We start from the raw sequence: 144,179 nt of genomic DNA on the forward strand, positions 1-144,179 counted from the left end.
ATCTCAGGGAAGGAGGAATTCAAAATGGTGACTTGTCTAGGGCATGTAGCAACTGAATTAGGGTTTGATGATCCCTAATGTTACTAATCTGAATGATGGGAGTGATGTGCCCAAATGGATCTGTAACAGGCTCATCCAGATGAAAAAGGGGGAAGGCATAGAACCCTTATTCAACAGGATTCAGGAGCTCTGGGACCAGTTGTCAGTTGTCGGGGAAGGGCCTTAACCAGTAGATCTTGTGAGATTAACACTCAACAATGTCTCCTAGGACTGGCAGGTTTTTGTCCAAAGTTTATTGGACAAAGAAAAGCTACCATATTGGGACAAGATGTGGGCTTACTTGCATCAGGAGGAATTGGGGCGAGTGTTTCTAAAGAGCTCCATCAGTGACAGTAGCAACAAAAAAAGTAGGTGAAGGAGGAGGAGAATGTGGCCTTCGCATCTAAGGGTCTTAGTTAGGGATAGGGGGAGTAGAGGAGGAAGAAGAAGGACTTATCAAAGGTAAAGTGCTTCAAGTGTGGTGAACTCAGTCACTATAATACCCAGTTTCGTCTTAGAAAGAAGGAAAAAGAGGAGAAGCAGGACCAGGCTGCAACACATGCTGAGACCAATATGCTTTCCTCCATGTTGGAGGAATATTTCACTATGATCACTGGCATACCTCCAGGAGTGAGGTGAGGTAATTTGGAGTTGTAGCCCTAGAGCACTACAAATGTGTAGGATCCTTGAGCTGTCCACCTCATGGATCAATACCTGGCTACGGAGGCCCACATTTTTCAGTAGTAAGATGGATTAGTGACAGTTGATGTAGTCAGATGCCAGAGTGACAGTTGCAGAGACTAGTAGCAGTCAAATGCTAGGGAACGCAGTGCAGAGTTGGCACAATGAGGAGTCAACAGTAGCACAGATTCTTCAGTGATAGTTCAGATACTAGCAGAAATCAAAGACTCGAGTGAAAGATGCATTATAATGATCACATTTGATTCAGTATTTTGGATGCTTTTCAGTTGTAGATGTTGCAGTTGCAGCAACAAAAAATGAGAGGGAGTTGCAGTGCAGATGCAGTGTTGATAGAAGTATGGAAGTGTCAACGGTAGCATATATGTAGTGGTTTGTGGGCAGTATGGCCAAACATCAACAGCATGGCAAGAGATGATACGAAGACATGGTGTTACTACAGGGTGTGCAGTAGCACTAGAACACATTCCTCGCTAAGAGGGAGTGTTAGTTTTTATAGAATAAGATGTGTTCTAGCCTTGAAATTTTTCAGAGAGGCTAGAATACATGAGATATCCAAAACACAGAAATCATTTCTAGAAATTCCTCCTAGAAATGAATTAATTAGATTATTAACCAATTTTTAAATATTTCCTGTCTAAACTTAGGTAATATGGTTAATTAATCAGTATTAATGAAGTCAAGCCGAGAATCATCTAGAAACTCACATGCATTGATCCAAAGATGATCCTAGCCATTGATTAAGTTTTAATTTTGGTCATTGGTTCTCCAACTGAGGATTATAAGAGGAGGTCGATGTGGTGATGGAGAAGACACTTGAGCAGTTCAATTTCTTGGCAGATTGATTTCCAGAGTAGCAGCAGTCAGTTGCCAAAGAGAGTTAGAGATCGAAGCAGTGAGTGAGGGGTAGAGACAATGAGGTCGGAAGAAGTATTCTAGATCTAGTGAGTGCATTTTCATAGAGGCAAAAGAGCCACAAAGAAGCTGACGCGGGGGAAGCATAGCAACTTCTAGAGGCAAGTTCAATTTACTGCAAGGGAAAGACATCTTCAGTTTCAGAGGTCTGGAAGGAGTCCCAAAGTGTCGGAGAAGCACTTTCCCAGCCAGCAGAAGGTAGAATGACTTCACTAGAGACCAGTTAGAGGCTTGACGTCAAACAGGCTACGCAGAGAAGCACAACGGTTTACGTAGAGGGTCAGAGGGTCGAGTTTCTAAAGGCAAGTTGTGCTAAGGATTCCCTGTGGGATGAGGAAATTCCTCACTATATTTTTGCTAGTCTTTTTCTCTATAGGATTTGCTAGATTTCGGCATCTAGTTGTTCTCAAAATTTCTCATTGTTGCATAATAATATAACCCTCAGCTGTTGCACCGGTTTTCCCAAGTTGGGTTTTTCCGGGGACTTTTGTCCAAAAATAATTTTGTTATTTTTATGTGTGTGTGTTAGCATTTCTTCTAGTGTTTTATTCTTTCATTGTTTTATTTGTGTAGATTGTAGTGTGATTTATTCAGTATTTGTCGTAGCAAACAACAAATAAATTGTTAAATTAAATTACCAATTAGGAGAATAATTTTTAGTTGCTGCAATAGGATTCCAGTTTGGAATTTTCACATAAATTGCATTACAATATTTTTTTATGATCTTTACTAACATTTATTAGAATTTGTTGCATGTTTTACATCATTGGAATGGCATCTTAGTTGTAACTTAAATGAAATTTTATTATGGTATATATGTGCACTTTGATATGATGTAATATGATTATGGTTTCGTTTCATATGTTGTAATATTAGAAATATAACAGAAATATTAAATATTGCATGAAATAGATAATAATGTTTCATTTTGAATATTTTTTTGTAGAAGATGGGCCTTCTAGAAGATCCAGTTGATCCTGATATTGATCCAGATTATGTTGGGTCTAGTTCAGACATTCGAGATGATGACGATGAGGTAGATGGAGATGACACCTAGGCAGATGATGATGATGATGACATTGATGATGATCATGTTAGAAATGATGATGATGATGAACCCATTCATTGTTGATAAATTGTTATGGTCATGGATCATTGTTGATAAATTGTTATGATGCCTATTTTCATATTTATTATCATATGTTTCAATTTCACCTATAATAACATATTTAGTTATATCCTTTTTACATGTATCATTTTGACTTATACCATTTGGACATGTATTGTATGAGCCTGCATTATGTGTAGTTGGTCGCGGACCAACAATTTTGTTTATTAATAATATAAAAATATCAGTTATAGTTAAAAGAAAAAATTATTCTCTTATTTTAATCCAATGTTGTGGTGTGGTTTGTAGCGATAAAAAAACTTGAAAGAGCTCTGCTTTGGAAATATCTATGATGTGAATTTGGGCCTACATTGTGTGTAGCTAGTCACGACCAACAATTTTTTTTATTAATAATATAAAAATACCAGTTATAGTTAAAAAAATAATAACCTTGTTATTTTATATATAATGGATGTTGTATATTTTCTCCATCACAGGTGTTCACACTTTACTAGTTTGGATGACTAGACATCCATTATAGGTCATCATGAATTCCAAGTGATGGGTGCGGTGACATGTAAAGTAGATAAATATTGTAATGAAAAGCAGACAATCATTGCAATGAAAAGGTGTATGATGAGCACATAGGTGACATGAAAAGCAATATATGCACGCACCTGTGTTGAAGGTGATATCCGCCCAATTCCTTGAAGGTCATTCTCCCTTAGCAGTTGTATGTTCTAGTCCAATGGTTGGGGTTATTGTTGGAGCCCATAAAATTTTTTGCATTGTAGGACTATACAACAGGGATGAGGAGTGCGAAAAGGACAAGACGAAGCGTAACATATGTCTAACACTGTGGGTAGGGCACGATGAAGATGGCATTTCATAGAATAGTGATAGTGGAGTGTCAGGAAGTATGACACGTGTAGTAAATATTGATGGTTATGATTTTATAGAAGATGGAGACAACTAGGGAGATCATAGAAAGGGACAACTTGAGATATTTTGAAATAGGAGAAAATATGAGGCGAAGTGGAGTCAAGTGGGGGAAGAGATATTTTGGACAGACATTAGCATGCATGGGACAACTGGACTAGTTGGTTGAGAAGCCAAGAGCATTCGAGAGGGTTCTGAGTAGTTATAAGACAACCCGTTGAAGATGAAGCTAGGATTGGATGATTTAGATAGAATTTTTCACAAGAGTTGATGGCATTGGAATGTTGAGTATTGGTTAGCCATCCCAATGTACAAGGAGTTGATTCTAGAGTCGGTATATGTGTCAATGTTGTTTTGATGTAATCAATGGGCATGTAGTTGAGTCGGTCATTGCTTCTCAAATTTATTGTAATGGTATTAATTCTTGTTTATATTAGCTTAGTAGTGATGGTTTACAATTTGGTTGTTTTTATTTTTTAGTATTATCATGGATGGATGACGGGCCTAGTAAATTAGCTTATGTAATTATGGGTATTATGCCTCTTCCACTAATATGAATATAAACAGTTAATTGGGGAAGTTATTTTGAATTTTCCACACGTGTCAGAGTGAATGTTTTATATTAATCTCATATTTGTGTGTATGTTTTTTATTAATCTATGGCATTATTCACACTGAATTGGTGGCTTACAACATTATGATTATTGATAACTCTAATTGAATAACCCAAATGTTTATACTAGTAATATGTTTTGGAACTTTGGTTTATGGTGACAATCTGGTTTTTGTATGAACCCATGGTGTTGTATGTGTTAAATCCATTTGAATAAGTGTGAAGGGACAATTGACTGATAAGGATGCGTCCATCACGAAACTATTAGAGCTTGGGGTTGACTTGGTCTTTGTCATATGGAGTTTGTGTCAGGGGGCTTATGTCGCATATAGTTATTGAAGGATTGCATTGTGGGTTGATTAAACAACATTTAGCACCATTCTCAATGCGTAGTAACAGCAGGGTGTTGCAACCTATATCAGTCAAGAATAGTGTGTCATTGGTCATAAGACAATCTTGTTAGGCTGCAAAAACCTAGTTTCGACGATCACCAATTTGCATCTCAAGTGAGACCACTCACTTCATGGGTATTGTTGAAAGGGCCAATGCTAAACAGGTCTTTGTTGGCCATTGTGTCGCAAATCCCAGGTTTGTCAGAATCCCGCGCACCAACAAATGGTTTCATTGTCAGGACTAGGATTATTGTGTGATAGAATTATCTGTTAGGAATGTGGAAGCCATGGAATCCTACAAAAAAGGATATCACCCAGTGGCTTACGTGAAAGGAGCACGAGTTCGATGTGAAATAAATAGGGACAAGGGTTAGAGCACAAAGGAATGGTTGTAGAAATATATGTATATTAATTTTCATGAAGTTTTCTTTTCATAATTCCCTAACATTTTGACGGAGTGGGTCCAAAGGTTAAAGGAAAATAATACTACATATCGGCAGGATGGGCTAAGGAGGTGGAAGTTGGAGGAGGTGTGTCAGCTACAAGCAGTAAGCAATAAGACTTCACACGATGTTGATTTTTGGTTTGAAAGTGTTCTAGAAGGATATATTGTGGAGTTTGCAGTGGAAGCGATATTATCCTATACTACAACGGAGTGTAAATTTTTGAAGGGACCAAAAGGAATGTTTATAAGGTCAATCTCATTGTTAATAAATATGATGTTATATGACCATGGTGTGTTTCCCCTAGAGTAAGATATTATGAGTAGTTAAGCCACATGCATGGATGGGGAAGTGGGGGAGGCGCGAGAGATGGCATAGAAGTAGGAAAGGGAAAGAGGAAAACAAACTATGGTGGAGATTGTTAGCGGGCTCATAACTACGCATAAAGAGAAAAAAGGGAAAGGATGGAGCATGAGAGTTATGAGGATGGCACTTTGAGGAGTGGCAGAAGATATCGACGAGGTGATGTGGAAGGAGGTCAGTTAGCATTGGTACCTTTCAAAAGGAGGAGCCCAGAGGGATGGGATAAGAGAGATCATTGTAGGACAAAAAGTAGTGTCAATGACCAGAGCTATGAAGGGACGTAATTCGCCACGCCATGGAAGAAGGTAGGAGAAAGGGAATAACTAATTCCCTGCAAAAAAGGTGATTCAAAACCAGAAAAGCAAAATCAGGCCATGCCCAGGGTCCAATCCACTACCCCATTCGCATTTACAAAGCAGGAGGTAATCACTCAATGCACTGATTCTACTAGTGTAGAAGGTAATTATAGTGAAGGAGGAGAAGATTGTAGTAGTGGAATTGGTTAAGTTGTATGAGGGATGATGCAAGGTATCCAAACTCGGAGTGGTGCGCAGTCAGGAATGTAGTTATGTAGCAGCACAACAAGCGCAGGGGGGAGTACCTTTTCGGGAAGTACTGTGCAGACTACCATGGTGGGTGTAGATTTGAGGATGCCCATGTTCCATGGTGTTGGGACCGAAGACCCAGAACAACATTCATTTGTGTGTGAGGTCGTGTGGATAGCTAAGTAGGTCCAAGATGAGGCCACGAATATTGTACAACTAGAAGCCACATTTAGGGACCATGCACTAACTTGGTACATGAAGTTTAAAAGTGAAACTCCAGCTAGATAGAATAGGACACTAGAGGACATTAGATAGTTGCTAATTAGGATATTTCAAAGGCCCAAGTCAAAGTCTCAATGTATTACGGAACATAATGAGATCAAGCAAAGCCCAAGAGAATCTGTATGGGACTTCAATAAATGGTTTAAGGTATTGAAATATAGCCTTATGTTCGAGATTCTGGATGTGCAACACAAGGAATGGTTTATTGTAGGAGTATTACCACACATCAGGATATCCTTGACACATCAAATGATTGGTACTCAGTAAGAGGCGTTGGAGCTCATGTTGAAGTCATAAGCCTCACCGACAGGTGTAGGGGAGAACAATGGTATGGCACAGTGCAGTCCCAGCTAATTTCGCTTGCTTCCCAACTCCATGACTTGATGAAAGGGAAAGAGAAATGGCAAGAAGTGTGATTCACCATTTGTCAAACAAAGGGTCACCATAGGAATGAAAGTAAATTGTTGACTGACTATATGGTGACTGGTGCAGTGAATCCAATTGCACAAGGTATAGGAATGTGGTGTGAGACCTACAGGGTATGGGGCCATATACCCTCCAGTTCCCCGATGATGAAAAAATATGAGGCCACAACCCATACTTTATTTTTTGACTTCTTTAAATCGGTGGGGAATGATATGCACCACTACCACAAACTAGAGTTAATGCGCGAGTGCACATTCGATTCCTTCTGAGAAAAGGGGCCCAAAGGGATGAAATCCACATAAAATGGATTCAACCAACCCATGTACAATCAAGGAAGACAGTACAACCAACAAGGGCATGGGTGTGGTATGGAGGCTAAAGGAACTAGAGGACAAGGTAGAGGAAGAGGAGGATTTGGCCGAGGTCAAGCACCATAATATGTTATAATTGCAGATAACAGGGACATTTGGCTCGAGATTGTACCAAACCTATTGTACTTGTATTTATTAAAAATATTTGGATCATCCAATGGAAAATTATCCAAAGTTAATCGCCAGGTGGCAAGAAAAGAATGGGCCCAATGTACAAACGACAGTTTTCGAGCCATGCAGGACTCAACAATGGGTAGGCGCGATAACATGAGGTGATGTCAGAATCAGAGCCAACACTATGAGATACCAAACATCGTAGCCCCAGTTGGTCAGGAAATCTCCCGAACCCCCTTTAAAGTTTGATCTGATCAAAGAAAACACCATATATAAGTAGGTCTGACGATAAATAGTTGTGGAATAATGGGATAGGTTATAAGCTAAGGCATGAAGTGACCATGCTGGAGATATTTTATGCAAATATAGGGAGGGAGAAAAGTACCGTAGTAGATCCAATCTAAAGTCTACCTCAAATCTAAAGTCCTTGAAGAAGTTTAGGAAAATGGTGGATCAATGCACCAGTAGAACTACGGATACTATTGTGCGAACGTTACTGAAGGTTTTGAATCAAGTTGCTCATGGGAAGAGGGCCAACAAATAATTTTGGTTTAGTGCACAAATCATTAAGTATGAGATGGAAAATATTATTCTGAAATTGGGATCAAATGTAAATATTCTACCCAAAAGTACATGGGAAATGATGGGGAGACCTAAGTTGACTTGGTCTCCAACTCAACTCAGAATGGCCAACCAACATCGAATTTTTCCTATTATATGGTTATCATGGGTGCCTATGGACATCGATGGGGTATCAAGAACTACCAATTTTGAATTAATCAAGATCGTGGATGATACCAATCCCTATTTGAATCTTTTGGGGATCGATTGGGCCCTTGACAACTAGGGAATTATTAATTAAAGAGGAGGCATATGATCTTCGAGGGTGGGGACATCTAAGTCATTACACCATTGGATCTGTGTGAATGGGATCGATATGTTGATTCTGTGAAAGGAGAACTTGGTCGAGAGGACCTAGATAATATTTATGATGTCACAACTCGACGGGATGATTATGTAAATCCAATGATTGACAGGGTACTAAGCTAGCACAACATTGGGTCCTACACATCCGATTCGGAAGAAGCCTTAGAGAATTGACAGAACTAGTTGCATGAAGTCAACACCAAAAGATGCAAGCATGTTACGCTGATGGTGCGCTAGATAGGGATTGAGATATGTAATCCACCTCGTTTCGATGAGTTGTTGAAAGTAGATATTTTTGTTTGGGAATATGAAAAGCAGATACCAAAGAGTCAGAGGATTACTGCATTAGATTTTGTGGTGTGTGCTACATCAATCGGGTGGTAGTATGCGCATAAGGAGCACATTATGGGATGGAAACAATGTAGGTACCTTTTGAAGGTTAGGTTCAGGACCAACTCTAGTGTCCCTGGAGAGAAATACTCGAGTATGGAATGTCCTATGACCTACCGAAACTTTGTGTGACAGCATGAATGAGAGGATGGTTACCGTAGCAAGAATGGGTATATTGGTTTACACATACTCAAATGTCATTCCATCCAACTGGTACAATTAATTGGAAGTGCGTAGAGGAACACAAGATTGGGATGCAGTGGTGTAAAATTCAAGGTGACAGTTATCTTTGAAGTGGATGATCCATTGTTGGAGGAGGTTTTAAGGTTATTGTGACTAGAAATATTTGTTTATAATGATCCAATCATGAATAGGGAAAGACCACTTTGTGACGCGCTTCATCACTTATAGTGGTTACAAGAATTTTAGTATGCTACAATGTGGTGGAAAGAGGGGATGATGATGAGGATCCCTGGAATATTAAAATTCCATAAGTGGAGGGTGAACACGCAGTGGAGGGACCACCATTGCAATACATGGAATACGCGAAGCTGTTCAAGACCGTGTAAGTAAATACTGGAACCGAGGAAATTCCCAAGATGGTGGCTATTGGAGATTAATAGGATGATGAAACTATGCAAATGGTTGGGGACTTATTAAATTGGGGCCAGTATTTTGGCAATATTGGGAGAATAGGAAGCATTGATGAAGCTAAGGCCGAAGACGTGGATGCTAGAAGGACATCTACATTTCGTGAAAAATGGGAATGATTCATGGCCACGCCACCTTTCTAGAACCGGGTTAAATGATTATGAGCCAGAAGAAAAGGGGGGACAGTGTGTCATCCCCTATGTATATATGTAAGGTCTATGTAAATAAATTTAAAGTGCATAGGTAATTCATCTAAAGGGATGAAATAGAAGAGGTTGAACCAAAACCTACACATGCATAGTCACAGATAGGAAACATGCTAAGTTGGGGGTAGTGTCGTTAATAAGTAAACATGTGAAAAGCCCATGACGGAAGATAGGCTTGTAGGCTAGGCACTAATGACGATGGAGCTCAACATGTGAAGGCTTAGAGACATCAATGAAGGTCTTGGATAGGTGATGAAAATTGCATCAGGATGACCAATCCACTTGGGGAAATCATCGAGGAGAGGGAAGAAGGAAGCTAATCAGATCACCAAATATCCTTTTGGTCATAGGGGAAGGTTCACAAGCTGCCAATCAACCCATGGATTATCTGGAAAAGATGATTGGGAAGAGTTAATACTAAATTGAGGAGATTCGAATGGGATAGGACTTAGTGGAGTGAGTTAGGTCACTCGTGTGAACCATCATATTCGCTTAATCTTAGAGATGGTTATGGAATAGGTTGATGCTAATCAGAATTATTTGAATCAAAAAATCATGATGATGAGGATAAGATTACCCCGAGGAAAGATGAAGGAGCGAAGGAATACATGTTATAATTTACAACCCAAGGACCTTCAATAGAGTGTGCAAATTCTTAAGGATATGTTCAAGACTGGTAGACATATATAGGGAGTGAGGAGCTACCAAAGTTGAAGAGGATAAAATCATGAAAAGGTAGTGCATCAAAGAGAGGATAATTTTGAAGAAGCATAGAGGGCATGAAAGGAAGAGAGAGGAAGGTTAAAAGAATGGCGGAAGGAACCTCCATAGATGTCGATGTCGAAAAGAGGATGCGACTGTGGAAAAAGAGATTACGGTAAAAATTCCGGAGTAAGAGAAATAGGAATGGGAGGTATAGGTCTAGAGAGGTGGAAGAATTTTATCGGGAGGTCCAAATGAGGGAGGATCCTTGCCACTCGAAAGGATGGTTCTCACATAAGGATACAGATGCACCATTTAGTTCATCCTAACACCATTTGAAAAGAGGCCTTGCAACCTCTTATGGAAAGAATGTGTTGTTGTAGTCCACACCAAAAGGGGTGTAGCAACAAGATGGGTTTTTGTCTCGGGGCATGATGGCGAAGTATGGGGACGCATGATACAAACTCCACATCTTAGTGCATGTAAAATACTGAGATTTGGGGCAAGAAGAGGACAATAAACTCGAGGCCTTTTCCACTAGTGCCACAGGAAGGAGCGGGTATGATTGCAAGAATGAGATAAATGCTAGGGACAAACATAAAATTTAGAGCTAGAGAAGTAGTGGTGACAAAGTTTCTCTTTCTAAAAATACCACTATGCGTAAGGGGGATGTGGTTGATCCCTTTTCGATTGTTTTAAGAGCTCCAAGGTGACTAATTTTTATGTTTCTCCCTGTGGAAATTGTACTGAAGGAATGGAGATAACTTCAGTGATAGTGGAGGTCCTAGATCCATGGGGATAGAAGAAGGATTGAGTGGCTCGAGGATGTGCCACATTTTTGTGTTGGGGGCCTGTTGGAGCCCATATTTTTTTTTTGGCATTGTAGGACCGTGTAGCAGGTATAAGGAGCACGAAAAGGATGATACATAGAGCTTAAGAGTGAAAGTGGACCGTGAGGAAAGAAGACGAGTGCAAGGAATATTGACGATTAGGATTTATAGAAGGTGGAGCCGACTAGGGAGATCATGGAAATAAGGTAGCTGAATATATTTTGAAGCGGGAGAAGAGACGATGTGGAGTGGATTCGAGAGTGGGAAGAGATATTTTGGGAAATCGTTAGCATGCATGGGACAACTCATGATGATGAGAGAAATATTTTAATAGCCTCTTGAGACATTTTGACTAGTTAGGTGGGAAGCAGAGAGGATTCAAGAGGGTTCCGAGTAGCTATAAGACAACCCATTGAAGATGAAACTGGGGTTGGATGAGTTGGATGAAAGTGTTTGCAGGAGTATATGGAAATGGAATGTTGAGAATCTATTAGTCAGCTGAGCAGAGAAGGAGCTCAGTCTAGAGTTGGTATATGTGTCAATATTATTTTGATTGAATTGGTGGGGATGTAGTCGATTCGGTCGGTGCTTCACATCCTTATTGTAATGGTCTTAGTTCTTGTTTATTTGAGCTTCATATTGATGGTTTACATTCTCGTTTTTGTTGTTGTTTAGTATTATCATGGATGGCCAACGAGCCTATTAAATTAGTTGATGTAATTCTAAGTATTATGCCTCTTCCACTGATATGAATATAAATTTTTGATTGGGGAAGTTGTTTTGGCCTTTTGATGCATATCGATGTGAATGTTTTGTATTATTTTGTGGTATTATTCGCATTCAACTGATGACAGTGCTTTGAAGATTGATAAATCTAATTGAATAACCCAAATGTTTATACTAGTAATATGTTTTGGAACTTTACTTTATGGTGACGACTTGGTTTGGTATGGACATGTGGGGTTGTATGTGTTAAATTTGTTTAAATGAATGTGGAGAGCTAACTGATTGGTAAGGGTGCATAGTGTTAGTCACAACCATGTGTCCATCATGAAAATATGAGAGCTTGGGATTAACTTGGTCTTTGTCATATGGAGTTTATGTCAGGGGCCTTACACTATGCATAGTTGTTGGTGACGTGCGTTTTGGGTTGAATAAATAGTGTTCAGCACCATGTGTAGTGTGCAATAACAACGATGTGTTGTATCCTGTGTCAGTCAAGAATAGTGTGTCACTAATCATAAGAAAATCTTGTCATACTACATAAACTTGATTCCGATAGTCATCCATTAGTGTCTTGGGTGAGACTTCACTCACTTCATGGGTGTTTCCAAAAGGGTTGATGCTAAGAGGGTCTTTGTTGACCACTATGCCACAAATCTCAGGACTATCAGAATCTTGTGCGCCAACAGTTATTTCATATGTTCTCTTGGTTATTTCGTTATGGTTCAGTTTTCTCTTGCCATACGCAACTCCTATGGAGTCCTGGATAGTTCTCTCTTTTCTCCATGCTGAGCTAATACAACAAGATAATCTAGGAACAGGGGGTCTGACAGAGCCTCACTGAGAGGTGTCAGAAAGTCGCGCTAGCTAGAGGTGATCGGGAGCATGTTTCAGAGGAATGACAGTGGCATCCACCATGCCTCCAATCAGGGTCAGACTTGTATTATCAGACATCAACCCCTATTGTATAATTCAATGTCATCTAGGTCAATGGGATTTTGGAATTATGATGTTTTTCACTCTCACAAGCTTAGTGCATCCAGAGGCAGTTGCTGAAATAGAATGGGAATCAGGTTGGATTCCTTTGAGAATATAGGGTATGGCCAATGTCACGAGGAGGGTGCTTTATTTTTCTACTTTAAGTAGAAGTATGGAACTGTGAGGGCCTTCCACTTGGATATTTTCATGTGCATGAGAATAGGGGCATTGAATTGCATGTGTGAAGAGGAAGAAAGGAGTTCACAAAGATTTTGGCACTCCAGTCTACGCAATGGTTTTAAGGATCAATTCGAGATATTGTGCATTTATCTGGTTCTTGTACTGGTAAGGTTGGATTATTGTGGTTGGTGGTTCGTTGTGGGCACTACATTAAGCCAAATCCTTGGGTCATGGTTAGCAGTGCCAATTAGGTAGTTCTCTTGAATGAAAGATTTACACAGTAGATATATTTTTTTGCATCTGGTTGTATGTACATTTGCAAGGTGAACATTGTAATGAGGCCTTGACCATCAAGCCACCTTTTTTTTTGCGTATTATGGTAGAAGTCTTTTGTTAACAGATAGAAAGTAGAATTTTTGTAATCTCTAGGCATTAAACCTTTTCTATTGGTAGCAAAGCCTGTTACTCTTTGTAATACTCTATTCCAGTAATTCAATGACAAACTTCAAACAAAAATTGGATGTTGTATATTTTATTTTGATGGAGATTTAATAAGTATAATGATGTTGTTAGTTTGTATGGATGTTCATTTCCCTAAAAATTCTTTATATATGGTATGCTATAAAATATTTCAAATGCAATATGACTTACTCTATAATCATATAAGTTATGAATTACTTTATGATCTCCACAATATTGAGGGCCTTCTTCTCCTCTCCAAATTCTCTAATAGCTCAATGTGAAAATGAATTGGATTTGGGGGCAAGAAGCCCTTTTATAGGAAAAACCATAGTTTTTTCGTTGCCCATATCGACTAAACCATAGCTCGGTTTTATGAACTATCAGCACCGTTGGAAATCTCTCCCCGAGTTCTATAATGGGTCTCCCTTTGTTTTTGTTAATTTGACACTTCACTTGGAATCCATTTCTTCCTTGGGGTCTCACTTTGTCACCTATTAAAATCGAATTTCTTCATTTGAGCCACCCGTACTTTGGTACCACTTTACCTTTGCATTGGTCGACTCACATGTCAATTTTCATCATGAGTAACCATCATCTACTCATGTTTTTTATGGTCCCCTCCCGGCCTCCCCCAAGTGGCAGCATCATCAAGTCACCCTTGTTTAGAGCATCTGAGATGAGTCACCCTTGCATATATAGAGTTTGTTTCGAGCCCCCTTGTGTATTTTTATAGTATACAATCCATTTTTGTGTCGCATTTATCCCATATTACTCATATTTGGCCTCCAGCTACACTGCTCCATCTTTGAAAATCCCTCGTCTAAGTAATTGACCATCCCCTCTGGAATCGATTCAGCTGCTGCAAGGTCAACAATGTATATCATGCTTTGATAAGGGAAGTCGTCATTCCACCTCTCATCTTGTTTCTTTCCATCATCATCCCTAGTTTCAATCCATCAGTCACTTTACTTTGATCCCTCATGCCTTTTTTGAGGATTCATCATTGGCTTAACTTTGGCAGGCCCTCTTCTGTTGAATTCAACACATTTATTCCAGAAGTGTGGTCTAGAGTGTGGTGTACCTTGGTTCCTTCCTTCATATTTGTTCAGTGCCTCGGATCAAGCCAAGGGAATCATCATTTCCCTTTGACTTGGTCGTTTCTCACATGCTCGACGACAACTTATTATCGCATGATTGAGAATCATACACTAGATGGTTTGGTGATCCATATGATTGTAACAATGATTCTTGAGTATGTGTGAGATGTTCTAGAACTCATGAGGGGTTGGTCTTTAGGTAGCCCACCACATGCTCGGATGTCTGCAGATGTTGATCAATCCTCAGATGTAGTTCCACAAATTTGATAGGTCCGATTTCATCTGCTTGCAGCGCCCACAACATGCATGTCTCCTTCAGATGATGCATTCAGATCTTCAGAGCCCTTTCTTGTTTAGTAGGGCTTCTTTGGTTTTTATCCCCCCTCACCATGTCATATTGAGGGGAATTATGTCTCATGTAATCAGATGTTATTATATTCATTCATGGCCTCTATTTTTCTAGGCACATTATGTATTCATTATATTATGTTCTGGCCCATTGATACCTGCATATCATGTATCATGCACTTTGTAGCTTAGTCCCACATTTTTGGGCCCACCACTATTCTTTGTACTCCTTTGCCTCCCCTGCCTCATTTGAGATCATGTACTCCAAAATAAAAGGACTTCTATCAGTTTAGTAGGTCTCACCCATTCCATTTTTGTCCTTCCTTGCATTTCTTCAGTTGTCTCTCTCTCTCTCTCTCTCTCTCTCTCTCTCTCTCTCTCTCTCTCTCTCTCTCTGACTCCCCCTTAGTGTCTCGTGGAAGTGTAACCAAAAACATATTTCGATCATATGATTTGCTCCTAACACTCATACATTGGGGGGGAATATGTTATCACCTAAAAAATGATTGCCGAGACATTTCTAACTAGGTGGATCGAAATACACCATGTAGGATTAATTTTACCATAATAAAATCACTTTCACCATGGGAAATAATTTAGTAAACAATTTTTATAAATTATTTATGATTAAAATTAAAAAACCCCATGAGAATAATTGAATAAATCATTATTTATTTAATATTCTCTAGGAAAAATTATTAAATCATTATTTGATAGTTATTCCTTCTCACATTTTACTAAATCACCTAGGAATAATTAAATAAATTACTATTTATTTATTATTCCATAATTCTATTTTTTGATGAGAATGAGATTAACTCAAACACATTACAGAAAAACACATAAATCACACATATAAAAACCAGAGACACAATATTGACGGAAAAAGGCTGAAGCCTCATGTATTCTCTCTCTCATTCTTACATCAAAATAATTGAAATAGTGTTACAAATAAATAAATGAGAGATATTGGTCTCAAGATAGTGCGTGCTATCTTGGACATCTTTGGTTGAGATAATTTCTCCTTTGGTTGAGATAATTTCTCACCAGACACACCAATATAGGAGTTACCTAAACTAACTCCTATCTTAGAGGAACAATCCAAGAGTTAGGCACAAATTCCTAACTTGGAATTTTTAATTAATTTATTTATTTTTGGATTTATTATTGTTTTATGAGAGAGTCTAACATTCCCCCCCTCAATGATAAATCCAAAAACGAGAACCATCTTCCAAGTTCTCATGTTGATCCTCAAAAACATTACCTGAAAAAACCGCCAAAACTAGATGCTGGAAAAAACTCAAATCTGAAGAGAACATGAATCAGCTGCATGCTTGATTCATCTCTGAAGGACGCTTGACAACTCCATCATGTGCCAAGCCGCAAAAGGATCCAACTGTCCTTTGCTTGAAAACAACATCCGGTGTCCACTGACACAATTTGATGATGATTGCCCACTGGCTGAAGATGTCGAAAAACAACTCAATGTTGCTTTTGCGATGATGAAAGCTGCTCACTGCTGCTTTGGCTGTCGATCGCCCACTGGCGAATTTGCTGATGCTCACTGTTGATGACAAATGCCCACTGGCTGATGAAGACGCCCACTGGCTACTTCGCTGATGTTGTCGAGACTTTCAGTCTGACAACCACTTGTCAATTTCATTGACATTTTCCCCCCTTTGTCAGCTGAAAGGAGAGACAATCTGCTCCAAAATATATTTGAACTCCCCCCTTCAGGTGTAGGAGAGTTTCACTGTTGTACTCCCTCATTCAACTGCATGAGAGTACCATCATCTGTTCACTGCTGGCTGCACTATGTATGATTGTAGTCGGTTGTAGAACTGAGACAACCATTTGACTGTGGATGACCATTCCCAAGGATCAATCCAGTCATAATGTATCTTCAATCTGCCTGATTTTTGTTGGTTGCGACATTTTTCTGAGGAATGATTGTGCTTGCCACAATGGCAACACGGATGGAGATCAAAACACTGATCTTCCAAATGACCGGCTCTTTGACAATGAGAGCATTTCGGTTGAACATGAACTTCAGGTTGCATGCAATTTCGTTTGTCTACAACTTTCTCAGAACCTGCTGAGGTGAGTGGTTCAAGAAATCCTGCACTCACAAACTTAATTGGCTTGGAATAATCTGGGATTTGTAAGTTGGTGTCATCAGGGACATATCCTAAGCCACGTCTATTCTTGTTATTTTGAATTTCTTCCCAGGGCTTGATGATGGCTTTGGAAGAAATTTGAATTTTATCATGAACAACTTCGACACTTGAAGTTGTTGGGATGAATGACTTATCATCTGGATGGTTCAAAGACTTGAAAGTATCACTCTTTTCTTGCAATTCATTCCTTTGAAGTTGGGACTCAAGCTGAAGAAACTCAATGGTTTCATGCGTTTGCTGTAGATGCCGTGAAATATCAGCAAGAGTTTCTTTGCTGACGTGCACCATGTCTGCATCACTGGAGATGATCAAACTGTGAAGAATGTTTAATAACTGAATATGTTGCGCCATCTGAACTTGCTCACTTGAAGTCAGGCTCTCTTGTTGTAGATGTCGTGCTTTGAACTGTTTCACTTTACTTGAATGACAGGCTCGCTTGCTAGGGAACTTGAATGGCACGCTCGCTTGATTTGTTGATCTCAACTTGCTTGATTGGTGTTAGAGTTGAACTTGTTGTGGTTGCTGTGATGGTTGTTTCAAGGAGTTAAAACTCATGGACTCACTTGATTGTGCTTTAAAGAAAGGGTGTCGAACACTGTCGAAAATGCACCCAAAAAGCTGACAATGATTGTAATGACTCACATAAAACAAGGAATTCACTTGTCTTAATTTGACTAAGTTGAAGAGAATTGACGTGCTTCACTTCTGATCAAATCAAAACATGGGTGTCGGTTTCAACCGAGAATGCACCCTTTACAATTCAATGTGATTTGAGTTTGATTACAAGTTCAACAATGTTGATGTAGAATGTGTGCTGAAACGTTGAAGTTTACAGATTCATTAACCTGATTGTAGTGATGTAGACTTTGCTTTGAAATGCCGGAGTTTGCAAATTCATGAACTTGATTGTATTTGAGTGAATTTGTTTGTTGATGTTGACAATCTATGATTATGAGTTGTATTTGCACAGATGCAAGTGTCGAGTTCAATTGTCCTTCCTTGACGCTATTCTGTTACAAGTGTTGTGCTTGCTTGTATTGAACTTTATGTGTGTGGTAAATGAGATCATTTATGTGTCAAAACTAGACACAAATCATAAGCAACAACATGAAGCCATAAAACACATGCGCCATCAAACACACATAGTGTACCTTAGATCCCCTTATTCAATTTCGGGCGGATCTAGGACACAAACACCACAAAAAAATGTTTTTATTAAATAGTGAATTACATCAACCTTCACCTTCTCAAGCAATGAGAATGTCACACTTGCAAACTTTTGTCTTCAAAAAACTGCCCCAACCTTCCAGAAATAAAAATATTCACTTCTCTCTTATAACTCCAAAATTACAAAATATTAGCCTTATTTCTCCATTACAAATAAATGATTTTATCCACTCCTTATCTCTCCTAAAAATCACTCATTTAAAAAATATACCTTATTATTTCACTCACTTATCACTCAAAAATAAAAACACACCTTATCCCTCCATTACAAAAAAGATCCCTTGATTTTTAATATGCTACGTTTTAAAAAATATATACATAATTCCCCTTATTGCTCAATAAAATCACTTCAAGCCTCTCAAAAAATCACGTCTCCCTAAAAAACTTATCACTCCAAACCCACACTCTTTCATAAATTATACACCCTTTTTTAATACGCCACTTTGGTTGTATTTATAAAGGGTCTTCCATTATGAAAAAACATAAAAATGAATTTATAAAATTATTGACTTTTCCATAAAAGAGTTGAGTAAAGTTTATGGAATGAAGATTGCACTTTGACCAACATCCACTCACCAGCACACGTACTCCAACACAGTCGTATCTCCATTGCTCCTTCACGCAGGTTTAAATGTATTAAACTTCGGCTGCTCTTTGTAAACAGGGTCCCATAGCGAAGAAAAAAACAAAAATCTGACTCAGCTCCGGATCTAATCGGTGAATTGAACTTCAAGTCAGCACCAGGCTTTTCAATCACGCAATCTCCACGTACAGCTGCAGCTTCTCCAAGTTTTGGGCGTAGGGTGACACCCCAAAATTCAGCTCTGCCTTGATGCTGGAACAAATCTATGTCCAGAACTTTAGCTCGGCCACCAGATTGCGAACACAAATCGCTCTCGGCCTTTCACATACACAACTAGCTCTTCTTGATTGACGCTTCCTCTAAAAATACGACCCCCAGGCCAAAGTCTGAACATTAACTCTGCCAACAAAATATTTTCGATTTATACCAAGTTTGGGCGTAGGGTGACACCCCAAAAATACGACCCCCAGGCCAAAGTCTGAACATTAACTCTGCCAACAAAATATTTTCGATTTATACCAAGTTTGGGCGTAGGGTGACACCCCAAAATTCAGCTCTGCCTTGATGCTGGAACAAATCTATGTCCAGAACTTTAGCTCGGCCACCAGATTGCGAACACAAATCGCTCTCGGCCTTTCACATACACAACTAGCTCTTCTTGATTGACGCTTCCTCTAAAAATACGACCCCCAGGCCAAAGTCTGAACATTAACTCTGCCAACAAAATATTTTCGATTTATTAAATCACCATTTAATAATTATTTTAGTTTCACACCATTCTTAATCCTCGCGAAATAATTAATAAATCATTTTATTTGTTAATTATTTCTAAATAAAGATATTTGACCATTTTACCCGTGATCGAGATGTGGGTCATCGTCAGTCAGGCCAGGCTAGGTGCAGACATGCGTAGTGCCAGAGCACTAATTACCGTCATCCCCCACATGCTCAAGCCAGGGGGTGCGGTGTCCTTTGGCATGAATGCGTGTTGGGAAAGTGGGCAAGGTGGCGAGGAAGGAAATAAGGCAGGGTGGTGGAGTAGGCGAGGCCATTCGACTTGCAGTGCAGGAAGTAAAGGTTGTGGAGAAGGGTGCCGATATAGAGCAGTGGAAGGTCGATGGAATGGGAGGAACTTTGGTCGTGGAAGAATGCCTGCAAAAACCGGGTATGTAATTCGGATTTGCCTCAGCATTGAATCTATGTTCTGGTTGGGGTTTTGCTAGGGGAAAAGGAGGGGTAAGAGTCTGAAGCAATGGGGAATTGAATGTTGCTGGTGGCAATGGGGGAGGAAATTGCTTTCCATGGCCTAGTTTTGCATATATACTTTCTCCCAAATGGGTCAGAACCATGGCTGCGGGGGGGGAGTGGGTTGTGGGGCTATGAGGGTCTGCGCTTTGTAATTAAGGCCAAGGGGAAACTGGATAGAGGCACTGCAATTCAAGAGGGGCTGGGGGTTGTAGAGAGAGGCAGGGAAAAGCTGAGGGCAGGGGATGGGGCTGCAACCATGATAGTAGTTTGTAGAGAAACCATTGGGATAGCTGGAACCCGTATGGCATTGAAGGAAAAGCCAGGAACCCTGTGTGGAAACATTGCCAGAGGGACCTGAGGCAAAGCCATTTCTCTTTGGGCCAAGGGAGAAAGAATATGGAACCACTACAGGCGTCCTGCCAGATTCAAGAAGGGCCTGTGGGTTCGGCTTGAGACAGAGCGGGATGACCGGTATATAATCCATAGTAAGGGGGAAGGGAACAATGACGGGCCTCAGGGTAAGAGTCAAAAACCCCCCTCTAGGATCTGCAGGCTTTGGGCCACCCCTGTACATACGCGGTGAGGTATGGAGGAGAGGAAAATCATGCTTGGGCAAGGTGGTGTGTTAAGAAAAGCCTGAATTTGAATCTAACTTCTTCTGGGTGTCAACAGTGTTCTGCTAAACAGGTCATGGCCCGAGCAGCGAGAGGACGTGGGCGCGGTAGGAGAGGCCCGACCCCCCAGACAAACAAGGGGCTGATCAAGTCAGAAACTCATAGGGGTCGTAAATCAATAGAGCATCTGATCGATGAAGCAGCAGTGACATACCATGAATGGACAGATGTTGGTATTCAAACGTTGATGGAAGAATGGGAAGAGGAGGTAAAGCAAGAAAGTGAGATAGAGGAAGAGATGGACAATTGGAGGAATCTTGTTTCAGATCTAGGGAATACTTGAGGGAGAATCACACAGTTTAAGCAAACACTTTACTTGTACTGGTTAATGAAAAGTCTCCTTGGTAAGGCGATGGAGCAGATTTATGTGGGGATGGTGGTGACAGTCCAAGGCCTGCTGAATTACAAGAAATACATGGAGAAAATTCTCTTCCAGCTGCACAAACAGGATGTCAGGATGGACAGAATCGATCGCCACATCCCTTGCATTCTGGATCTATATGGTATGTCAAGGGCTACTACTAAAGATCCTGCTCCTGTCGCATCTACCTCAAAGGAAAATAAGGACTAGACTCCTCCCACGCATAATTTTGGTTCATGCCATTAGCTTTTAATTTTTATGTTGCAAATGCTAGTTTTTACAGTTATGTAGTGTCTGGACATGAGATAGAGACGTATCTAGCCTGGCTAGAAAGACTGAAACAATTCTGTTTTTGGATGGCTTATAACACTGACCGATGGCCAACAGACTTGGTTTCCCCTCGGGGCAAGTTGAGGCCACTTGGTTAATCTGTGTGGTGTAAACTTGTTTATTATATAATAGAAAATGGAATGGACCTGCCAAGATTAACGAAAAAAAGAAGATATTTGACCTTTTTGAATAGCTTTTCCCTCTCCAAAAAATATAATAAAGTATTCCTAACAATTAGATCTTGATTTGGTCAATATTATTTTATTATTTTCTATTTTCGAGATCAACCCAATAATTTATTGTAAATAAGAGGGTTTCCCATTCATTTTTCACCATGATCATTATCATCATCACCCTTATTGTCTTCTCACATCTGAGCTCCCACTTGAGTTCCATTATTTGTTTTGGGTTTTTTACATATTGAGAGAGAGAATATATCGTTGAAGCACAAGGACATCAAAGGACCCATCCCATGGAGGGGGATTTGTAGACCCTTTTTGTAGATCTCCTTCACCAAGTGTTATTAATAAAGATTTTTCATTTTAAAAGTCTTTCCATATGGGGTTATTACATTGGGATATCTATTTTTGTTACTATTTTGGATCACATATCTCTTTTTACTGTAGTGTTTTCTCATTTTATTATTGCAGATTTGAAGCATAAGAAATCACACATTGTTGATAGGGTCACTTGTCACCAATGACTTAAGTCTAGCATTTTTGGTACATTTGCTAATAATTTTCATACTAACATTAAGAGGCATGATATACTTAACTAATTTGATTTAAAGAAAAAATATTGAATTAGTAATTATAAGTTATAAATGAAGCATCATGAGCTATTAAAATGGAAGCATAATGTGGCTCTAAAATGGAAGTAAAATTCAACATTAAATTGGAAGCCATACTTGGAGCTATTACTGGCTCTAAATAGGAAGCTAAATTGGTTGCTTAACAGGAAGCAAAATTGGAGGCTAATTAAGAAGAAAATCCCAACACTAAAAGGAAGAAAACCCTAGACCTAAAAAAGAAGCAAACCCAGTTGTTAAACATGAAGCAAACCTTGTAACTAAAAGGAAGCAAACCATGAGGATAGCAAGGATAAATTATGGAAGAATAAAAGGAAGCAAAAATGGAATCCAAACTAGAAGCACACCAGAAGCAATCTTGGAAGCAAAACTTGGTGTTACCTAAGAAGCAAAAAAAGAAGCAATTTAGGTAGCAAACAAAGAAGTAATAATGGAAGCAATATTGATATCCAAACTTGGTGTTACCTGAGAAGAAAAAACATAATCAATTCATATAGAAAAAAATAAGTAATAATGGAAGCAATATTAGAAGCCAAAATTAGTGTTCTCTAAGAAGCAAACAAAGAATCCATTCAAGTAGCAAACCAAGAAGTAATAATGGAAGCAATATTAGAAGCAACAAAAGACATTGTAATGGAAGCCATATTAGAAGCTAAAGAATATGGCATAATGGAAGTAGAACTAGATGCAACAAGAGATTCCATATTGGAAGCAAAACTTGAAGCAATAAATGATGTTATAATGGAATCATAACTTGGCATAAATTAGGAAGCCAAAAAAGAAGTTATTTTCAATGTCATACTAGAAGCAAAATAGGAAGCACAACTCGGAGAAAAGCTAGAAGTACAAATTGACACAACAATGGAAGCAAGAATGGAAGAAATAGTTCTCAACACTATTTCTGGTGCCCATGTCAAAATGCATTGTAATGTCAGGTTTTGTGCCGCCAATTGAACCTAATTTGTAGGCTCAAATACACTAATTTTCGGTGCTATTTCTGGCACTAATGGCATGTTTTGTTGTAGATAAGTGATCTGGATTTAAACAAGAACACAAAAAATTACAGATATAACCGTACATATAGAGATGCAATAGAAATAATACTTCATTTCATTACTATAAAATATTGAAATATGCTTATAAACAGAAATGGAAATAAACTAGCTAGGGTGATGGTAACTTATCTCTGAGAAGAGATGTGGCAGCTACATGCCTCTGAACTATGTTACAATGAGGATCGAAGGCCTATTTATTGTTGAGAAAATATGGAAAACCCTAAACATTCAAAAACTTAACCCTAGAAGATGAAACACCAAATTGTGGGCCTCATTTGGGTAATTGGTACATCAACTTCCCGGGGTCGTAACTTTGGCATATGCTCTTCGTTTGACGCGCACAATATCTTGCTAGAAATATCTATCTAAGAACTACAACTTTGGGAAGAGCAACATCAATCCATGGACCCATGTCCCAATTTTCCCCAAAAAACATCGTTTAAGGCCTCAAAACGGCTCCGAAATTTTAGGACCCGAAAAAATGCTAAAAATAGTAAACCGTGCTACAATTAAGGAAACTGAAAATCTGAAAGAAAAAATGGTGGGGGTCAAAGTGGACATGGAGGGTGGCCACCAATATCCACCTGGATCATGCCTCCCCCCTTAGGAAGCAATGGTCCCCATTGTGTTGATTTCATCCATGAGATTAGGAAACTTCTGCTGAACTTGGTCCCTGGTGAGCCACTTGCCCTAGTGAAGGATTTGGGCTGCTTTGACAACTTGATACAGTTGAATATTCTGTTGGCGAGTGTGCTTGATATGTGTGTCCATGATCCGATTAGTTTCAGTTTCTTCCATGCAATCTGGATTTAACTCTGTGGGTGTGAGTTGTCCTACAATGTTAGATGTGTCTAGTAATGGTGGAAAGTATGGCCGAAGGCAGTCCATATTAAACACTGGGTGTAGGCCGAGGAATGGGGGAATGTTGACCTCAAATGAATTGTCTCCTACAGCCTTGGTAATGGTGTAAGGACCATATTGGAGTGGTCTGAGTTTCCGATAGGCTCCAATAAGGTGTTCCTTTTGTAAATGCAACCAGACTTTGTCTCCCACCTGAAACTTATGTGGCACCCGATGTTGATCATGTCGCTGCTTGTACTTGGCATTTGATTTCTCCATAATGTCATGGACTTGCTGGCGAATATGTTGGATGTGCTTAATGAATTTGTTTTCCTTATCTGTTTTGGACTGGACATGAGCCGAATCTGCGTGAGTAGCTACAACTGGCATGGCGACATCAATGGGACATAGTGGCTGGAATACCAAGCCCACCTGAAAAGGGTTGTGGCCAGTCGAGCTGTGGAGAGCCCAGTTGTGGCTGTGCTGAACATAGGGGAGGCTCTCATCCCATGTGCATGGATATTTTGAGTTGTACATGCACAGAATGTGTATGATCATCCTATTGACAACCTCTGTCTGGTCATCAGTTTGAGGATGGAAGGTTGTGGACTTAGTGAGTTTGGTGTCCAGCATCGACCAGAGACTGGACCAAAATGTATTGAGGAACTTGTTGTCCCGATATAATATGATACACTATGGGATCCCAAAGTGTACCCACACTCATTCAAAGAAGAGTTTAGCAGTGGCTTCTGCTGTGATATTCTTCTTGCAGGCTGCCATAATGGCCATCTTCGAGAACCTGTCGACGACCACAAAAACACAGTCGTTTCCATGCTTAGTGGAAGGAAGGCCCGACATGTAATCCATGGAGATGGATTCCCAAGGTCGACGAGGGGTAGACAGTGGGGTATAGATCCCTTGCTTCTTGAGGATTGGTTTGGCAATAGCGCAAGCAGTGCATGATCTGATGTACTTCCCAACATCCTGTCAAAGATTCGGCTAATAGAAATACTTCTACAGTACTACCACCATTTTCTCGACTCTGAAATGCCTAGCAGCCCAACTGTAGTGTGCTTCCCAAATCATCTTGGCATGCTCACTTGAAGGAACACAAAGGTGACCCAAGTGGCATAACAGGGCATCGTGGAGGTGAAAATCAGCAACATGCTGACCCTCCAGGAGTGTCTGGTATGTGTGGCCTAATTCTGGGTTGCTTTTGTAGAGAAGTGACCAATTAGAAGTCTCGTGCCCACAATAGTTGAGCACTATGGCTATCGCCATGATCGGTGGTCGACTAAGGCAATCTGCAACATTATTGGTGCTTCCCTTGTTATACTTTATATTCAAATGGAACTACTGCAGGTATGTGGATCACTTCTAATGGCGATCATTCTGCAATTTCCCTTGGGTCTCTATGAACTGCAGGGGTTGGTGGTCTGTGTGGATGACCGTTTCCTTCCCCAAAATGTAATGCTTCCATTGTCGGCAGGCCTACACAATGGAATACATCTTTTTTTCATAAGTGGGATACTTCTAGACTGTGTCTGAAAGTGTCTTACTATGATATGCCACCGGATGCCCGTGTTGAGTAAGGATTGCCCCAATAGCATAGTCATAGGCATATGTCTCGACCTCAAATGGTTGTTCCAAGTCTGGTAATGCGAGCACTAGTGCCAAGCAGAGGCGATCTTTCAACTCTGTGAATGCCTTATGTTGAGATTCAGACCAAAAGAATTTTTCTTTCTCTCCTCCCTTCGTGACTTGACTCAAGGGCCAAGTTATATGAGAAAATCCCAACACGAACCTGCGGTAGAAGTTGGCAAGACCTAGAAAGTTGTGGAGCTCTGTCAAAGTGGTTGGAGATGCCCAATCCTGAATGACTTGGATCTTGGCTGGATCCACATGCACCCCCTGTTCATCAATAATGTATCCCAGATACTAAACTTGGGTCATGCCAAAAGTGTATTTCTCCAAATTGGCACATAACTTGTGTCGCTGTAGTGTTTGGAGAATCTGTCGGATATGGTGGAGGTGCTCTTCCCAACTATGGCTGAAGATCGGGATGTCATCCAAGTATACCACTACATATGAGTTGGAAAATGGCCATAAGATGTCATCCATTAGCCTCATAAAGGTTGCAAGAGCAATCATCAATCTGAAAGGCATAACCAACCATTTGAAAAGGCCCTCCTTGGCTTTGAAGGCAATTTTCCACACATCGGAGGGTTCGATTGGTACCTGGTGATATCATGACTTCAAATCGATCTTGATGAAATATTTTCCCCCTTCAGTTGGTCCAGGAGGTCACCAATCCATGGGATTGGGTACCTATTATGGACAATGATCTTGTTCAGCACCCGATAGTTAATACAGAGTCTCCAAGTTCCATCCTTTTTTTGTACCAACACGATCGAGCTCCCATAGGGCAATGAACTCGAACGAATGTGACCTTTTTGTAGTAGCTCCTAAATCTACCTCTTCATTTCATCGTTCTCCATAATAAAGCACTGATAGATTGGTCCATTGGGCAGCGACACAACTGGGGTCAGATCGATGGAGTGCTTGACCTGATAGTGCAGAGGAACCCCTGCGGGGGAGGTGAAGATGTCCTCGTACTCCTCCGCGACCTTGTCCATCTGTAGTTTTCGTGCGGAGGGCCCCTATTTGGAGGTCATGGCCACCATCTTCTTCTTTCCTTGAGGGCGTATCATCAAGAATCTGGTTTTGGAAATGAGCTTACTACATTGTTTTACAGTAACCAAAGAGATGGCAGTAGGCGGTGCTACCTCCAGTATCCTATACAACTTATTTCCCAAAGTAATAATAACAGCATGGGGCCTTGATTCATACACAGCATGTCGCTTCCACAAGTATGGTTTTCCTAATAATACATCACAAAATTCAAGGGGAGAAATTTCACACAATACCTCATCTGTGAAGGGCTTGATGTTGTATGGAAGGTGACACTGTTGGCTCACGTGAAGATCCTGTCCTTAGTGAAGCCACCCAATGGTGTATGGTTGTGGATGTGTTGTGGTCAGTAAGCCTAGCCACTTCATGACCTCTGCTGAAATGAGGTTCTTTTGGCTCCTATTTTCGACAATGAACTATAGCAAGGATCCATTTACCCACATCTGGGAGTGGAAGAGACACTCCTCCTCCTCTAGATCTTCGGGTTCCTCCTTCTGGATCTTCATGGTGGCAATGGTGGCATTGGGCTCCGCATTAATAATCTGCTTCCCTTTATCATTCCCCTTGTTGGGTTCTGACTCAGAGTTAGAACATGCATTTGATTCTGAAACCTTTATCTCGGCCACCAGTGACTGCTTGGCCCGACACTCACTTGTGTTGTGAGTGGAGCTCTTATGGAACTCACACCACTTTCCCATGTCCTTTTTTCGGCTTCGTGGTGTTGTTCTTTGTTTGAATCTTTGGCAGGTTGTCTTGGGCCGCCCCACCTTGGCTTTGTCCTTTGTTCTACGGTTTGGGTGCACATTTACCTTGCTTCAGATTCATAGATCCAAAGTCTAGCTTCTTATGTTTAAACTTTTTCTTGATCTTGACAACATATCGATATGCCTTTCTGAGCGAGGAGATGTTCAGGAATTCTATTTCTTCCTAGATGTACCTTTGGAGGCAGCTATGGTATTTGAGTACTAAATGATGCTCTGAATCCTTGATACCCAACTTTGTGTGAAGGGTATGGAAAATATTGGTAAACTCTAACACGTCTTGCTCCCTTCCCTGCCGTAGCGTGGTCCATGTTATGTATTGATCCTCATAGCTTCTGACACGACAGTACTGCTCCTTGATGGCAGTCCAGAATGAATTCCAGGTGGGTGCAGCTGAAAATAGTGAGGTTGTACTTTCATCCTTCTGCTCGCAGTAGGTTTCCCACCAGTCCTTGATGTGGGGGCAACTTTGAGAAGAGCGAAAGTAATCTTTTCTTGATCGGAAAAATCATGAACAAAAAATACCTTTCTAGCAGATTTAACCATTTATCTACGATGTTTGCATCTATTTGACCCTCAAATATGGGAATGTCAAAGTTAACTTGTACCTTAAAGGGTGTGGAACTTCCAGAGTAGCTGTTGGAAGTAGATGTATCGCCCTTGGGTAGCCGCTGAAGGATCTGGGTGACGTTGTCCATCATCACATTCCTTTGTCACTCGAGGGCCTCTTTGAGCAAGATTTTGATAGGATCTCCTGCCCCCTCATCTTTATTTTCATCCGCCATGGGGATTTGTGAGGCTGGTCTTGCAAAGGTTCGACCAGTTCAAGCCCTAACTCCTTATATCCCAACCTCGTTGGGGACATGCAAAGAAAAACAGAGAAAGAGCAGACTGCTCTAATACCATTGATCCATATTTAAACAGGAACACAACAAATTACAGATGTAACCATACATATAGAGATGCAACAGAAATAATACTTCATTTCATTACCATAAAACACTGAAATATGCTTACAAAGAGAAACGGAAATAAACTAGCTAGGTCGATGGTAGCTTATCTCTAAGAAGAGATGTGGCAGCTACATGCCTCTAAACTATGTTACAATGAGGCGCAAAGGCTTATTTATTGTTGAGAAATAATGGCAAACCCTAAACATCCAAAAACCTAACCCTAGAAGATGAAACGCCAAACTATGGGCCCCGTTTGGGTAAATTGGTACATCAAATTCCCGGGGCCGTAACTTTGGCATACGATCTCCATTTGACGCATACAATATCTTGTTAGAAAGATCTATCTGAGAACTACAACTTTGGGAAGAGCAACATCGGTCCACCGACCAATTTTGCTCCCAGTTTTCCCAAAAAATGTCATTTAGGGCCTCAAAACGGCTCCGGAAGTTTAGGACCCGAAACGCTGCTAAAAATAGTAAATTGTGCTACAATTAAGGAAACTAAAAAGCTGAAAGAAACAACAGTGTGGGTCCAAATGGACTTGGCGGGTGGCCACCAATATCCACCTGGATCAATAAGATAATCATATTTTATGGTAGACCTATATTTAAGATAGAAAAGTTCATGTTTTAACACTTTTATGAAGGTATGAGTCAACTTTGGGGAGCATACAATTTGATAGATGAATGTGTCTACCCAATATTTCAAAAGTTCAAGAATTTACTATAAAAAAGTCCCAATATTAAAGCAATTAATTCGTATTCTCAATTTTGAATAATTATATATCTAACCTTGATATTAAGAAGTAGATAATAATGAGAGTAAATTAGAAATGTTATTTGGTTAAGGAATGTTTTCATGAACACTTAGGATTCGATAATTTTTCATGGGTTTAATTCAAATAAGATAGTCATATTTTGTCATAGAAATATCTAAAATATAGAAAATTTAATGTTTTAACAGTTACGAAGGCATGAATAAACATTGGGGAGGGAACAATTTGATAGATCAATGTGTCTACCTAATATTTCACAAATTCAACAATTTATTGTTAACAAAATTCAACACGCCCATAAATAAAGTTCTTTTATAGATCAAAATATTATTCTAGCACATCAAACATCAAATTCTCATGCTAATTCCTAGATGGAAACATTCAAAACTTCTTGTGATATAGGTCTACATAATAAATATTGTTTACATAAATTATGTCCCTACATGAAGCTTCATCCATGGTTTTCTCCCTACGATCATTCAACATGCATAGATTCACATGGAACCATACATAGCCAAATAATACATATGTTTCATGTAATAATATAGGTTCAGCTAAACACTATGGTAGTTATATTTGTACATGGAATGGAAAATATTCTTGTGGGGTCAAAAAGGAAAGGGAAGGTCTTGCCAACAACATTCATATACTACTTGAGGTGGTATGGAGCTTGGGGAACACATATTGTTGTACCGGGATTTGTGAAGTCACATTCAACTCAAAACCTTGCAACTCAACACAATAAATTTTAAAATCAAATCAGTGTTGGCCCTTATTTCCTTCTCCAACCATGATTTTCATTTTACTATGTCTTAAATAGTGTGAGTGTGGACCCTTCATTGAATACTAAGTCAATGACATGCCCAAAAACCATAAAAACAGTGTACGTGCAATTTGGGCATATTATCATACATTTGAGAATAATTGTTGAATCTAAAAAAAACCATGAAATGTGGACTGCCAATCATGTACAAGTTCAAACCATGAGCAATGACCCCATCAACAAGAAATTAGGAAACACTCTCAGTGATAAATATGTGAATGTAGCTTAGCTTAATAGATAGCAAACATTCTTACCAAACTAAAATCCACACTAACAACTATTGAACCATATTCTTAGTGCCACCAAGAAAATGTGTAGTAACCATAATGCACGCTAAATAATTTTAGCATAACTTTGCATGCATTTCATATAAACATCTAGCCAACTAGCGCTCAAAACATACATAATAGCTCACAAAATTCTTTAAAACCTTTATCTTCCAAGCAACATGCCAACCTCATTCAATAAGCATATCAATGGAAAATAAGGGGTTAAAATAATCTTGATTGCTTGATCTAAATAGGCCACCATATGGTTATTTATTTCCAACAATTACCACAAAATATAAAGCAAATCATGGAATTGCTAGCTAGTAAATTATGGGAATGTGACCTTGTGTCAAAATTCACTTATAAGCATACCATTGTTAAATTATCTTGACACTAAAACGATAGTGATGTGTAGCTATCATCCCACATAGGCACATGCATATAGCCAAAGTGCTGAGTTTGAGAGTAATTCAAAGAAACCCAAACATTCCCAAGTATATTAGGATTTCGGTGCAAGCATAAAAATCAATCATGTGTATATAAGTACTCTTCAATAGTTCAAGGGACAAATGACTATAAACTCATCCATTGAATTGGAACTTGAAGCAATATTGAGGAGAATAACTTTAGTAAGAGAAAGCTTAAGATAGAAACATGAAGCAATATCAGGGAGAATAACTTTCGGGAAACATAGCTTAGTATAGAAATTATATGTTTGTTATCTTACTTTTCCTTTGTGACAGCCCTCTTGTTACCCCTCTTGTAAATGTCATTATGAATTTTAATTCATATAAATATTGTGGAAATGTAACACAATGACTGGGTTGGAGTAGTGGACATGGATTCAAAGGCCTGAGGAGGAGAATTTGAGAGTAAACCCAAACCACTGCATTAATTTTTATCACCTATATCCCTATAGAAATGATTAACCTTGTTGGTGCAAGAATTAAAGAATGTATGGGTTTCCATAACAAAGGACAATCCTATACAGTCCATAATCACATGGAACATGTTGGTGTGGTCAACATGCAAGGAAAGGAAGGGAAGCAAAAGTTCTGATCGGAGATGATGTGTGAGAGGCATGGTATGTAGGAAGCATACCAAGATAATGGACATGTTGGGATGCACGAGTGGAATTGTGTGAGAAATTTCTAAAGAAAAGGCCAAAATCTCATTGTATTAGCAAGGATTGGGCACATGTTGAGGAGCATGGTGTAAAGAGAATATTGTCGTGTGGAGAAGGTAGAGCCATGATGTGCTCTATGCTCTTGTGTATCAAGTGGAGACATTGTACACTTCGGAACTTCTTATGGTGTTTTTACATGTGGAGACCCTAAGTGTGTGCTTTGGATTCCCATGAAACCCAATAGGTGGAGTCATGTTGTTCTTTGGATTAACATAAGATGGTAGATGGAAGCATTGTGAGCTTAAGATTCCTATAGTGTGAATTGGTTGGAGACACCATGGACTCTAGATTCTTGTAGTGATTTTTGGGTGGGGAACTATGTGCTCTAGATTCCCTGAAGTGATTGTTGGGTGGAGCATTGTGTCTTTGGATTTCCTAAATTTTTGATTGGGTGGAGACATTACATGCTCTGGATTCCCACGTGATCTGGTTGAATTATAATGGGGTAAACTACCTTGAGCACTTGACTCATTAGTCCCTGAATCCAGGTCAAGGGTTGTCAGTTGTAAGAAAGGTTGAAGCGTAGTTGGCTTGTGGTTGGGTGGAGAGTTGAATTCCCTCCCTTAGTTGCCATTCATCTAAATTAATCATATAAGTATATTCACTTATACATGTGTTACTATGTGGATGCAATGCTAATGTGTTGTGGCAATGCATGTAATAGTGCTTTAATGGAGGAATGAGCTATTTTTGGTTGTTATAATAAGATGCTTATGTGAATGTTCTCATGATTATGAGGGATTACAGGTCCATGTGGTTATTTATACTTCCATGAGATGAGGAGTTATTTATATAGCCTTGTATGATTACTTAATGTGCACAGTTAACTACTACAATGTGTGGGATTCAATTGTTTGGCATAGCAATGGATATTTAACTAATTGAGACTATCGATTATCTTTATGTTGTAATGCATGTTTTGCTAGTAGATTTTATGATGTTGTGTGGAATCTACTCTCTCACATGCTATGTTGTGTCTATGCTTGAGATTACATATCATTGTTAGACACGGTAAGCTTTCTCAGGTTCGTCAATAGGCACATTGATAGTTTATCTTTTGTAGTAAAGATGTGTGTAATGCTTTGAATGATTTGTGTGGGGGTAATGGTTTTATCCCTATGGAACTCTAATGTTATGCACAACACTAGGTCTTAGAGGAAGGCTTGGGAAAAGTCTATGAAACCCTTAAAATTCTAAATAGGAATACTGATGAAGTAACTGTGTATGTGGATTGGGGAAAACGTTAACCACTATGATAAAGGTTTAACATTAATTTGAGTGGTTAGATCTTAAAATTGTATCGTCATCATCACCAAAGTCATAACCCCCTTTGGATTGGGTGTGGTAAACAAAAAGCATGACACCAAGGATCAACATTAGATAATGGGTAAATTCATGTGGTGCCATCCATTTAGCATTGGCCTAGATTGAGTTATTTTGGACTCAAACATGGTTAATAGAGAGTGCAACAAAAATCTCTCCCATCTATGAATGGGGAAGTATAAAGTTCACAAAGGGGCATGACCCTGTGGGACCCTAAATCTGGCTGAGGTAGAAGATGCCATGAATGCTAGGTAGTTCTATCTGGATGCGACATGAGGAGTCTAGAGGACGTGGACTAGATGGAATGGAAATAATATTGACATGGCATATTGTCAGTGCGACATGTGGCAAGGTGACACCACCCTGACATTAGTGTGGTGTCAGCAAAACATTGTCAAGGTGGGGTGACATGGATCCAGATGATGTGGAATCTACATTAACACATGGATATCATGTGGTGCCACATGACACACCATGTCATCTTGGACCGTGACCAAGGGAAGAATTTTAAGGTCCACCCTTGTCTCTTTGTGTGGGTAGTTGAGAGTGTTGTAACACCCCTGGTGAAAATTCCATGAATAAAAGTTAATAAAGGAAAAATAATAGCCATGGTTATGGGAAACTTATTCCAAGCTAAATGTTGGGAAAAACATCCTAGTGTGGATGTTCATTTGGTATATTATGTCTAAGGAAATTGGCAAAGGTAATAGCAAATGCTTTGGAAAGGCAAAATGGCATTTTTGGCAATATATTTATGAAAGTAATGGAAAATGGGAGAAAAGGAAGGTGAAAGGTCACAGGTTGCATGTGAGGAGGAAAATGAAGAAAGTAGAGGCCTCATTGATGAAAAGGCTTCTAAGGACCAGTTTGTAACCATTGGTCATTTCAGTTTTGGGAGCTCTCTCTCTATTCTCTCTCTCACACACTCTTGGACACTTAGAGTTTTCTTGGAGAATTTCAGCATTGGATCAAGAAAGGCAAAGAAGGAAAAGAGGAAGTAAATATCAAGCAAGGAAAAGCAAGATCAAAGGAACTACAACGGGTTTACTTGCAGTTATTGATTTCCATGTGTGATTTCCTTGCTAGATTTGGAATGCATGGTTCGCATGTGTGTGTTTTGTTCTCTTTCTGTCATGGGCATGGGTTTTTCCAGGTGTGACAGTGTTCTTCAGCCTTGCCTTTCCATTTCTTGATATCCATGGTGAGATGAGGTTCTCATGTTTTGGTTGAGTTGGATTGTTAGATGGATTCAAAGCTGAGTGAAGTGGATCTCTAAATGAAAGAACTCATGGCCTAGTGATCCCTGAACCAAACTATGGATTGTGGTAAAGCCATTGTCCTAGTGACCCCTGAACTAGACTTTGGGATGTGGTAAAGCCAAATATTTTGTGTCTTGGTGGGCCTAGGAATCCTCGACCGGTGAATGGCGGGATATACGGTAAATCTTAGAGGTTGTTTTCCTTGATCAAGCCTAGGAATCCTTGCTGATGAATGATAGGATATACGATAAATCATGGAGGGTGATGTCTCAATTATGGACTAGTTATCCTTAGATTGGACTATTGACTGCGGTAAATCCTAGAGACTAAGAGAGAGGAAAATTCCTCACGATGTAGGTGGAGAAATACAGTACCATCCATGCTTGTTTATGGCCTAGTGATCCAGTGAGGATTACAGTAAAGCCAGATTCTATTGATGAGGGTGAAGTGGTTTAGCCTCAGGAATCCCTAATTGGTTCTTTTGGTTTGAGTTCCACATTCATGCTGGGAATATGGCATGGGGGTGATTGGCTAAAGGGAGATTTGGCTCAACCAATCTACGGTCAGGTGAAATTTGGTAGTCCCATACGGGTTTGGCTTTTGCATTCATTGATAAGAGTTTCTTTCCTTGGTATTATATGAAAAAATGTATTGGATTATATGCGGTATTTATGGTTGTTGTATCCTCATTATTATTTTTGTTTATATGATGGTTATGAATATGTTTTATGACAATGAAAATGTATGGTTGTCATCATGTTTTGATTTGTGAATGAATGAGAAATGAATATATGACCTAATAGATGATAATGTAGTTAATGTGATAAGGCACCAATGCTTCTTAGTAATTCTTAGATAAGTATGAGACCCTTATGCTTAGATCTATTTTTTAAACATGTAGAATGCATAATTGTGATATGTTTCACAAAATGTCTATCATGGCTAGTAGGGGTCCATTCTATTCCTTGTTTAAGAATTTGCATTGGCATCATTGTCTCTATGTTTCTTTTCATTTATGTGAATTCCATGAAGTTCTAGGCAGTGACTGGGTCCTAGCCTTGGAATTTAGCCTTAAATCTTGCATTCATTGCCATAACACTAGTAGAAAAAGGCTACAACCACACTTAGGCAAGCTAATGGGAGCGACTAGGACCCTCAGTTGCTTGGAGGGCTTGGCAAGGGAGAGATTGGGGCTCTAGGTCCTTGAACTGTTGATTTTACTCAGGGGTTAGTCACTTGGAAAGGTGTGGTAGCTCCTGGAGGTTTTTTTGGATGTGTGGATGGTCAGTTTGGTTTTGTTTTGTCAGTTCCACTTCCTTTAGGTGACCTAGGAGGTTGAATCAGATCATAGTAGCCTCTCGTCACAGGTTTACCCCATTTGGTCAGTTACTTGGGTAGATGTGGGAGGAGAGCATTACAGAGTGGTATCAGAGCATGGTTCACCCCTTGGACTAGATGGGTGGTGAGTTGGTCATGCATTCATGTTAGTTGCATATGTGTTCTCATGTTTGTGTTCTATGTATTCATTGTATATACATGGTGTTGGTTATGGTTTCAGTGGTGTTTCCACGTGAAAAGTTAATGGCATTGTTGTTGGATGTGTTTATCATGACTTTATGTCGGTTATTCACTGGATATTCATGTCAGTGTTTGTATGTAAGGTGTATGTGTGCATGTCATACATATGTTGTTATGCATACATTGATATGGGTGTAGTTGTCATGCATAAGGTCATGATGTTTGGTTAATATGGTCATGCATTGATGACTGGACTATGGTTAGGATAATATCTACATGTTTTTAAGATTACTTTATACATGTATTGTGCTAATCTGATCAATATTACAGAGGATATATCCTCCCCAAGTTATACTAAGGTACATTGGTTTTTTTATGATTTGGTTTAGCTGACATAGTGTGCCTTGCAGGAATAGATCAATATGACTAGCAAGATGGTAGACTACAAAGATTCTCCCTATGAGTTAGATGAGCAGTGTGGTGTTGGGAACTCTTATGAATTAGAAGCCACATTGAGGAGTTTGAATGAAGAAATAAGGAGTTGCAAAGTAGATAATGACAAAATCATGCAGGCACGAGAGAAACAAGAAGAAGTTAATGCAGTAATACTTTAGAGTTTGTTAGACTTGTAGAGACAGGGATCACTCCAGATCAACTATGGACAAGAGAATAGGACTAATGGGGCATATGGAAGTAGGTATCATGGTGGTGACAGGTCAAATAGAGATGTCATGATCAGAAATTGTAGATTATTGGATACTCCGAATAGGAGAGGTGATGGACACATGTACTATTATAGTTCTGGTTCTGATAGGACCTATGATCGTCATCATTATCACCCTTATAGGAGGAGTGATATGGGATACTTATTGGATGAGTCTATGAAAGTGAACCCATCGACTTTTGATGGAGCATTGAAGAAGACTTACAGTGCAAAGGCTTGGTTACTTGGTATGAATAAGTTCTTTGAACTGCATAAGTATACAGAGACTATGAAGGCTAGAATAGTTATGTTCAACCCGAAAGGTAAAGAAAACATATGGTGGGAAGATCTAAAACGGATCAGAGACATCAGGACAAAGGAGTTGATTTGGCATGAATTCAAGAGACTCTTTAGAAAGAATTACTTGTCAGAAAAGTATTATGATAGCAAAGCCAAGGAATTATAGGAGCTAAAAATGGGAACGATGACAAATGAGGAGTATACAACTAAGTTCCTGGATCTATTGAGGTATGTACCATATCTTAAGGATGAGAAGGCTAAATTTTAGATAATTTTTAGTAGATTGTCATTAGCATTTAGAGATCAGATTGAGTATGGTGAGCCTCGGTCGCTTGAGGAATTTATTGGGAAATTGAAACACTATTATAAGCAGTCAAAGTGTAAGAATGAATCTTAGCAAGGATGAAAGGGAAAGATAAAAGTAAAGATAAATTTTAGCTGAAAAGAACAAGGCCTTAGAATGCAAAAGAGAAAGAAAATTTTTCACCGCATAAGAAGTTCAATCCAGCTAGACAGGGACATGGGTCACAACATTAGAATAGAGGTGATGGTACAGGATGGTTGGAGTGTTGGACATGTGGTAAGGAGCATCTTAAGAGGAATTTTCCATAGAACCAGGGTGGTAGGCATCAGATCTATAGTGCACAGGAGGCACAGACTGTTGGGGATGTTGGGTAGAGAGTTCCATGTATCTATGCAACGTTGGATAATAGGAAGGAAGATCATTAGGCATCTATCATTGAGATGGATGGTGAGCTTTGTGATCAAGTTGTTTCTATTTTGATTTACCCTAGATCTAATTATAATTATATTAGTCCTGACCTGGTGTATAAGTTTGGTTTGAATAAGGAAGTACATGCAAAGTCTTGGTTAGTGCAATTGGCTAGAGGTACAAAGAAGTGAGTTCATCATTGGGTAAGAGCTTGTGCATTTGAGTTGAATGGTATGTATACATAATCACGTTTTAATGTATTAATGTTGGGATCATATAGTATGTTTTTGGGTATGGACTGGTGGTATCTTCATAGGAACAAGGTGGATTGTTATGACAAGGCTATTGAGAGCCTAGATGACAATGGGGAACAAAGACTCTTGTAGGGTAAGAAGAAAGAATCATCAATGAGAATGGTGATAGTTATGCATGCCAAACGCAGTCGCAGAAAAGGGTGTGTGTTATTTATAGTACACATTTCTAATGATAAAGGTAAGGAGGATGAGGATGCAGAGATATTGAGTAGGTACCCAATCTTGCAAAAGTTTTAGGATGTGTTTCCAGTAGAGATTTTAGAGTTGTTGCCTCATATGGAAGTAGAGTTTTATATTGAGTTGGTACCAAGAGTAGCACCAACATCAAAGGCACCATACATAATGAGCACTCCAAAGCTAGTAGAATTGAACTTGCAGTTGAAGGAAATTATTGACAAGGAATACATTAGGCCAAGTGTATCATCTTGGGGTGCACCAGTATTGTTTGTGAAGAAGAAATATGGTACTCTCTGGTTATGCATTGATTACAGGAAGTTGAACAAGGTGACCATCAAGAACAAGTACCCATTTCCAAGGATTGATGACTTATTTGATCAGCTAAAGGGATCAATCATGTTCTCAAATATTGATTTGAGATCCATATATCATCAGGTACGAATCAAGGAAGAGGACATTTACAAGACAACTTTCCAAGCCAAGTATGGGCATTATGAGTTTTTTGTGGTTCCATTTGGTTTGGGTAACTTCCCAACTACCTTCATGTGCTTGATGAATAATGTGTTGCATCCTTATCTGGACAAGTTTGTTATTGTATTCATTGATGACATTTTGATATATTCTAAGAATGGGGAAGAGCATGTCGAGCATTTAGTAGTAGTGTTGAGATTGTTGAGATAACATTAGTTGTATGCTAAGATCAGTAAATGCATATTCTTTCAGACAAAGGTACATTACTTGGGACATGTGGTCTCTAAGGAAGGCATAGTAAAATATCTAGATAAGATAAGAGTTATCATGGAGTGGGAAGCTCCTAGAAATGTGGATGAGGTAAGATAATTCATGGGGCTAGCAGGATATTATAGGAGGTTCATCAGGAAAATCTCTCGGATTTCACATCCTATTACGTCATTGCAGAGGAAAGGTAAGAAATTTGAATGGATAGAGGAATGTGCAAAAATTTTCAAGCAATTAAAGCAATTGTTGACAAACGCTCCATTGTTAAAGATTGCATACCCAAGCAAAGAGTTTGTAGTATGCACAAATTCTTGCAAGAGAGGACTTGGTGGAGTTCTCATACATGAAGGATAGGTGGTATGTTATAAGTCACAGAAATTGAATGAGCATGAGCAAAACTATCTGACAGATTATCTTGAGTTGGTAGCGATCATTCATGCGTTGAAGATGTGGAGGAACCATATTCTTGGCAAGAGGTTTGTATTGATGAGTGATCATAGTGGGTTGAGATACTTGTTTGACCAGCTAAATCTGAATGCCAGACAAGCTATATGGTTGACCATGATCATTGATTTTGAATTTGAGATTAGGTATATCAAGGGTAAAGAGAACAGGGTTGCGGATGCTCTCGGTAGGTGGATAAAGGTAAATCACATTGTAGCTATGAGTTCTTATGCAACAAACTTACATGATCATATTTTATAGGCAATTCAGTAGGATGACAAGTATAGAGAGCTTATGCACAGGTTATAGAAGAGTACATGTATAGGTACAGGTACAGGTGCACAAGATGTGGACTATCATCTCTCAGAAGATGGCTTGATCATATTTAGGGACAGGGTAATGTGCCACATAGTAGTGAACTCAAGAAGATTATCTTGAGGGAGTTTCATGTGAAAATTTATTCAGGTCACCTAGGCTACAAAAAGACAGTGACAATAGTAAATAAGTTTTACTATTGGCCGAATCTGAAGAAGGATGCGGTAGAGTTTGTGTCTAGATGTTTGGACTGTTAGAAAATAAAGGTGAAGTGTAGGCATCCAGGTGGACTACTACATCTAATTTCAATTCCAGAATGGAAATAGGAGGTCATTTCCATGGATTTCATCACAGGTTTTCTGAGGACATCTAGATAACATGATTATATCATGGTGGTGGTGGACAGTTTGACTATGGTAGCACACTTCATTCAGTGAAGACTATGTATTTAGCTAGTGACATGGCACATGTGTTCATCAAAGATATGGTCATATTGCATGGTTTTTCAAATAATATTTTGTCAGACAGGGATGCAAATTTCACTTCCAAGTTTTGGAAGGATTTGTTTATAGGTTTGGGCATAGATTTGGCCTTCAGCATAGCTTATCATCCATAGACAGATGGATAGAAAAAGAGTGTCAATAAGATATTGGAGGATATGTTGAGGATGTATGTGATGCATCAATAATGAAAGTGGGAAGAGTATCTTCCACTAGTAGATTTTTCTTACAACAATGGGTACCAGGAGTCTTTAAGGATGAGTCCGTTTGAGGCACTCTATGGGTGGAGTTCAATACTCCCATCAGTTGGAGTGATTCAGTGAACATAGTGTTGATTGGATTGGATATATTAGAAGAAATGGAATAGGAAATGTAGGTGATCAAAATGAATCTAAAGGCAGCACATGACAGACAAAAAAGACATGCATATCGGAACATGTTGTTTAAGGAGTTTCAGGTTGGGGAACAGGTGTACTTGTGTATCAATCCGAAGAATAGCTCATTGCAGATTGGGTGATGTGCCTAGTTGGCACCTTGGTTTTGTGTACCTTTCCATATCCTTGAAAAGATTGGACCAGTATCCTATTGACTTGCACAACATCCAACAATGAAATTCCATGACGTTTTACATGTGTCATTGCTTAATATGTTAAAGATGTTGATCATGTGATTAACTGGTTTGTATTGTAGGTGGACCCATATGGATAATTTCAGTCAGAACATTAGTGTATATTGCAGAAAAAGGTGCTCATGCTCCAAAACAAATAAATCAAGAAATTTAAATTGTAGTGGAAGAACTTTGGGCCCAATGAAGCAACATGTGAGATGGTGGATCAGATGCGGGCCAAGTATCCTTCTTTATTCATCGGTTGAGAAAATGTCCTTGATATATTTTTTGGTATATGTTTTGGGTATATGTGTTGGTGGTGTTTTGGTATATGTACATATGTATATGGATATAAATACCTCCAGGAGTTGTGTTATAAAGCTCCAGTAAGCGATATAGGTGTCATGTTGTTATGTTGTCATGTTGGTTTGATCCTCGGTAGATTGATCATTTTGAATACTCCAATGAGCTAAGTCATAAAGCTCCATGGTAGTATGCTTTTTTTCAACAATCTCATTGGTTATAGGTGTCGTTGAACACTGAGGATGGTGTTCCCCCAAGGGGGGAGTTTTGTAACAGCCCTAGTGAAAATTCCATATAATAAAAGTTAATAAAGGAAAAATAATAGCCACAGTTATGGGACACTTATTCCAAGCTGACTGTTGGGAAAAACATCCTAGTGTGGGTGTTCATTTGGTTTATTATGGCTAAGGGAATTGGAAAAGGCAATGGAAAAGGATTTGGAAAGGAAAAATGGCATTTTTGGCAATTTATTTATGAAAATAATGGAAATTAGGAGAAAAGGAAGGTGAAAGGTCATAGGTTGCATGTGAGGAGGAAAATGAAGGAAAATAATGGAAATGAAGAAAATAGAGGCCTCGCTGATAAAAAGGCTTATGAGGATCACTTTGTAACCTTTGGTTAGTTCAACTTTAGGAGCTCTCTCTCTATTCTCTCTCTCACACACTTTTGGACACTTAGAGTTTTCTTGGAGAACTTCAGCATTGGATCAAGAAAGGCAAAGAAGGAAAAGAGGAATAAAATATCAAGCAAGGAAGATTTGGATCAAGTAGCTACAACGAGTTTACTTGTAGGTATCGATTTGCATGTGATTTCCTTGCTAGATTTGGAATGCATGGTTATGCATGTGTGTTCTTGGTTCTCTTTCTGTCATGGGCATGAGTTTTTCCAGGTGTGACAGTGTTCTTCATCCTTGCCTTGCCATTTTCAAATAGCCATGGAGAGATGGGGTTCTCATGTTTTGGTTGAGCAAGATTGTCAAATGGATTCAAAGTTGAGTGAGGTAGATCTCTGAATGAAAGAACACATCACCTAGTGATCCCTGAACCAGACTGTGGATTGCAGTAAAGCCACTAGCCTAGTGAGCCTTGAACCGTATGGTGTGTTGTGACAAAGTCAGGTATTGTGTGCCTTAGTGGGCCTAGGAATCCTCAACCAGTGAATGGTGGGATATACATTAAAGCCTATATGTGGTTTCCCTTTATCAGGCCTAGGAATCCTTATCGGTGAATGGCGAGATATACGGTAAAGCCTGGAGGATGGTGTTTTGATTATGTCCTAGTGATCCTTGGATCGCGTTGTGGATTGCAGTAAAACATAGAGAGTAGGAGATAGGAAAATTCCTCACGGTGTAGGTGGATAAATTCGGTGGAATCCATGCTTGTTTATGGCCTAGTGATCCGGTGAGGATTACAGTAAAGCCTAATTCTATTGATGAGGGTGAAGTGTTTCAGCCTCGGGAAGCCCTGATTGGTTCTTTTGGTTTGAGTCCCACATTCATGCTTGGAATGTGGCACGAGGTTGATTGGCTAAAGAGAGACTTGGCTCTTCCAATCTACGATTGGGTGGAACGTGGTAGTCCCATACCAGGTTGGCTTTTGCGTTCATTAATAAGAGTTTCTTTTCTTGGTATTTTATGAGCAAATGTATTGGATTATATGTGGAATTTATGGTTGTTGTATCCTCATTATTTTTGTTGTTTATATGTTCTTTATGAATGTGTTTTATGACAATGAAAATGTATGGTTGTCATCATGTTTTGATTTTTGACCCCTATGCTCATATCTATTGTTTAAACCTGTAGAATGCATAATTTTGATATGTTTGACGAAATGTCTGTCATCGTTGATAGAGATCCAATCAAGTCCTTGTTTAAAAAATTGCATTGGCATCATTGCCGCTATGTTTCTTTTTATTTTTGTGAATTCCATGAAGTTCTTGTCAGTGATTGGGTCCTATCCCTAGAATTTAGCCTTAAATCACACAGTTGTTGGCATAGAACTAGCATAAAATGGCTACCTTCACACTTGGGAAGGCTCATGGGAGCCACTAGGACCCTCACTCACTTGGAGGGCTTGGCAAGGGAGTGATTGGGGCTCTAGGTCCTTGAACTGTTAAGTTTACTCAAGCATTGGTCACCTGGAAAGGTGGGGTGGCTCCTGGGGGTTTTGTTGGATGTGTGCATCGTCATTTTGTTTTTGTTTTGTCGATTCCACTTCCTTAAGGTGACCTAGGAGATTGAATCAGATCATAGTAGCCTCTCGTCACATGTTTACCCCTATTGGTTAGTTACTTGGGCAAATGTGGGAGGAGGGTGTTACAAGTGTGGCATCAAATTTGCCATTTCAGGATGGGAAAGTTTCAATCTACATCTTTTGTCTAGCATCGAGTTTGTTGACTCATCCTCAGCTATAGGTGCAAATAACAGAAGGTGCAATGGAGGTGTTATCCATTAACTAGCATGGAAAGTGCTAGAAATGGATTTCATTAACTGTCAAGAGGTAGGGGGTCCTGCTTTAATTCATACTATTGGTCAATATCAAGCAATTGGACCAAGATTTAAACTGTACGGTGGTAAATCTATTGGCCACGTGGAGTGCCATGTGACACTTCCTAATTGGTAAATTTTCATGAGGGAATAACTTTCAATCCAAGAATTGAATTGAGGTGAAGTTTACATTATCGAAAAGCATTTGACAAGCTTGTTGCATTGGTGCCATCTAAGGTTAATCCTACTAACCTTGGGAAGTAAGGAAATTTTGTAACCCCATTTCCATAATGAGACCTTGGGGGTTTGGTTAGTTAAATGTGACACCTCCCATCTTCCTATATGGTCTAAGGGTGTGTGAGGGAGCATTATAGAGTGGTATTAGAGTACCCAATTTTAGAACTCAGGTTGAAATGGCCTAGGAAGACAAATGTCTATAGCTTTATCACAAAGTGATGTTATCTTAGAGCTAAGGTTCTACACTGGACCCTTGGGAGAAAAAAAATGATCTTTTTCATAGTGTGGTATCACCACACTTTGTTGTGTTTAAAGATGATTGGTTGTTGTATGCAAATGTGTGTTGGTTGTTTCATTTTTCTTTATGGTTGTGTTATATGCATGTATTAATATCATAATCATGAAATGAGAAGAATGGCATATTTTGATATGTTAGTTTCTTTCTAATAGGAATAATAACCTGAAATTTGGTTTTACAGATAGTCTCACATCAACATGCTTATGAAAATGAGCCAAGGTGATGGTTAAATATGTTTAATTTCATTTTGGTTGGCTAATATTTATTTGTGTGTAACAACAGATAAGAAGACGCCAAATAATTTCAAGAAGGTAAAGGGATGAGCATCAAAATGGTGCAATACAACACTGATAGATCTCAACATGGTCATGAAGAAGAGTCAATGGGAAAGAGGAGAGAGGAAGACTCCCTTGACTAGATAAAACCCTTAGAAGTTTCAGATATGAGTGAAGAAGTTTTAGGAATGACAATGAGAAGATTTTCAAAGCTTAGGAAAAATAGGTAGAAGTAAATGTAGTCATACTATGAAGCCTATCATATTTGAAAAGAATAAAGTAGCAAGATATAGATGCTAGCTACATAGCATAGTATAAGTATAGAAAGATTCCATCAGGACTTGGAAAGCATGAATTGAGTTTGATGGCACAAAAGGAAACAAATATAATAAAAGGCATAAGTAGATAAGTGAAGATACAATGAGAGGTGAAACTACACTAAGTACTCTAGAGAGGAGGATAGGCAGTCAGGAGCATTAGTCTAGTATTGAAACTAATAGGTATTACTAGCAAGAAAGGAAATATAAATATTTAACGCCAAAATAATTTAAGAAGGAAAATTCACTTTATTTTGATGGAGAGGTGACGAAGGCTGAGGAAGTAGAATCATGGTTGTTAGGAATGAATAAGAACTTTAGAGCTCATGATTATTCTAAGCATATGAAGGAAAGAGTATCCATTTTCAGCTTGAATGGTAAAGTTGATATTTGGTGGGAAGACCTAAGAAATGTCAAGAATGTCATAGAGAAATATATATCCTGGAAAAGGTTTGAGAGATATTTCTAAAAGAAATAATTATCTAAAAGGTACAATGACAACAAGGTCAAAGAATTATATGAGCACAAATTAGGGAAGTTGATAGCTGATGAATACACCAACAAATCTTGGAGATTTTGATGTATGTTCCTTACATCAAGGAGAAGGTGAAAATTCAGAGGTATCTCAGTGTATTTCCATAGACATTCAAGGACATAATAGAGTTTAATGAGCCCAAACATTGAAGGTGATCCGGATTTAAACAGGAACGCAATAAAATACAGAGATAACCATAAAGACAGATATGCAGCGGAAATAATACCTCAATTCATTACTGTAAAATACTGAAATATGCTTACAAACAGAAATGGAAATAAACCAGCTGGGGCGATGGTAGCTTATCTCTGAGAAGAGATGTGGTGGCTACATGCCTCTGAACTGTCTTACAATGAGGCTCGAAGGCCTATTTATTGTTGAGAAACAATGGAAAACCCTTCACATTCCAAAACCTAACCCTAGAAGATGAAACGCCAAATTGTGGGCCCCGTTTTTGGGTAAGTTGATACATCAACTTCCCGGGGTCCGAATTGGTCGTACTATCTCCGTTTGACGTGCATGATAGCCCGTTGGAAAGATCTCTCCGAGGACTACGACGAAAAATATGATTTTTATCAGAAAAATCGCTGGCGGTGGATTTCCCAAAAAACGTCGTTTAGGGCCTCAAAACGGCTCCGGAAGTTTAGGACCCGAAAAACTGCTAAAAATAGTAAATTGTGCTATAATTAAGGAAACTGAAAAAAACTGTAAGAAGCATTAGAGGGGATCCAAGTGGAATTAGCGGTTGGCCACCAATATCCACCTAGATCATTCCTCCCCCCTTAGGAAGCAATGGTCCCCATTGCGTTGAGTTCCTCCATGAGATGAGGGAACTTCTGCTGCACTTGGTCCTTGGTGAGCCACTTGCCCTGGTGAAGGAGTTGTCCTGCTTTGACAACTCGATACAGTTGGATATTCTGCTGGCGAGTGTGCTTGATCTGTGTGTCCATGATCCGATCAGTTGCAGCTTGTTCCATGCAAGCTGGATTTAACTCTGTGGGTGTGAGTTGTTCTGCAATGTCGGACGTGTCTAGTAATGGTGGAAAGTATGGCCAAAGGCAGTCGACATTGAACACCGGGTGCAGGCCAAGGAATGGGGGAATGCTGAGCTCAAATGCATTCTCTCCCACAGCCTTGGTAATGGTGTAAGGGCCATATCGGAGTGGTCTGAGTTTCCGATAGGCTCCGGTAAGGCGTTCCTTTTGCAAATGCAACTAGACTTTGTCGCCCACTCGAAACTTGTGTAGCACCCGATGTTGATCATGTCGTTGCTTGTACTTGGCATTTGATTTCTCCAGAATGTCATGGACCTGCTGGCGAATATGTTGGATGTGCTCAATGAAGCAGTTTGCCTTATCTGTTTCAGACTGGGCATGAGCAGAATCTGCGTGAGTAGCTGCAAATGGCATGGCCACATCAATGGGACATAGTAGCTAGAATCCCAATCCCACCTGAAAAGGGTTGTGGCCAGTCGAGCTGTGGAGAGCCCGGTTGTAGCTGTGTTGAACATAGGGAAGGCTCTCATCCCATGTGCGTGGATGCTTTGAGTTGTACATGCATAGAATGTGTACGATCATCCTGTTGACGACCTCAGTCTGGCCATCAGTTTGAGGATGGAAGGCTGTGGACTTAGTGAGTTTGGTGTCCAGCATCGACCAAAGGCTAGACCAAAATGTACTGAGGAACCTGTTGTCCCGATCTGAAATGATAGACTGTGGGATCCCAAAGTGTACCCATACTCGTTCAAAGAAGAGTTTAACAGTGGCTTCTACTGTGATATTCTTCTTGCAGGCCGCCATAATGGCCATCTTCGAGAACCTGTCGACGACCACAAAAACACAGTCATTTCCATGCCTAGTGGAAGGGAGGCCTGACATGTAATCCATGGAGATGGATTCCCAAGGTTGACTAGGGGTAGGTAGCGGGGTATAGAGGCCTTGCTTCTTGATGGTCGGTTTGGCAATGGCGCAAGCAGTGCATGATCTGATGTACTTCCCGACATCCTGTCGAAGATTCGGCCAATAGAAATATTTCTGCAGTACAGCCACCGTTTTTTCAACCCCAAAATGCCCAACAGCCCGACTGTAGTGTGCTTCCCAGATCATCTTGGCACGCTTGCTCGAAGGAACACAAAGGTGACCCAGGTGGCATAACAGGTCGTCCTAGAGGTGAAAATCTTGAACATGTTGACCCTCCAAGAGTGTCTGGTATGTGTGGCCGAATTCCGGGTCACTTTTGTAGAGCAGTGGCCAATCAGAAGTCTCGTGCCCACAAGAGTTGAGCACGGTGGTTAATGCCATGATCGGTGGTCGACTGAGGCAATCTGCGACATTATTGGTGCTGCCCTTCTTATACTTGATATTCAAATGGAACTGTTGCAGGTATGTGGACCACTTCTGATGGCGATCATTCTGCAATTTCCCTTAGGTCTGTATGAACTGCAGGGGTCGGTGGTCTGTGTGGATGATCGTTTCCTTCCCCAAAATGTAATGCTTCCATTGTCGACAGGCCTGCACAATGGAATACATCTCTTTGTCATAAGTGGGATACTTCCGGATTGTGTCTGAAAGTGTCTCACTGTGATATGCCACTGGATGCCCGTGTTGAGTAAGGACTGCCCCAATAGCATAGTCAGAGGCATCTGTCTCGACCTCAAATGGTTGTTGCAAGTCTGGTAATGCAAGAACTGGTGTTGTGCAGAGTCGATCTTTCAACTCTGTGAATGCCTTCTGTTGAGATTCAGACCAAATTTTTTTTTCTTTCGCTCCTCCCTTGGTGACCTAACTCAAGGGCCAAGTGATATGAGAAAATCCCAACACGAACCTGCGGTAGAAGTTGGCAAGGCCTAGAAAGCTGCGAAGCTCTGTCAGAGTTGTTGGAGATGGCCAATCCCGAATGACTTGGATCTTGGCTGGATCCACATGCACCCCTCGTTCATCAATAATGTATCCCAGATACTGAACCTGGGTCATGCCAAAAGTGCATTTCTCCAAATTGGCACATAACTTGTGTTGTCGCAGTGTTTGGAGAACCTGTCGGATGTGGTGGAGGTGCTCTTCCCAAGTCTTGCTAAAGATCAAGATGTCATCCAAGTATACCACTACAAATGAGTTGGTGAATGGCCACAATATGTCGTCCATTAGCCTCATGAAGGTTGCAGGAGCATTCGTCAATCCGAAAGGCATAACCAACCATTCGAAAAGGCCCTCCTTGGCTTTGAAGGCAATCTTCCACACATCGGAGGGTTCGATTGGTACCTGGTGATATCCTGACTTCAAATCGATCTTGCTAAAATATTTTGCCCCCTTTAGTTGGTCCAGGAGGTCATCAATCCGTGGGATTGGGTACCTATTACGGACAGTGATCTTGTTCAACGCCCGATAGTCAATACAGAGTCTCCAAGTCCCATCCTTCTTTTGTACCAGCACGATCGGGCTCCCACAGGGTGATGAACTCGGACGGATGTGACCTTTTTGCAGCAGCTCCTGAATCTGCCTCTTGATTTCATCGTTCTCCAGAACAGAGCGCCGATAGATTGGTCCATTGGGCAGCGGCGAACCTGGGGTTAGATCAATGGAGTGCTTGACCTAACAGTGTAGAGGAACCCCTGCGGGGGAGGTGAAGATGTCCTCATACTCCTCCACGACCTTGTCCATCTGTAGTTGTCGTGCGGAGGGGCCCTGTCTAGAGGTCGTGGCCACCGTCTTCTTCTTTTCTTGAGGGCGTATAATCAGGAAAACAAACTTCCTGGCTTTGGAAATGAGCTCACTACATTGTTTTGCAGTAATCAAAGAGATGGCGGTAGGCGATGCTACCTCTGGTATCCTGTACAACTTATTTCCCAAAGTAACAATAACAGCACGGGGCCTTGACTCATACACAGCATGTCGCTTCCACAAGTATGGTTGTCCTAATAACACATCACAAACGTCAAGGGGTGCAATGTCACACAATACCTCATCCTTGAAGGGCTTGATGTTGTATGGAAGGCGACACTGTTGGCTCACGCGAAGATCCCGTCCTTGGTGCAGCCACCCAATGGTGTATGGTTGTGGATGCGCTGTGGTCGGTAAGCCCAGTCGTTTCACGACCTCTGCCGAAATGAGGTTCTTTTGGCTCCCGCTGTCGACAATGAACTGTAGCGGGGAGCCCTTTACCCACATCTGGGAGTGGAAGAGACGCTCCTCCTCCTCTGGATCTTCAGGTTCCTCCTTTTGGATCTTCGTGGTGGCAATAGTGGCGTTGGGCTCCGCATCGATAATATGCTTCCCTTTGTCATTCCCCTTATCGAGTTCTGACTCAGAGTCAAAACATGCATCTGATTCTGAAACCTTTAGCTCAGCCACCAGTGACTGCTTGGCCCGACACTCACTTGTGTTGTGAGTGGAGCTCTTATGGAACTCACACCACTTTCCCGTGTCCTTTTTTGGCTTCGCGGTGCTGTTCTTTGCTTGCAGCTTTGGCAGGTTGTCTTGGGCCGCCCCGCCTTGGCTTTGTCCTTTGTTCTGCGGTTTGGGGGCACCTTTCCCTTGTTTCGGATTCACAGATCCAAAGTCTCGCTTCTTCTATTTAAACTTTTTCTCGACCTTGACGGCATATCGGTATGCCATGCCAAGCGAGGAGATGTTCAGAAATTCTATTTCTTCTTGGATGTACTTGTGCAGGCAGCCACGGTATTTTAGTACCAAATGCTGCTCTGTATCCTTGATACCCAACTTTGTGCGAAGGGTATGGAAAATATTTGTAAACTCTGGTACGTCTTGGTCCCTTCCCTGCCGTAGCGTGGTCCACTTTATGTATTGATCCTCATAGCTTCTGATAGGGTAATACTACTCCTTGTTGGCATCTCGGAATGAATCCCAAGTCGGTGCGACTGAAAATAGTGAGCATGTACTTTCATCTTTATGTTCGCAGTAGGTTTCCCACCAATCCTTGACGTGGGGGGCTGCTTTGAGAAGAGCGAAAATAATCTTTTCCCGACTGGAAAAATCATGAACAGAAAAATAACCCTCTAGCACATTTAACCATTTATCGACGGCATCTGTGTCTATCTAACCCTCGAATATGGGGATTTCAAAATTAACTTGTACCTTAAATGGTGTGGCGTTTCCAGAGTTGTTGTTGGAAGCTGATGCGTCGCCCCTGGGTAGCCGCTGAAGGATTTGGGCAAAGTTGTCCATCATCGCATTCCTTTGTCGCTCGAGGGCTTCTTCGAGCAAGATTTTGATAGGATCTCCTACTCCCTCATCTTTCTTTTCATCCACCATGGGAGGTCGTCGGGATTTGCGAGGCTGGTCTTGCAAAGGTTCGACCAGTTCAAGCCCTAACTCCTTATATCCCGACCTCGTTGGGGACATGCAAAGAAAAACAGAGAAGAAAAGCAGACCGCTCTGATACCACTGATCCGGATTTAAACAGGAACACAATAAAATACAGAGATAACCATAAAGACAGATATGCAGTGGAAATAATACCTCAATTCATTACTGTAAAATACTGAAATATGCTTACAAACAGAAATGGAAATAAACCAGCTGGGGCGATGGTAGCTTATCTCTGAGAAGAGATGTGGTGGCTACATGCCTCTGAACTGTCTTACAATGAGGCTCGAAGGCCTATTTATTGTTGAGAAACAATGGAAAACCCTTCACATTCCAAAACCTAACCCTAGAAGATGAAACGCCAAATTGTGGGCCCCGTTTTTGGGTAAGTTGGTACATAAACTTCCCGGGGTCGCGAATTGGTCGTACTATCTCCGTTTGACGTGCATGATAGCCCATTGGAAATATCTCTCCGAGGACTACGACGGAAAAGACAATTTTTATCAGAAAAATTGCTAGCGGTGGATTTCCCAAAAAACGTCGTTTAGGGCCTCAAAACGGCTCTGGAAGTTTAGGACCCGAAAAACTGCTAAAAATAGTAAACTGTGCTATAATTAAGGAAACTGAAAAAAACTGTAAGAAGCATTAGAGGGGATCCAAGTGGAATTAGCGGGTGGCCACCAATATCCACCTGGATCAGAAGGACACCATCCAAAAAATGAGGTACTACTATGAACAATCTAGGAATAATCCCAAGTTTTGGACTAGTTGGAAAGCAAAGGGAAATCCCAACTTTAAAAGAAAAGGGCAAAGAGTGGCAAGACCTTAATCATGGGGAAATAATGTGAAGTTTGAGACAAGGGAAAACTCTAGAAAAAATTCACTATTGCTAATAGAGGTTGATTCTATAGACCTGCAGGACAAGAAGCAAAGGGGTTCAACAAAGAACCTATAAAGTGTTAGAATTTTGGAGAAAACCATAGGAAGAGATATTATCCACAAAGATAGTGGAGTGACCCAATGTTGTACAATGTGTAGGGTGTGGATATAGTGAATGATGTGTCTTATAACATGCCATGAATTTATGCTATGTTCGACAACAAGTAGTTCGATTAGCAAGCCTCAGTAATCGAGATGGAAGGTATGGTCAATAGTCAACTTGTTTCGATTTTGGTTGATGTAGGTTCTAATTATAGTTATTATATTCCAAAAATCATGGAAAAGTGTTCACTATAGAATATATCCCATGAAAATTTGTGGTTAGTTCAACTAGCAACAAGAACAAAGGAGTGGAAGACACAGTGAGATCATGTATTGATAATAAAGGACATGCCTACATCACTGCATTTGAATTTGTTACCATTGGGTTCTTATGACGTGTTAGTCAGCATGGATTGGATTAATAACCACAAGTCTATAAGGGATTCCTATAATAAATAGACGAAATGTCTTAGAAATAATTTGGGAGAAACTAACATTGTAGGGAGTAACGAAACCCATTATTGTTCTGCAAATATAAGCACTGTAGTGTAGTTGAAAGGGGTGCCAATTGTACATTGTCCAAGTAACTAGTGAATCAGAGGTTTACAAAGATATGATGGAAGACTACCCGATTATATAACAACTCATCGATGTGTTTCCTAAGTAAATCTCAAGATTACTATCAAGAAGGGAAATATATTTCTCAATTGAATTCTTTCCAGGATTAGCACTAGTGTTAAAATCTCTATATCACATGAGCACATCGGAGATAGTGGAACTAAAATTGAAATTGAAGGAAATGTTGGAAAGGGGATACATCAAAACCAATGTATTTCCATAGGGAGCTCCAGTGTTATTTGTAAATAAAAAGGATGGTACATTGAGATTGTGTATTACATATAGGCAGTTAACTAAAACCACAGTAAAAAAAGTATCATTTTCCTAGGATTGACGACTTATTCGATCAAATAAGAGGAGCTACAATATTTATGAAGATAGAATTGAGGTCCAAGTACCATTAGGTATGAATAAAGGATGAAGGCATTCACAATACAACCTTTAGAACTAGGAATGGACATTATGAATTTGTATTGGTGTCATTTGGACTCACCAATGCTCTAGTGACATTGGCATGTTTTTAATGAACAACGTTCTCAATACATATTTGCAATAGTTTTTGTTAGTCTTTATAGATGACATTTTGGTTTATTCTAAGACAAAGAAGGAACATAAAGAATAGTTCGAAGCAATGTTGCAATTGTTGAGAGAAAATAAGCTTTATGTCGAGCTTAGAAAATGTGATTTCTTTCAATCACAAGTTTACTTCTTGAGACACGTTGTTTCCAAGGAAGTAGTAGCAATAGATCCGGAGAGGATGAAAGCCATCATGGAGTGGAATACTCCTTAGAATGTGATAGAAGTCATATAATTCATGGGGTTTTTTGGGTATTACCAAATATTTATTCAAAAAATTTCAAAGATTGGGCACCCAACCACAACATTTTAGAGAAAAGGAATTAAATTCCAATGGACAATAGAATGTGTAGAAAATTTTGAACAAATGAAACACCTTCTCACACATGCACCGATATTAAGAATAACAGACCCGGAAAAGGACCTTTTGGTTTACACAATGGTTGCAAGTATGGTCTTAGTGGATTCCTAATGAAAGAAGGATAGGTAGTTTGTTACAAATCAAGGAATTTGAATGAGCATGTGAAATTATGTCACTCGCGATTTGTAGCAAGAAGTGATAGTGCATACATTGAAAATATGGAGGCACTACCTACTTGGAAGGAAAAAAATTGATGTCAGATCATGGAAGGTTGAGATATTTATTTGATCAACCCAAGCTAAATTCAAGACAACTAAGGTGGCTAGCCTCAATCAGTGAATTTTATTTTAAGATAAGATATATCAAAAGGAAAGGAAAACAAACTAGTTAATGCACTCAATAGAACACTGCAAGTGGCTCATGTGGAAACATTAGCACTTGTGAGGTCAATATTAAAGAAAAGATTAAAGAATAAATGCATCAAGATGAGCATTACCAAAAAGTCAAGAAATGCTTACAGCAAGAACTAAAAGGAGTGTTGAGTAAGAATTACTCACTCACATGTGATAGTTTACTAAAGTCAAAAGGTAGGTGGTATATACCTTGTATGGGTGACTTGAATAAGCTGATCTCTAACAAGTTCTATAGAATACCTTATTCAAGTCATCCTAGTTATCAAAAATTGATAACATCTATAAAAGAGTCGTATTATTGCCCAGGAATGAAAAATGATATTTTCAAGTATATTTCCAAGTGCTTGGAGTGTTAATAAGTGAAAGTGGAGTGTATATATCCATCAATATTTTTATAACCAATACCCATTTCCAAATGGAAGTGGTAAGTCATCTCTATGGACTTCTTTGTAGAAATACCAAAGATAACTAGACAACATGATGCTACAATACTAGTGGTGGACACGCTGAGTAAGGTAGCTCATTTTATAGTTATCAAGTCTACCCACAAGGAAATTGATATTGCCTAAGTTTTCATCAAAGAAATATTCAGATTGCTTGGTGTACCCAAGAGGATCATTTCATATAGGGATGTCATGTTCACGTCAAAATTTTGGAAAGTGTTGTTTGTTGGTCTTGGAATAGAGTTTGCATTTAGTATAGGATATCATCCTCAAACAAATGGATAGACTAAAAGAGTAAATAGGGTGTTGGAGGACATATTAAAGATGTATGTCATGCATCAACCTAAGAGGTGGGAAGATTTTCTACATTTTGTAGAATTCGCTTGCAACAATGGGTACCAACAATCATTGAAGATGGGTCCATTTGAGGCTCTATATGGCAGGAAATGCAATACACCTATCAATAGGAATGATCCATTGAATAGGTTGTTTCTTGTACCTAATATGTTGAAGGAGCTGGAACAAGAAGTAGTTTCTATCAAGAAGAAATTGAAAATAGGTTGGGACAGGAAAATGAGTTATGCATATTAGTAGAGAATGCACAAGGAATTTCAAGTGGGGGAACATGTTTACCTCCATGTCAGGCCAAGGAAAAGTTCACTGAGAATTGGGTATTGTGATAAGTTATCACTGAGGTTTTTTGGACCTTTTCAAATCACAAAAAGAGTGGGGCTAGTGGCTTACAGACTAGCCTTGCCACCCACAGTGAAAGTACATGATGTTTTCCATATTTCTTTTCTTAAAAATTATTTTCATGATGTTAATAATGTTTTTGATTGGTTTGTGATATAGATGGAATCCAAGGAAGAATTCTAACCAAGACCAGAGTGCATTTTGTATCAGAGGTAGATTGTACTCTGAATCGAGTAATTGAGTAGGTCAAGATGTAAAGGAGGCACTTTGGACCAAATGAGGCCACTTAGAAAATGGATGATCAAATCAGGGTATCATACCCTTTTTTGTTTACAGTGTGATTAAATGTAAGAAGAGTTGTGTATATAAATATCATTGTTGAACTTTGTGTTCATACATATAACATTAAGGAGGGTGTTCCTCTAAGGGGGTGGGGTTTGTGATAACTTTTTTGTTACCACTCTTGTAAATTTCATTATGAACTATAATTCATGTAAATATTATGGAAATGTAACATAATGACAAGGCTGGAGGAGTGGACACAGATTCAGAGGTCTGAGGAGGAGGATTTTCTTGTAAGCCCAAACCACTACATTCAATTTTATCACATATCTCCCTGAAGAAATGATGACCTTGTTGGTGTAAGCATTAAAGAATTTATGTGTTTCCTGAATAAAGGATGATCCCATAAAGTCCCTAATCTCATGGAACGTGTTGGTGTGGTCAACACATAAGGAAAGGACATGAAGAAAAAGGTCCGATGGGAGACGATGTGTGAGAGGCACGGTTCTACAGGAAGCATACGAAGAGAGCAGATATTATGGGATACACAAGTGGAGTTGTAAGATAAATTGTTGAAGAAAAGGCTTAAATATTAGTGTATGCACAAGGCTTGGATGCATGCTGAGGAACATGATGTAAAGAGAATATTGTTGTGTTGAGAAGGTAAAATCACAGTATGCTCTCGACTCCTATGTATTAGGTGGACACGATGTGCACTAAGGAAATTCTCGTGGTTTTTTAATAGGTGAAGACCCTACATGTGTGCTCTAGATTCTCATGGAACCTAATAGGTGGAGCCATGGTGTGCTTTAGATTCCTGCAAGATGGTAGTTGGAGGCATTGTGGGCTCTAGATTCTTGTAGTGTGAATTGGGTGGAGACATTGTGGGCTCTTAATTCCTTTAATGATTGTTGGGTGGGTCACTATGTGTTATGGATTACCTGAAGTGATTGTTGGGTGGAGAACTACGTGCTCTAGATTCCCTAAAGTGTTTGATTGGGTGGATACATTGTGTCCTCTAGACTGCTGAGTATAAGGAGGAGACACTATGTTCTTTGGATTCCCACGTGATCTAGTTGACCTATATTTGTGTAAACTCCCTTCAGCACTTGACTCCTCCGTCTCTGAATCCAACTCAAGGGTGCTCCGCTGCAAGAAAGGTTCCAATGTATCTAGCCTACATTGTTGTGGAGAGTTTAAGTCTCTGCCTTAGTTTCCAAACATCTAAGTTAACTAGATAAGTATATTCACCTATACATGAGTTACTATGTGAACAATGTAAACTATCATATGGGAACTGTACCGAATACCCATTTTTTTGAGGTAGCAAAAAATCATCCAATTTTGAAAAGTGTTGATTTAAAATACACCGTTTTTCTTAGCATATTTTTGACACTTTAAATTTTCTTATGTATCAATTATGAACATTATTTTTAAAATGTTAGAGATTTTCATGATGATTTTGAAAAGTGTTGATCCAACATAAAGCCCTTTTTTTAGAAGACTTATTTTGACACTTCAAATTTTCTAATATATTAAGCGTAGGTAATTATTTTTTAAATTTAACAATTTTTGAAGTAGTCATCGTCTTTTTCTTCTTCTTCCCCGAGATATGTATTTTTAAGTATTTTTCAGGTTTTTTTTTTTTTTTCTTTTCATTTTTTTTTGTAGCGATATCTTCGTTTTTTTTGCATAGTATATTTTAAAGTTACAATTTTCTATATATTCATCTATTGTTAATTAATATTTCAATGCACATCAAATAATTGTCATTAAAAAAGAAATAATTTTTAACATTTGACATAAAAATATACATTTTGAATATAGATATAACAAAACAAATATACCTTTTGAGACTTTTTTTGCTAAAAATGACATGTCAAATAAACAATTTTTATGGAAAAATTTTAAATAAAAGAAAAGTAAAAAGTAAAAAAAATTATGAATTTTATGTCAAAAAAATAATAATAATCACATTTTTTTCAACAAATAATGATTTGCTTAAGAATTAAAGGGAAAATAACAAAATACAAATATTAAACATATAACAACAATAATTGAATACTTATTCTTCTCATAAATCTCAAAGTCAAAACATTACAAGTATAACTATTGAATAGTTCCTAAAAATGAGCTTGATTTGCAAGCATAAATTAAATTTAATCAACAATATCATATAATACATGCTCATCATCTTCTAGTGTTTCATTATTTTCTTCTTCCATAATATTTTGTGCTTCAGTTTGGTCATTTTCAACTTCTGATGGATCTTTGATGTCTACAAACCTCCCAAAGTGTCTTATGATGGGTCTTTGTGTAGGAAAATCTCGTCCGCCCATGGCCTAGGGGTCCTACATGCCCAGGGTCAATTCCTGGAATCAACCCTTGGTGCCCAGGGCCCCTGGTCTGCAGGCCTGGGTGGGGGCGGGAGAGGCACCTCCTCCCAAGCCTGCAACCTAGGACCCCTAGTACGCGGGCTTGGGCAAGGGCAGGCAAGGCACCCCCGCCCAAGCTCGTGACCTATGACCCCTGGGTGCCTAGGGTCAATTCCCTAAATTGGCACTAGGTGATTCCCATAAACGACCCTAGAATCGACCCTCAGTGATTCCCAGGATCGACCCTCGGTGATTGTCGGAATTGGCCCTGGCCCTAAGTGCCTAGGGGAAATTCCCGGAATCAACCCTTACCCTAGGTGCCTAGGGGAAATTCCCGGAATCAACCCTAACCCTAGGTGCCTAGGGTAAATTCCTAGAATCAACCCTAGCCCTAGGCAAGGAATCAACCCAGGCCGCTTCCCAGAATCAACCCTGGGCGATTCCCTGAATCAACCCTGGGTAATTCCCAGAATCAACCCTGGGTGATTCCCAGAATTGACCCATGCCTTAAGCATCCAAGGGAAATTCCTAGAATCGACCCTAGGCAATAAACGAAATTGACCCTAGGCAATTCCCAATCTCAACCTTGTGTGATTCCTAGAATCGACCATGGGTGATACCTGGAATTGACCTTGGGTGATACCCTTGGAATCCAAGGGTGATTCCCAGAATTGACCTTGGACTTGGGAGATTCTAAGAATCGACCCTTGGCGATTTGTGGAATTGACACTGCATGATTTCGAGAATTGACCTTGGCCTTGGGTGTCTCACGGAATTGACCTTGGGCGTCTCACGGAATTGACCTTGGGCAATTCCCATAATTGAAACTAGTTGATTCCTTAGAATTGACCCTTATCGATTCCCTATAATCGACCCTAGTCGATTTCCTAGAATCGACCCTAGTAGATTCCCTGGACCTAGGCAATACCCTAGGTGCCTAGGGGTGATTCCCAGAATTAACATTGGCCCTAGGTGATTCCTGGAATCGACCCTAGGCAATACCCTAGGCACTTCCAGGAATCGACCCTAGGCGATTCCTGTAATCGACCTTAGGATATTCCTGGAATCAACCCTCAGAGATTCTTGGAATCGACCCTAGCCCTAAGCGCCTAAAGGAAATTCCCAGAATCGACCCTAGGTGATACCCAAAATTGACCCTGGACGATTCCCTAAATTGACCCTGGGTGATTCCTAGAATCAATACCCTGGGAAATTCACGAGATTGACCCTCGACGATTCCCAAAATTGACCCTCGAAGATACCCAGAATCGACCCTACGTGATTCCCAAAATCGACCCTTGGTAGTTCCCAGAATCGATACCCTCAGCAATACCAAAATTGAACCTTGGCGATTCCTGGATTCAAACCAACGATATACCCTGGGTGATTCCCATAATTGACCCTGGCCAATTCCCATAATTGACCCTTGTCGATTCCAAAAATCGACCCTAACCCTTGGCGCCCAAGGGTGATTCCTGAAATCAACCCTAGGTGATTCCTGGAATTGACCCTAGGTGATTCCTCAAATCGACCTTGGCCCTAGGCACCCAAGGGTGATTCCTGGAATCAGCCCTAGAAGACTCCTAAAATTGACCCTAGGCGATTCCTAGAATTGGTCTAGGTCGCCTAAGGCCCCTAGGCCGTAGGCTTAGGCAAGGGCACCTCACCCACCCCTGCCCATGTCAGCATCCTAGGGGCCCTAGGTGCCTAGTGTCAATTTCGAGAATCGACCCTTAGGTCGCAAGTCTAGGCAGGGGAACCTCGCCCTCCATTGCCCAAGCCTCCAACTGAGGGACCCTGAATGCTTAGGAGAGATTTCCATAATCGACCCTGGACACCTAGGGCCCCTGGCTCGCAAGCTTGGGTGATTCCTGAGTCAACACTGGGCACCAAGTGCCCCTGAACCATGGTCCTAGGCAGGGGCAGGAAAGGTGCCACCACCCAGGCTTGTGTCCTAAGGGCCTTTGGCACCCAGGGACCCTAGGTCATGGGCCTCGGTGGGTGCGAGCGAGGTGCCCCTGCCTAGACCCACAACCCATGGGCCCTAGGCTTCCAGGTCCAATTCTAGGAATCGAATCTAGGTGCACAGGGATGAATCCCGTGATCGAATCTATGCACCTAGGGCCCCTAGGTTGCGGGCCTAAGCGCTGGTGGGCGAGGCGCCCTTGGTCAGGCCCACGACCAAGAGGTCGTGGGCACCCAAGGCTGAATCAAGGAACCGATCCTAGGCAGCACGCCTAGGTGGGGGTGAGTAAGGTGCCCCTACCCAGGCCAGCAGCCCGAGGCACCTAGGATCGATTCCGAGAATTGACCCTGGGCGTTCAAGGTCCCTAGGCCACAGACCTAGGCGAGGGCACACGTGGGAAAGGTGCCCCCACTCAAGCCTATAGCCCAAGGGCATTGGGCACCCTGGGCCAATTCTAGGAATCACCCATGGTCAATTGTAGGAATCTCCCAAGGTCGATTCCAGGAATCACCCCTAGGTGCCCAGGGCTAGGGTCAATTCTTGGAATCACCCATGGTCGATTCTAGGAATGTCCTTAGGCCAATTACAGGAATCACCCAGTGTTGATTCTAGGAATCACCACTCGGCGCCCAAGGTATTGCGTAGGGTCAATTCCAGGAATCGCCCCTCAGCGCCCAAGGTCGATTCTAGGAATCTCCCCTCGATGCCCAAGGTATTTCCAAGGGTCGATTCCAAGAATCATCCCTCAGTGCCCAAGGTATCGCCCAAGGTCAATTCTAGGAATAACCAAGGGTATCGACGAGGGTCAATTTTAGGTATCACCCAAGATATCGATTTCGGGAATCGCCCAAGATCGATTCTAGGAATCGCACAAGTCGATTTCGGGAATCGCATAGGGTCGATTCCAGGAATCGCACAGGGTCGATTCTGGGAATGGCACAAGGTCGATTCTGGGAATCTCTGATGGTTTATTCTAGGAATCACCCAAGGTCGATTCCAGGAATCACCTAGGTTCAATTCCGGGTATTGCCTAGGGTTGATTTCGAGTATCGCCCAGTTTCGATTCTAGGAATCACCCTGGATCTATTCTAGGAAGCACCCACAATATTGAACAAGCTCGATTCCAAGCTTAGGGCCAAGGTCAATTATGAGAATCGCCCAGGGTATCACCCAATGTCCATTCTAGTTATTTCCCAGGGTATTGAGTCAGGGTATCTCCTAGGGTATTGATTTTGGGTATCACCCAGGGTATCAATTCCGGGAATCACCTAGGGTCGATTCAGAGAATTGCCAAGGTCGATTCCGGGAATTGCCCTGGGTCGATTCTGGGAGTCACCTAAGGTCAATTCCAAGAATCTCCCTGGGACGATTTTGGGAATTTCCTAGGTTCAATTCCAAGTATCGCCTAGGTTCGATTCTTGGTATCACCCAGGGTCAATTTCAGGTATCAACCAGGGTTGATTCCTAAAATCGCATGTAGGCACCCAATGTATCACCTAGGGTTGATTCTTGGAATCACCCAACGTATTGCCTAGGGTTGATTCTAGGTATTGCTTAGGGTATAGATTTTGGGAATCGCCCAGGGTCGATTCTGGGAATCACCCATGGTCAATTCTGGGAATCGCCCAGGGTTGATTCCAGTTATCGCCTAGGATAAATTCTGGGAATCGACCTTGGGCGCCCAAATCCAGAGTCAATTATGGGAATCGCCTAAGGTCGATTATGGGAAGAGCGTATGGTATCACATAGGGTTAATTCCAGGCCCAAGGCTAAGGTCGATTATGGGAATCGCCCAAGGTAGATATTGGGAATCGCCCCTGGGTGCCCAAGGCTAGGGTCGATTTCGGGAATTACCAAAGACCGAGGTCGATTTCAGGAATCACCCCTAGGAAAGCGGGGCTGATTCTACGAATCACCTAGTGTCAATTATGGGATTTACCCCTTGGCATCGAGGGCCAAGGTTGATTTCGAGAATCACCCAGGGTTGATTCTGGTAATCGCCCCTAGGCACCTAGGGCCAACTTTGGTTACAGGAATAACCCAAGGTCGATTCTAGGAATCAGCCAAGGTCAATTCCCATAATCGACCCTAGGCAATTCCTGGAACTGACCCTAGGCAATTTTTGGAATCAACCCTAGGAGATTCTCGGAATCAACCCTGGCCCTAGGACTGGAATCGACCTTGGGTGATACTCTGGGCACTTCCTAGAATTGACCCTTAGTGATTCGTAGAATCGAACCTGGGCGATTCGTAGAATCGACCTTGGGTGATACCTAAAATCAACCTTGGGCGTTTCCCAGAATCGACCCTAGGAGATTCCCGGAATCGATACCGTAGGCAATACCCAAAATTGACCCTGAGCGATACCCAAAATCAACCCTAAGCGATACAAAAAATCGATCCTGGGTGATTCCCTAAGAAATTCCTAGAATCGACCCTGGGGAATACCCCCGACACCTAGGGATGATTACTGGGATCGACCCTGGGCAATTCCCTAGGAAATTCCTGGAATCGACCCTGGGAAATACCCTCAGCACCCATGGATGATTACTGAGATCGACCCTGGACAATTCCCAAAATTGACCCAGGGCAGTTCCCAGAATCGACCCTGGGCAATTATTAGAATCAATACCCTAGTTGATTCCTAGAATCAATAACTTGGGAGATTCCTGAAATCGATACCCTAGGTGATACCCTAAATCGACCCTGGGCAATTCTTAGAATCAACCCTGGGTGATACCCTAGGTGCCCATGGGTGCTTCTCAAAATCGACCCTGGGCGATTCCTGGAATCGAACCTAGCCATGGGCGACCAAGGAAAATTCTCGGAATCGACCAAGGGCAACACAGGCTTGGGCAGGGGTACCTCACCCACCCCTGCCTAGGCCTGCAACCCAAGGGCCTTGGGTGCATAGTGTTGATTCCAGGAATCAGCCTTGGGTGCCTTAGGGCTATGGGTAGGGGCACCTCGCACTCCCCCTCCTAGGCCCATGACCTAGGGATCCTGGGCTCTTAGGGGAGATTCCCAAAATCGACCTTAGGTGCCTAGGGCCTGTTGTAACTTTTTCTGACACCTTAAAAAGTTACAATTTTTCTTTAAAATTTGTCACCTTCCTTCAATTTTATCCTTGCCTCACAAAACAAACACTCTAATAGTCTTTTATTCAATCAAGTAAACTTAACCTAACACTACTTGAGAAGGTAAGAATGCACTAGGACCTTTTCCACTTATGAGAGAGAAAGTGGATGGACACTTCGGTAATCTTCTACTTATGTTAGATCTAAGACTTTTTTGATCCATAATGTAAATAAATGTCTTTCGAATTAATCACATCACTAGGATTTGGTCGATGTTTCGAACCAACTAATGTGGTTCATCCTCAGGACAAGGTAAAAAACTCAATCAAACTTCAAGAATAAATAGTATCAATGCATCATGGCTCGGATTAAGCCATTGAAAACTAGCCATTGGTGATTAGTTAAAAATGCTAGTTAGTTAATTAAAATATTTTAAATTTTAAATTAATGAATTTAAAATTTTTCACCTTCTTTCAATTTTATCTTCTTTAGTAATAAAATATCTTACCTTTCTTCATGTATGTTTCCTTGACACACTAGTAGGGGTGCCTTGCCCGCTCGTGCCCCTACCCAAGATCATGGCCCAGGGGCTCTGCATGCCCAGGGCCCATAAGTCAGGAGCTTGGGTGGGGCTGCCTCGCCTACCCCCGCACAGACCCATGGCCTAGGGGCCCTGGGCATCTTGGGCCCCTAGGCCGTAGGCCTGTATGGGGGTGGGCAAGGCACCCTTGACCAGGCCCGAGGCCCAAGGCCCCTAGATTGTGGTTTTGGGCATAGGCGAGATAAGTTGTCTTAGGTTAAAATTTGAAAATATTTATACTTTTAGCCTTCAAAATAAAAATTACTCTTGGAATAATGAGTCTTTCATTCAAGTGTTCATTTTTTAATATTTTTTTAGTCATATAATTTGTTCTTAATGTCATGGTTGAAATATGTTGAAAACTTAAGGATTTTTAATTCCATGGTTGAAAATTTGTCAAAATTTTATCGTTTTTCTTAGTTATGATAGTTTATCTTTAACGCTAGGATTTAAAACAATTACAATTTTAGGGTTTTCTAGAGTCATGATATCATATTTTTAACGACATGGATGGAAATTGTTGGAATTTTAAGGTTTTTCAAGTCCCATTATTTTATCCTTAACACCATTGCTAAAAAAGGTTGAAATTATACCCCCCCAAAAAAAATGTTATTCTAGCATCAACACTTTTCATTTTTGGTGTATTTTTTCATCTTTATTGCACAAAAAAAATTGGTTTTTACTTCCATTTTTAAAAACTTGTTGAAAATTTACCCTTAAAAAAATCATCCCAGAAGACACACTTTTCATTTTTGGGTTGTTTTTCATGTTTTTTTGGGGTTTTTGGCTAGATTTCTCATTTTGAGTTTATAGTTCTTGTTTGAAAGTTTACGTTTGTGGATGGAATGATATTATTGTGTGTTGTGGCAATGCATGTAATAGCGCTTTCATGAAGGAATGAGTTATTCTTGGTTGTTATAATGAGAAACTTGTGTGAATGTTCTCATGGTTATGAGGGATTGCAAGTCCCTATGGTTATTGAAACTTTCCTAAGATGCAGAGTTATTTACATAGCCTTGTATGATTTCTTAATGTGCATAGTTAATTTCCACAATGAATGGGATTCCATTGTTTGGAATGGTCATGGATATTTGACTAATTGAGATAGTTGATTGCCTTTATGTTTTAATGCATGTTTTTCTAATATATCTCTTAATGTTATGTGGAATCTATTTCATGGAATGCTATGTTGTCTTTGTGCTTAATATTATAGATCATTGTTATCCACAATAGGCTTGCTCAGGGGACAGTCAGTAAGCATGTTTATAATTTTATCATTTGCAATAGAGATGTGTGTACTACCTTGAATGATCTATGTGGGGACAATGATTTTATCCCTACAGAACTCTGGTGTTCTTCGCAACACTAGGTCTCAAAGGAAGGCTGCGGAAAAGTCTCTGAAACCCTTAAAATTCTAAGCTAGAATACTGTAGAAAATAAGCTTATATGTGGATTGGGGAATTTTTATTATCTCTAACCACTATGATTACCCTAATGGTGGGTTTAACATTAATTTGGGTGATTAGAGATTAAACTTGTGTCACACATCATCGCTAAAGTGATAACCCCCTTTGGATAGGGCATGGTAGGCAAAAAGTGTGACACCATCGATCAATCTTAGACGATGGGGAACTTTCATGTTGCACCATCCCTTTAGTGTCATCCTTGACTAAGTCCTTTTGCACTTGGGCATGATTCATAGAGAACGTGACAAAAGGCTATATTTTCTATGAATAGGGAAGTATGAAATTGCATGAATGGGCCCAACCATGTGGGACCCTGAATCTGACTAAGGTGGAAGATGCCATGAAATCCGGGTAGGTCTACATGGAAGCCACATGAGGAGTATAGAGGACATGGAATGTATGCCAAGGAAATACTATTGATGTGGAATGTTATCAGTGCGACGTGTGGTAGGGTAACATCATCCTAACATCAGTGTGATGTTAGCAAGACATTGTGAAGGTAGGGTAACTTCGATTTAGATGAGGTGGACTCTATGCAAACACGTGGATACAAGGTGGTGCCATGTGACATGTCATTTCATACAGACAATGCATAGTGGAAGAATTTTAAGTTCCTCCCTAATCTCTCAGAATGTATAGTAGAGAGCACAACGTCAAATTTGGTGTTTCAAGACAAAAAAAAATAGTTTGTGCCTTTCGTCTAGCGTTGAGTTTGATTAACCCATCCTCGGTTGTGGGTGTGAATAAAAGAAGGCAGCACGAAGGGGTTGCCTATTAACTAATGTTGAAAGTTCTAGCAATAGATTCTATTAATCGTCGCAAGGTAAGGGGTCCCATTATTAATATGAACTATTGGCCTAAATCAGGGCAATTGGGCCAAGGTTTAAACCGTGAGGTGGTAAATCCATTAGCCATGTGAGGTGCCACATGGCACTACCTAATTGGTCAATATTCAGGAGGGCATAACTTTCAATCCAAGAATCGGATTAAGGTAAAGTTTACATCATCAGAAAACTCTTGAAAAGTTGGTTGCAATGGTGCCATCCAATGTTTATTATGGTAACCTTCAGAAGTAAATAAATTTTGTAACCCCATTTCCATAATGATACCTTGGAGGTTGGGTTGATTAAAAATTAATGCCTCCCATCTACCTAGATGGTTTGAGGGGATGGGAGGAAGCATTACAGCCTTGAAAGTCCTCCAACCAAGGAGGAATGGGGAATTTCATTCCACTTAAATTCTCATTATTAATGTGGAAATCATGCATATAAAAGCATTATTCCATTAGAATTATTATCATGATCTTCATTCATCGACAAATAATGACCTTATCCAGTACTGCATGAGATGTCATGGTGAATACAAACACCATTTAGCATAGATAATCCATTCCAATAATAAATTGCAATCACCATGTGATAAAAGAGGTGCTAAGGATAAAATTGTAGCAGTAGAAGTCTAGATTCTAACATGTCCAATCTCTTGCCTTAAATATAACCAATTTCTACACAATTTAATGTAGAGGTTGTCAATATGTATGGAATTGTATCATCCCACTCTACATTAATGTGTTTTAATAACCTCCACTGTGTTGGTAATTAACGCCAAAATATCCAAATATAACACAGAAGCACTTAGACAACATGAGTTTTTACATGGTAAACCCCTAGTAGTGTGAAAAGGAAACATGCATGAGGAAAGGTAAGATATTTTATTACTGAAGAAGATAATTAAGCTTACAACCAATTCAACTCATCTCTTTGGATATATAGATATAGCTATCTTGGCATTGTTACATGTTTTACATGAGCTACAAGTTGTTTAATAAACCAACTATTGGAAACCAAGATAACACTGAGACGGGGGGGTGAATCAGTATTATATCATTTTAACAATAATTTAACCAATCAAATACATTCAATCAAAAGATAATTTACTAAACACATAAATCTTGAACATGGGATATTTACATGGAAACCTATATGGGAAAAAACCACAAAACTTCTTTTGATTTTAATGTAAATACAAGCACCAACTTCAGTTTACATCAAATTTTGTAGGCACTAACCCCCTTTTCTATTCAAGCACTAACTCCCACTTATTTGCAGGAACCAACCTGTAGGAGGCCCCAACCCCCTGATATTTACATGCACCAACCTAAAGGAGACTCCAATCCCTTGATCTACAAGCATATACTTGCTACAGCCACTCAGATCCCTCTTTCATTCATTTTTAAATTCGTATCTATGACAGCTTTATCATAAATAACACATACATAACCTCTTTTGTCAGATCTGCTGGAATTCACTAATATTTTCTATGCAACAACCTCTCTTCCTCTGATTCACTGCCTCAAATTATTTTATACTAGATTAAAGGCACCTCTCATAAAAAATGATTAGTATGGTTCTTTTATGAGAAAATTATACAATTAATGGTCCACTTCTTCAAATCTATGTTTTCTCTCACATAGTATCTCCAGATCTCAACTAAATTACTTTTGCAACTTCTACACAACACACTTCTGCATCCTCTCTCTCAGATCCACACAATTTGACCCTTGGATCTATTCACTTCGCGGTAGTGTAGTTATCTCTAATTATTCAATTGCTTACCTAGTTATTTTTCACATTCAAAATAGTCTCACCATCAATTCTCATGAGAATACACTTATATCACATTGATTTCTTTCCATTTTATATGTAGAATCTAGACATATCAAATTCAAACTTCATTTATTCCACCCCTTTAACAAATTTGGCTCTTGAAACCACCAAATTACCAAAACCTCAATTTTTAGGTCCCTTGAAGCATGTGACTAAGGCCCAGAAGTGATGGCCTAAGCCCAGAAGGTGCCTAGCCTCATAATCTGTTTAATTTGTCCCTTTTCGTTAAAATCAAAATTCTTTACAATCTAGCATCTAGCTTTACATTTTGTAACATCCTCCTAGATTTTATCTAGGCCTATATGTTCACACATATGGATAAGTCCAAGGATAAATTATTTTGTTGCCTTTTCCTTTTCTCACTTTATTGCACACCCAGATTGCTCCAAGACCTAGATAAGCCTTAAAGGCTTTGATGTAGGGTCCACTATACTTCGAGAATTTTGAAAGTCCAATATTTGAGAGATATAGCATTTGGACTTTTCCAAAACCTAAGAACATGTGAAACATTCAACCCTCAGATGGATAGATACTCTTCAAGCATGGTGGAACCTTCCCTTGTATGGAATGATGACCAATCAGGACGACATCGGTTGAATCTATATTTGGGTCAATTGTTAGCAGCTCAGTTTGTTGCATGCCCAAAGACCCAAATACCTAGATACATCCTCTTGCCTAGAATCCTAACCAAGTGGGAATTCAACCATTTCATCCATGATTACTCAAACCTAGATTTGGGGAAAAATCAAAGTGCTTGCTACCTGCACTCCCAGACACTTGGATGTCGGGATGAATTTTTCCCTCTCAACTCTAAGATTGTTGAAAAAGAAAAATTTTTAACACTAAGAAATCTGAAAAAAAACACCTCCTTAAATGAATCTAAAGGAATCAGAGTCTGCCACATTGATGCCTTGTGTACCAATCAAAACTCTCCACCAGTCTTTGTACCATGTACCCTACTATTGTAGCCGATACAATAGCACTTAAAATTTTTAACCTGTATATCTAAATTTTGGTTCACGCTGTGCTTTTCAAGGTCTTAATGGATATCCCCGCCAGTTGTAATGGTAAAACCCCTTTCATCCAGGATACAAGTGCCAGTACGTCCATGAGGCACACTACCTATGCTCGGTTGTCATGTTTCATCCTCTACATTAGGGTTTATGGCATTCTTCTTTCATTCATTAAGCAAAGGATGTTTTAATGTTGCCTCTCCACTTATGTTTATTTAGGTTAAAGGACTTAGTTTCCTAAGAAGGTGTTGAAGTTGTACTTATGTGTGCCTTTTGTATGCCCAGGTTTTGGACTAGGATGTAGTCAAAATATAGGGCTTATTACTATTAGAGACAAATATTAACGGGAAGTGCATTCTATAAGGAAAAAGAGAATTTTTTGTTGGATAGAAGGTGACAATGGATATGATTGAGCCATAGAAAAGTGCCTTGCTGCTATTGATACATAAATTTTTGTTTTCATGTGGGTTTTGGCTCAGAACACACTCGAAACTAGTTTCAAACAATAGGTGTGTAGGATCCTCAAATTCGACAACTTAGGAAGTTGTAGAGTCTATAAAACAAGGCTTCGGAAGCATTGATATTCTTGTGCACTCACTTGCAAATGGTACATAGGTTATTAAACCTCTTTTTGAGGCATCAAGATAGGGATACTTTGCAGTTGTTTCAGCCTAGAGTTGTTTTGTTGTCTCGTTGTTACTACCTATAATGAATCTTTGTAGATCCAAAATATCTCTCACATATATTGCATCAGAAAGGATCATTCAAGGATTCACAAAGGCAATTGGATTTATAGATACCATAATTAAATACTCAATGGTGAATGCTTCCTTGCAAAAGGATGTGTTGCATCACTTTATCTTCACCATTAGCCTTTGCAATAACTGGCACAATTGCATATGTTGACAATGGGTTGCATGATATGGGAGTTGTGGTGGATAGCGCGAGATTTGTTGAACTTGAAACACCACAGACATATTGTTGAGGGAATCATCTCACAAGAAGTGATTTCTTCATCTTCCATTTTTGTAACACAAGGGCATTTTAGTACAATTTATCTCACGATGACAAATTTGATTGAATAAATCTTGAGTTGTTAGCAAGGGAAAGATCTTGTTCCTACGTGTTCATTTAGCCAAATGGGTTACTAAAATATAGGCAAACATAGATGCTACAACTAATATTTTAGGTGTTGTCCAAAGTCCAAAAGACTCTAAAGGTAGATGTCCAAAAAATTGTTCTGAGGTTAGCTTCCTAGTCATGAAAACTTCACATTCATCATCACAACCTAGTATGATTGGCAACCAAGTTCTAGTTGAAGTAACCCTAGATTCTCATACAACTCTTGAACAACCCTCCCATTTGGTTATTGACAAGAATTATTTACAGACTTATAGATAAATACAATGCAGATGTTGGGCCATTTGAAATGAAAGAGACTTTGGTTACAACTGAACCAGTAACTAAAAATAACTCAAATGATCCTCGCATGGTAGAGGATGATGTGAAAGTATGTGACATTTGTGGCGATGCAGGTCTTGAGGAAAAACTTGTTATTTGTAGCGTGTGTAATGATAGTGCAGAGCATATTTACGACATGCAAACTATGTTCGACAAAGTTCCAGAAGGTAACTAGCTTTGTGAAGGATGTAAGTCTTCACAGAATGGTAGTTCAAAAAAAAAAAATGAAGTCCCATAGAAAAATGCATTAATTTCTAAGCCAACATGTTGAAGTAGCAAGAATTAGATTACAAAGTAAAACTCACATACTAGGCTCTTTACGAAAATGGATAGAAAAGATGTGAGCCTGAATTAAAGAGTTTGGTCAAAGGAATATGTAATTCCCATTCCCTTATAAAATGACAAGCAAAGGATTTAGAAGTTGGACCTGCCACCAAAAAGCAGGCTTTAGATGTTAGAAGTGCATATTAAGGTATCACAAATTCAAATGGAAATCTTGTGATTTATTGTGACAATTCATTCAAAGCAGTAGATACAGGACAAACTAAACCATCTCTTTCTATAGGTTTAACTGGAAATAAATTTCTAGTAACCTCCATAAAAGTGGGAAGCCTTCAAATGCGAATGAGGCCCAATCACCAAGGTTTTTGGGAGCTTTATAGTCGACAAAAGGAAAATTCACCTATGTCAATCATTTACCTTTTGATTCTTCACCATGCATTGTTGCAAGAAGAAATGCATTATCATTTGTATTGTCTACTTTGACTGATAAGGGTAGTTTATCAGTGAAGGTAGCTGATATGTGGTTGCCCGGCAACCCATGATCAATATTAACCAATAGTTCAAGGGAAACGACAATGCCAAAGATTAATAAATACTTTAGTGAATTCGATGGACAAGCTTCAACAATTAGAGAAATATTGTGGTGTATTTAGTGTTAAGAGTTAGTGGCGTGAAATCAGTGAAGGTGATTTATGCCTCTGTTAGAGCTACCAGTGACTTGGATATAAGTTTTCTTCATGCTATGCTTATTAAAGGAATTGTTGAACCTATATCGGATACTTTTGTGAACCTCGTCAATGTTGATTGCAAAGAAAAGAGGCTTGAGAATAACTGAGGAAAATGTATCACACTATGGCTTGCTTCAAGAACCTTTGAAGTCACAAACCACAATCACATTGTGTTGTGGTAGCATCACTAGCCATTGAGATTGCGATTTGCGACCTTCCCTAATCCCCTATCACACTTAGTCATAAATCACATTTTCAGTTTGCAAAAATTTTTCTTTGCACTCTAAGGTTGTGATATGCAACCTCATTGAGTCCAACGCGTGTGATAAATCTACCGTGCACTTCCAAAATGCGACTTGCATTGCAACCATGAGATGCAACTAGGCTGAAATCGCAGATCACATTCACAGTCCTTATCAACCTTGTAGCCTAGAAATGTGACTTGTAACTAGCCCTTCTTACCTATTCTATTAAGTCACAAAGGTCACAATCCTCACTTATATTGTAACTCCAAACTGCGATTACACTTTGAAAAAAAACTCTGACTAGCATAGGATTCATCTCTTGGTAAATCATTAGTTGCATTTCGAAATTCATCGGCATTATAAATGTGATTCACAACTAGCTTCAGTGACATGATAACCATGCTTGTGATTCAATTTTTAGCGTTACCAATCTATTCATCGCTTCAATTTTTCTCACACCATAAAAGAAATACATATTGTTGAAAGGTTCTGCTACAGTGATCACAAGAGAAATATTTTTGGCAGCTATTCCTATAGTTGGATCACCAAACAAAGGGACGATCCTTTTATCAACTTCTTGAATGCCTTTGGGTCCTTATAATCCATTCACCTATGCGACAATAGAGAGAACAAGATTGATTTGTTGTTCCTAGCCAAGAAATAATAATTGGAGCTCATACTACTACGATGAAATAGAGGGATTCTAAAATAAGCACCCAGGAAGCGTTGGACCATTTGGTGCTTGTGAGTTTTGGGAAATATCATTTTCTAAGAATCGTCCTATTTCAGGTTCAATAGGCATGAGTCTTATGTGTAGGAATTCTAACTACAACAAATAGTGGCATGACATCATCACCAAAAGGAAAATTGATGCAATACCATAGGTAACATTTGGCTTTCCCCACTCCCATAAAATTAGTTTCTATGGTCCAAAGAGGTTTCTTGTCAATAAATACACCACATTTTGTTAAGCAAGGAAAAGTGGTGAAATCAATCAAGAACCTTTATGTAGAACTAAAAGAGACCTTGCACTACCCATTACATATAATATGGAAAAACACAGAAAAACAGGGCTACAACCCAACATTTAGGTTCATTGAAGGCAAATATTTCTAAATTACAATGAGAGATTCTTTCTCCTCCTACAAGTGGAGATTCTTGTGTTGGACTTGTGGGGTTTCTAATAGTTTGAGATTCTACTCTTTTGAACAAGTTGATAGGCACCTGTAGAAATTTTGAATAATATGACACATATTCACAGAGATTATCCTGATCATACAATTATAAGCGGAACATGTATAATACATAATCTCCTCTATGTTGATCATCAATTTACAGAAGCAGAAACATTCACAGGCACACATAGAAGCATCAATCAAACTCATTAACACAGTATGTATCCCGAGGAAAGCATCTCGCTAAAAACCCCACACTATCTGTATATTATATTGATTGAATCATGTAACAATACACAGCATAATACTTCTCACAAGTATCTCGACCTGTTACACACAATACAGCTCAGATCTGATCTCCAAATCTATTCCACTGCTTGCCTGCCTCCACTGCTCAATACCTGCTCAAGAACTTATGAGAATGGCTTACCAAACTCGTATTTCACCTCAAAATAATCACTCACACTTTGTTGGACGTGAGCAAAGGCTACAATACTGGGCAAATACGTGAGCAAACTCATTTGCATACTCAATCCCTTGATTGTGCAAGATCTGGTACACAACTATAGTCACAACTGATAGCAATCTGATTCTCTACCACCTGTCCCTGTTGAACTGAACATGCACTAACATGAAACTGAGTTAACTGATGTATTCTATAGTTGTATTATGAGTTAATAACTTGTGATTAATTAATAACTAATTCACCCAACTCATCTCTAGTCTATTGATCAGTTAGACTAAATACAACCAGTTTAACAAAGCTAAACTGAACACAACTCCATCAACTGCACCTCCAATCCACTAAACTCAACTCACTTGAGTTCTAACTGAAGTCCTGCATGCAAATATTAGTCATCCCATAGGTAACCACGTATTTCCCTCTGGGATCTGCACGTACCACATCTGTAGCTCATCCTGAAGTGCTCCAAGAGAATAAGATCAAGTTTATAGTCCAAATATTATTATGAGACAATAATATTTGACTTTTCTATTTTTGACAGTCAGTCTAAAAATAGACTTTGATCACTCACACTGTGATCACTCACACTTTGATCAAAAATAGAAGTCCATCTATTTTTCCCAACTTGACCAATCATCGATAAACAGCAACCTGCAATCCATAGACATGATCCATATGTCTAAAAATAGACATAGTCTAAAAATAGACTTGCGCCAAAAATAGCCTGCGGGCCCACTTAGTGAAGGCGACTCTTTTCACTAAGCTCCATCATCTTGTTGCACTCTCAACAAGCATTTCTTGTTGCACACTTTTCAACAGCACCTTCTCAGAGATGGCATCACATCAATTCACCACTCTAACATGCATTCCTAGTGTTATTCATTATATACATGCAAAGTTGCAGTTACTAGACCTTCCAGGGATCATTGAAGGTGAAAAAAATGGTGAAGGGAGAGGAAGGCAGGTTATCAGTACTGCAAGAACCTGCAATTGTATTTTAATAGTTCTTGATGCTATCAAGCCCCTTACTCACAAGCACATTATAGAAAATGAGTTTAAAGTATTTGGAATCAAGTTGAACAAGGATCCTCCTATTTTGATAGTTAGGAATAAGGACAAGGTGGAATAAATTTCACATCTATTAGTGCCAACACACACCTGGACCTTGAGGTTGTTAAGGAAATTTGTAGAGAATACTAAACTCATAAAGCCAATATTTATCTTTTCTATGATGTAATTTCAAATGACATTATAGATATGATTGAAGGTAGTCACATATATATGCCTTTCATTATTCTTGGTAACAAGATTGACCAAATAATGCTAGAGGAATTGGACATTTTTTTATCAATTGCCTCACTACTGCCCAGTCAGTGCCCACCTGGAATGGAATTTGGATGGCCTATTGGAGAAGATATGGTAGTACTTAAATTTGACCTGAATGTATAAAAATTCCAAGGGATTGAATCCATACTATGAAAATAATGTTATTCTTTCATCTAAATCACGAATTGTTAAAGATTTTGTACTTGAATCCACAAGGATATATCGAAGAAATTTATATATGCATTGGTCTAGGGTTCTAGTGCAAAACACAAAATGAAAAAAGTTGGGAAGGATCATGAATTAGAGGATGAGGATCATCTCAATTACCTTGCCTGTGTTTGTTAGAAATAAGTACATGATTGTTGGCAAGGGACTTCTTCCAAAATATGATTAGGAAAGCTCAGGATGATCTTGCACTAGTTATAAATACCTTGATAATATTACAGTGTAGAAAAGGACTGTACATGGGTCCAAATTAACATCTTGCTTTCAGTTAATATCTTATGTCTTTAATATTGTTCTTTGACTACAATATATATGACCATGTGATCCCCTTGCAAGTAAAAGGAGGAAACAAGATTGTTTACCTATGAAAAGGAAGATAGAATCAAGTTGAGAGCAATAAGCTCTGATATTGTCAATGCACTAGCAAACTATCTTACAATTTATCTTTTCCAAGCTAAGAAGTCTATGGGCCATTGATGTCAGCTAGGCTTTGTTGGGATGGGATCCCTAGGGTCAAATTTTGTCAGTAAAGTCAAGTTTTGTAATAGTTTTTGTGAAAGAATGTAAATTCTATACGAAATATGGGAGTAGAGTGCGAAGCTAAGTAAGAGTCAGAGGAGCATTAGTCCCTTGTATGGGTAGGTGATAGGATGGTTTTGAGACTCACCCATGGTTTGTGAGCCATGGTATTGTAATGAAAAGCATATATATAGTGAGTCATAGCAAGTCTAAAGTGATAACTTTGATAGAGAATCATTGTAAGGGAAAGGTGCTAAGGCATGAAAGGTATGTTTCATGTAATTAGGCGAAAGGGGAAGGCTCCTGTAGCTGAGTGGGTGGAAACCTTGGTAATTCTGTACCTAAGTGCGCGGACCCCTATAGCTCGATGTGCAGGGATAAGAAGTTTGTATCTTAATGTTTACATCTTAATAAAGACTATTTTGAGACAAATATGTGCATTTGTGCCTTGCTTATTTATTTATGTTAATTTTATATATATTCGCTATGTGATCTTTTTTATAAGAATTAATTCTTCATTTCTACGTGAAACAGATAGATCTATAATATTTATGCATAATAAGTATAGTTAACCACCTTCACGGAGCTCGAGAAGTTCTTAAATAAAGATGTTGTAGTTAACTACTTGGAAAGGATATATCAGTGTGAAGGCAAATCTAGGTCATAAGGGCTTTAGAATATACAGTTTATTGTGTGAAAGTAGTGAATTTGTGTCTGTTATGCATGTTAATTACAACCAAGTACCTTCACGAAGACCTGAAGGTCATTTCGGTAGAGTTGCAATAGTTGACATTCGAAAGGGATAGGTTTGCAAATTGCGTGAAGGCAGATCTAAGCTATAAGAACCTTAGGACACCATCACACAGGCCTCTGGATGTAGAAACCTGGTTATAGCATCCCCCAATACTGCTTCGGGTGAGACTGCAACCTGCACTACACAGGTTGTTGCCAAAAGGGCCATGTTATCTAGGTAAATCCTCTTTGCGGATAGAGATGGTCCCTCTAGCCCAATGAGTGGATCTAGCAACCAAAGTGACAATATACAAGACACTTTCCTAAGTTGCAATTGAAAATAGAGACAAAGAAGATGGCCTACCTCATTATGATGCTATCTCGATCTCCTTTGTTGAAGACCTTGAATCACTTGTGTCACGTACTCATTCCTGTTGCTCTCAGTGTTTATGCTCCTGCACAAGAGATCAAGACACAACAAGGCATGCAAATACAAATAGCATATTCAAAAGAAACCTACTTAACTGATCAAGGAATGTTAAGCTAAATGATACATGAGCATACACATTTAGGGAAAATGAACCAACAGTTGTATATTAATAGAAAATAAGGGGAAGCATACAACCAAGCCTTGATGTTGATAGGCTCTCCTTGAATTAATATCCAAGTCCAAGCTAAGCTCTCCAAGAACTCCTTCTCCAAGCCAAATGAATAGCATATAGGCACAATCTTAGCATAAGGGTGCAAAATAGGCATAGACCAACCATTTGGGAATGGGAGAGGATGAATATATAGGCTGGGAAAGGGAGTTAGGACCTCTCCAAAGATAGTATTAGGCCCTCATCTCAAGGAGGTATCTCATAGGGATAATACCAAGAGGCCAAGTTGAGAGAATTTGACCTCATCTATGCCAAACAACCTCCAGCTTGCCACTCTGGAAGCTTCTAGATCACGAAGCATCTCATCCTCTTTAGGAAAGTTGCCTTCTCGGGATCATCGTGGATATACAAGGGAACAGAGCGATGCCATCATGGGTCAAGGGAAGTACAATAGGCGATCACTATTGTTTTGAGTCTCGTAAGAGTGATGATTCTCAAATTAGGGTTTTAGAGTTATTTCTTCCAGGAAAACTCAAGGCATTTTCCAGTCAATTTCTTAGGAGGGATTTGAGCTGCATATATAGATGAATAATGGTCGTGTTTCGGGAACTTCGGGGTATGTCACTAGGAAGTGCAGGAGATGTGACAAAATACTGTGTAACAAATGCCCCCTAAAGCATGAAGGCAGAACGAGGAGTCATGGCTGAGATTCTTTACGAGATTTTGCAAGGACGAGGACAATCACTATCAGGAGACCTACAAATCAAGGATGCATATACATATACATATATGATATCATGAATCCACGGTATGGACACAACCATCCGAATGATAAGGACTATATGGAAAGATCCATGGTATAGGAATAGTCATCCAAATGAGAATGATCATCTGTCAATCTAAGATCTGAGCTATGGATGCAGCCATCCAATAGAAGGATTACCAAATGGAAAGTCCCACGGTATGGTCACTGTCCTAGATTGACCTCAGGTTGAAGGAAGGCAATCCTAGGATAACCACAAACCAAGCTTAACTTAGTAGCTAGCCCTACCAGGTTGGGAGAGGGATCTCTCCTTGCAAATCTCAGTTAAGATGACTGGATCAGATATGGATCTTAGGTAGGTATAGTAGCTCTAGGGTTTTTTGATTAATTTTGTTGGTTTTGCTGGATCAGATGGAGCCAGGCAATTTTGGGTCTGGGAAATCAAGTCAGGATGTAGGGTGTTCTATGGGGCGAAGTAGGTAGGTGCTTTGGCACTTGAAATTGAGTGAGGTGAGAGGTCTGATACTAGTGAGGATTTCGGGGGGCATGCAAATATCATGTATCCTCCTCAAACAATAGAAAACATAAGAAACTGAATGGTTTCCCAAGGCAGAGCACTGTAAACAATGAATTCTACCTATCAATCTTGATATCATTCAGCTAGAAGTAATGAATTAGATTGTGGCACACATAAAACATCAGAAAAACTGATAACAGAAAAAACACCATCCCACAAGTATCCCATAAAAATAGCTGCAAATCTTGGTTTATTTCCTTGCCAAACTGCTGATAAAGGTGTACAATATAGCTCAGAGCATCCAAGAGAGTCCAACCTTTGCTAATGACAGAAAAAAATACATAATATAGACATCAAACCACCTATTCTAGCCATCAGGGATCAAAACCAAGAGAAAAGGGGCTGTTACAACCATTTCCAAACAGGGAACAGGAATATAGGCAGTGGAACAACTTGCCTCTATAAGCATGGAAACTAATTCATTGACCCCAAAACCACCTCAAACTGATGAATCTACCCTCTAAGATCATTTCACTATTAAATTTACATGCCAATACATTAATTACAATCATAAAATCATCCATGAAGAGAGAGAAAGTCAACTTGCAGTGAGAATAGGCGAAAATTGGATTTTCTAGCAAACTAGTCAAAAGCGTAGCGCCATGAGCCAAAAGCGCAGTGCCGCTTTCCACCCACTTTTGGAGGCCTTCCCCTTAGCCAAATTTATCCCAATATGGCTCATTAGAAAGGTCTTCCTGTCTAGTTTCTGGAAAAACTTGAATTTTTTCATTTGGAGGTCATTTGCCCCCTCAAAACTGAAATCTCCCAAGGCTGCTTCTGTGTGTCCAAAAAGAGGCAGAGAGGTCATTTTTTGGTAGTTTTTTGACCTTTTGGTGACCTTGTTTTGCTCCAAAATTGCTGAAACTTTCAGGGATGAATGCTCTCATGATGTTGAATCCAAATATATAAGCCTTTCCTCCAAAAAGTGCTCCAGGGAAAAGCACAGTGCCACCGGGCCAATTTCCTGTTTTCAAAATTTCAAAATTTGAAAAAGACAAAAATTCATCAAAACTTGCCTAGATTTGGCATGAGAGACCACCATTAGTTGCTTTGATGAGCTAGTGAGGCTTTAGCTAATATCTTTAACTTATCTTTCTCCTTTTTTCTCTTTAAATCCTTCCTCAACCTAGCTTTAAGTTTCCTGATCCTTATGTTACAAATTTTGTTTCGGGTTAAGTAATGATAGGCCATGTGGTGAAGCATCTTCTTGTCCCTCTTGGCCTTCTCAATCAGCCCCTCAAGGTATATGTTGACCCTCTCAATCCAAGTTTCCCTATCATTCTCAATCTCTTGTTTAATTGAATTCAACTTGACTTTAGCCTCCTTGGCCTTTTGTCTGTTTTCTCTTATCATTTGCAGCTCCATGAGGACTTGCTTGTTGCTCAATTGTTTGTTTTCTTGCTCCAAATATTTGATGATGAATTTAGCCCTCTCTAAGTTATCTGACAAGGCTTTTATTTCAGCTTCTTGTTCCTTTATGATCATGTCTTTGATAGTCTTTGGATCCTGAGCTTCCAAATCAATAATGTCAACTCCATGATGAGTGAAGTGTTGTTGTGGCTCTTCATGCTCAACAAGATTGAAATATCTCTCCTGCTCATCACTAAGATCCATTTCTTGCACCTTTTTCTTGCCCTTACTTTTGCCTTTGCTTTGTTTCTCAACCTGTACCTGTTTTGCTGAAGAAGAAGGCAAATCCCCTTCCACACTTTGTGGAGATAGCATTTTCCTGTGGCATGATGATGAAGGCAAGACCCCTTCCACACCTTGTGGAGATAATACTTGCCTAGCAGCTGCAAAAAGCTTCCTAGTACCCGTCTTTTATGTCACAAGCACTGGCACTCCAACAGTTTCAGTCTCTTTGACTTTTTCATGGCTTGAAGGTCCACCTTCTTCATGATATACTGATGAAAAGATTTGTGGGCCTTTGAACATCTCATGATAAATGAAAGTCTCCCATGGCATATTAATTAGGTTCAGCTAATGTAGAACAATGATTTTAATCAAAGAGTAATGGAAAATTCTATTCAACTGCTGGGGGTATGGCTTCTTCTTTACAATATGTGCCATCTTCTCAATGTTTCTGAACATGAAGTAAGGGATATTCATCATTTTTACTCTAGTGAAATGCATGAGAATTCTAATGTGGTAGGCATACAACCGGGAGAACCTACCTTCACAAGTGAAGTACTTGATAATGATTTTCATCAATGGATCATACTAGTCATCCAAAAAATTGAATGGGAATACTCTCTTTATTTTGTCTTTGTATCTAGCCTTGATGTAAGGCTCATAGTACTCCTCATCAATATCCTGACCCTTGTACCAATTTTCCCCCACATTTGGAATACCTGTAGTCTTTGAGATGGCAGTTGGTGATATGGTGAATGTTATTCTAGCAAGGGTTACTTCATCACTGTGCAAATGAGTCACAAATAACCTAGCCAACTAATGATGAAATATGACTCTTTCTATCATCTCACAAAAATCAAAGCATGCCTGGTGTTTAAAGTAAGAAATGGTAAGTGGAAAAGCTTGCAACTCCGTCAAACTAATAGGCTCTTCTCTGATAATTCTTCCTCCTTTATGAGGCTTCCTCTGCTGTATGTTTCTCTCCCTGGAGCTATCACTAAGGGTGTCTTCTTCAATCTCATACTCACTATCTCTTTCCATTTCTTTTTGTGGTTGTGAACACTTGTGGTTATATATGGACAATAGTGAGTAATATAGTGAAAACAAGGTGGAGGAATGGAGTGGTCAATGTGTATGGAGGAGTATGTAAGAGTATGATATGTAAATAGGATTTAGGGAGTGTGAATGGGATTTTAGGAGAGTGGGTAGGGTTTAGGGAGAGTGTAAGTGGGAATGGGGAAAATGTATGAGGGGAATGGGATTTTGGAAATATGTAAATGGGAATGGGGTTTAGTTTAGGGAATAATGGAAAGTAGATAAGGTTTGTATAATACTTGTGAAATGAGGAAAACTAGGGTTTCACCCTAGAAACTAGTTTTTGATACTAAGAATGAACAACACCAAAAGTTGGTAACAAAAACCTTAATTCACAAGCTTTGACAAGTGTACTTACTTGGAAGAGAGAGCATTTGAATATTTTGAGGTGAATTTGAGAGTTTGGGAAAGTTTTAATTGATCTAGAACTTGGCTAGGTAGATGCGCAACGCCTCACACAGGTGTGCAACGCCTCCCTAGATGCACAACGCCCGTGCAAATTTACAAAGGAAAACAGTGCTAGGTGCGCAATGCCCTCCTCAGATGCGCAACACCAGTTAGAATTTCTCCAAAAACGCAACGACTTCATTATTTTGCTCAATGACACTTAAAAATCACTTCTTAGCTCTCCTTTGGCACTTTGACTTCAAGACTAACACAATGAAATGATCAATAGAGATATGGCTTTATATATCTTTTTCTTTTTTATTTTTGTTGTTGAAAACCCACTTTCATAATGTCTATTTGCTTTTTCAAGTACATTGTTTTTTGATACTTGGTATTTTTTCTTTGATAGGTGGATTGATGCTCAAACTCTTTTGATTTTTGCAGTGGTAGGTACTTGGAAATATCATCGGGTGACCAGGAGCAACATGGAACCATTTATTACATATGAGAACAATAAAATTACATCAAATTTAAATATAAAATACAAATGCTCTATTTTCACCTCAAAACTAGTTTTGAGGTGAGAACTTCATTAAGCTTACAAATTAACAAATTATGACTTTTCTGATCATTATTGACCTCCTCATGTCTCTACTGACCATTATTAGCAATAATCACTGAATTTTGACCATGGTGGAAACCCTAAGACCTAATGAGACCAAACCCTAGGATTTAATAAAATGAACTGCAAAAATGAACATAAATCATGACTGAAAAAGTATGAAAGGAGATCAGCAGGTATATATCATGAGGAAAAAACTGAAGCAAACCCTACCATCAATGAATCCATGACCTAATGGGATGCAACCTCATCGGAATGGGACTCCTAGTATGAAATGCAAAAGAGTAAATTTTGATCATTGATGGCAGTGTGAAGACACTGACACTAACATTAGCTCCAATGGGGATGGTAGCTCCTTGGAGGTGCCAAGAACCATATATCTTTGGGAATATGTAGGCTAGTGCCTCATCCATTGGGCAACGGAGTCAAAATACTTCAAAAACTGAAATTGACACTATGCAAACTGACTCAAGACTCAAACTGTGACTAGACACTAAATTAAACACACAAACTGATACAAATCACTCAACTTTATAGCCTTCTCCTCAGGCCCCAAGTTGAAATGATTGTGTACCTTCAAAAACTTGCAATGAAAAAGGAAAATGGTATATACAATGATCACATCATGATTTCAAAAATCACATTAGAAAAAGTAGTGCTTCAGGAGCCTACCATTGACTGGCCCTCCTGAACAATCTTGTCCATCCATTTCCTTTAGTAGGAATGCATTTTTTCCTCTGTAGGTAGCAATCTTATAGGGTCCTTTCCATAAGTTTTCAAACTTACCATGCTTGCCCTTATCTTCATTCCTAGCTTCCCACCGCAATACTACATCCTCAAGCTAGAATTTATCTGCTTTTGTTTTCTGGTCATAGATCTTTTTTATTTTCTCCTGCAATCTGAAAGTGTTTTGGAAAACTTCCTCCCTTGTTTGTTGTAAATGGATCATCTGATTTATTCTTCGTTGAAAGTCATCCTCCTCACTGCCCACCTCCTGTAAAAGTTTCATAACCGGCACCACAAGAGATGTTGGAAAAACTGTGTCAATGCCATAAACTAGTTCAAATGGAGACATACCTATGGACTTCTTATGGGTTACTCTGTCAGCCCACATAGCATTAACTAATTTTCTGTGCCAACCTTTCTTATTTGTTTCTAGCAGCTTCTTGATGATTTTCACCAATGAATTATTGGATGATTCAACGAGACCATTTCCCTACGGGTAATATGCTGTAGAATGACCCAAAGTAATCTTATACTTGCTGCAAAAATCGATCATATTTTTTTATTTGAATGCAGTTGCATTATCTGTGATAATTTTACTAGGAAAACCGAAACAAGATAAAATATTTGATTCCAAAAATTGAATGATTACCGTATCTGTGGCTTGTCTGGTCGAAATTGCTTCAATCCACTTGGTTTAATAGTCGGTTGCTGTTAGGATTCATTTGTGTTGAGCCGACGATGTTGGATGGATTTCCCCAATAAAATTGAGTCCCCACTGCTGAAATGGTGCATTGACTTCAACCTGTTTTAGAGGAACAGGCAGCAATTTTCTTTTACCTTGAAAGACCTAACATTCATGACATCTCATGGTTGTTTTGTACACATTTGCAAATAAGGTTGGCCAGTAATAGCCTACTCTCAATATTTTATTTTTTGTTGTCTTCTAGAACAAGTGGCCACCACAATCACCCTTGTGAAAGTCACTCATCACCTACTGGGCTTCATCTTCAATTAAACAATTCAGCAAAACACCTCCTGGATCCTTCCAATAGAGGGCATTATTCAAAATGTAGAATTTGGCAGCTTTAAGTTTGAGAGATCTACCTTTGTTCTTTTTCATCCCCGGAGGTGGTGAGAGGTGCTAAAGTACATACACGATATATGAATTCCATGGTGATTGAAGGAACATTTCAGACACTTGAATCAGGGAGCTTTCTTCTTCTTCTTCCGACATGGCTGCGATAAGATTTATATCTAAAGCATGCATATTTGATTCTACCATTAACCTTGGTAGGCCTTGTCCTTTGATCAGCTTTGTAGGCTTGATCTCCAGATCGTATTCTAACATTGCTGCAATCCATTTTCCCCGCCTTCCTTCCGAATCGGTTTGTACCAGCACATCCTTAACCACTGCGTTAGGAACATATGCTATGATGTGTGAGTGTAGAATATACACTCTGAAGTCCTTCAAAGCTTTGACAAGAGCAAGAGCTTGTTTCTCAATTATATTGTACCACAAAGCAGCATCTCTAATGGTCCTGCTGAAAAATGCAATGGGCTTTTCTAGCTGATCTCTCTTTTGCATTAAAACTACTGCCATGGTATGCTCAAATGCAAATGAGAATAAAATGAAATCTTGTGTATAATCAGGACTAATCAAAACAGGAGTTATAGATAAAGCATACTTTACCAAATTAAATGACTTCATAGCATTCTCTGTCCATTTTACCATGCTGTCCTTCTTTAACATATTAGTAATTTCTCTCAAATGCTCAGCTAGATTGGGTACAAATCTACGTAATAAATTCATCTTACCGTTAAAAGCTTGTATCTCTTTTTTGTTCCTGGGAAAATCTATTTGTTGAATTGCTTCTACCCTTGAAGGATCAATGCGAATTCCTTCCTTTGAGATAATATGACCAAGCAGCTTCCCTTCATCCATGGCAAAGAGACTTTTCTTTGGATTGAATGATATCCCAAATTTCCTACATCGTTGAAATACAATCCTTAAATGGTGAAGTTGCTCATCATCTGAACCTAAAAACACTGTCAAATCATCTAAATATACAACCAAAAATACATCCTTTTCATTGGCAAAAGCGATGTCCATTGCACGTTGAAATGTGGCACTAGAATTTTTCAAACCAAATGGCATTTTAGCATAATGAAAAGTTCCCCAAGGGGCGGTGAATGCAATCTTATCTTGATCATCTTCATGCACTAGAATTTGATTATACCCTGAATATCCATCGAGTAGTGACATGCGCGATGCTCCAACCACTCTCTAGAGGATATGATCCATCTTTGGCAACGGGTAATTGTCCTTCAATGATACTTTATTTAGATTCCAGAAATCGATACACAATCTGATTTCCCCGGTCTTCTTTCTTATAGGAACAAGATTTGAAATCCAATCAGAAAATCTGATTGGGACAATTATACCAGCCTTGTATAATCTGTTCACCTCTTTTTCAATGGAAGGCAACAACTTGGGATTGATTCTTCTTAGCTTCTGTTGGAATGGATTCTGATTTGGCTTGATGGGAATAGTGTGTTGAATTATGTCTTTGTTATACACCTTTAAATCTGAATAATCCCAAGCAAACACATCAGAAAATTCAGATAACAATCTAACATATTTAGACTTTACCTCGAGAGACAATGTTTTGGACAATTTCACAAACTTGGGCTTATCTGCTGTTCCAAGATTAACATCCTCAACGCCTTTGTCTGTAGGAACCAAGCTTGACTTTCTACCCACATCATCTTGATCTAAAATTTCTTCTAGAGGTATGATATCTCTAGGAATAATGTTGTCTTTCAGCTGCAATATTTCCATCTAATTCACCTCAATTTCTAGTTCATCGGTATCATAGTCAACATCTATGGAAGAATCCTTGTAGTTTCCTTCATTCTGAAAAAAGGTATTGATCTCCTTATCATCCCAAAACACTTGCCAATACCTTAAATTGTTTGGAACAGCTGGGTGGTGTTTGACATGGATCTCAAACTTGTTGTTGGAATTCATCGGGATCTTCAAATTACTTGCAGCCATGGCAAGTGAATCTGCAATAACATTTTGAGCACGAGGTACTGCTGTCAAAGTATACTCTGGAAACATATGCAAGATATCCAAAACTGCATTTCGATCGACTCTCATCCATGGGTGTTTAGCTTGATATTCTCCCTTGACTTGCTTGATTATCAGCTCTTAATCTCCATAGACTGATATCCTTTTGCATTCAACTTTTTCAAAAATTTCAAACCTGCAATCAATGCTTCATATTCGGCTTCATTGTTAGAACAGTCAAAGGCCAATTTATGTGAACAAATTCTAACATTACTAGGAACTTTATTTGGCTAGAAAGCGGGGCTGTGAATCCAAATCCCTATGTTGGCACCATCCTTACCCACAGCTCCATCAAAATCCATGCTCCATAGGCCTGCTTCTTCTTCTAAATGCTGAAATTATGTTTCATTCTCTTTCTTACTTTGACTGACCTCTTCATTTTTTTGTTGTTCACTGTCTTTTTGCTGCTGCCGATATGTAGACTGCTTGGAAGTACTTTCAATTTTATGTCTTTCTTGATCAAGGACTACTCTGAATTTTTTTGAAATCTCTGGAACATCTTCTAATTCAACTAACTGACTATCAACATCATTCAAACCACTATCTGAATATAATACAAATGACTCTAAATCTGTATGTACAACATTAATTAGATGATTAAGCGGTTTCTCCTTGCTTGTAATCATGTATTTCATTTTCTTCTCCCTGTATAGTTTTCTCAATTGGCCAAACACGGGAATGGTAGCATAGGAGAAATCTAGTTGTAAAGTCCCTTTAAGCTTCGCACCCCACGATCTGGACAAAAGCATACCAAACCGTGGTGGAATGTCCGCAACAACCACATCCATCAGAACATTCTTGGCCGGGATTTGGTCTAAAGATACCACCAGGTCTTTGATAAGACGAATACAACAGACTCTACTGGAATCAAAAGAATACAAGTCATGATATTTTCGAGTAATTTCAAGGCCCAGTTTCTCCATAATGGCTTTTGGCATCAGATTATGAGAAGCTCTAGAATCAAACATGGCATTGTGGAGGACATACTCGTGTAGTCTAAGGCTTATATAGAATGGAGGAACTTCACTATCCTCAGACTGACCTTCTACATTTACCATATCAGATAAAGGATCTATGTGCAAATTTTTGACACCTGATGTTTATAGCTACTGTTCTTAATCAATTCAGTCAAAGGAATTGAAACTTTTAATTTAGCAATCTCATTTTCTAAACTAAAAGTTGTAACTTTATCTACCTCTTTGACTGGAAGGTATTTCTTGTCTACTTTTTCTTTTGCTGCACTTTTCTGATTATTCTTCTCGTTTGCAATGCTATTTGTAGATGATCCTTTGCTGGAAGTCAGATCAACAGGCTCTTTCCCTTTCTTTTGAACATTTGAAGAGTCATTTCTAGGTTGCGCTTCCTTTCTCTTTTGAACTGGACTGACTAGTACATCTCTTCTTCTTAATGAATATTGTTTCTATTGTGCTTTCAATGCATTCATATATCCTCGTTGATAATCATCTGACTCATCCTCCAAAACTGCCTCATTTTCTAGTATGTAGTCTTCATCCCTTTGGGCATCCGAGACCTTCGAATATTCTTCATCTTTCGTGAGAAAAATGGGAAAACCATCAACAGTAAAGAAATGATTTTCCTCTACCACCATATCATCATCATCCTCGTCCTTTATTCCAAGCACATAGTTTTGCTGCAGAGGAGTTTTGCCCTGCTGCTATTGTGCCGACTAATCTTGTGCCTTTTGCTCCCTTTGCTTAATCCTGAATTGAGGTTGTTGTTGTCCTCTGAAGTTTGGATTTCTGATTGTAGTTTCAGGCTAGTCTGTAACTGTCAACCGGTTAATCATTTTCTCAATTTTCTGGAGAATATTATCTGCCTTAACATCTGAGGAAGAGGCTTCTTCCTTTATATTCACCTTCTTTTCAGTTTTCATCCTTGCTCTTTTGGCCAACAAATTTGCCTCTACACTCATAGCGTTCTTCTACATATCCTCAAGTGTGGTAGGATCTCTCTCCTGCAACTGATATGCCATATCATCATCGAAACCGTCCGGAAATTTGATCAATGCTAACCCCATCGGTGGTTTAATGTCAACTGGAATAGCATTATAAACTGCATTGAACCTTACACAGTAATCTTGGACACTTTCACCCACATTCCTTTTGATATTTTCATACTCAGATAGAATTTGGAGAGGATTTTTCTTTACCTCCCACCGATCCAAGAATTGTCTATGCAGAACTGGTAAATTATTGATAGATGCCACTGGAAATGCTCTGAACCACTTTCAAACCTCGCCTCCAAAACTCTGTACAAATAATCTCATGGACACATTTTCTGCATCTACCTCATGAAGGTCAAAGAAATCATTCATCCTGTCAACATGCTGCTGTGCTGTGATACTTTGAGTGGCATCAAACAAAGGTATCTTACTTTGTTAATCATTGGGCATATCATCCAAATTCTGAGGCATAATGAGAGGTGCATATCTGGCAGCAATGACTCGAGGGGGATTTGAAACTGGTCTTGGGGAAACAAGGGGATTTATGTCAACAGAGGTGATGGGTGTTTGAGGGGTAATGATAGGCTGATGAGGGAGTGAAGGTATCAATGGAGATGAGGGGTGATTTTCAGAAATATGGGGAAATGATGGTGAGGCAAAAGATGTTGAAGCTGAGTTAGAGAGTTCAGGGATTCTATCAGTAGTGAGGGATGATTGAGGGGAATTCCGAAGGTTTCGATCACTTAACAATTTAGCTCATTGTATTTCAATTTCTTTGGTGAATTCCGGATCTGGGACTATGTCTAACAGTTCACTATCAGATGTGGCTCTAAATAGAGAGAGATCAAAATACTCATTAAAAGGAATATCTTCAAGGAATAGCCACTCGATCGGGCATGAGTGAGATCTAAAAAAAGGTCTAGGACTTGGTGAACTTTCTTGTTTGAGTATCTACGGAATGAGATTAGGATTTTCAAATACAGGAGGAGGATCGAGATCAGGATTAGACCTGGTGTATCTTCTTGAAGCCAGTGTGTTCCAATTTCTCAAGATTTTTATATTGCTTTACAACTTTCCACTTTTCAGCCTAATTAATTTTAAACTTATCATCCAAAAGTTCAGAACTTATTAGTAGTACTGGGGTATAATGATATTTTCTTCCCTAGTATGGTCACCACTATGTTAGAGCCTAGATTGACCTCAGGCTGAAGGAAGGCAATCGTAGGATAACCACAACCCAAGCTTAACCTCATAGCTAACCCTACCAGGTCGGGAGAGGGTTCTCTCCTTGTGAATCTCAGTCAAGATGACTGGATCAGATATGGATCTTAGGCTAGGTATATTAGCTCTAGGGTTTTTTGATTGATTTTGTTGGTTTTGCTAGATCAGATGGAGCCAGGCAGTTTTGGGTCCGAGAAATCAACTCAGGATGCAGGGTGTTCTATGGGGCGAGGTAGGTAGGTGCTTTGGCACTTGAAATTGAGTGAGATGAGAGGTCTGAGACTAGTGAGGAGATGAGGGGGGCATGCAAAGATCATGTATCCTCATCAAACAGTAGAAAACATAATAAACTGAATGGTTTCCCAAGGGAGAGGACTGTAAACAATGAATTCTACCTATCTATCTTGATATCTTTCAGCTAGAAGCAATGAATTAGATTGTGTCACACATAAAACATGAGAAAAACTAATAATAGAAGAAGAAACTATGCAAAAACACCATACCACAAGTATCCCATAAAAATAGTTGTGAATCCTAGTTTATTTCCTTGCCAAACTGTTGATAAAGGTGTACAATATAGCTCAGAGCATCCAAGATAGTCCACCCTTTGCTAATGACAAAAAAAATACATAATATAGACATAAAACCACCTATGCTAGCCATCAGGGGTCGAAACCAATAGAAAAGGGGCTGTTACAACCATTTCCAAACATGGAATAGGAATATAGGCAGTGGAACAACTTGCCTCTATAAGCATGCAAATTGATTCATTGACCCCAAAACCACCTCAAACTTATGAATCTACCCTTTAAGATCATTTCACTATTACATTTACATGCCAAGATATTAATTACAATCATAAAATCATCCATGAAGAGAGAGAAAGTCAACTTGCAGTGAGAATAGGCGAAAATTGGATTTTCTGGCAAACTGGTCAAAAGCGCAGCGCCATGAGCCAAAAGCACAATGCCACTTTCCACCCACTTTTCGAGGCCTTCCCTTTAGCCAAATTTATCCCAAGATGGCTCATTGGAAAGTTCTTCCTGCCTAGTTTCTGGTACAACTTGAATTTTTGCATTTGGAGGTCATTTGCCCCCTCAAAACTGAAATCTCCCAAGGTTGCTTCTGTGTGTCCAAAAAGAGGCAGAGAGGTCATTTTTTGGTAGTTTTTTTACCTTTTGGTGACCTTGTTTTGCTCCAAAATTTCTGAAACTTTCAGGGATGAATGCTCTCATCATGATGAATCCAAATATATAAGCCTTTCCTCCAACAAGTGCTCCAAGGAAAAGCGCAGCGCCGCATCTGGGCCAATTTCCTATTTTCAAATTTGAAAATTTTGAAAAAGACAAAAAATCATCAAAACTTGCCTAGGTTTGGAATGAGAGACCACCATTAGTTTCTTTGATGAGCTAGTGAGGCTTCAACTAATATCTTCAACTTATCTTGCTCCTTTTTTCTCTTTAAAGCCTTCCTCAACCTAGCTTTAAGTTTCTTGATCCTTATGTTACAAATTTTGTTTCAGGTTAAGTAATGATAGGCCATGTGGCGAAGCATCTTCTTGTCCCTGTTGGCCTTCTCAATCAGCCCCTCAAGGTGTATGTTTACCCTCTCAAGCCAAGTTTCCCTATCATTCTCAATCTCTTGTTCAATTGAAGTCAACTTGACTTTAGCCTCCCTGGCCTTTTGTCTATTTTCTCTGATCATTTGCAGCACCATGAGGACTTGCTTGTCGCTCAATTGTTTGTTTTCTTGCTCCAAATATTTGATGATGAATTTAGCCCTCTCTAAGTTATCTGACAAGGCTTGTATTTCAACTTCTTGTTCCTTTATGATCATGTCTTTGATAGTCTTTGGATCCTGAGCTTCCAAATCAATAATGTCAACTCCATGATGAGTGAAGTGTTGTTGTGGCTCCTCATGCTCAACAAGATTGAAATCTCTCTCCTGCTCATCACTAAGATCCTTTTCTTGCACCTTTTTCTTGCCCTTACTTTTTCCTTTGCTTTGCTGCTCAACCTGTACCTGTTTTGCTGAAGAAGAAGGCAAAGCCCCTTCCACACTTTGTGGAGATAGCATTTGCCTGTGGCCTGATGACGAAGGCAAGACCCCTTCCACACCTTGTGGAGATAATACTTGCCTAGAAATTGCAAAAAGTTTCCTATTACCCCTGTTTTATGTCACAAACACTGGCACTCCAACAGTTTCAGTCTTTTTGAATTTTTCATGGCTTGAAGGTCCACCTTTTTCATGATGTACTAATGAAACGATTTTTGGGCCTTTGAACATCTCATGAGAAATGAAAGTCTACCATGGCATATTAAGAAGTTTCAGCTGATGTAGAACAATGATTTTAATCAAAGAGTAATGGAAAATGCTATTCAACTATTGGGGGTATGGCTTCCTCTTTACAATATGTGCCATCTTCTCAATGTTTCTGAACATGAAGTAAGGGATATTCATCATTTTTACTCTAGTGAAATGCATGAGAAGTCTAATGTGGTAGGCATACAATCGGGAGAACCTACCTTCATAAGTGTAGTACTTGATAATGATTTTCATCAATGGAGCATACCAGTCATCCAAAATCTTGAAGGGGAATACTCTCTTTATTGTGTCTTTGTATCTAGCCTTGATGTAAGTCTCATAGTACTCCTCATCAATATCCTGGCCCTTGTACCAATTTTCACCCACATCTGGAATACATGTAGCCTCTGAGATGGCAGCTAGTGATATGGTGAATGTTATTCCGGCAAGGGTTACTTCATTATTGTGCAAATGAGTCACAAATAACCTAACCAACTCATGATGAAATATGACTCTTTCTATCATCTCACAAAATCAAAGCATGCCTGGTGTTTAAAGCAAGAAATGGCAAGTGGACAGGCTTGCAACTCCCTCAAACTAATAAGCTCTTCTCTGATAATTCTTCCTCCTTTATGAGGCTTCCTCTACTGTATGTTTCTCTCCCTGGAGCTGTCACTAAGGGTGTCTTCTTCAATCTCATACTCACCATCTCTTTCCATTGCATTTTGTGGCTGTGATCACTTGTGGTTATATATGGACAATAGTGAGTAATATAGTGAAAACAGGGTGGAGGAATGGAGTGGTCAGAGTGTATGGAGGAGTATGTAAGAGTATGATATGTAAATAGGATTTAGGGAGTGTGAATGGGATTTTAGGAGAGTGGGTAGGGTTTAGGAAGAGTGTAAGTGGGAATGGGGAAAATTTATGAGGGGAATGGGATTTTGGAAATGTGTAAATGGGAATGGGGTTTAGTTTAGGGAATAATGGCAAGTAGATAAGGTTTGTATGATACTTGTGAAATGAGGAAAACTAGGGTTTCACAGTAGAAACTAGATTTTGATACTAAGAATGCACAACACCAAAATTTGGTAAATAAAACCTTGATTCACAAGCTATGACAAGTGTACTTACTTGGAAGAGAAAGCATTTGAAGATATTGAGGTGAATTTGAGAGTTTTGGAATGTTTTAGTCGATTTAGAACTTGGCTGGGTAGATGCGTAGTGCCTCACATAGGTGTGCAGCGCCTCCCTAGATGCGCAGCGCCCGTGCAAATTTACAAAGGAAAACAGTGCTAGGTGTGCAGCGACAAGTTAGATGTGCAACGCCCTCCTCATATGCGTAGCACTAGTTAGAATTTCTCCAAAAATGCAGTGACTTCACTCTTTTTCTCAATGACACTTAAAAATTGCTTCTTAGCTCTCCTTTGGCACTTTGACTTCAATACTAACACAATGAAATGATAAATAGAGATATGGCTTTATATAGATTTTGCTTTTTTATTTTTGTTGTTGAAAACCCACTTTCATAATGTCTATTTTCTTTTTCAAGTACTATGTTTTTTGATACTTCGCCTTTTTGCTTTGATAGGTGGACTGATGCTCAAACTCTTTTGATTTGTACAGTGGCAGGGTACTTAGCAATATCACTGGGTGACCAGGAGTGGCATGGAACCATTTATTACATATGAGAACAATAAAATTACATCAAATTTAAATATAAAATACAAATGCTCTGTTTTCACCTCAAAACTAGTTTTGAGGTGAGAACTTCATTAAGCTTACAAATTAACAAATTATGAATTTTCTAATCATTATTGACCTCCTCATGTCTCTGCTGACCATTATTAGCAATAATCGCTAAATTTTGACCATGGTGGAAACCATAAGACCTAATGAAACCAAACCCTGGGATTTAATCAAATGAACTACAGAAATGAACATAAATCATGACTGAAAAAGTATAAAAGGAGGTCAGCAGGTATATATCATGAGGAAAAAACTAAAGTAAACCCTACCATCAATGAATCCATGACCTAATGGGATGCAACCTCATCGGAATGGGACTCCTAGTATGAAATGCAAAATAGTAAATTTTGATCACATGGAAGTGTGAAGACACTGACACTAACAGTCACAACCATGCGTATAGCACAAACATGTGTACAATCAAGAATAACATATAACTCCACACAGCCTGAGTCATATTAGAAAAAAATCAGGGTCTTGTGCTCCATCCCAACCTGATCAAAGTATGAATTCTAACATGCAAATAAATGTGTTGAAGTCAAGCATGCTAGGAAACCACCTTATTATCGGCCAATGATGTAGACCGTTAATAGGTAGGAGAGCAACCACCAATAATGACAATGGCTCTCAAGGTACGATAGTAAAATCTGTGAATGTGATAATGAAACTAAATTCGAACTCTCGTGGAATCATCCAATCAAAGGCCAATAATGAAGACCTAACATTGAATGCGAAGAACTTGCCATTAAGGCATGCAATCTCTAAGGTACTGAAAGGGAGTTTCTAAGTCGACTTCCTCGATAATGAGTTGAAGTTGATAGGAAGGGACCCATCGAAGGAGGGTGATGATGAGTCCCCCATAATCGACACGAAACAAGGAATAAAGTGGAATGAAATGAATAAGATCCAAGATTCTAACAATTGGTCAGAAAATGTATAGGTAAATAACTGCAGATAGGACTTCTCTTGAAAACTGGCGACACGACTCCAGAGTGTGGAAATTTTTGACTCAACATAGGACTAAAGGTCATGATGATGAAATGTAATAGTCAAATGAGAGGAAAAAATGGATCACCCAAACACGAGAGGACAAGTGACTGAGTGAGGATATCCCAAACCCTGACATGAAAGCAGAAGAGTGTCATGTTCAACAACAACATGCTGCCTATACAAAGGATGTTTCATCTTCATTTTTCCTCGCTATTCCTAGCGAGTACCCTAGTTATTTTTATCACAAGTTTGAAGGGGATAGAATATGCTTTTCATGTAAGTTTATTCTTCGAATGAATCCATCCTAGTAAGTTTTACAAGCCCTAGGAAGGAGAAACTCGGTCTCATCATGGTGACGAGTCTTTCATCATGAAATTTTAACGAGTCCGCGTAAGAATAACTCGATGTCTTTTTCACATTTAAAAACTTTGAAAAAGAGATGAAAAATAAAACTCCATCATGTCCCTTTTCGTAATTTGTCTCTCAAACCTAAAAAGGTAGAAAACAATATCCGAGAGAACTTCTTGAACATGTCGACCAAGGTGTACCTTTTTCATAAATAGTCAATCTCAGCCCAAAAAAGGGGTAAATGTATACTCAGGTGATGCCAATTCATATAATTTAACGAGTTCAAAATGACAATTACTCGGTGAGTTTTTCAGTTTTTGAGAATCAGAAAAGGGCTTAAATATGACTCCATGGGGTTCCTTTTTCGTTTATTTTAAGCGAGTCCAAAAAAGAGATAAAACAACAACTCATGAGAATCAGTCAAAAATATTCACTGTCCACCGAAAGCACCTGTAACTGCACATCAAAATGCACCCATCACTGATATCAAGAAATAATAATAAAATATTATTAAAATATTGACAAAAATGACTTAAAAACTTATAAAAAGTCAAAAGTAACATTATTTTTTACCATTTTACCATAATAAGTTCTAAAAAAGCATTTGTGCCCTAATTTGCTCGATTTTGAGGTGACCATTGTAGGATATTTAGCGCGCCATTTCACAAACCATTTGTAGTAGGTAAGAGGATTGTCCTTGCTCTTGAATTTCATCACTTTTTCATGCATTTCTAATGGAATTTTATGTGCTAAAAGGGAGGATTTGAAATTTTTTGAGCACTGGCGATCATGGCAAGTTTGGTCATCAGACCCACGATAATTTTCGTTGAGCCCAAATGCATCACGATGACATCGCTCTGTTTATAAAAATAGGCGCGATGGTGTTGAGGCGTAATTTTTTGAAGAAAAAACTATTTTTAAAGCAAAATTTCTTGATTTTAATCCATGAAAAAAGTTCTAATTGGTGTTAAATGGTATTTTGCAGGAGATCATGGTTCTGGAATGGAAAGAAGAGGCCATGAGGCCAAATATCAACAAGCAACTCAAAATCTAGAATGCATCAATGCCTTGAGAGATTGTGGGTTGTTGAAGTTCTTCAGGACCACGGGATTGAGGGCTCAGATGGAATTGTTGCCTTATTTGATCAATCTTTGGATTTGGCTCAAGAGATATTTATCATCAAATTTCAGGAACTGGAAATGGAAGAATCAAACATCTATTGTATCACGGGATTGTCCCAAAGAGGAGAAAGAGCCTAGCTCTTCGGATCTCACCCAGGTGGTGAGAATATTAGTGCTCTGATTAGGAGGTATTACCCAGGTGCAGAGATGACAAGGGGTGGGGAGGTGAATATTTCCACAATCACACATAACTTTCCTTACGAACCATCGTATTCACCATAGCTCACGTATCTAGACACAAGCCCTACATGAGAGTTCAAAATCCCAATTCTAATATGGAGTTTAGTGTTTGACCCCCACCATATTTAACTAGTGTGGAGGCCTTCTAGAGAATATGAAAAGACAGCTAACCAAAGGGAAGCAGGGAAACCTGAAACAATTTGGGTTCGGCTTGATACTTGTGACTTTCTTCTTAGAGAGGTTGCCCCTATTCTGGTATCAATGGGCAAAGGTACCCGATCCTGACCCGCAAGACCCAAGGTTAGTGAGGTGGAGTCAACTCATGCCTCTAGGAGGGACGGGTCAGCATATGCACTACCCTCCACAGTTCTTTAGTTGGTTGTAGTGCCAATTACTCATGGTGGAAAATTATGCATACGCTGGCACAGATTTCCAATGGGATCTAGATCTACCTCTCGCACCAAGAGAACAGTGGATTGATGTAGGTAAAGACTTGTTTTTTGGATTTTTTCAAGTTTTATGATTTTTTTGTATAAGTGTAAACTGAGACTCGACTTATGATAAATGTGCAGATGTAGGACCTGAAAGACCACTTGGAATGTCCCCAATAGTATGTTGGTCTGCTCATCAAATAGTGGGCGTTGATGTAGAAATTTTGAATAATTTAACACATATTCACAGAGATTATCCTGATCATACAATTATAAGCGAAACATGTATAATACATAATCTCCTCTACGTTGATCATCAATTTACAGAAGCAGAAACATTCACAAGCGCACATAGAAGCATCAATCAAACTCATTAACACAGTATGTATCCCGAGGAAAGCATCTCGCTAAAAACCCCACACTATCTGTATATTATATTGATTGAATCATGTAACATTACAAAGTACAATGCTTATCACAAGAAATCCAGTACCAGCTCCACCTGTTACACACAATACAGCTCAGATCTGATCTCCAAATCTATTCCACTGCTTGCCTGCCTCCACTGCTCAATACCTGCTCAAGAACTTATGAGAATGGCTTCCCAAACTCGTATTTCACCTCAAAATAATCACTCACACTTTGTTGGACGTGAGCAAAGGCTACAATACTGGGCAAATACGTGAGCAAACTCATTGGCATACTCAATCCCTTGATTGTGCAAGATCTGGTGCACAACTATAGTCACAACTGATAGCAATCTGATTCTCTACCACCTATCCCTGTTGAACTGAACATGCACTGACATGCAACTGAGTTAACTGATGTATTCTATAGTTGTATTATGATTTAATAATTTGTGAATTAATTAATAACTAATTCACCCAACTCATCTCTAGTCTATTGATCAATTAGACTAAATACAACCAGTTTAACAAAGCTAAACTGAACACAACTCCATCAACTGCACCTCCAGTCCACTAAACTCAACTCACTTGAGTTCTAACTGAAGTCCTGCATGCAAATATTAGTCATCCCATAGGTAACCACGTATTTCCCTCTGGGATCTTCATGTACCACATCCGTAGCTCATCCTCAAGTGCTCCAAGAGAATAAGATCAAGTTTATAGTCCAAATATTATTGTGAGACAATAATATTTGACTTTTCTATTTTTGACAGCCAGTCTAAAAATAGACTTTGATCACTCACACTGTGATCACTCACCTTTCATCAAAAATAGAAGTCCATCTATTTTTTTCCCAACTTGATCAATCATCCATAAACAGCAACCTGCAATCCATAGACATGATCCATATGTCTAAAAATAGACATAGTCTAAAAATAGACTTGCGCCAAAAATAGCCTGCGGGCCCACTTAGTGAAGGCGACTCTTTTCACTAAGCTCCATCATCTTGTTTCACTCTCAACAAGCATTTCTTGTTGCACACTTTTCAACAGTTGACTGTGAGGAAGGGGCAGACCCCTTAATTGAGATGGAGCACAACCTAGAAGCAATTACTTGGGCAGTTCCGAAGTATGCTACTATAGACAAGGTGTCACTACGCTAGTAGAGACACACAGTGGAAGTATTTGCAATACTATGTCGGCTATTAGGCCAAGTGATCAGAGCAGTCTTGTGCTACCATGAGCACCGTGTAGGCTAATAGCCTTTCTATTTTTTTACACATTTTGTAGGCTTTGCAAGCCAAGTTTCCCAGAACACTTTATTTTTGACATTTTGATGTAAGACTTTGACAAACTCGATATAGATATATATATATATATACATGTTTTATTTCCTAATTATGTGCCCATAATATGATCAGTTTTATAAATGACGTAAATGTCGATCAAGAACCTAATTGGCTAATGCATTTGTTAATGTATTCAAATTGTGTGGAATGTGTTGATATGTGATAAAATCAAATTTTCTTTCTAGTAATCGAACACGTAGATACATACACAATATTTGTGTATTTCTCATTGAATAATGATTGTTTAATTGTAACACAATGAGATATGAATCTAACTTGACAACTAAATCTCTAATGCCAAGAGCAACTGCTTCTGACAATAATTCAATGAGTGCACTGTATTCAACAATATTGTTAGTTGTCCGACCAAGGCATATACCTTGTAAGTCAATCAAATCGCCATCAGGGGCAAAGAGTGCCCAAGCTGCGAAGGAAAAATTACGTGTGCTACGACAAGCACCATCAGCAAAACCAACATAATGACTTGACGACATCTGCAAACTGAGTGGAACACAAGGTAAGCAGAAAAACACATGTCTGCAAAGCAAACAAACACACCAAAAATCAAAAAATGCACACTAATGAATTCACACACTAATGTACAAAAAGTCATTACACAAATTTCACACATAATACTTCTTTAAATACAACCCATTTCAGGGCTACGACAATGCATTCCCTTCATAATCAAATAGCTCATAGGCACCTTTCTGCAAAACATGTTTGAAAATATATGGCCCATGCCACTTAGGTTTGAACTTTCCAACGCCTAACTTATTGTTAGCCTGATCATAAAGGAGAACCTGGTCACCTTCAGAAAAAGTGTGGGGAGAAATGGTTTGATCAAAATGAGCTTTGACACATTACTTTTCGGCTTCAATTACCATCGTAGCAATGTGATGGGTCTCGTCAAGCCTATCAAGGTAGAGTAACTTCTCCTCATCAGGAAAGGTGTTAGGAAGAAGTTCGACAACTAATTTGAGCTTAGGGATCTTGCATTTAATCGGAAGAGTTGCCTCTAAACCATAAACCATCTGGAATGGAGTGAATTCATTGGTCATCTTAGCATAAGTTTTGTAAGCCCAGAGAGATGAGAATAGCATCAAATTCCAGTCCTTTTGCTTCCCAATGTTGCGCTGAAGCATAGTAATCAAAACTTTATTAATTTCTTCGACTTGGCCATTGGCTTGTGGATAGTAAGGAGCTGAACTATCATGACAAAGGCCCAACTGAGCAGTTAGCTCTGTCATCATGTACTGAAAAAATGTGATCCATGGTCAGCTACAATGGCTTGAGGAACACCAAAACATGCTTTGACATGGTTGAAGAAGAAATGAGCAGCAGTAATACTATCAACATTGTATGTGGGCATCGCCTCAGCCCATTTAGTGAAATAATCGATGGTGACGATAATACAACCATGCCCCCGGTCGAGCGAGGGTTACATGTCATGAAGTCTATGCCTCATTTAGCAAATGGGCCAATGGTAACAACTGGGTGTAAGGGTGCTGGCAGGGCACGCTTCTTACGATTAAAAATCTGGCATTCATGGCATTTTTGAATAGCCAGAATACAATCCTTAAAGATAGAAGGCCAGAAATAACTAGCACGGAGGATTTTATGAGAAGTGGTGTAGTCAGACATGTGACCACCACAGGCACCAAAGTGACAGTCTTTCAAAACCCGTTTAACCTCTTCAAGTGTTATACATATGCGAAGAACAGAGTCCACACCGACTCAGTATAATGTATTGCCAAGAATGTGATAGGGTTGGGGCTGATGCAGAATGCAGCATAAGTCGGATCGAGACAACCCAGATCGGAAAGTCTGGGTTTGAATATAAACGATAATATTTCTATACCATGGGTCAAGAGTGTTGATGAGAAACAAAGTTTCATTGGGAATATTCTCAGTAAAATCAGTAGGAGTGCTTGCAGACAGAAGGGCACATATCAATTCAGCAAAAACAAGTTATTTCTTCGATTTGGAAGTAGTAAACTCCAAATCAAACTCCTGTAGGATAATAATCCACTTGGAGTATTTTCGCCCTAGTAATTGGTGAGTCAATATATAGGTCATGGGGTTACAATAGGAAATCACTATGGTTTTCCATAAAAGGATATAATGTCGAAATATTTGGATAGCATGAACTACTGCCAAGGCAAGCTTCTCGACATGGGCATATCAAGACTCAGTGTCAAGAAGATTTTGGATTAAATAATAAACCACATATTCGATGTCATCGTCGTCATCTTGGAATAACACCATAGCAATGATAGTCTTAGTTGCAGCCAAGTATAGGAAATAACCACATCAATAATCAGGGGGATGAAGTAAAAGAGCACTGATAAGTGTGTCTTTCAAATCATCGAAGGATTCCTATGGAACTTCATCCCAAACGAAAGGAATCCCCTTCTTAAGTAAGTGAGTAAAACCCGTGGTGAGTTCAGCATAATTAGGAATGAATCAACGAAGAAAGTTAGCCTTTCTTTGTAGGGTTTGCAATTGTAGCAATGAGGTAGGGGGGGTAAGTTAACAATGGCCTCAACTTTTAAAGGATCAATTCGGATACCTTTGCAAGACACCAAAAAACCCAAGAGTCGACCAAATTCAACGGAAAAAACACACTTGTGTGATTGAGATGGATTTTATAATGCCAACATCGTAGAAAGATGGAATTTAAGTGATCTAAATGGTCATGATGTTTAGCATAATGGGCTGGTAAGTCATCAAGGTAAGGCTGAACAATGTGTCGAATATTGTGAAATGCATAAGACATTTCTCTCTAGAAGGTAGCGCCAGTATTATTTAAACTAAAAGGAATCTTCTTATAGGAAAAAGTTCCCTAGGGACAGATAAAGGTCATTTTATGTTGATCAGATGAAATGTTGATCTAGTTGTAGCCAGAAAAACCATCCATGAATGAGAAAATCTTACTCCCAGCACACTTTTCGATGATATGATCGATAAATGGAGTGGGATAATTGTCTTTTGGACATGCGCGATTGATATTGTCGTAATCAACACAGACACAGATCGTGTCATACTTTTTAGCAACAGGGACAATGTTCGACACCCAATCTGTCACTTGGATTAGATAGATAAATCCAGCGTTTAAAATATTTTCCACTTTTGCTTTAATAGCATCAGCCTTTCGAGGATGCACAGGGCGAAGCCGTTGGCGAACAGGCTTAGCACCAGGATAATTAGGTATTTCATGAACCACTATTTTTGGATCAATATCAGGAATTTCCTCGTATGACCATGTGAAGACATATTGAAATTCTTTAAAAAATTGAATGTAAACTCTCTTCTCATATGGAAAACGGGAAACACCAATATGAATGTTCTCGACAATTCCAGGTTTAACAGAAATGTCAAGAGGCATAGTAGAAGTAATGTTTCCCATATTACCCTCTGACAGGACTTCATGCACTAGGACAAGTGTTTGAAGTGGATGCGTTGGGCAATGAGAAACAAATGCTTCAAGACACAAAGGCATCTCACTGAGATTAGGAAGAAATGAAGAACAGTGATGGAGACCATTCCAAGGAGTTTCATCCAGATACATAACCTCAATGATACTCCCATTGGTGGGGAATGTCTGGTTCAAAGGATCTGGAAAATCCCAAGAACCAAGCCAAGTAGATGGCACATAAGTTTCCAGGTTCATACTGAAAACAACATGACTTTCTGAAGTGACCATCGAAGCCAAGACAATTTCTTGATAATTTTTCTCCAATGGACTTAAAGGCATAGAATTGCCAAATGAACCAATTTGATCTACAGTAGGAATAATCCAAGGATAAATAGAAACTAAGATCATATTGATTGAAGTAACATTGGGAGGTGGAAGAGTAAAAGTACCCATTAAAGCAGAGTCTTTGAAAAGACCTACCCCCACACTCTCATAAGGAATCTTGGTATTTCCCACATAAGGGACATTGTCATTCGATGAAACGGAAGATAAAAAATATGGTTGGTCGGCGGTGATAATTTTTCCTTCATGAGGAAAATGAAGCACCTAGAACAAAGAAGAAACCACACAAAACATAGCATGGGTTCAGCTTCATCCAAGAAGAAGGTTGTAGTTCAGATTCGCATCTACAACTTCCACTTCTAGATCAATGGTCTTTCCTTCCAACGTTATCAGCAAGTTCGTGAGAATACCATATGGATGGGAGCCTCTACCATCAAAGGCATCCAAAGTGTTTGGGGACTGGTTAAGAGAAGGAGAGCCAATGGCCTTCCTACATGAAACAGACATGATGCAAGTAGCAGCTTCATCAATAGCATTCTAATGGATTGTCTTTCCTTTGATGAGAACTTGTATCAGAAGAGAAATATAGTGAGGAAGACGAGGAACGTGGTTTTCAAGATCAAAGGTAATCAAACTCGAATCGACAACATCAATAGCACCTATAGCAGACAACAATGATTTCCGCTGTGTTGGACAAGTTTGGAGAACCTCCAAAGCAGACATCATTGAAGGTGCCTGAGCTAAATCCTCAACAAAATTATAATGATGTGCAGCTCTAGCATTCAGATTATAAGATGATTTCCGAAGTACACCCTTGGGAGGTGGTTAGATTATGGAATCATTGTTAGGGTGCTCAATATGGAGTGGAATTAGAAGGTATATCAGTGACTTCTTTTCCACCTTCTTCTTGTGTGAGGTTTGATAGTCCTTTGTTCAAGTAGCAATCAAAATAGGTGATGAACCTTACATCATGAAAACTTGGGAACCAGAGGAGGCATAGGACTACGGTTGGTCTACCAACTACATCTTCTAAGATGGAAAAGTTTCTTTCAAAATAGCCGGAGTCCCCTTCAATAAACGGTTAACTTCAGAATGTTGAGGAAAATCCTTGGTGTAATGATCTTCCTCACAGATGAGGCAAGGATATTTTGGCTTTCTCTTAGAAGCATCATCAACAAATGATTTGGGTGGATCCTACTTTGGGGTATCAGTTTTGGCTTTAAATTTCCCCTTTTTCTTACCTTTGGAGGCCTTATCTTCTGTAGTAGACTGAAGAGCATGTACCTCAAAGGTTTTGCCAGGATTTGATGAATTTTTTGAAGGATCATCGGAACCAGTGTTTGTTAGGTCCCTATACTACTAGTGTAACCCCTTATTGTTATTAGTGAAACCCCCTTATTATTTTTTTGTGCCCATGTAGTCCCCATATTGTTATTATTGTGCCCCATAGAAGCCCATTATTGTTATTGTTGTGCCCTTACATTATTATTGTTATGTCGTCTTTGATTACATTATGACCCCTTACACTCCTATATATAGAAGGGAGGTATTTTCATTGTATCATCCAAGAATTGTTCATTTGTGTAATGTAAAGGAGGTTCCCCCCTCAAAGAGCCTTATTTTGAAGGCGTTCATCTATACACTCTTCTATTTTGTGAGTTGGTTTCATAACATTTGGTATCAGAGCTTTGGATTCTAGGGTTTCGCTGCTCCAAACAGGTCATCATGGAATTTTCGCTATAACATTTTTGCTACGATGTTTCATAAGCTAAACAAAAAACCTATTTGATAAGAAATCAGCCTGAATCTCAGGTCCGAATTTCAGATATTGTCTCGCTATATTTGCGGAGATATGATCTGAGGACATTTGGGTTTTTTCAACCTCCATAATTTGATCTCAAATAGGTCATCGTGGAATTTTCACTATAATATTTTTTCTACGAAGGTTCAGGCTCTAAAATTAAAACCCAATTGAACCAAAATCATGATGAATCTCGGGTCTGAGTTTCATATCTTGTCTCACTATATTTTCGGAGATATAATTTGAGTAAATTAGGGTTTTTGTAGATTCCCAAATTAGATTCTAAATAGGTGACCTTGGAAAAATCGTCATAACTTTCTCTCTGAGCATCAAATTGAAATTTCGTAAGAAATTACAAAAATCAAAAATAATTTAGTTTGTTGTGTATATTTTTCAGATCCTAAGGTTGAAACATTGACATGTGCCACTTCGTACAAGTGTGCTCTACTGAACCAGTCTATAATCAAGTCATTGTGGGAGATTTGACATAACTCTTCCTTGCATAATCCAATATTGATCAGACTTGTAGGGTTAGAAAGAGAACGTAGAGGGCTACTGCAAGATGCAAGTTCAGAACTTGGAGATCTAAAATTACAGAGTTACAGTTGTTTCAAGACTGAGCTCCTAAAATCAAGAAAAGGCGATATGAGGAAGTTTGATGGCAAGGATTCGGTAAATTGGATACTACAGATGGAGAAATATTTTGATCTACATGAGGTGAAACTATTACAAAACATACGTATTGCACCTTCATATTTAGAACTCGATCAATTTTTATGGTATAAAGGGATTTGTTCTCGTAAACCACTTGTTACGTGGTCAATTTTCACAGAGGAATTGATAGCACGTTATGAAGATACAAAGAGAAACACCTTCTTTAGCTAATTGATAAATCTAAAAAAAAGTGGTCAATGGCAGAGCACATTGAGGACTTTCAAAAATTGAATATAAGGGAAAATGATATTCCAGAGAAGTAGAAGATTGATGTCGCCATAGGGAATTTAAAGGATAACATTCAACATGAGGTTCGTCTTTGGAAACCTGATTCATTGGAGAAGGCATTCAGGTTGGAAAGAAAAGTGGAAAGAAAAATTATGGCAACAAGGATGTCTACCCCTCACAACTATAAAGATGGAAGTGTTGTTTCTCCTAGCCTTCCATAATCTACAAGGTTGACACCACAACAATTGGAAGAAAAAAGAGAAAAAGGGATTTTTTACAGTTGTGATAACAAATATATTAAAGGTCATAAGTGTGCTAAGAAGAAATTATTTTACATTGATTGTGAAGAGGAGGAAGAAAAGGATCAAGAAATGTCAAAAGAAGAGTATATACACCAGGAACCAACCCCAAAGAAAGAAGAAATTATTCCGTCCATATCTTATAAAGCATTGGAAAGAATTACCACTCCTCAAACTCTCAAGATAGAAGGACATATCAAGAAGAAAAAGTTTCAAGAAGTGAAATATCACATCGAGCATCAAGAAATTAATCTGAAAATATCTTGTAATGCATTGGCTAGAATTACCACTCCTCAAACTATCAAGATAGAAGGACATATCAAGAAGAAATAGGTAATAGTGTTGATTGATTCGGGCAGTACCCATAATTTTATTCATTGTAAGATAGCCAAGGAATTGAATTGCTTCCTATATCTAGCACTAGAGTGTCAAGCGATGGTTGAAAGTGGAGGAACCATAAATTTCTCTGGAAAGTGTCATAATATCAAGCTATCCATGGGAGAATATGTATTGAATAGCCCAATGCTTTCCATTCCAATGGGTGGTGCTGATGTTGTACTAGGACTCTAATGGATACAATCCTTGGGTACAATAGCTTCTAATTTTAAAGAAATTTTCATGAAATTTTCTTCAAAAGGAAAGGAAGATGAATTAAGGGGTATCATAGGGAAACTAGGAAAGATAATCATCTCTAACGGAATGACAAAGCTTCTAAATAAAGAACAAAGAGGCGTAATTTCACAATTATGTTCGCTAGAGGTTCCGACGTCGAAATCATCTATTTCTCCAAATCTCCAAAAAGTCTTGGACAATCATTCCAAGGAATTTGAGACTCCCAAAGGCCTCCCACCTATTTGTGATCATGATCATGCTATTCATTTTCCAGGAAGTGTTCCTCCAAACATCAGGCCTTACAGATATCACTTTGCACAAAAGAGTGAAATTGAATGTATGGTTGTAGAAATGCTAGAGGCTGGTATAATTCAACCTAGTCAAAGTTCTTTCTCTGCTCCAATAGTATTGGTGCACAAGAAGGATGGATCATGGCGCATGTGTTTGGATTATGGAGAGATCAACAAGCTCACTATTAAAGATAAATTTCCCATTCCTCTCATTGATGAATTATTGGATGAATTGCATGGAGAAATTTACTTCAACAAGTTGGACCTTCATGCGAGATATCATCAAATCATAATGAAGACTGAAGACATTCTGAAAACAACATTTAGAACTCATGAGGGTCATTATGAACTTTTGGTCATGCCTTTTGGCCTTACCAATGCACCTTCTACATTCCAAGGTTTGATGAATTCCATTTTCAAACCCTTCCTTAGAAAAATTTTGTTAGTATTTTTTGATGATATACTAATCTACAACAAGTCTTGGAAGGATCATGTTCAAAATGTTGATAGAGTGCTCAGACTATTGGATGAGAAACAATTATATGCAAAAATCTCCAAATGTTTCTTTGGAGTACAAGAGGTGGAATACTTGGGTCATATTGTATCTCGTGAAGGTGTTAAGGTAGACACTCAACAACAAAAAGTTCTCCAACTCTTAAAGGATAACCTCACGTTGGCACATAATCGAATGAAACAACAGGAAAATCAACATCGTAGCAAAAGAAGTTTTGATATAGGCGACTGGGTATTTTTACAAATACAACCATACAAACAAATGTCCCTCAAGCAATTTAAGAAGGATAATAAATTATCTCCAAAGTACTATGGTATTTATAAGGCACTGCAAAATATTGGTACTATGGCATACAAATTGGATCTTCCTGCATATTCCTGAGTGCCCCCAGTTTTCCATGTTTCATTCTTAAGGAAGTTTATAAGTGACAAGCTCCCAATTCAAACAATATTGTTGAAACTTGATGAGGAAGGAAAAATCATATTGGAACCTAAAGAAGTCACAGAAACAAGAACCTGACAGCTACGAAATCGATTAATATGAGAGTATCTCATCAAGGGAAAGAACTTACCCACTGAAGATTCTAGATGGAAGGACGAGAATTTTATACAGAAGCATCTGGAACTACTCAAGCATTGAGGACAACACTTTTTGAAGGAGAGGGGCATGTTAGGTCCCTATACTACTAGTGTAACCCCTTATTGTTATTAGTGCAACCCCCTTATTATATTGTTGTGCCCACGTAGTCCCCATATTGTTATTATTATGCCCCATAAAAGCCCACTATTGTTATTTTTGTGCCCTTACATTATTATTGTTATGTTAGCTCTGATTACATTATGACCCCTTAGATGCCTATATATAAAAGGGAGGTATTGTCATTTGTATCATCCAATAATTTTTCATTTGTGTAATGTAAAGGAGGTTGCCCCCTCGAAGAGGCTTATTTTGAAGGTGTTCATCTATACTTTCTTCTATTTTGTGAACTGGTTTCATAACAGTGTTTGAAACATATTTCTGCTTCGAGGAAGCCTTCCTAGAAGTCTGAGACATGGAACCAATTACACCATGAACAGGTGGTACATCTGGAGACTTTGAAGGTGCCAGATCTGAAGATGGTCTTAGAGCATTAGGAAACATCTCATATAACGTGATAGATTATGAATAGACTAAGTTTATATACTGAGCAGGGGCAATAGCTTGCTCTTTAGTAACACATCAACCCATAGCTATATCCTTAGCAATCTTGTTAACGAATGATTTTGTGAACCATTCAGTCAACAACTCATCAATAATCTCAAATTTGATGAGGTGACGTCGACGTCTCCATTCATGGATATGATTGGAAATGTGGGTTGCGGTATCTTTCTTAAGGGATGTGAGAAAATGAGTGCTAGTTTCATACTGAACTAGCAATTGGAAGTGGGTGAGGAAGGCCATAGCTAGAGAGTTAAAGTCAGCATAGGTAGCTCGAGGCAACTTGATATACCATTTTGTGGCAGCACCTATTAAGGTTCTCTGAAAGAGGCAAAGACGGATAGAATCGTCAACATATGAATCTTAAGAGCACCATAGGTGATATGTCATCACATGGGCTTGCGGGTCCTCTTTAGAATTTCCCTCGAATTTAGGGAAATCACTTGCAATTTTAGTTGGAATCGGAGGCCAGTAAAGTGAATGAAAAATAGGATCATGTGTGAGCCATTAAACATCAGGTAGTTCCAATGTAGCCAAGAAAGGCAATTGCGTATTGAACGGCATGTAGGGTCTTTGAGGAGACCCAAACTATGGGTTCCAACCTTGCTGGTAAGGCTTTTTTCCCCACTTTGGAAGATTTTTTCCATACGAGTGATCCAGGTGGATGTTGGTGGCCACCCACCTATCCCATTTGGACACCCACAACTGTCTCTTTCAGTATTTATGTTTCCTTAATTATAGCACAGTTTACTATTTTTAGCAGTTTTTCGGGTCCTAAACTTCCGGAGCCATTTTGAGGCCCTAAATGACGTTTTTTGGGAAATCCACTGCCAACAATTTTTTTGACTAAAAATCATTTTTTTTGTCGTAGTCCTCAGATAGATCTTTCCAACGGGCTATCATGCGCATCAAACGGAGATAGTACGACCAATTCGCGACCCCGGGAAGTTGATGTACCAACTTACCCAAAAACGGGGCCCACAATTTGGCATTTCATCTTCTAGGGTTAGGTTTTGGAATCTGAAGGATTTTCCATTGTTTCTCAACAATAAATAGGCCCTTGAGCCTCATTGTAACACAGTTCAGGACAGTTCAGAGGCATGTAGCCACCACATCTCTTCTCAGAGATAAGCTACCATCGCCCTAGTTGGTTTATTTCTATCACTGTTTGTAAGCATATTTCAGTATTCTCCATTAATGAAATGAAGTATTATTTCTGCTGCATCTCTGTATTTATGGTTATCGCATCTCTATGTTTATGGTTATCTCTATAATCTATTGCGTTCCTATTTAAATTCGGATTAGTGGTATCAGAGCGATCTACTTTTTCTCTGTTTTTCTTTGCATGTCCCCAACGAGGTCGGGATATAAGGAGTTAGGGCTTGAATTGGTCAAACCTTTGCAAGACCAGCCTCGCAAATCTCGACGACCTCCCATGGCGGATGAGAACAAATACGAGGGGCCAGGAGATCCTATCAGAATCTTGCTCGAAGAAGCCCTCGAGCGGCAAAGGAACGCGATGATGGATAGCTTTGCACGGATCCTTCAACGGCTACCCAGAGGTGACACATCAGCTTCCAACAACTACTCTGGAAACGCCACACCGTTTAAGGTACAAGTTAATTTTGAAATCCCCATCTTTGAGGGTCAAATAGATGCAGATGTCGTAGATAAATGGTTAAATATGCTAGATGGGTATTTTTCTGTTCATGAATTTTCAAGTCGGGAAAAGATTGTTTTCGCTCTTCTCAAAGTAGCCCCCCACGTCAAGGACTGGTGGGAAACATACTGCGAGCAGAAGGATGAAAGTACAGGCTCACTGTTTTCAGCCACCCCCACTTGGAATGACTTCCGGGATGCCATCAAGGAGGAGTACTACCCTGTCAAAAGCTATGAGGACAAATACATCAAATGGACCACACTGCGGCAGGGACGAGACCAAGATGTGCCAGAGTTCACAAATATTTTTCATACCCTTCACACACAGTTGGGTATCAAAGATTCTGAGCTGCATCTGGTACTCAAATACCACGGCTGCCTACACAAATACATCCAAGAAGAGATGGAGTTCTTGAACATCTCCTCACTCGGCACAGCATACCGATATGCTGTCAAAATCGAGCAAAAGTTCAAACAGAAGAAGCGAGACTTTGGATCTGCAAAGCCAAAGCCCAAAGGACAAAGCCAAGGCGGGGTGACCCAAGACAACCCCTCGAAGCTGCAAGAAAAGAACAAGACCACGAAGCCGAAGAAGGACATAGAAAAGTGGTGTGAGTTCCACAAGAGTCCCACTCATAACACAAGTGATTGTCGAACCAAGCAGTCGCTGGTGGCCGAGTTGAAGGCTTTCGAATCAGATGTATGTTCCGACTCTGAGTCAAAACCTGACAAGGGGAATGACAAAGGGAAGCAGATCATTGATGCGGATCCCAACGCCACTGTTGCTACTGCCAAGATCTAGAAAAATGAGCCTGAAGATCCAAAAGAGGTGGAACGTCTTTTCCACTCATAGATATGGGTGAAGGGTTCACCGCTGCAATTCATTATCGATAGTGGCAGCCAAAAGAACCTCATTTCAGCAGAGGTCGTGAAGCGGTTGGGCCTACCAACTACACCACACCCACAGCCGTACAGTATCGGTTGGCTTCACGAAGGACGAGATCTCAAAGTTCACCAACAGTGTCGCCTTCCCTACAGCATCAAGCCCTTCACAAACGAGGTATTGTGTGATGTTACACCTCTGGATGTTTGTGATGTACTATTAGGCCAGCCATACTTGTGGAGGCGACATGCTGTGTATGAGTCAAGGCCTCGTGCTGTCATCATTTCTTTGGATAATTCATTATACAGGATACCGGAGGTAGCCCCACCTACCGCCACCTCTTTGATCACTGCTAAGAAAGGCAGCAAGCTCATCTCACAGACTAGGAAATTTATTTTCTGTCTGGTTCGCTCCCAAAGTAAGGGGAAGATCGTTGCTACATCCATGACCCCCGCGAAGGGTTCCTCCACACAGCAGCAGCAACAGAGGGATACAGTCGTGACAGAACACAGGAACAACTTCTCCTTACTCGGAGGGGTACCACATAAGTTTCAGGTGGGCGACAAAGTTTTGTTACATTTGCAGAGGGAGCACCTTACCAGAACCCATCAGAAACTCAGACCACTTCGACATGGTCCTTACACCAGTAACAAGGCTACGGGAAACAATGATTTGAAGCACAGCATTCCTCCATTCCTTCGCTTGCACTGAGTGTTCAATGTGGACCGTCGCCAACCATGCTCCCCACCATTTCTGGACACATCAGAGATTGCAGAACAACTCACCAGAGACCCAGCTCAGCAGAAGCTTCCTCATCTCAGGGAGGAACTCAACGCAATGGGGACCATTGCTTCCTAAGGGGGGAGGAATGATCCAGGTGGATGTTGGTGGCCACCCACCTATCCCATTTGGACCCCCACAACAGTCTCTTTCAGTATTTTTGTTTCCTTAATTATAGCACAATTTACTATTTTTAGCAGTTTTTCGGGTCCTAAACTTCCGGAGCCATTTTGAGGCCCTAAACGACGTTTTTTGTGAAATCCATCGCCAACGATTTTTCTGACTAAAAATCATCTTTCCCGTCGTAGTCCTCAGAGAGATCTTTCCAACGGGCTATCATGCGCGTCAAACGGAGATAGTACGACCAATTCGCGACGCCGGGAAGTTGATGTACCAACTTACCCAAAAACGGGGCCCACAATTTGGCGTTTCATCTTCTAGGGTTAGGTTTTGGAATGTGAAGGGTTTTCCATTGTTTCTCAACAATAAATAGGCCCTTGAGCCTCATTGTAACACATTTCAGGACAGTTCAGAGGCATGTAGCCACCACATCTCTTCTCAGAGATAAGCTACCATCGCCTTAGCTGGTTTATTTCTATTATTGTTTGTAAGCATATTTCAGTATTCTCCATTAATGAAATGAAGTATTATTCCGCTGCATCTCTGTATTTATGGTTATCGCATCTCTATGTTTATGGTTATCTCTGTAATCTATTGCGTTCCTGTTTAAATTCGGATCAACGGGACTTGATTTTTCCCCTACTTAGGGTTACCTTGATCATAAGGTGGATTTTTCCCACTGTAGATTTGATATTGACCTACCATAGGATGTTAATAAGAATTATACGTGGCATATGGATTGTAAAGTTGTTGAACATATTGACCCTGAACCTGTAGAGATTGGCCCTATTTCTGCAAGGGTTGACCTTGGGCTTGCAAGGGCTAACCTTGATGATACGCATATGAATCTTACTGCTGCAAAGGTTTACCTTGTTGCTGCAAAGGTTGGCTTTGCTGTTGTAAAGGTTGACCTTGCTGCTACAAAGGTTTGCCTTGTGAGTACAAAGGTTGAGTAGACTATTGAACAAATTGAGTTTGCTGCTACAAAGGTTGTTGAGATAGTGGCAAAGGTTTCCCCTACTACTGTAACCATTTCCTTTGTTGCTGCAATGTTTTCCCTTGCTGCTGCAATGGTTTCCCTTGCTGTTGCAATGGTTTCCATTGTTGCTGCAATGGTTTCCCTTACTGTTGCAATGGTTGCCCTTGTTGTTGCAATGGTTTCCCTTGCTACTGCAAAGGTTGTCCTTGTTGTTGCAAGGGTTGTTGGACAGTTCCTTGGGATATACCCTGTGGGTATTGGTAATTTCCAAATTGAATCTAACCATATCCACCAGGAATAGCGGATTGACCAGGCTGGACATAAGCTCCCACTTGAGGAATGTAAGACGGAGTGACCAAGGCTTGCGAACCATATGAGACATAAGCCTATTGGAGTGGAATCTAAGCCATATAAGGTTGTTGACACTAGATGTTACCTGACCCAGATGGATCAATAGGGTTAGGAATACCACCATAATAAGGTTGATTAACTCCAACCATGTGATTTTGTAATCCACTCACATTGGTTTCACATAACATAAGAGGAATATTCGGATTTTCCCCCCCAGGCAGTGGTGCATTCTGTACACTTGAAGAAGGGGTAGAAGAACTAACTGAAACCTGACCTGAAATAGTCGGCTGTACCGAAAGAGTTGGTTGAAATTATGATACAGGCTGTGATGGAATCGTAGGTTGAACGGGAATTGGTGTGACAATAGTTTGTACAGAAGTTCGATAGGTTGCATTCGGAATGAATGGACCGAATGTAGGCATAGCATTCGAAGACCAAATGGGATTTTGATAAAATATGAAGCACTAGGAGTACCCGAAACTAACTGAGCTAAGGTTGTATAACCAAGTGGAAACATGTGTCCACTTGTTTTAGGAAGCATGAGAGATGTGACTCTTCCTATAAAAGAAAAGCCCTCTGGAGGAAATTCATACCCTTGTTCATCATCGACATGAGGAGTATGAGTAGCGGAAACTTTTGAATGACTTGGAGAAGAGTTTGATATTTCACCCTCTAACTCCATAAATGGAAACAACTAGTGATGAGGAATCTATGTTCAAGGAGATAACTCCAAAGGAATACTAGGCTGATCGTAAGGATTGTAAGGATGCTAAGGAGATATCACAATAGAATCGAATAATAGATTCGGTGGATGAATAACAAGCCTCTACATACTCTTAGGGGTATGCAGACTCTCAAGGGTCTGTGGACTCTCAGGGGTCTGTAGACTCTCAAGGGTCTACGGACTCAGGGGTCTGTATAGGATTGTTTGGGGTCTCAGGATCAGATTCTTGAGGTGACTAGGAATCTGATGGAGGTGGATGAGAAGACAGGGGTTGGATACTTGGAATAATTCCAAGTTCAAAACCTTGATCTTCAAGTGATTGAGGAACAGGGAAAATTTTAAGAACCCCCCCTAAATTTATAAATATAATAAATGGGCGAATCTCCATGGTATATAGGAAAAATGAAAGGCGATTTTATCAATAATATAATATGTATATATAATTTTTTGGCGAATATTTTACTCAATTATAAAATTTTGTAAGATCTTGACGAGTCTTTCACTAAATAATAAAACTTTGTAAAGTCCTAGTGAATCTTAGCATAGGCTACATGCTAGTTTAATTCCCCCATTTAAATAGGCTACATTCTAGGTGAATACCATGGGTCAATACCATGTGCCATTTTGGTGAATACCATGGGTCAATACCATGTGCCATTTTTATTTGTATTAATTCTAATATTAGGGTTAATAATGGTTTTTTGCATGGTATTAATAACAATCTAGTCCATGGTATTTGTCCCATAGTATTTTGGCTATAGGTTTCACCTAAATATAACCCATTTTTTGAGTGTTCGTAAATATAAGGTGACTTATGGAGTAAATATAAAAAAATGTTTTATTTGTTTACCATACCTCTCGTTTATTTATATTTTTATTAATTTACCATACCTCTTTTACAAATATGGTATTTGGCCCATAGGATTCACTTAAATAAAACCTCTTTCTTGATCCTTCATAAATAGAACGAGGGTTATGGACTAAATATAAAAAGAGGTTTTATTTATTAACGATACGTCTAGTTTATATAGAACGAGGGTTATGGACTAAATATAAAAAGAGGTTTTATTTATTAACGATACGTCTAGTTTATTTATATTTTTATTTATTTACCATACCTTTTGAGTAAGTATAAAAAGACGTTTTATTTATTTACCATACCTCCACTTTACTTATATTTTTATTTGTTTATACCCTTACATGTATATAAGGTGACTTATGGAGTAAATATAAAAAAATGTTTTATTTACTTACCATACCTCTCATTTATTTATATTTTTATTAATTTACCATACCTCTTTTATAAATATGGTATTTGGCCCATAGGATTCACTTAAATAAAACCTATTCTTGAAAATGGGCGAATGGATTCACTTAAATAAAACCTATTCTTGAAAATGGGCGAATGGAAGGTTGTAAGTCCTAATTTCAAGGGCTAAATTTACCTTTTTTACCCTCTCCCTTAAAATAAGGTGGGCTATTTGAGGTGATTTGTAAAAATGTACTATGATACAAAATATTCGCCCACTAAAAATTTAAAACCCCTTAATTTCGCCAAAGGACGAACATTCGCCCCTAAAATTATCCTTGTTGAGGAAGCTCCGGATGAACTCCTTGGGAGGACCCTTCAGTATAAGACAATGAAGGGGAATTGTGAGATGAACTCAATGGTTCTACCACGATGATTTCCTATCAAGAGAAAAAAAGGAAAGGAGATTTGTTGAGGGATTATTAATAGTCTTGAAATTAACAGGGAATTACTCAATATTGGTCCAAGAATCAATTTCTCGGTTTCGATATATTTATCATAGGTAGTTATTTTTAGAAACAAAAAATTTTCCTTTTCATCTTTCAAGAGTCGAGAAAAGGAAGAAAAGGTGACTCTAGTCACTTTCTATGGTTTAACTAGCTTGAAAGGAAAAGTACTCGATGATCTTTTCAAATTTAAGGAGTAAAAAAATATCGAAATGACCACTTAGGTAACTCTAGGTGAAAGGAGTACCATGTAACCGTGAACTACAATATACACCTAAGAAAATAAATTTACCAAGGACTTGACATACGTGCAGGCAATCTCCCCGAACGTTGTGTTCGGTGTATCATGTTTATAGGGCAAAAAACTCATCTTCCTATGGATAAAGGTTTGCAACCTATAAGGGTCTCCCTTTATATACTCGACAATACGGGGAGCACAAGTCTGTGCTAGTGTTGTCTAATGAAAGAGCGAACAACAGTTGCTAAGTTTTATAGACGCTGGAACACGTCTCTAGCCTAGACCACTAAGTATGAACATTAATGTTTCAAATGCTCCTTAGATTATTTGATAGATTTTAAAGTTGATCTTGGAATTTTTTTTTTGATTTCAAGGCCTTAACGATGTCACATGTTCCTAAAATGCAGCTAAATGATGAAATTGAAAACCTTTCATTCGATGAAAGCTACCTATGTATGGAATAGAAACACCCAAATCATGCACCAAACAAGCAATAATTCATCAATGACATCTTTTCCAATGCTAAATGCAAAACATGAAATCTAATATTTCATATCATAAGCAAATGAAATGCCAAAACAAAACCTTAAAGCGAACTACCTTAAGATATAATAATGATTTCTTTTTCACTTTAATGTGATCAATGTAATCTAGTGCAAAAAGAAAAAGAGAATGCAAACAACTTCAATAATCATGAAAATATCTTTCACATTTTGAATGCAACAAATGCTTCGAAAACTACTTAAAAGATAAACACTTTCGCTTTCGTTTTTTGAAACACAAAATTCAAAGCAAATTTTTCCTTTCAGCTCAATCGAAACAAACAATTTTGTAATCTACTGCTTTCCAAAGGGAACTAAAGAGACTTTCAAAGAATCTACCCAATTTGACACTAGTGAAAGCAACTTAATACCCAATAACCAAAATTAATTTACAAAATACGTCCAAACACAAAAAGACTCTTTGAACAAGGGCAATTGATCCTTGAAGAGAAGACCAGTGAGTGAATGAAGGATGACCTAGAAGACCTAAAAACCTAGAAGGCAGATCAAGCTCCAAACACACTTAAAACCAAATCAAGAGGCAACTGTAATTAGATAGACATGTCAAGCAAGATAAGGACACCAAAATCACATTGGTAAACCACTAACAGAAGGCAAAAAACTAAAAACAAGAAGAAAAACCCTAATTTTCATTAACCTTTGTTATCATCGCACCAGTTAAAAGAAAAGTAGTGATAATCACTACTGTAATGAACATATCCGCGATATCATCACGAATGGAAGAGACAAAACCGTGATGGTTGAGAAAGATAAAGAAAAAAAAAAATCTTCAAGAGCACACAAATCAAGAACCTTCAAGTAATTACCAGGGAGTGAAAATAGTCACAGACAAGCAAACAAGTATGGGATCGAACGGTTGGTCAAACTCATCACAAAGACAAGGTGAAGGATTGGATGGAAAGGATCATAGGTGCCCCAGTGGAGTCGCCATTTTATTATCTAGGTAAATCCTCTCTACTGATAGAGATGATCCCTTTAGCCCAATGAGTGGTTCTAGCAATCGAAGTGACAATCTACTATACACTTTCCTAAGTTGCAATTGAAAAGAGAGATGAAGAAGATGGCCTACCTTGTTCTGATGCTATCTCGGTCTCCTTTGTTGAAGACCTTGAATCACCTGCATCACGGTCTCATTCCTGCTGCTCTTAGAATTTATGATCTTGCACAAGAGATCAAGACACAACAAGGCATGCAAATACAAATAGAATATTCAAAAGAAACCTACTTAACTAATCAAGGAATGCTAATCTAAATGATACATGAGCATACACATTTAGGGAAAATGAACCAGTAGTTGTATATTAATAGAAAATAAGGGGAAGCATACAACCAAGCCTTGATGTTGATAGGCTCTCCTTTAATGAATATCCAAGTCCAAGCTAAGCTCTCCAAGAACTCCTTCTCCAATCCAAATGAATAGCATATAGGCACAATCTTAGCATAAGGGTACAAATAGGCATAGACCAACCATTTGGGAATGGGAGAGGATGAATATATAGGTTGGGAAAGGGAGTTAGGACCTCTCCAAAGAAAGGATTAGGCCCTCATCTCAAGGCGGTAGCTCATAGGGATAAAACCAAGAGGCCAAGTTGGGAGAATTCGACCTCATCTATGCCAAACAACCTCCAGCTTGCCGTCTGGAAGCTTCTAGATCATGAAGCTTCTCATCCTGTTTAGGAAATTTACCTTTTTAGGATCATCAGGGGTATACAAGGGAACATAGTGGTGCCATCGTCGATCAAGGGCAGTGAAACAGTGAATCATCGTTGTTTTGAGTCTCATAAGCACGATGATTCTCAAATTAGGGTTTTAGAGCTATTTCTTCTAGGAAAACTCAAGGCATTTTCCAGTCAATGTATTAGGAGGGATTTTAGTTGCATATATAGATGAATACATTGTATAATGGTCATGTTTCGGGCACTTCAGGGTATGTCACAGGGAAGTGCAGGAGGTGCGATAAAATACTATGTAACAGGCTAGCAGTTAGGGTTTTGTTAGTTGGGGTGAATAAGTTTGAACCTAGGTTAGGACCCCTTAATCCAAAAAATGGCTCTGTAAATGAAGGTGTTGCAGGCATAGGTTGGAGAGCTGCAGTGTAAAGAACAAATTTTGAAGGCTTGGATTCAACCATGGACAGAGGAAGAGAGCCATATTATTTTGCCTATCCAAGAGAAGCTGAAGACTTTCTAGTAGACGAAGAGGACCATGTGCCTCGCAATGGAGGGGCCAACTACAGAGAAGTTGGTCGAAGAAGTGCAACAGGCCGTCATACAGAGCATAGCAAACCTTGAAGTCTTGAATATGGAGTTCAATGCACTCCGCAACAAAGTGGAGAAGCCAGCTGAGTGACTCGAGGGAGAGTCACCATATTTGTGTTAGGGTCCTGTTGGGATGGGATCCCTAGGGTCAAATTTTTTCAGTAAATTCAAGTTTTGTAATTTTTTTGTGAAAGAATGTATATTCTTGATGAAATATGGAAGTGGAGCGTGAATCTAAGTAAGATTCAAAGGGGAATTAGTCCCTTGTTTGGGTAGGTGATATGATGGTTTTGAGACTCACCCTGGTCCGCGGGCCATGGTATTGTAATGAAAAGGGTATATATAGTGATTCATAGCGAGCCTAAAGAGATAACTTAGATAGAGAATAATTATAAGGGCAAGGTGCTAAAGCAGGAAAGGTCTGTTTCCTGCACTTAGGAGAAATGGGAAGGATCCTGGAGCTGAGTGCATGGAGACCTTGGTAAGTCTACAACTGAGTGCGCGAGCCTGTTATCAGGAAATCTAGTGTCTATGTAGAGCTGCTAGTCCCACTAAGGCTGGTAGCTACCTTAGAAACAAACAAACTAAAACCACTTTCATTTTCCTTTATGAGAAGTAGATAAGAGGGGAAAGAAGGAGACCAACCTCTGTCTTGTGCTTGGTTCCTTGCTTGATTCCTCTCCCTTTTGATAGATCTTTGCCACTCGTTTCCTCATCTACCCAGCTTCAAAGATCACCTGTAGAATCAAAGCAGCATAACACTATCCAAGAACATATACCTACTATCATAAACAATATAGGACCAAATATATATTGACCACAAAAATGCATATATCATCAATCATACAAGAATGTGGAGGAAAACTTGAATAGCTTTATTAATAATCAAGAATAGCAAAGAGGATTACAACCAATTTTTCTGACCCAAAATCATCCTCTTAGCAAGAAAGCCCTTCTTCACCTCATGAAAAGCTTAGATCACCCAAAACTATGATATTGCACCAAGAAACCAGCAACACTTCCTTACAAGATACAAAATTCCAGCCTCTGGATCTCTGGGATGAGGGATCCATATATAGATGTTTGCAAGGGGGGTGAGTTAGCTTTTGAGATTTGATTAGTGTCCTCTCTCTGATAGTTCTTGATTCCACTTGGAGATTGATGATCTCTTACTCATCCCTAGGCGAATGCAGAGAGGCAAGTGTCACAGGAGAAGTTTCTGGAAGATTCCATGATCCTCCACCTTGCAGATTGACCCTGCCATTTGTCCACTCTCACCCATCATACCCCATAGAAGGGATTTTCAGTATGCATCGCACCTCCCATGTGTATTTAGGTGGGACACAGTGCAATTTGACCATGGAGCAGGTGAGATGGTCCAGTTTTGACCAGTTTTTCATGGAGAACTTCTGGGAGAAGATGTAATCAGTTGACCTTGTTCTTTTAGAGGTTGGAACAACACTTTTAGGGACTTAAGAGCCCTCATTTTATGGACATTTATGATTGGGGTTGCAGTGCCCAAAAATGTCTATAACAGTTGCCCCCTAAAGCATGAGGTTGTTAATCTGTTGATGTCGGGTGAAATGCTTTATCATGAGGATCTGGAGTTTTTTTTTTTTCAAGCTGGAAGGTGACCTGTAATAAGATACAATACAATACATTATCTTCATAATATTTTCATGATCTAGCTGAGGCGGGTATTCCCATGCTCAGCTTTATAAATTCATTTTCATGTACGTAAGACAGACAATCGTCTGAGTGTAGACTGATGATTCTAGTAGAGCCATCATCCCTTAGGTTGGATGATTATTTGTGCAGTAATGATGTACATTTGATGTCTTTATTTTCCTGAATATATATCGCAGCCCGGATGGATGAAACTAGATCCAGGGTCTTCAATCTCGTTCGATCTTCACTCAAAGTACAAGTCGATCCATGTGATAGATGTTCTGGAGTCGAACATGGAAAGACATCGCCTGATTACCAGCCAATGATGTAAGTTGTTAACATGCGTGAGATGAATCACCGATAATGATGATGACCCTCAAGGTACTACAGTACAATTCATGTGGTGTGAATAAGGGACTTGGTGTCGAACATCACGCAAAATCTTTCGGTCGAAGGCCATTGATGTAAACCTGTCGCCGAAAGTGAGAAAATTGCCATTAAGGCATGCAAGCTTCAAAGTACTGAAAGGGTTGTTCCTAGATCGACTTCTTGGATAATGAGATGATGTCGACAAGAAGTGATCCGTCATAGGAGGGCCTTAGTGAATCCCACATCAATGACACGGAACAGAGCAAATGATTTTAATGGAGGTGAAAATGATCTGGTGATATAAGGTTCAGGGTGGCGGTCATGAAAGGATGGAGCATAAATGTATTGCAGTGGGTGAGACACAGGTGAATTCTCTGAGCGACTTCTCTTGAACATATCGGTGACACTGACATGATGGATTGGTAGCATTAACCCCAAATATGGATGGTGTGATGGACCCATGGTGATAGACCAGTGAACGGAACAACCCAACCCAACTCGGATGCGGAGTGAAAGTGTCATGTTCAAGAGCGACTTGCTACCAATAAAGTTTCTTCAAGTTTTCTTCCCAATTTTTCCCCAGTCATTGCTGACCAGTACCTCTTTATTTTTGTCAAGCTTGAGGAGGATAACATATGCTTGTTCTATAATTTTCCCTTCGGGCAAACCCATCGCTATGTTTTAACGAGCCTAGCGATAGTGAAACTCGTTCTTCTTTGTATGGACAAGTTTGTCGCTATTCGGTTTTAACGAGTTTAACAACAAGGATAACTCGGTCCTTTTCAATTTTAGAGAGTCTGAAAAAGGGATGTAAAGAAAACTCCAATAATACTTTTTCGTCATATAATCCCTTGAGTCTGAAAAAGTATAAAACAATACAAAAGGGATGAATTTTTGGTACTTTTAACGAGTCGAACAAAACAAGCACTCGATATTTTTGTGTAATGATCCCTCAAGTCCAAAAAGATTAAAATCTAAAGGAGGGATAGCACTTTCGGTCCCTTTAACGAGCTGGAGAGGCCAATTTCTCGGCAATATTTTCATATTTTACGAGTCAGTTGAAAAGAGCTTAAAGGAGACTCGTTTTTTGAGGAACGAGTGATAAATTCAGATAGCAGTTGATTCCAAGTAAGGTTTGGAATTTTCCAATCACGGTAGTGTCACAAGGATGGCTAACAGGATCACTCTTCGCAGCTGTTCCTCAAAAAAGGGTAAAAAATCATATGGAGGTGAATGATTGGCCAATACAAAGTGGAGGTGATGATGAGAACATGACCAAGGCTTCAAAGGCTGATGATAATACATTCACGAAGGTCATTTACTGGAAAATGGTTCATTTTTTAATGAGCTTAAACTCTGGGGGAACATTTGCTCATTGCTTATGTTTATTTTTTAACGAGCTTGAATTCCGCATTAAAACTGCTCGATCCAGTCGTATAATAAGAATGTCTCATATAATTGGCATTTTTTCAAAGCTTTGCCCCACATCCTTTCTTTATGCAAGTTAGGAAATGACCAATCCTACGAGTTTAAAGGGTTAGAGGACCTACAAATTTAAAAAAATAAATGGTCACTCTTTGCTTGCATGCCAAAAGGTTTGCATGCCCCCAGGTATAGTGAAGTAGAGTTTCCAGGTTACCCCTCAATTTTCAGACAAAACATTTGTTTTATCGGGAAAGGCCTACCTTCTGACAGAGGTATCTTATTTCGGTTTAACCCCATTTTCCTAAACGGACGGGTGTGTCAACCAGTCATATATCCTTTGCGGAAACCTACCCCATACCCAAAGTTTTCCTGTCGAAATAGGCCAGGGTGCATGCCTCCTGGGTTTCAGTCATATCCTCTGAATCACTCGCGCTCATCAAGAGGACGGACTAGGGATTGATGAGACATTCCTTGTGTGAAAATACCATTCAAGGATGGTATATGACTATTTTCTATGTGTGAACCGGAGAATGAAAGCTGGTCTACGAGCTTGACCACTCTTCCTTCATGCGGAAAACACATTACTCTAAAGAGTGAGGAGACAATGGCTCCCATGCAATAAATATAGTCGCGTCCAAGGAGTAGATTATAATCTAGGGTTCTTAGACTACCATTACGTTCATGTGAACGGTTTTCCTTCTCAATGTTATCGGCACATTGGGAAGGATCCCTAACAGTCGACTAGTTCCTTTGTCAAAGCCTGTTAGATTTCTCATTTCAGGCAAAAGCGGTGGCGAACCAAGCACTTTGCAGCAGTTGAGGAAAGGATACTCACAGAAGCCCCTTCATCTATGATGGTACCAGCCATGACCATTCTGTATATTTGAGCAATGATTCGAAATGGTACACTAGCTGGTAAGCGGGGTCTGCCTAGTAGATTCCAATCGAAGGAAACAACTAGGTTGCTTGGAGGTGGGACCAAATAGACAGTCGGATATGACTCTAACGAACTTCCTTCCTACGGTAAAGGAATGGGTAGACTGCCCCCATGTTCATCGGAGTCTGTGCTTATGAAGAGAATTTGGACAGTGTCGTTCTTGTTCTCTCCGGTGACTGTATCATCTGAAGATGGATCCTCTGAAGGCAAGACCGGGTCAACTGCCACCTCGACCTTTTGACTTTCATCTGGTATGGATTCAAATGATTTATCTTCAATGATAGACGCTTCGGCTAACCACAATGGCGTGTCAGTCGGATTCTCAACTAGTGACGGACTCGGCAAGAGTTTCTTATATCCAGGAGGAAGTCGTAACGGTGAAACCAGACGGTCATCCAAAACTCTTTTAGCCTCATCTAAGAAGGGACAATGGTGGACGGCGTGATCGCCTTCACACAGTTTACAAGGAAATTTACATTTCCATTTTTGTCCAGGGGCTTCACTTTCGCTAGTTGACAGTGTATTTTCAACATGACCATCAGAGGTTGATGACACTGGATTGTGCAAACAAGGAGTCCAGTACCTTAAGATCCGAGGGATGCAAGGAAAATCTCGATGATAGTGGTCTCCTTTGCAAATGACACATGGCGATTTAGGCCTGGACTGTGTAGTGTGTGGATTTTCGCTAGACGATGCTTGGTTGCCCCTTTTCGCCTTTGGCTCCTTCTTCTTCTTCTCTTTCTTCTTCTTCTCCTTCTTCTTCTCAGTTACTTGATTTTTGGCTTTACCAGCTTCATCAAGCGAAGAGGAAGGAGGAGAGGAAGAATTGGATGAAGTAGAAGGTTGGGAGGTAACTCTGGTATCGTTTAGTTGTTGACTTGATTTTTCAGGAATCACAGTGTTCTAAACGACAAAGGTTGAGAAGAGCCATACGGGAAAGCTGATTGTCAATCCTAGAAGCGCCAATGTGGCCATATGGGGCACACTAACATCTCCCCAAGAGGAGAAAGGACTAGGATTTCCCCCACGGGGAACTCCTTGGTTGGTGGACTCCATTTTTCTCAACCTAAGACCAACGTAGGAAAGCTGATATTTATTCCAATTAAAATAAATTTTAGACGCTTTGACACAACTTGTTTTTTCAATTTTTAAGAGTCGAGAAAAAACAAAAGATGACTCTAGTCGCCTTCGATTTTTAATGAGCCTGAAGTGACAAGTGTGTTGAGTCTTGAAAATGTCATTCATTTCCATTACACTTTCACTATTATGTCCATTATATCACCTCCATTTCACCTCCATTTCACTACTATGTCACCACATTCATCCCACTTTCATTGTCATTGGGCTACCTTTATGTTTTTCCAATATTTATTATTTCTAAGCCTTTTAAGTGAATTTGTGGTTAAACATTAGAAAATAATGTGCATATGCTTATACCTAACAAATGGGTTGAGTTTGTTGACATGTGTAGGTTGAAAGGAGACTTCTAGAAGACCCTTATGTGGCACTCTAAGGCCAAATTCGAATTTGGTTGGAAAGAATCATGGGATCATGAGGATATGTGTCACATCTCCTAATTGTATTGTAACTCTAAAAGACATGTGTCTTATCAGTTCCTATTTTGATTAAGACTCTAGAGGTAGAGGGAGAGATTCATGGATTATCATTAATGAGAAGGCTCTCATCTTTTTGTATAAATAGGAGGTCTCTCTCCTTCATTAGTTAGTCTCTTTTTAGTCTCTCTTTAGTCTTTCCTTTAGTCTTTTCTTAGTCCTTTTAGTTTGTTAGTCCCATGGCTTTTGAAAGCTTTGGAGAGCTTTGTTGTACTTTGCACTTTTGAAGAAATTGAATAAAGCTTTGATGTTCTCAACATGGAAGGAGATGTGAAGTAGATGTCATGGAGCATATTAGGATGTAAGTAGATTAGATTTCATTTTGTAAATATTGCTTTGTAGAATGTAAGGTAGATTAGATTTTCATTCATGCAATTTTAAGTATGCTTTGATTTCATAGGTAGAAGGGGGCCCCTGCCTTGTACAGTTTGAATTACTGCATTTTATTTTCTCCCGGGATTGTGTGTGTTGTATTTGCTTTAATATCTAATGGTAGTTGCAGTTGTCTTATTCATAGTGCTGCCCTTTTTACTTTGTTTTTATAGCTGATTTTTAGTCTTATTTCTCAAAGTTCTGCTAACACATGAATGATCTTTTATCATAAATTGTTATCTTTTAAGGATCAGAATACCACTAACTTGCAGTTGGCTTTGAGTGCTTTTTAGACTATTCTTTCACTACTTTCTAATCATACTTTGCATAGTACATATGGCTGAAGTAGAGAGTTAGAAAGAGCAAAATGTTATCACTAATCTTTAAAGCAGATTTCTCTCATTTTTAATCACTTTTCTAATTCAACTTGAGCTACTTTCTATCCGTGTTTTACACAGTACATGTGTTTGAAGCAGCGAGTTAGGGAGAGATAACCATTATCTTTGGTTTTAAAAGTGATTTTCTTATTTTCTTTTATTTGCAGCAATATGAATAGAGACTAATGCCATTAGAATGTGGTCATTTACTTTCAAGTCATTTCAAGTTCTTTGCTGTCAGTTTCATTTCAAGTTATTTCCTTCAAGCTCTTTCTTTGCAAGTTTAAAGTTTGATTACTTTCTAGACTTATTTCTAACTACTTCTTAATCGTGTTTAACATAGTACTATATGTTGAAGCAGGGAGTTAGGAAGAGTTGAACATTATAACTGGTCTTTAAAGTGGTTTTTCTTACTTGTCACCTTAGAGCTTGATTACTTTTTGGACTTATTTCTGACTACTTCTTAATCATGCTTAACATAGTACTATATGTTGAAAGCAGAGAATTAGGAAGAGTTGAACATAAACTATAAAACAACGAAGTAAGAAAGAGGTTAACTAAGCACATATAGTGCACCACACTTCATCAGTTTACGATACCCGGATTGATAATTTATGTAGAGCAATTTAAGACATTAAATTGACTAAACAAAGTGCTCAGATGGACATTTTCCTTTAAGGAGTCTAAAAAGGAACGAAAGAGACTACTCTGGAAATCTAGACAAAGGGATTACCAAACCAATCGCAAAACTGCAGAATAATTTTTACGATACGGTAGTCAATCTTACCGAATGTTGTGTTCAGTGCATTGCGATTGATAGGGTGGCAGACATGGCTTCCTATGGATAAAGGATAAATCCTATTGTGGTCTCCCAATATATACTTGACGGTACATGGGAGCACAAGTCCGTACTGGCACTTATCCTCTCAAAGTGGAGGAATCACCCAACCAACAATGAAAACAACAGTTACCAGGCTTTACGACGCCGGAATACGTCTCTAGCCTAGACTTCTAAATGTTGTGCGTTAGGTTCCAAGGCGTTTTTAGATTCATTAAATTTATTTTACAGTTGTTCTTGCTTAAGAAATTTTCCTTTCAGGTTCACCGCGTAATGTAGATGTACAATTCCTAAAATGCAGTCTAAGATGATAAACAATCGTTTAATCTTCTTTTTGCAATGAAAATCCTAGCTACTAAGGAAAGAGAGATGATGTTCTTTCAACATAGAGCAGAGAGCACACACTATATGCACTGTCCTAAATCAAACCAACAAACAGTCTAAATGCAAATTCACATGCATGTATTTGTTTTCAGCCTTCTTAATGTGTGAATGATAAAAAGAAAGCTAAGCGCAAATCTGAATTATTTTTCAAAGCAACATTACTAACAAGTTTCTTTTCAAGACAAAATGAAGACAATGACAACACTTTGCGATTTGGAATTGAAAACTTGCTTTTGACACTTGAAAAACTACTAATTCAAATCGAATACAAGAGTAACAGTGTAATCGACTATCAAGAACAATCAAATTCTCTTCTATGACTGAAAACGACACTTGCGACACTTTCAAATCAAGAAACGACGGTTCAATTACGCTACTTCTTTGTAAAGAGAACTAAAAATGGATCACAATATATAAAAACATTTACAGTTCATTACACAATGGAGGTGGAATAATGGCAAGGAAGGGGGTTTCAATAGAGGTGTACTGACTACAAACAGCAAAACTCCTAAATAGAGCTGAAAAGAGTGAACACAGAAACCAAAATTTAAGAGCAGAGGAGGGCCCCAAGGATAATTTTAGGGGCGAATGTTCGTCCTTTGGCGAAATTAAGGGGTTTTAAATTTTTAGTGGGCGAATATTTTGTATCATAGTACATTTTTAAAAATCACCTCAAATAGCCCACCTTATTTTAAGGGAGAGGGTAAAAAAGGTAAATTTAGCCCTTGAAATTAGGACTTACAACCTTCCATTCACCCATTTTCAAGAATAGGTTTTATTTAAGTGAATCCTATGGGCCAAATACCATATTTATAAAAGAGGTATGGTAAATTAATAAAAATATAAATAAATGAGAGGTATGGTAAATAAATAAAACATTTTTTTATATTTACTCCATAAGTCACCTTATATACATGTAAGGGTATAAACAAATAAAAATATAAGTAAAGTGGAGGTATGGTAAATAAATAAAACGTCTTTTTATACTTACTCAAAAGGTATGGTAAATAAATAAAAATATAAATAAACTAGACGTATCGTTAATAAATAAAACCTCTTTTTATATTTAGTCCATAACCCTCGTTCTATATAAACTAGACGTATCGTTAATAAATAAAACCTCTTTTTATATTTAGTCCATAACCCTCGTTCTATTTATGAAGGCTCAAGAAAGAGGTTTTATTTAAGTGAATCCTATGGGCCAAATACCATATTTGTAAAAGAGGTATGGTAAATTAATAAAAATATAAATAAACGAGAGGTATGGTAAACAAATAAAACATTTTTTAATATTTACTCCATAAGTCACCTTATATTTACGAACACTCAAAAAATGGGTTATATTTAGGTGAAACCTATAGCCAAAATACTATGGGACAAATACCATGGACTAGATTGTTATTAATACCATGCAAAAAACCATTATTAACCCTAATATTAGAATTAATAAAAATAAAAATGGCACATGGTATTGACCCATGGTATTCACCAAAATGGCACATGGTATTGACCCATGGTATTCACCTAGAATGTAGCCTATTTAAATGGGGGAATTAAACTAGCATGTAGCCTATGCTAAGATTCACTAGGACTTTACAAAGTTTTATTATTTAGTGAAAGACTCGTCAAGATCTTACAAGATTTTATAATTGAGTAAAATATTCGCCAAAAAACTATATATACATATTATATTATTGATAAAATCGCCTTTCATTTTTCCTATATACCATGGAGATTCGCCCATTTATTATATTTATAAATTTAGGGGGGGTTCTTAAAATTTTCCCTGGAGGAGGCCTTGTCTGATCAGCGCACCTGTAACACAGGGAAAAAGAGATGCAGCGCACCTACTACACTCGGGAAGTGCGATGCATCCAGAATCCAAAGAAGAGATAGTGTGATGGTCTAGAGACGAGACTTCAACTGGGTTTCGGGTCACAGTTTGGACCTCAGTTCAGGGTTTTAGGCCGAGCAAGTGGTAATCAGTAAATAAATCACAGGGGTAGATCTAAGGAGGTTACTAGAGCCACCACAAGGGCAATTAGAGAGCTTGTAAATCAATTGTTCAGTTCATAAACAAAACCTGGAGATAGACTGAAGCAACATTGATCTACTTTGCACTTGCATAGAAAATGCAGTTCGAAGGCTAGCTGGCTTGACTTCAAGCTCCGTCTGTAAGTTTATAAAGCAAACAAATATAGACAAACAAACAATCTATTCACTCCCCAGCGGAGTCGCCATTTTGTTATCGGGAAATCTAGTGTCTATGCAGAGCTGCTAGTCCCACTAAGGCTGGTAGCTACCTTAGAAACAAACAAACTAAAACCACTTTCGTTTTCCTTTATGAGAAGTAGATAAGAGGGGAAAGAAGGAGACCAACCTCTGTCTTGCGCTTGGTTCCTTTCTTGATTCCTCTCGCTTCTGATACATCTTTGCCACTCGTTTCCTCGTCTACCCGGCTTCAAAGAGCACTTGTAGAATCAAAGCAGCATAACACTATCCAAGAACATAGATTTACTACATAAACAATATAGGACCAGATATATATTGACCACACAAATGCATATATCATCAATCATACAAGAATGTGGAGGAAAACTTGAATAGATTTATTAATAATCAAGAATAGCAAAGAGGATTACAACCAATTGTTCTGACCCAGCATCATCCTCTCAGCAAAAAAGCCCTTCTTCACCTCATGAAAAGCTTAGATCACCCAACACTATGATACTGCACCAAGAAACCAGCAGCACTTCCTTACAAGATACAAAATTCCAGCCTTTGGATCTCTGGGATGAGGGATCCATATATAGATGTTTGCAAGGGGTTGAGTCAGCTTTTGAGATTTGATTAGTGTCCTCTCTCTAATAGTTCTTGATTCCACTTGGAGATTGATGATCTCTTACTCATCCCTGGGTGAATGCAGAGAGGCAAGTGTCACAGGAGAAGTTTTTGGAAGATTCCATGATCCTCCACCTTGCAGATTGACCCTGCCATTTGTCCACTCTCTCCCATCGCACCCCATAGAAGGGATTTTCAGTATGCATCGCACCTCCCATGTGTATTTAGGTGGGATGCAGCGCACTTTGACCATGGAGCAGGTGAGATGGTCCAGTTTTGACCAGTTCTGAGCAGTTTTTCATGGAGAACTTCTGGGAGAAGATGTAATCAGTTGACCTTGTTCTTTTAGAGGCTGGAACAACACTTTTAGGGACTTAAGAGCCCTTGTTTTATGGAAATTTATGATTGGGGTTGCAGTGCCCAAAAATGTCTATAACAGAGCCCCTACAGTTGAGTGTGCATGGATAAGAAGTCTGTATCTGAACGTTTACATCTTAACAAAGACTGTTTTGAGCCAAATATGTTCATCTATGCCTTGTTTATTTATTTCTGTTATGTGATCTGTTTTATAAGAATTAATGCTTCATTTCTGCACAAAACGAATAGATCTATAATATTTATGCATAATAAGTATAGTTAACCACCTTTGCGGAGCCTGGGAAGTTGTTAAATAAATCTATTGTAGTTAACTAATCAGAAAGGATAGATTTGCGTGAAGGCAGATCTAGGTCATAAGGGCTTCAGAATATATAGTTTATTGCGTAAAAGTAGTGAATCTGTGTCTTTTATGCCTATTAAGTACAATCAAGTACCTTCGCGAAGACCTGAAGGTCATTTCAGTAAAGTTGAAGTAGCTAACAGTCGAAAGGGATAGGTCTACACAAGGTAGATCTAAGCTATAAGAACCTTAGGAAACCATCACATAGGCCTCTAGATGCAAAAACATGTTCTAGCATCCCCCAATACTGCTTCGGGTGAGACTGTAGCTTGTGCTATGCAGGTTGTTGCCGAAAGGGCCAACAGTTAGGGTTTTGTTGGTTTGCGTGAATAACTCTAAACCTGGGTTAGGCCCCCTTAAGCCAACAGGGTTCCTCACAAAGGCTTTGCAACTAGGGTTTCAACAAGCGGGCAAACTGGCTCCATGCAGGCTTCTAGGACCATATAGCTACCCAAGGCATTGAGTTAATCAAGTTGTGGGGTTTTGATATCATTCCTAAAAACTAATATCTTGATGGAAATGCATTAGTAAGTAAATAGACATTTAATACAGAAAATGAGCATCTCAACCTTGCTCATCAGCTCATGCAATTCTCCATGACTTTGAAACAACATTGGCAAAAAGTACTCTAAGGTTTCCAATAACCATCTTTACTCTTCTTGTGACTTCTCTTCTATCATAATTTAAATGTTTCTAATCATAATGCTAACAACTATACAAATATTGACTGAGCATGTAATAATCATTAGACATGAGAGAGTCTCAAGGAAGTTCAGGAGTCATGAGGATAGAAGAAAGGTCACGGTAGGTGAAAAGTCACCTCATTTCTATAAATAGACCTGCATGCCTCATTTGTAGGGGAATTTAACACATGAGCCAGGATATACTTGTTTTGTGCTTAAGGAGCTAGAGGTACTCGGCTCTTGGTTGATAGTAGGGTGAGTTGTGATGAGGCTAGGGTTTTGCTTTAGAAGATGGTATGAGCAACCCATGCTCCACTATTGGGATTTGATGGTTTGCAGTACATGTACTTGAACTTGCCGTTTGAATTATGATTTCTTCACTTTTGATCCCCAAGATCTGAAAAATTCAAATTCCAGAAGAAAAGAGGAGAACACACAATAACAAAACCACAAAGAAACTTTTTTTATTAAAACAGATAATAACTGTAAAGGCTACATTGTGGTGGACAATCCCCCCTTTTACAAAATGTGACTTGTTACTTATAGCCTTTTTTTGTTACAATACCACGAGTAAATACCATGGGTGGGTAAATACCATGGGTGGATGCCACTTACAATACCATGGGTGAATGAATACTATGGGTGGATGAATACCATGGGTGGATGCCATTTTCCATTCAAATCATTCCTCCCTCCTCAAGAAGCAATGGTCCCCATTGCGTGAAGTTCCCTCCTCAGAAGCCTTTGTTGAATATGAAGAGCCACTGAAGAGAATGGTTTTGTGTGGTTAACCCATAACCATGATGAATGAATATTCGAGGATAGAGATATCCTATAATTTTTGTGACCAGCTATGATATTAATAGTGTGCGGCCAAGCAAATGGACTTCGATGAAGTATGGGTTTGTGCATCACCCATAACCATGACAAACAAAGATCTGAGGATAGAGATACCCTGTAATTCTTGTGACTAACTATGATACTAACAATGTGCGGCCTAGCAAATAGACTTCGATGAAGTGTGGATTTATGGATGACCCATAACCATGACAAACAAATATCTAAGGATAGAGATACCCTATAATTCTTGTGACCAACTGTGATACTAACAGTGTGCGGCCTAGCAAATGTATTTCAATGACAAGAATATTGTGTGGTTGACCCATAACTTGATGTTGATTGTTGATAAAGTAGAAGGTGCCTACATAGCCTAGGGTGGGAGGGTATGTCTCCAAAAAAACCAAGCCAGATGTTGCTATGCTGAAATTGATGAATGTGAAGCAGGTGCCTACTAAAGTGGGATGAGAGGGTGCGTCTCCAAAGAGAACTCGCTTTGAATGTTGCTCCAAATTTAAAATGGACATAACTCGGTCAATATAAATCAGAATCTTTATTATAACCTAGTTTTGGAAATAGAATAATCATTTTTCACCTTCCCATGTGATTTAAATCCCTATCTGGACACTCTGGAAACCCAGATTCACACTGCAACTATCTCGCTGTCAAAACAATTTTGAAAAAATAGTGATTTTAAATCGGTGGTATCTCCCTCATCCGAACTTCATTTCAACCAATTGTTTTTTTTTTTAATTGGGTGATTTTTCAAGAGGAGATCAAATCTACAATCCTTTCTCTGAAATTCTGCACAAAAATTGTAAAAAATGATAGGAGAGTCGTCGTCAATGAATTGTCATCAGAAATATTTCTGCAACATCGCTGATTTTAAATCAGCGATATCTCCCACAACCAGACTTTGATTTGGCCTATTTTTTTTTGAGTTTGGGTATTTTTTCACAAGGAATCCACACATGTTAGTTTTTTTGTAATTTTTTCAACAAAAGTTTCAGATCTGATCTGCAAACTCGTCGCCCAAAACAATTCCTGCAAAAAAATGAAAAAAGAAAAATTCTTCCCGCTTGGCCCAAGAAAGTGCTCTGTGGAGGACATAGCCTGAATTTTGTTGAATATTGCTGAAAATTGTTGAAATTCAAATGTGCATAAAACCCTCATTCCCATGGAATCGTAACTTGAATCTCATACCACTAATCTAGATCTTGGGGGAAGAACCCAAGATCTAAAATTTTGAAATGCCAGAAGAAAAGAGGAGAACACACAATAAAAAAACCACAAAGAAACTTTTTTTATTAAAATATATAATAACTATAAAGGCTACATTGTGGTGGACAATCCCCCCTTTTACAAATGTCACTTGTTACTTATAGACATTTTTTATTACAATACCACAAGTAAATTCCATGGGTGGCTAGATACCATGGGTGAATGAATACCATGGGCAAATACCATGGGTGGATGCCACTTACAATACCATGGGTGAATGAATACTATCGATGGATTAATACCATGGGTGGATGCCATTTTCCATTCAGATCAACTTTCGAAATTGGTTCTCATGCATCTTCATAGTGGTTGTATTGGTTTTATCATATTTCCATGGTGTTTGTATGTGTGCTTTCATGTGGGCGATATGTTAATGAACTAAATTGCAGCTTATGGTTTACATGTCTACTTTGAATCTTTGCTTCCTTATTTCACGCTATGTCGGTAACTTGTTGTGAATTGAATTGCAATTAACTTCTGGAACTTTCCTATTCATGTATGTCCAAGATAATTCTAGCTCACTAACCCTTCTTGAGGCATGATTCTTCTTATTGTTTTGTTGTTACATTCTTGTATTTTATTATGTAGAATATCAATCATGGGATAATTCCATTCCCATTTTCAGGGTGTTTTTCATTTCATCATGCTAACATCTCTTCATTTTGATGATAAACAATGAAATAAACATGGTGGAATTTGGGCCCACATACCGGATGGGGCTCCTATCCCAAAAGGTGTGAGGTCTAATTAGGACTTCAACCAGGGAGACCCCCTAACTGTTGGCAGTACATTTTCCCCGTCAACACCTACCTTTTCACGTGCCATGTGTCACACCTTGCCATGTGTCTTGTCAGTCATGTGTCACATGTAAAACGTCCACTTGGACACACAAAATTATTGAAAACAAAGGCGACATGTCACCATTCTGAGGTTGGCATGTCATCAACTTAGCCACGTCACTCCCACCTATCTCCACATGTGTTTACATGTCATATTTTCATCCACCTTATGTTTGGTGCTGGGAAATTCAAATCTGTTTACTTTCTTAAGTGTTTCCCTATTGCACTCTTGGATACCCAGATGCATTTTTGCATTTGGGATGGGTTTGAATCCCCAAATGAATCTAAATAGAACGACATCCATCTATTTCCCATGCACACAAGGGCATGCACCCTTGATGAGTTTGGATGCCTAAATGCATTGAGGCCTACTGAAATGCCTTACTACAAAACAAGTTTTTTCTTCATTCCATGGGAGGTAGACTATGTTCTATATTCCATTGGAAATCTATTTGAAAGGGCTATATAACCAAACACTTTTCATTCTCTTTTGAACAAGGTAATTGTAGGCAAAATTCCTACAAATATAGACTAGTTAGATTACACATCCAACACTCAACAAACAAACTAGACTACCAACACTTAGTAAGCAACAAATATATCAATGACATCATAATCTTAGCATATTTCTAATACAATCAACAAGCTCCCCCTAAACTTGGTATCGATGAAAACAAACTGCCAACACACTCAACAATCTCCCCATTTAGCATTGATGGAAACAACATTAGACATTGTTGGTCATTGATGGATTTGGGCTTGACTCCCTCTTTCAAGATATTGAAGCTAATGTCTACTTACGATCCCCCTTTGACATCCCCATTTTACATCAATGTAAAATATTTATTGCGACTCATCCTCCCTTTTATGGAAAAATAAGGGATTGATCTTTATACCAATTGTTTATAAGGGTCTGAAATGAATTGATAAAATTGTATCATGGCCCAACTCTAGCATATTTTATTTGTTTCTAATGATGCAAGTGTTCTAAACATTGATACCAAATATTTTGATGTTGTACCAATTTACTAAGCTATAATGTTGTTTTTGTACCTTTGTACCAATAGACTAACACACCAATGGTTGTTCCAAAAGAAAAAAATCTCCCCAAGCTCTAATATAATAGTTTGTTGATGTTAATGACTATTGAAACTAATTGTTTCAACCACTTATACAATGTGAAATATAAAATATGGTATAATTCAAGCAAACTTTCCATTTCATTATCTTTCATGGGCAAATAACTCCCCCTTAAAATGTGCTATTGTTGTTGATTTGGAAGCTCCCCCTGAGATTATTTTATTTTCTTATATCTGACTTTGTGTCATACAACTATCCCTATAAAAAGTGAACAATTGCTTTTTTTCCCTCTATCCTAAAGGAATTTATTAAGGAAATGAGGGGTATACCACTCCCAACTTCTACCTTAAGTATTCAATGGGTTCTTTGGAAAGAGGCTTTGTGAATGTATCAACTCTTTGTTCCTTGGAAGCTATATATTCCAACCTCACAATATGATCAACTACATGTTCTTTAAGAAAGTGATACTTTATGGGGATATGTTTGGTTTTTTAGTGTAGAACAGGGTTCTTGGATATACTTATAGCACTCATGTTATCACATGCAATGGGAATCAATTCATCATATGTTACCTTCATGTCTTGTAATGTTTGTTTCATCCATAAAATTTGAGTACAACACACAGTAGCTACCATGTACTTGGATTCAACTATGTATAGTGAAATTGATGTCTACTTTTTTCTTAAGCATGCCATCAAACAATTTCTAAGAAAGAAGGCACCACCACTTGTACTCTTTCTATCATCTACATCACTAGCCCATTCAACATCTATGTATGCATTTAAGGTAAATTTTTTACCATTGTGATACCATGGACCAAAGTCCATTATGGCTTTTAGATATCTAAAAATCATTTTTGCAACTAATAAATGACTCTCTTTAGGGACTGATTGATACCTTGCTACTAAACGAACAACTTGCATTATGTCTAGCCTTGAGGTTGTTAGGTACAAGAGGCTACCAATCATTGATCTAAGCACAACTTGATTGAACCTAGCTAATTCATCATTTTTACTCAGCTTACATCCAGTGATCATGGGAGTGTTAACAAGTGCACACTTCTCTATCCCAAACTTTTTAACATCTCCTTGAGGAATTTTCTTTGGGAGATATTCCTCTTGTTGATTATGTTATCTGCAAACCAAAGAAAAAGGATAATTCTCCTAACATTGACATTTCAAACTCAACTTGCATTTCATATGCAAATTTTTGGCTTAGCAAATATGCATCACTTCCAAAAATTATTTCATCAACATAAACAATAATGACTAAATTTTTTTCATTTTAGATTTGATGCACAAATTACTATCTATTGTCTGTTGGGTCCCTATAATACTAGTGATTACCCCATTACTATTGTAGTTGTTTCCCTTATTAATATTGTTGTGCCCCTATTGTCCACATATTGTTATTACTGTGATGCATAGAATCCCTCTATTGTTATTTTTGTGGCTTTATATTATTATTGTTAGGTCGGCTGGGTTATATTGTGACTCCTTAGACTCCTATATATAGAAAGGAGGTTTTTTCATTTGAATCATCCAATAATTTCTCATTTATGTAATGTAAAGGAGGTTGCCCCCTCGAAGAGGCTGAATTCTAAGGCATGGATCTCTCTTTTCTATCTTTTTGTGAGCTGGTTTCATAAGATTGTCCCTCTTTTATAGCCTTATTGTTTTAGGTATTAGTTTAATCTGAAATATCATGCCCTTGGTGCTTGATTTAGTCCATGCAAATCCTTTTTAAGTCTGAACATCTCATTTATATTGCCTGATACTGGAACCCTTCCGGCTGCTCAACATTTACTTCTTCTTCAAATTCTCTATTTAGGAAGGTTGATTTCACATCCATTTGACAAAATTTAAATTTCTTGTTAGGGTAAAATGCTAAAAACATTTGTATTGCCTCTAATCTTGCAACAAGGGAAATTTTTTTTTCAAATTCCACTCCGTCAGCCTATGCATATCCTTTGCACACTAGTATGGCTTTGTTTCTAACAACCTGTCCATTCTCATTTAACTTATTCCTAAAGACCCATTTTGTGAAAATGATGTTTTTATTTCTTAGACTTGGAACTAATTCCAAAGTCTATTTTTTCTCAATTTGATATAATCCCTCATTCATGGTATTTACCCAATATTTATATTAACTTACCTAAGAAAAATATTTGAGTTCAATCATGGACAATGTGGCAATATGTGATTTACTAGGAGTGCCTATTAGCTTTCTTCTAATTTGAACTCCTACTTCCTTATAACAAGTAATTTGATTATTAGGGTGATTCTTTTGCACATACCTTGAAGGAGTTTTTGGATGAGAGAATGTTGCCTTTGTTTCTTCTTCTTCTTATGATTCCTCATCTTGTTCTTATTTACACTCATTGTTGATTTGATTAGTTTGGCTGATACATTTTGGTTGCTTCTCCTTGAGAGGTCAAGCTTCATCCACTTTCGCAAAAATGTTGTCTACAATCTTGCATAATATTTTATTATAACATCGATAGTCTTTACTCTTAGTTCAATATCCTAAAAATATCAATTCATCAACTCTGGCATCAAACTTACCAAGATCATCATCATTAATTTTTATGTCGCACTTATTTCCAAAGACTTTGAAGTGCTTTATTGAAGCTAGTTTTCGATACCAAAACTCATAAGGATCCCCCTCACTTTTTGGCCTAAAATGAGCTTTATTTAAGATATGGACTATTATATGAATAACTTTAGACCAAAAGGTATTGGGAAGAATTTCCTCATCTAGCATTGCTTTAGCCATTTGTTGCATCATTTTGTTTTCCCTCTCTACCACACCATTTTTTTGTAGTGTGTTTGCAGTTGAGAATTGTCTTCTTATTCCATGTTCTTCACAAAAATCATCAAACTCACTTGAGGTAAAATCTCCACCTCTATTGAATGTTGGAAATTTTATTTTAAAACCTATTTGGTTTTCAACAAGCGATTTGAAAGCTTCAAACCTACCAAATTCCTGAGATTTCTCTCTTAAAAATGCAACCCAAGTTGACCTAGTATAGTCATCAATAATTAGCATGAAATATCATTCTCCACTTGGGGTTTCAGTTCTTGAGGGTCCACATAAGTCTATATGAACCAGGTGCAGAGGCCTAGTTGATGAGTGATCTTTAGTCTTGAAGGGTAGTCGAACTTGTTTACCAATTTGACATGATTGGTAGAATATATTGTTTGGCTTTGTAATCCTTCGCAAATCCATTACAGTTTGCTTCTTACTAAGCTTCAACATATGATCAAAGTTCAAGTGTCCCAACCTTCTATGTCATATACAACTCTCATGAAGTTTCTCCAAATAGCCTTTCTTGTTTTCCTCATTAATTATGTACACATTACTTGGTGTTCTCACGGCCTTTGCTACAACTTTCCCTATGTTTCTTGTCTTTATTTCACAACCTTTGTAGTGAAAAGTGACATCATGCCCCTGGTCGTACATTTCACTCAAACTCAACAAGTTGTGTTTGACTCCATCCATAAAAAGAACATTTTGAGCCTTGCCTTCTCCATTGTCCAAGTTAATTGTTCCTTTTCCCGTGATCTTGCTTAGAGCATCATTACCAAAGGTAACATTACTTATCTTATCTTCTTTTGACTAAATTTATAATATTTTAATTAACTAACTACCATTTTTAACTAATCACCAATGGCTAGTTTTCAATGGCTAAATCCAAGCCATGATGCATCCATACTATTTATTCTTGAAGACTGATTGATTTTTTCACCTTGTCCTGAGGATGAACCACATTAGTTGGTTCGAAATGTCAACCAAATCCTAATGATGTGATTAATCTAAAATACATTTATTTACATTATGGATCATAAAATTTGTATATCTAACATAAGTAGAAGATTACCGAAGTGTCCACCCACTTTCTCTCTCACAAGTGGAAAAGGCCCTAGTGCATTCTTACCTTATCAAGTATTGTTTGGTTAAGTTTATTAGATTGAATAAAAGAATATTAAAGTGTCTGTTTGCTATCACTAGCAAAAAAGGCCCTAGTGCATTACCAATCCACCAAATCAAACCTCTTAAAGCATTGTTTCCAATTCTTTTCATTTACAAACATTTGATTTCAGTGTGAAAACTTGCAAATCTATTGAACATGATTGTGTAGAAGAATGTTCCTTTGTGAGGGGCCTTAGTGTATGCTCAATCATCCAATGGATTTCAAGTACGGGGTGCTTTAATTTCCAAGAAATATGATTAGATTAACTTTTGTTTCATGCTTTCTTAGCTTATCCCTCTAAATTTTTCTAAAATAGAATTCTAGAGCTTGACCATCATTAGCTAACTTTAATACTAAATTTAGATGTGACTACCAATCTAGCCTACCTCTCTACTTATTGTATTGTGCTTCTAAGTTTACAAACACTCGAATTGATATGCATATCATGTCCTAATTTATGCCCATATATTAGCCTAACATTCATGTCACATATCATGTAACTATCACATCATAATTTTATTATTTTGTATAGCCTATAATTAGTATTCACTTAATAAACTAGAATCATATCAATGCTCAAAGCTTCAACCAAACTTGCATTACTAGAATACCTAGTACACAATCAGTTAACCAAAAAAAAATACATTAATGTTTCATATATACAAAGAGTTATAGCCTTCTATTGCAAAACCTAGTTTCCTGCCTTTATTGCTTGTGAATGCCAACTCACAAGCTACCAATTGGTTTCCCTCCCAACCTTTTCCAATGAAAACATATGCCCATGATACCCTTGAGTTGCATGGATTCATAACCTTGCTTGAAAAACACCATAGTCACTTCCATGTTTGGTTAAGTTTTCCTCATTCTAAAATAATTACCCTTTTTTGTTCTTCGCCCCCTTGTTCCATGGTTTTTCTTGAAATTATATAGCCTTCCTCCCTTATGACACCTCATCCCTTCATGTAAAAACCTTCCTTTTTTCAATTTCTTAAAATTCAAAATTAATTCATAATTACATGATACCCTTCCCAATTCCCCCTTTTTTTATTTAATTTTGTTTTCCATGAAAAATATCTTTATATACCATATGAGGAATATACAAGAAATATTCAATATGATATCAACATGTCACATGCGAGAATTGAACTCGAGTGGGTAGGATAATGTCCTTTTACTCAACCACCCAAGCTAAACCCAACTAACTTTCATTTTATTTTAAATTATTATTTGAAGCTTTATCATTATATATTGTTATACACTTTTTAATAGATTTTAAACTTAATCATGTATCTACATCTAATTATAGCTATATCAAATTTACCCTCCCAAGTGGGTAATTAATTACTTCTCTTAATCCACTAAAGGCCCAAATTGCCATTACCTCACTTAGCTTGGAATTATGGAAGTGATTGTTTTTGAGTAAGGATTTTTCACCCATACTGAGCAAACCCATATTCATTCACTAGGAAATATACACTATATGTCCTTCTATTTGTGACACATGTGCCTTTCTTATATTTTGTCATTAAAGGCTCCATGTCTTTTTCAAAATTAGTGAAGATGTGGTTGTGAGTCCACACCCACATGTTGGCAAGTTGGTAAGGACTCACCTTGTGGCTTACACATACACAAACACTTGAAAAACAATAACATCATTATGTTAGCTCAATGTATGTTGCACAATTCATATAGATATAGAAGAATCATAAATAATAAAAAATTAGTCAACCCTCATATTAACCTCGTAATCCTTTTCAATAGACAAAGTTGGACAAAGAAGGGCATTACATACTTTCCCACTTGGAACAAAACCTCGCCTCAAGTCTTTATGTAGTTACCAAAAACTCATATTATATAAATTGGATCCCATAATAATATATTAACCATATAGGCATCGTTTTAATATTAGAAGAGCTACATCTTTCACCCCATGTCATGTCCATAACTAGCATTTCTTTGTATGTAGAGGAATTGTGATATGGCTACTCAAGCATAGAATCAATCTCGATTTCAAAGAAAAAACCAAATACCAAGTGGTCACTTTCCTCTGGTATCTTTGAATCTTTATTTATTTGTACGTAAGAAAGAGAAGAGAGTTACAATGGAGAACTATTAAATAGTTGAGAATAACAGTTTCACCATGCACTTTCCTTCTAGGTGATAAATAGAGTAGTAATAATGTATTTAAGAAGCAATAATCCATTTCCAATTTTATAATGGCAATCTAGATACAAATTACCTACACCTTATTGTATTCTAATTGTCATTCTCAATTAATTTATGAAGGAAAAGTATTGATTATATCTTTGCTTCATACATACGAAGAGAACATTGTTTTTGCAATGTTAACTATTTGGGAAGCAAGTGAAATACTTTGTAAGGGAATTTGCAAGCCAGGGATTAGTATTATTCACATGAAATATTATATGTTATCCATACATACAAAATACTATACATTTCAATGTGTACCTGGAAAGCTAGTTAATTTTTCTTCTTATCCAGTATGGTCATAATCAACATATTCCAACTAGCCATACATGTTAAGGTATATACCAATTTATTAATTCATTCTATTTTAAGTCAAATACGGCGAAAATATAAGTTTTGGCAATTTTAGAAATGATATATGAATTAAGTTCAATTAAATTAGCAACCAATATGTTAATACATGGTAAGTTTAATTAAATGTGTTATATACCATTCTATGGCATCATATCTGCCATATATGTGGTATATGATCCACTTTACTTGGAACAGTGTGGGGTGAGCCCCCAAATCAAGTGCTCGTCACTACCACATAAATGAAGGTAAGAAGAAAAACCTAGTTCATACATTATTTGTGGATTTCATATAATGTCTTTCATTGAAAAATTTTAATAAGCATTAATTGATATAATTTCATCGAAGGGTGACTTCTAGATGAAAACTCACTTCATATAATACAAACAGAGGCTTTCTAAAATACCCTTGAGTAATTAGACAAAACAAGGTAAGTCTCCAAAAGCTATCAAAGTCATTCCATGTTTGTAAAAAAATACAAAAAAGAGGGAGCAAAACATTCACTAAATACAAAGTTGAGAATCATCAAAAAGAGAACATACTTATGTTGTATATATTAGATAATAGTGAAAAGTGCTTATAGAAACAAAGTATGTATCAAAAGAGACCAATCTCTATATTGTGTTGTACTCATTCATCCCATAAACTTTCCATTTGTGTATGTGGAATGTAATGCTCTATTTTGACAATGCTAAAAGCACTCAATAAGGCTCATGAATCTTAAATCCATCATCAATCTATTAGTAAGAATGCAAGTCCAAATAGCTATCAAGTTTACCGTAATCCCACTTATGATTGTTTATAGTTTTATTTTCACTAATTCTTTTGTGACCTTTTACAAAATACTAGACTTCATATCATAAATTTTAGTATTCTATGAGAGTTTGATTGCAGAAAGTTGAAAATTTTGAAAAAAAATACAATCAATTTATTTAAGCTAACCATTCTAGTAATCGCTTATGTTTTAAATATTATATGAACATTTCTCGTCCAAATATCATTGTCCCTTAACTTTGTACGAAGATCACTCATTTATAGCTTTGCAAAATATATAAGAAGTAAATCAAAATTTACAATGAGGATCTCACTCTAGGAAAACCATTATGGAAGATGCAACATAAGTTGTTGATCTCATGCACAGTTCAAGTGTAAAAGCTTTGAACCATAACAAGAGGCATAATGCATACATAGGTCAAGATTTCTCTGTTATAGTGAAAAAGACTTGAATTTAAAATAAATCAAATCAAATCAAACATGTGACCACAAAATCTACTATGAAGCGTGCAAGAGGGTGGTGTGCAACCACCACCACATTTGTCGAACTGTCATAAAAATAGAGATAAGGATAACAAATACAAGTAGTCAACTTGAAGCATTTTGATGGGAACCATAATTTTAAAATCTAGATCAAATGGAGTTTATAAAGAGGATGTCAAATATGGAAATGGTAAGAGCTTCGAACTTAAAGACATAGCATGGTACCATGACTTTTAAAAATAAGGAAAACCCCAAAGTGACTATCCTAGGAATATGTTGGGAAATCATCATAATTTTGAAGAGATTGATTTGCATAAGAAATATCTCTTTAAATGTAAGGAAAAATCATCTTGTCATTTTCCATTGCCACATATCACACAAATGAAATCAGCTACTAGATATAATGTGATGCTTGATAAGTGGAAAGGAATTGCACTAGTATAGAGTGCTTGTAGTACCTATCTCTCTCTTATTGTTGGCATGATTGTATGGAAGACTTGTGATACATTCATGCCACTAGTTATTTCCTTGTTCATTATGGTGGGAATGTTTTTAAATAGTGTTGTTAAGTTCCTCTCAAAAATAAAGAATAGGGTGGGTTCTGATTCACTCACATCATTGAGCTTTAACTAGTTTAGTCTTGGTATTCTTACATCTCCTACATTACCAAATATTATTAAGATAGTGACTCCTCTAGCCTATAATTAGTTGGGTAATCCACAAGCTAGGTGGCTTGATTTGACCTTGAATTAACAAAACACTCTCAACAAAATGTTTGAATGCTAAATTATTAATATAAATTTGGTTATAAAAATTTTGTATAAATTTGGATGGTGAGAAGAAAATTTTAGTGGAATCAACAAAGAAAATATTTTTGTCCTTTTTGGGATGCAATTAGGCATCTAGGCACAAGTTTCAAATGTGGAACATCAAGATATTATATTATGTGCCTTTTTCATCTTAGGACCTTCCTGAGGCCAAAGAGTAGGAATTATTGTTAGTAGTTGATGAAATTTTCCATGTTAATTCGTTTGACTTAATGTTTATGTATTATTAAAATATTAGAGGTTTTTAATTTACAAATCAGTTTTTTTCCTAAACTAGCTAAGCTAAATTTACCCTGAGAATCAACTTATTGTATGTGATACATGAGGTAGAATACTCTTTAGTTGCAATAATGCAAAGCTGACAACTTCTACCTCATACATTTTTTCTATGTCATTTGCAAGAACACCTGCTACCATGTTTATAGAATAGAATTTCCAATCACATTGTGTAAGTTCAATAAAAAGTAGCTACAACTATATTAGTGAATGCAACAATCTCAATAATTCAACATTCAATGTGTTCTGATTTCTAATCCTTGTATTGGAAATTATTGGTTCTTTTTGTTGAATTTTGTAACCATGGTCAGTATTCATACTTACTATTTTTAAGTTTGATGTATTTGTAAAGCATGTTCTTCATTCTTGGATCAAAAGAAAAATATTATAAAGCATGTTCTTCAAGCTCTTTTCAAAAGTAGAAAAAAAAATTGAAATTTTAAAATTGAACTTTTGGCTCCAATGTAGCCAAATCGGCCTTCTCCTAGTCAATTCAGCCCCAACCTTTGATGGCACCTATTCAGCATGACATATTACTATATAAGGACACTCATCCTCCCACATTTGACACACACTCGGATCTTTTTTGTGGAAGAAAGTTTGGATCTTCTAAGGTCAGTTAAGGGCAAGTCTGAGGCTAGTGAAGAGTAAGCCTGAAGCCAACAAAGTGCACAAACTGAAGTAGATAATTATGAGGAAGACCAGAATTATTATCTCTATTGAAGGTTGAATTTCATTCATGGAGCAGAGTTGCATGACCGAATCTATGGATGAAGAGGGAGGTTGAATTTCTAGGAAAATAGACCAACTAGATTTATTGGGTAGACCTATGACATGACTAGGAGGCTGGGCCAAGTTTGACCTAGTGTTTAACTTAGATGTATTCTATTGAACTGAAGGATTTCTCTAAGGAAAAGGTTGTTGGTTTTTTCCCCCATGTGGGTTTTCCCAAGGTAAATACTTGTGCTATTGTGTGGCTATCTCTTTATGATCCTTATGGAATTTTTGTTTTACTGTTAATATCTTCTATGTAATTGATTTATGATAGAAAATATCACAAGAAAAGTATTAACCTAATGCAAATCATAAGTTATTATTATTTTGGAGGATTCTCTAAAATTCAACATTTTCCACTTTGGAAAATGTGGTTCTAATTTTATCAACTTGACTTTTAAAACACCAAGAGGAAGAGAAATGATAAGGACATCAACTACAACTATATTTTTTTTCGATTGTTGGTAACAACCTTTACACCATTGTATTTTCATATAACTTTTTAAACTTTACAAAATAGATCACTATCCAAACTTGGATAACCTATCTTTCCTTAAATGAAAACTAGACTACACTCAAAGGTCTTCTTGAGAAAGTGAAATATACTTATGCTTAAGGCACATGTCAAGACCTTTATAAATAATTCCTATAACAAAAGAATACCTTTGTACCATAAGCCCATGTTCCCGATCAAGAAGTTCTTCCTATGCTTATGCATTATAATTTGGCCAGATCTTGAATACATTTTCAAGACATAAGCTAAAATGGAAAAAGGCAGTACAAGTGATATCTCTTTTAAGTATTTTTGTGATATCATTACTTATATGATTCATTTTAGTTAGGGTATGTCAATTTGTATGTTAAACATGTCTCCTATGACATGCCTATACGTGTTGTAATAACTAGTGTGTTTTAATTCATATCAAAGTTTGCACTTCAAATAAATATGAATTATGAATGGGTATGGGGCCAAGGATATAACTCGTATCATATTCAAATGATTCATATATGGTAAAGATCTTATTATGTGATTTGAATCATATAGCATGAGTCTTTGGTAATTGTATAAAAACTTGAGGCCAAATTTTATTCTGAAGGGGGGGTTGAATTTAATACCTCTCCTTTCTTAACTCCATATTTAGAAGGATTAGTAGGTTAATCTAAGGTTTGATTGAAGAATTAATGGCCATGTTTTTTACTATTCTTTATATATGTGACATGGGGAAGGTACATTATTGATAGAATGGTAATTGGTATAGATTGTTGCGTTGATTAATGTGTGCATTATGATAGATATATGCATGGATCATGAAAGAATACTTACATTGTGATAAAGTATGAGTTGCGCCAATTGGAAAAAAACTATAGGACTCTTGGGTGGAGTTAATTGAAGGAAGATGAAAGTTATGGAAGCCAAATTATACATTGATAGATATTAATGAAACCAATTTGAATTTCATTAATATTATATTTCATATATTTTGTGGCATGATTCCATTGATCTAAGTTATGCAAGACATTGGACACCTAAGGAGGATGTAGATGGATACAGATGTTTGGACGTACTCCAGGGTGTGTGTCAAACAATAAATACATGTGGAGGGTAGTTGGTAATATTAAGAAAACAATTATCATTATTCTTACATGATATCAATTCACATAACATGTTTTTAATTTTTTCATGCATAGGATACAAGACAAAGCCTTAGTTTCCAACAAATGAGTGTCACCCATAATTATTGAATCCTTAATGGATACGTGGAGTCTCAGTAGAGGTGCAGAGTCTCTAATTTCAAAATATATGGTTCTTATGATCAAGGGGGGATACGCAATAGGGTGGGATGGCCTTACTCCCTATTGTTTACTAATATGTTTCTGGATAGAGAACTGTGACAAGGAATCAATTCATTTAAATCATTGGTTTTATCTGGATTTTTATCACTCTCTCAATTTATTTTAGGACAAATTATCAATATTCATGCATTCATCCAATTAGGACAGATATAAATCATGTAAGATGGTATA

General features: G+C 38.6%; 1 pseudogene; it reads left to right on the forward strand.

The window, feature by feature from the left end:
• The first annotated feature begins 21,004 nt into the window (after nucleotides 1–21,004).
• Nucleotides 21,005–73,720, forward strand: LOC149191413 (developmentally-regulated G protein 3-like; annotated as a pseudogene).
• The last annotated feature ends 70,459 nt before the right edge of the window (nucleotides 73,721–144,179 follow it).

The sequence above is a fragment of the Pinus tabuliformis genome, chromosome 2_2 (assembly GCF_031772625.1).
Source record: "Pinus tabuliformis cultivar Carrire ecotype Pingquan chromosome 2_2, CPIR1, whole genome shotgun sequence".
Taxonomy (NCBI): domain Eukaryota; kingdom Viridiplantae; phylum Streptophyta; class Pinopsida; order Pinales; family Pinaceae; genus Pinus; species Pinus tabuliformis.